Source organism: Oncorhynchus nerka, linkage group LG24 (assembly GCF_034236695.1).
Source record: "Oncorhynchus nerka isolate Pitt River linkage group LG24, Oner_Uvic_2.0, whole genome shotgun sequence".
Lineage (NCBI taxonomy): Eukaryota > Metazoa > Chordata > Actinopteri > Salmoniformes > Salmonidae > Oncorhynchus > Oncorhynchus nerka.
Window position 1 is genome coordinate 53,805,070 of NC_088419.1, and position 144,179 is coordinate 53,949,248.

Here is a 144,179-nt window from a genome sequence, read left to right on the forward strand (position 1 = left end):
CTGCCCTTGCACTTGGTCACCTCTTGTGGTGAGGTGACCAAGTGCACAACAGTCCCAGAAGAAAGGCTTGTTTAGAACAGTGAGAAGCGCAGAAGGATGTCACACTTAAAATGGCACATTTTTTCCCCTCAGTGCTGAAAAATCGGCTCCATAGCATCTGGCTAATGAATCTTGATTTCTTCTCTGGGAACAGATTCTATTTTCCCTCATTTGTTTGTATATCTCTAAAGCGCGCTAAGTGCTAGCAGCTGGGGTTTTGGTGAGTGCAGCCTTCGCAACACAGGAGGGCTTTAATTGCTCAAGTCTTCGAAGGATAAACAGTCGCAAAGATGGGAGTTTCATTCAGGTGTTTTTATTTGATCCGGTGTGATTCGCCCCGAAATGGGACAAAATATCATTGCAATATCCCAATATATACTTATCATGTTGACATTCCTGCGTTTTTGCTGCTTGCTTCACAAATCCACTGGAGGACCATCCTTAAAAAAGTAAGGGGAGGGAACTGAAGATCCACTATTGAGTATCCGGGCACTGTCCTCACGGCACCTCGCTCTGTTGTGTTCAATTTCTTGCCCCCCTTTTTTTTCTCTTCTTCAATGGCGGCATCTCACTGGGATACTCCACTGGCACAGATAAAAGGTAATGAGTTTCATCTCATTACATCCTCTCTTCTGCAGGAATATGGAGATTAAACAAGGTTGAAGAAGAGGAGCAGATCCCTTTATTGGAGCCCGAAGCAAGGCCTCTCTCGCTCTCTCTGCCTCATTAGGTGGTTTCATATTCAATGTATTGACTTATTTTTTTAAATGATTTCGTCTACTGCTTTAGTCAGGTGGCAAGAATGGTAACTTTGATATATTCTGCATTTGTATTGGACAGAAGCTTCATAATACAGGGACTTCCGTCCTTTACATGCAAAGACATCCATTAGGCATTGACATGGCAAACATGGGTTTGATTGCGTTACATAAAGGCTGAATTGGCTTTGCACTCCACAATCAATTTCGTTTTGTACCACGATGGCTTGATGTGTTAAGCTGGTGTGAACATACACACCCCCATAAAACAAGATAATGAAGTTCACTCCTCTGTTAGTTCAGGTGATATGGAATGCTTCTATTACAGCTAACGACCATCGACCCGAATGAGCTTCACATTCAGCCCCCTCATCCTCCTTCTCGCCCACCTCTCACCTCTCCAGAGGATTAAAAATAATCATTCCTTATTGATTTTCCCACAAATGGTCATTTGCACAGAATGGAATCGTAATGAAACATTGTTTTATCGTCCCTACTCCAATGTGAGAATCGATTAGAGAAAACCCACATTAGGTATTCTTCTCAAATACCCCATTTTATTGTGATGGATATGAACAACTCAATCAAGAAGGCACTTTCCATCATGTTTTACCAGCCTGACCAAGACAAGGATAAGGGTCACTTGTGGCTGAGGTGCTAGCTAGACTCAGCCAAGCATGAAAGAGAGTGGGAGGGAGGACTGATTGCAGAAAACAATAGCAAATAATAACAGCTGCCTCAAGCAGGCTCTACAGTGCCTTCAGAAAATATTCATACCTCTTGACTTATTCAACATTTTGTTGTGTTACATCCTGATTTCAAAACGGATTCGATTTTTTTGCAAATTTATTGAAAATTAAATACACTACATGACCAAAAGTGTGTGGACACCTGCTCGTCGAACATCTCATTCCAAAATCATGGGCATTAATATAGATTTGGAATATTTCTGTAGGGACTTGCTTCCATTCAGCCACAAGAGCATTAATGAGGTTGGGCACTGAGGTTGGGCGATTAGGCCTGGCTCGCAGTCGCTGTTCCAATTAATTCCAAAGGTGTTCGATGGGGTTGAGGTCAGGGCTCTGTGCAGGCCAGTCAAGTTCTTTCACACCGATCTCAACAAACCATTTCTGTGTGGACCTTGCTTTGTGCATGGGGGCATTATCATGCTGAAACAGGAAAGCACCTTCCCCAAACTGTTGCCACAAAATTGGAAGCGCAGAATATTCTAGAATGTCATTGTATGCGGTAGCATTAAGATTTCCCTTCACTGGAACTAAGAGGCCTGGCCCCAACCCATCAATAACAGCCCCAGATTATTCCTCCTCCACCAAACTTTACAGTTGGCACTATGTATTGGGGCAGGTAGTGTTCTCCTGGCTACCACCAAACTCAGATTAGTCCGTCGTACTGCCAGATGGTGAAGCGTGATTCATCACTCCATAGAACACGTTTCAACTGCTCCAGAGTCCAACGGCAATGGGCATTACACCACTCCAGCCGACACTTGGCATTGCACATGGTGATCTTAGTCTTGTGTGCGGCTGCTCGGCCATGGAAACCCATTTCATGAAGCTCCCGATGAACAGTTATTGTGCTGACTGCTTCCAGAGGCAGTTTGGAACTCTGTACTGAGTGTTGCAACCGAGGACAGACAATTTTTACTCGCTATGCGCTTCTGCACTCGGCGGTCCCGTTTTGTGAGCTTGCGTGGCCTACCACTTCGTGGCTGAGCCGTTGTTGCTCCTAGACGTTTCCACTTCAGAATAATAACACTTCCAGCTGACCGGGACAGCTCTAGCAGAGCAGAAATGTGACAAACTGACTTGTTGAAAAAGTGGCATCCTATGATAGTCCACGTTGAAGGCCACTGAGCTCTTCAGTAAGGCCATTCTACTGCAAATGTTTGTCTATGGAGATTGAATGGCTGTGTGCTTGATTTTATACACTTGTCAACAAGTGTGTGGCTGAAATAGCCGAATCCACTAATTTGAAGGGGTGTCCACAAACACAATATATACAAAAGTATGTGATGGGGTACAGAGATGAGGTAGTCACTTAAAAAATCATGTTAAACACTACTATTGCACAGAGGGAGTCCATGCAACTTGTTAAACACTTATTTAGGCTTGCCATAACAAATGGGTTGAATACTTGACTCAAAACATTTCAGATTTTCATTTTTAATTAATTTAAAAAAATGTCTATAAACATATTTCCACTACCATTGTGGGGTAGTGTGTACAGGCCAGTGACACAACATCTCAATTTAATCCATTTTAATTTCAGGCTGCAACACAGCAAAATGTGGAAAAGGTGAAGGGGAGTGAATACTTCGAAGGCACTGTAAATCTTTTTTTCAAAGAAAAAGAGCTGAATGTACAAGTCTACATTTCCTCATCATATTTACTCACAGTTTACTAGAAAAGTTTAAAAAAAACTGAATTACCTGGAGAAAGTCCTACAAAACGAATCAATATGGAGGCAGCAGAGCAGACAGTCAAGAGGGATAATAGTGCGAAATGAAACATTAGCAGGTGGGGATCGAGTTACACCGGCTAGATAGAAATTCTTGTCCCATGTGCTTACATGAAGGAAGCAGGTTCCATACACCACTAATCAAAAGGTTTGGTATTTATGCCTGGCTCATTTATTGTTGTGTATCTGCAGAATTGGAATCTTCCAGAATGATAAATTACAGGAAAAATCCAAGAAATTGAAGATAGCTGTGGAAGAGGGGGACATTCCAGCAAAAAACAGCACCAAGCAGAGGAATCTGGCTCATCAAATTCCAGTGCAGCACCGCTGTGATTATCACCAGCGCTAGCAGCAACAAGCTGGGAGGTCACAGCAAATCAGCCTAATTTCACATCCCCAAAGCCCCTCATTGACTCAAATGGGAGTGTCACATATAATCATGCAGAAAGGGCAGCTCACAGTGGCCAAATGCTCATCTCCATTCTCAGTGAGTGAAGTCACCCAACATGTGGCACATTTACAATGATTGGCCAAGCTTGACTCAAGTGGTTTGGTCTCTGTCAATTCAGGCAATGGACTATTATGGAAAAGAGTGCCACGAGGTCAATGGGTCAATTACTTCCCTTGTTACTCAATTGAAGTGCACAGAAAGTGCCTTCAGAAGGTATTCATATCACGTGACTTATTCCATATTTTGTGAATTCAAAATGTATTATTTTTTTTCTCTCACACATCTCCACCATAATGACAAAGTGAAAACATTATATGTCTAAGAGCTTTGCACACCTGAATTGTACAATATTTGCCCATTTTTATGATTTTTTAAAAATTCTTCAAGTTGGTTGTTGATCATTGCTAGACATACACAAGTCTTGCCATAGATTTTCAAGCTGGTTTAAGTAAAAGCTGTAACTGGGCCACTCAGGAACATTCAATGTCATCTTAGAAGGCAACTTCTGTATATATGGCCTCGTGTTTTAAGTTATTGTTCTGCTGAAAGGAGAATTTATCTGCCAGTGTCTGGTGGAAAGCAGACAACCAGGTTTTCCCCGTGCTTAGATCTATTTATTTTTATCGTAAAAAACGAAGTCCTTGCTGATGAAAAGCTTACCCATAACATGATGCAACCACCACGTTTGAAAATAGGAAGAGTGCTACTCAGTGATGTGTTCTTTGTCCCAAACATAACACTTTGTATTCAGTACATGAATGTAATTTCTTCGCTACATTTTTTGCAGTTTTACTTTAGTGCCTTATTGCAAACAGGATGCATGTTTTTATTATGTACAGGATTCCTTCTTTTCACTGTCAATTAGGTTCATATTGTGGGGTAACTATAATTGGTGTTGATCCATCAGTTTTTTCCTATCACATCCATTAAACTCTAACTGTTTTAAAGTCACCATTGGCCTCATGGTGAAATCCCTGAGCGGTTTCCTTCCTCTCCGGCCACTGAGTTAGAAAGGACGCTTGTATCTTTGTAGTGACTGGGTGTATTGATACACCATCCAAAGTGTAATTAATAACTTCACCACCCTCAGAGATATTCAATGTCTGAATTTTACATTTTTATTTCTACCAATCGGTGCCCTTCTTTGCTCCCTGGTCTTTGTGTTTGAAATTCCATGTGCGATTGATGGACCTTATAAGTGTGTACAGAGTACAGAGCTGAGGTAGTCATTAAAAAAGCATGTTAAACACTATTATGGCACACAGATTCATGCAAGTTATGTGACTTGTTAAGCAAATGTTTACTTCTGAACTTATTAGGCTTGCCATTACAAAGGGGTTGAATACTTATTGACTCAAGACATTTCAGCTTTAAATGTATTAATTTGTCAAATATATATAATTCCACTGCCATTATGGGGTATTGTGTGTAGGCCAGTGACACAAAATCTGGAAAAAGGGGTGTGAGTACTTTCTGAAGGCACTGTAGGTAAGGAACTAGGAGTGAATGTAAGTCTCATCTCTAATCTAGAGGTCATTTGTTTACTGGCTTTCTTTACTGCTGTGTTTTAAGTGTCCATTCTCCACTGGGAGTGTCAGGTACTCATAATTCTATAAGCATCCTTCAGAATGTTAAGGTAAAAAACCTTAATTTGCAAGAGGAAGGATAAAATACCTTTTTTGAAATGGGGTTCTTTCTTCAGCGAGACAATTTTCCATTCGATTTTTCTATGCACTTGACAAAAATGTATATTCTTCCATTTTGATGAATATACATTATTATTCAATGATTTAATTTTAGCACAAGGCTATTTCCATAGTTGTGTCCTTGTATTAAGCATACAGGAGTAATAGTTTCCCAATCTTTCACAGCGGGTCAATCGCAAAAAAGGGCCAAGTAACAACAAATGTGCATATTTTGTTTTTATTTCCCATGATTTCAGAAAGGTACAAAAACACAAGCATACAAAAACACAAAAAAAGTACAATTCCAGTTGGTCTGTTTGTCTTTATTAGAGGAACAAAACAATTAATCCCCCACACTGAACACTTCACTCTTCTAACCATCAGAAGCGCCATCTCACTGGCCTGGCCTGCCCCCCGCCACCCCACACATCCATACCCACACATGCAGTCAAGAGCTGGCCTTAGCCTTTTGGGAGCCCTAAGTGGAATTGTGTTAAGGGTCCCTGCCTACCTTGCAATCAAAATATTTTTGCAGGCCCCCCTTGACACCAGAGACAAAACATTGAAGTTTTAGAGTTAATTTCCTGCAATTCTACACATTTTGCCGTGGGGCGTAGCAATTACTTCCCAATGTAATGCAATTCTATTAATTTTGCCATGGAGCGAAGAAAAATGGGCAGTTACAGCCAATTTCCTGCAATTCTACACGTTGCCATAGTTGCTATACAAATGTTTGCAGTTTATAATATGATATCTGAGTTAGAATGACTAACAAAATCAAAGGGGGGCCCTCCAGTTGTTAAATCAACTATGATTAGAACATGTTTATATGGCTGGCTGGACTAATTTACCAATCTGAAAAATGTTAGCTGACATAGGCTAATTGTGTGACTGTCAGTGACTGACATAAGAGGAAAACTGCTGATGCAAAACCACATTTTGAAATGGCACTTTATGTATTCGACTATTCTGACTCTTAACAGTAAATTGAGACCCCAATTGAGATTATTTTTTACAACTACAGGCCTACAAAAGGAGAGTTGCCAATCCCTGTTCTAAAGCCATGGCTCTCTCTGGACAGGAGGGCTGCTGTCCTTATCAGTTCCCTCTTCTCTACCGAAGAGGCACACACATTGTCCTGATCTCATCAAAGCGGGCGAATGAGAAAAAGACCAAAATCAACCACTATTTCTATGTCTAATTTAGTGCCCCGGGTGGAGAATTAGCAGTGATGAGCGGAAGAGCGATTTCTGGAGGATTCTGAAAACTGATTCTGCAGTTGTATAGTGTTGCTGGGCACTGCACAACCAAATCCATGATTGCTACAGGCACGGAAAAACTGTACACAGTCTTCAGGCTAGTTCCTCAGGGTTAATCAAACATATTCCTCTACTCTTCCGTATTGTTTTTTTAACACCACCATTTTCTTTGAGATATTCCTGCCTTGAGCTGTTTTTAGCCAAACAGGTTAACAAAGAGTATGTGCATATTGCTAATGGGAAAACAGTTTTGCTTGACAGAAGGGGACCTATGAACCATGGTGGTCATACCTAATTGTGCGACTGAAATTAACACCAGCCTCATCGATGCTAAGCCAAACACACCTGGGTGCACATCATGTCCTTGTCACACAAATTCTTATAATCAATCTGGTTGAATGCTGTAGAACGTGGCCAAGCCGAGGTAAACAAAAATACAAATAAAAAGGAGAGGATAATGCAGGAATCTGAGGTTAGCCAGATTACAAAAAGGATGAAAGGTCAGAGGGCAGTAACTGGATACTGTTACACCGATTTTTGGCTGATGGGATTTTTGGCCTTATAGGCAGTGGTGATGAGTGTGAAGGAACAGGGCTGTAAAGTTGAGGTCAAGGGACGTCAATATAGCGCTAAGATCAATTATGTCGCTCTATCTGGCTGCACTTGACTACTGCAAGTAGCCTGTGGCTAACATTGAACATGTCGCACAAACAAGGTGAGCACATTTCTTTCATGTTAAATTAACTCCTTTATCCTAAATATGGCGAGGGATCATGATACAAGCAATGCGGTCCATGGTATAACTTTAACACCTGAAGTCCTGCTGAACATACACTCTTCCTTACAAAACAAACACTATGAATGACACACACTAACTTATATTTCCCTAGCCTACCGGTCTGTAGTGGGGGGGGGGGCTTGCAGTGTCTTCCCTCCCCCTAGTAGGTTCCCTGCTGGTGGGATGGGGGAGCCGTGGCCAGGGGTGGTGGCTCTTCTCTAGCTGGGCTTGGTGAGGAGCTGTGTGGAGAAGTCGTACAGGTCCTTGTTAACCTTCTTCAGCGTTCTCACTTCCTCCTCCAGCTCCGACACCCGCACCTTGGTGTTCTCGCCATCACCAAACACACTCTGTAGTTTTAACAGTAAACAGAGAAAGAAGAGAGAGGGGGAGCAAGAGAGAAGGAAAGTGAGAGTGTAAAATTATAGATACATTGGGGTTAAGCAAACACATTGGTAGACACAGAACATTTCAATCTACTACCTCAGGTATCAGGTCCCAGCGGATTCTAAAACGGGGGACATATTTGCTTTTCTCTCATAGACCCACTCATCAAAATCGACAAAAGGATGAAACCTCTCCAATATTTATGGTAATGTATTTGGAGTTAAAGGCTCCATTGTGTGCAAATGAGAGGTGGAATTCATTTTCAGTGGTGGTACAATCTGCCAAAGAATAAACCTAGCTCCCCAAGGAAAGCCCACTGCCCGTTTCGGGAGTTGGGTGCCGGGGCGGTGGGTCGAACGCTTGGGGTGAGGAACATCAAATCTCGTTTGAAAAACCTCCCTAATTTCGCAGAGTCACATATTGACATTTCCCAATGTGGCCAAATTTGCAGCACAGGCAGCCATTGGATGACAGCAGTCCATATTTGTCATATTTCCTCCCAAGATTAAAGAGTGGAGGGGAGAGGAGAACTATTGCCCGTACTCAGTTTATTTATTCGTTTGCCTGCCTTCTTGGGTATAGATGTACCGGGCTGGGTGCTTTGGTCTTGCCTGTGGGAGCAAGCGAGGGCTGTTCTCCCTTTTTGGATGGAGTGAGACTAATCCACTTAACCATATCAGTACCGAGAGCCCAACAAAAATCAGCTTTTCATTTATCAGATTTCCATTTATCTGCATGTCCAGTCCTTATATTTAGCCTCACAATTAAGTGTTTTACCATTTTCTTTTCAGGACAACAAGTAAAACATGAAACAATATGACAAACAGTTGCATTAACTAGTTGCTCCTACCCTCTACTTTTTTGAACATTTTGTTAAAAATCGCGCAACATTTCAGCGCCCTGCTACTCATGCCAGGAATATAGTACGTTCATATGGTTAGAATGTGTGTATAGGAAACCCTCGGACGTTTTTAAAACTGGTTAAATCACGACTGTGGCTATTACATAACGTGCGTTACATCGGAAAGCGCAGGAAAACCTGATCACAGAAAATGGAAATAAATATCCTTGCGCCACTTCCAGCAATTGTTAACAGTGAGCCGAATTAGATAAGACCGAGCATTCAACTCCCACAGCATCCCCATGCAGTCGAGTATCTTGTGAATTTAATCCTCTTTGATTCTTGGTTGAACCGAAAGAGGGGCACGACGTACCTCCGGTCTCCGCCCAGATCATTCCGGAAGAGCTCTCTCCTGAAATTTTTTCCAAGACGACAGCTAATGATATGTACATCGCCTACGGATGATTTTTATCGCTTATTAACGTTTACTAATACCTAAAGTAGCATTACAAACGTATTTCGAAGTGTTTTGTGAAAGTTTATCGTCTACTTTTTGAATTTTAAAAAATGACGTTACGTTGTGAAATCGCTGTTTTTTTCGTTTATCACACAGTCTACATATAACGATATCTTGGCTTTATATGGCCCGATTTAATCGAAATAAAGACCCAATAGTGTTTATGGGACATCTAGGAGTGCCAACAAAGAAGATGGTGAAAGGTAATGACTGTTTTCTATTTTATTGTGCGGTTTGTGTAACGCCGAAATGCTAATTATTTTGTTTACGTCCCCTGCTGTGCTTTTCTGTTGTAGTGTATTGGTGCATGCTATCAGATAATAGCTTCTCATGCTGTCGCCGAAAAGCATTTTAAAAATCTGACTTGTTGCCTGGATTCACAACGAGTGTAGCTTTAATTTGATACCCTGCATGTGTATTTTAATGAACTTTTGAGTTTTAACTAATACTATTAGCATTTAGCGTAGCGCATTTGCATTTCCAGAGCTCTAGTTGGGACGCAAGCGTCCCAGGTAGAGGTAAGAGGTTAATGAGTTTCATTGACAAATGTCCACAAAAAAATAAGGTCCACCAAAGCAAATAACAGATAAAAAAATATTTATATGAATGCTGCAAGTACAGACATTGTTTGCTCAGTTGGAAATTAATACCAAACTAGTCAGTGACAACTGTGTGGAGTTTGTGATAGCGACTATGTGAGCTTATTACAGTATTACAGACACCATGAGTCTCTCAGCTTTTCATAGATGGCTTTTAATAGTTTGAAGCTCAAACCATACGGACTCTAAAGACCATTTTGTAGAAAGACTTGTCCCCGGGCCCCTTTGGGATCCTCACCTTGTCTAACACACACAGCTCTAGTTCAGCCCAAATTAATCACTCAGACTAATGTTTGGTATCAACGGATGTAGAAGAAATGTATCCAAATGGTACAACCCAGAAGTCTGTAGCTTAAAGACACTGTTTAAAATGGGTTAGGGGCACTAATTCGGTCACTGAGCCCAGGGATAAGGTGCCTCTGGTGACGGCCTCGTCTGGTTAGCAGACAAATCCCTCTGCGAAAAAAAACACCAACCTGCTCCTTCCTGGCACACACAATTACACACATGCAAGACCGCACACTGCATCCACACGCTGGTCGAGTGGATGCAGTGACACAGAGGTGTAGAGGTTCCGTGCTGATTCATTAGACTTAAGAGTAATAATGATAGATTGAAGTAATATAGCGCCTTTCAATAGGTTCCAAAGTGAATTACATTGTTTAGGGGTATCTCGCCCTGTCCACTGTGTAACACCCACCGGCGTGATGCATGGCAGCCATTTTGTGCCAGAATGTTCTCCAAACATAGGCTAAAATTACATGGCCATAATAGTGAGGGGGAGGTTTTGAATCCTATACATTAGGGGCCATCCATGTTTTGTTTTAGCTTTAGAACTGGGTTGACCCTCCCAGTGCTGGATCTAGTATAGAGGCAGAATCAATCCCAGAGGAGAATCAGGCAAGCAATCCACCGTCACCAGCCAGAGGCCCATTAAATGATGGGCCTTGTAGGCAAGGATAAGAGAGGAATGCTGGAGAGCCCAAGGTGGAGCAGGGGGCCCAGAAGGGAGCGGTTGGATAGTGCCCATGATTAGACAGGAAAAGCTGTTGCTGCTGCCACCAGGACAGGGATATACTGAGATCTAATCATAACCAACATACAGTCCCAGAAGAGCAGACCCTGGCTTTAAAAGGCACAATCTATTATTTGAATTTCCACTCAAAAGTTGCACTTAGTTGCACACGGTGGGGGTGGGTCTTGGCAAAAGTAACAGTTGTCCAAGTTATTTGAACAGGCCAGGTCATCTGATGCAGCACTCCATCACTCTCCTTCTTGGTCAAATAGCCCTAACACAGCCTGGAGATGTGTTGGGTCATTGTCGTGTTGAAAAACAAATGATAGTGGGACTAAGCCCAAACCAGATGGGCTGGCAAATAGCTGCAGAATGCTGTGGTAGCCATGCTGGTTAAGTGTGCCTTAAATTCTAAATAAATCACAGACAGTGTCACCAGCAAAGCGCCCCCACACCGTAACACCTCCTCCTCCATGGTTTATGGTGGGAAATACACATGCGGAGATCATCCGTTCACCTACAACACATCTCACAAAGACATAGCAGCTGTAACCAAAAATCTCAAATTTGGACTCCAGACCAAAGGACAAACTTCCACCAGTCTAATGTCCATTTCTGTTTCTTGGCCCAAGCAATTCTTCTTCTTCTTATTGGTGTCCTTTAGTAGTGGTTTCTTTTCAGCAATTGAACCATGAAGGCCTGCTTCACAGTCTCCTCTGAACAGTTTATGTTGAGATGTGTCTGTTACTTGAACTCTGAAGCATTTATTTGGGCTGCAATTTCTGAGGTTGGTAACTAATGAACTTATCCTCTGCAGCAGAGGTAACTCTGGCACTTCCATTCCTGTGGCAGTCCTCATGAGAGCCAGTTCCATCATAGCGCTTGATGGTTTTTGTGACTGCACTTGAAGAAACTTTAAAAGTTCTTAAAATGTTCCATATTGACCGACCTTTATGTCTTAAAGTAATGGACTGTCGTTTCTATTTGCTCATTGGCGCTGTTCTTTTCATAATATGGACTCGGTCTTTTACCAAATAGGGCTATTTTGTGTATTTTATTTATTCAACTAGACAATTCAGGTAAGAACAAATTCTTATTTACAATGATGGCCTACACCAGTCAAACCCGGACGATGCTGGGCCAATTGTGAGCCACCCTGTGGGACTCCCAATCATGGCCGGTTGGGATACAGCCTGGATTTGAACCAGGGTGTCTGTAGTGACGCCTCTAGCACTGAGATGGAGCCTAAAGTTCATTCAGCTGCGGGATCGGGGCACCAACAGTACAGAGCTTGCTCAGGAATGGCAGCAGGCAGGTGTGAGTGCATCTGCACGCACAGTGAGGCAAAGACTTTTGGAAGATGGCCTGGTGTCAAGAAGGGCAGCAAAGAAGCTACTTCTCTCCAGGGAAAACATCAGGGACAGACTGATATTCTGCAAAAGGTACAGGGATTGGACTGCTGAGGACTGGGGTAAAGTCATTTTCTCTGATGAATCCCCTTTCCGATTGTTTGGGGCATCCGGAAAAAAGCTTGTCCGACAAGGTGAGCGCTACCATCATTGACAAGGTGAGCGCTACCATCAGTCCTGTGTCATGCCAACAGTAAAGCATCCTGAGACCATTCATGTGTGGGGTTGCTTCTCAGCCAAGGGAGTGGCTCACTCACAATTTTGCCTTTGAACACAGCCATGAATAAAGAATGTTACCAACACATCCTCCGAGAGCAACTTCTCCCAACCTTCCAGGAACAGTTTGGTGACGAAGAATCCCTTTTCCAGCATGATGGAGCACCTTGCCATAAGGCAAAAGTGATAAATAAGTGGCTCGGGGTACAAAACATCGATATTTTGGGCCCGTGGCCAGGAAACTCCCCAGACCTTAATCCCATTGTGGTCAATCCTCAAGAGGCAGGTGGAGAAACAAAATCCCACAAATTCTGACAAACTCAAAGCATTGATTATGAAAAAATGGGCTGCCATCAGTTAGGATGTGGCCCAGAAGTTAATTGACAGCATGCCAGGGCGGATTGCAGGTCTTGAAAAAGAAGGGTCAACATGGCAAATATTGACTCTTTGCATCAACTTCATGTAATTGTCAATAAAAGCCTTTGACACTTATGAAATGCTTGTAATTATACTTCAGTTTTCCATAGTAACATCTGACAAAAACATCTTAAGACACTGAGGCAGCAGACTGAAAATTCATATTTGTGTCATTCTTAAAACTTTTGGCCACAACTGTATGTGAGAATGTTATTCATTGACTACAGCTCAGCGTTCAACACCATAGAGCCCTCAAAGCTCATAACTAAGCGAATGACCATGGGACTAAACACCTCCTATGCAACCTGGATCCTGGACTTCCTGACGGGCCGCCCCCAGGTGGCTCAGTCCCCTCTTGTACTCCCTGTTCACTCATGACTGCACGGCCAGGCATGACTCCAACACCATCATTAAGTTTGCTGATGGACACAACAGTGGTAGGCCTGATTACCGACAACTATGACAGCATATAGGGAGGAGGTCAGAGACCTGTCCATGTAGTGCAAGGACAACAACCTCTCCCTCAACGTGATCAAGACAAAGGAGATTGTGGACTACAGGAAAAGGAGGACCAAGCACTCCCCCATTCTCATCAACGGGGCTGCAGTGGAGCAGGTTGAGAGCTTTAAGTTCCTTGGCGTCCGCACCAACAAACTAATAAGGTCCAAGCACACCAAGACAGCCGTGAAGAGGGCAAAGAAGATTTGGCATGGGTCCTCAAAAGGTTTTACAGCGGCACCATCGAGAGCATCCTGATGGGTTGCATCACTGCCTGGTATGGCAACTGCTCGGCCTCTGACTGCAAGGCACGACAGAGTGTAGTGTGTACATCACTGGGGCCAAGCTTCCTGCCATTCAGGATGTCTATACCAGGCGGTGACAGATGAAGGCCCTAAACATTGTCGAAGACTCCAGCCACCCTAATCATAGACTGTTCTCTCTGCTACCGCACAGCAAGCGGTACCGGAGCGCCAAGTCTATGTCCAAAAATATTCTAAACAGCTTCTACCCCCAAGCCATAAGACTCCTGAACAGCTAATCAAATGGCTACCCAGACTTCTTGCATTGCCTGCCCCTCCACGCTGCTGCTACTCTGTTATTATCTATGCATAGTCACCTTAATAACTCCACCTACATACATACCTCAATTACCTCGACACCGGCACATCGACCCGCACATTGTACCGGTATCCCCTGTATTTAGCCCCGCTATTATTTACTGCTGCTCTTTAAATTATTTGTATTTATTTTGTCTTACTTTTAAAATGGTAGGTATTTTCTTAACTGCATTGTTGGTTAAGGGCTTGTAAGTAAGCATTTCACTTTAAGGTCTACATGCACCTGTTGCATTAGGTGCATGTGACCAAACATTTTTTTTTGTGTGTGTGTGGGGGGGGGGGGGGGGCGTTTAATAATGAGATGTTCGATGAGCAGGTGTCCACATAGTATGGTACACTACATGACCAAATGTAAGTAAATGTAGCATACTACCTGTTTAATATAGAGAGATCACGTGCTAATCTATGGGTCCCACATGACCCCGATGCATTTTAATTTGAAACTACAGGTAGAAATGATGTTCGGGCCAGGAGATCTTTGGCCAGTGAGAAACCCTGACTGCCCCATTGTCTTTGGTTTGAGAGGTTAACACAACTTTCAAATGAGTCAGTGGAAATGAAAGTTACAGATTGTGCCTTTAACTGACTGTGTGGTCTTTATAATGAAAACCAATCTCTTGAGGTGCATCATATTGACAAGCCTGTTCATTTCAGTCATGATCTCCAGACATGAAATCCACTGTCCCTAGCTAAGAAAGGATATGAGACGGATGGATACACCAAGTCTCCAGATAAGACACAATATTGTAATATTGACCTTTGCTGACGCAATAGCCGGTAGAGTCTCTCCTCTCTTACAGTCAGTATGTTGACACAGTGTGGTGTAAGTATGTATGAGCTCGCAAGTAGTAGCTACAGCTGTATTTTCTTACCGTGGCCTTTGTCAATGTCAGAGTAAAGTGCAAGTAACGCTGTGAGGAGTTAAAGGGTAATAATGAAGAGTCTTCCGCTGAGCCTTCTGGCAAGGAGCCTGTAAAAATGTTTACCTGCAGCGACTACAGTGTCTTTATTTATTCCACATTTGATGTGTTGCAGCCTGAATTCAAAATGTGTTTTTTTTTTATCATCTCACCCATCTACACACAATACCCCATAATGACAAAGCAAAAATATGTCTCTAGAATTGTTTTCAAATGTATTGAAAATTAAACAAAGAAATCACATTTACATAAGTATTCCAACCAGAGTCAATACTTGGTAGCACGACCATTGGGAGCGATTACAGCTGTTAGTCTTTCTGGGTAAGACTAAGAGCTTTCCACACCTGGATTGTGCAACATTTTCCCATTATTCTAGTCAATATTCTTCAAGCTCATTCAAATCGATTATTGATCATTGATAGACAACCATTTTCAGGTCTTGCCATAGTTTTTACATACATTTACTTGAAAATCTAACTCAGCCATTCAGAAACATTCACTGATGGGGCTTGTAGCAAACAAGACGCATGTTTTGGAATATTTATATTTTGTACAGGATTCCTTCTTTTCACTCTGTCAATTAGGTTCATATTGTGGGGTAACTACAATGGTGTTTTTCCATCAGTTTTCCTATCACATCCATTAAACTCTAACTGTTTTAAAGTCACCATTGGCCTCATGGTGAAATCCCTGAGTGGTTTCCTTCCTCTTAAACAACCGAGTTAGGAAGGATGCCTGTATCTTTGTTGTGACTGGGTGTATGGATACACCATCCAAAGTGTAATTAATAACTTCACCATGCTCAAGGAGATATTCAATGTCTGCTTTTTTTTTTTTTTTTTTACCCATCTACCAATAAGTGCCCTTTGCAGGGGCATTGGAAAACCTCCCTGGTCTTTGTGGTTGAATATGTGTTTGAAATTCACTGCTCAACTGAGGGACTTTACAGATAATTGTATGTGTGGGGTACAGAGATGAGGTAGTCATTCAAAAATCACATCAAACACTATTTCACACACTGAGTCCATGCAGCTTATTATACAACCTCTAGCACATGTTTACTCCTTAACGAGTTTAGGCTTGCCATAACAAAGGGGTTGAGTACTTATTGACCAAAGATATTGCTCCTTTTATTTCAAAAATTAATTTGAAGAATAATTTTTTTAAATCTAAAAAAACAATTCCACTTTGATATGGGGTATTGTGTGTTGGCCAGTGACAAAAAAAACCTCTAAATAGTATACATTTTAAATGTAGGCTCTAACAACAAAATGTGGAAAAAGTCAACGGTGGGAACACTTTCTGAAAGCACTGTACATAGCATTTACATACATCTAACACCCTTAGAACATGATGCGGTGTAGAATGCTGAGTCACATGGCCCCCTGAGATGATGTTGACTTGCTCACTATCCTTATGTCGACAAACACACAGATATTCGAAATAACATCTGTGGGGAATTGTATTGTGTAATGACGTGCATTTTGCATTGACCTGCCCACTTACCTTGTCTGTTACGGCACTCATGATGGAGTAGAGTTTGTCTGCTTTCTCCAAATAGGTCTCCTTTTGGGCCTAAAAGAGAGAGAACATACAGTCAAACAAGGTGCACAGGCCATGTCCAAAGTCAAATCCAGAAGTGGATAGTGGCGTGAGTGTGACAATGCCAACAAAGGGCCAACAATGACAATACCAGACAATAACAACAAGGGGAGTGATCCCACTCCCCAGATTTACAGAGCGGATCACAATTGCAATGTACCGCCCCGTCCGCTGACACCCAACTGTGTGGGAGTTCTGACTTTATTTTACGGCACGGGTCAATAAAGCTGACGCGGATGGACAATATGTTGAAACGGAGGTGGGAAGGGTTCAGGTGTGAAGACTACACGCCCACGAGTAGGAGTTATGCATGGAGGTGTAGAGAAGTGGTTTCAGACTCTGGTCTCGGGAGAGTTATCTTGTGGGGAGGTCTTCAGAGGTAGCTAACTACCATAAAAAAAACACAGGTTAGTAAAATTGAGGGATCATGGGAATAAACAGGACAGAATACAACAATCATTAAGTCTCATTGGAAATAAATCACCTCACCTAAAAAGAGTAACACTTATGGAAAGCTATAGTGACCAAATATTTACTGCACCAGTCTTTGAAAAGTGCTGGGGGGCGTTACACAGGTCAAGCGGCATACCAACTCGCATCCCACTACTGGTTTGCTTCTGAAACTAAGCAGGGTTGGTCCTGGTCTGTCCCTGGATGGGAGAACAGATGCTGCTGAACGTGGTGTTGGAGGGCCAGTAGGAGGTAAAGATCTAAAGAACAAACAATCCAATGCCCCTGGGCAGTGATTGGGCTGTTAAACAGGTGTCCTGACGCTCTATGGTCACTAAAGATCCCATGGCACTAATCGTAAGAGTAGGGGTGTTGACCCAGGTGTCCTGGCTAAATTCTCAATCTGGCCCTCAAACCATCATGCCCACTTAATTATCCCCAGCATGCATTTGGCTTATTCATTCCCCAGGTAAATGCTGTAAAATGAGTTCTGAGTCAACTTACCTGGTCAAATAATCGTAAAATGTTTTAAAATTCAAATGCGGCATCCTATTGAACTCAAATAATCCAAATTGTGACATGAATTTAGACCTGACATACCCAGTTCTTCATCAGTCCTTTATTAAACAAAAGAAAATGCATGGAACGCTATACATTCTCGATCGATAAAATGTATATTTGTATAATTTAAGTGAAGCAAAACAGATGAGCCAAAGCACATTAATAACATTAACTGTCTCAACCTTGAATGGAACTAATTTATACAGAATCGGGATAAACAATGCAAGATTTTCATCAAACTACAGTGCCTTTAAGTTTCTTCATGTGCACTGCTCTGTTTTAGTTAGTCTCAACCTGAATAAAAATTATCTATATAAAAAAGGTCAAAGAAGCAGCTCCGTATCTTACTTACCAAATTATTTGACATTCATAATTCCAGGCTGTTCTAGATTGAACCATTTCATAAATGAAAATCACATATTTGTTTAATTTTCATGCCTTTTAAATTTGGGCCATGAAAAAAAAAAAAAGTAAATTATAGGTGTTCAATACATTTTTATTTAATTGATTACAATCGAATTGAAATATTCATATAGGTCATGATTTTTAAAGCTTTAAAAATGTAGTGATACTGTGATAAAGTTCTCCCTATATAGATTGTGTTTCATGCATTATAAATTAAGGGTTTCATACTGCATCTCAGGTCAATGATACTCAGTTGTCTTCAGCCTCCCCTAAGACGGAGAGTTAGGAAAATGTTGCTGTCCTTTTTGATGTCAGAGTGTTTTCAGTGTCTTGTCATCTTCAAGCTGCCTTCCCCCAAAGAGCAATATCTGTCGGTCCACAGGGACCTGCTCCACATGATAGACCTTGATCTTGAACTGGGGCACGGTCTCAGCCGGCATCACATCGTAGGGTTTCACATTATTCAGGGAAATCTGAATCGTAGCAGGCTTTGTAATCCGCACACACACATTGGATCCTGGACTGCAGACCATAGTGGCTCAACGTTTTTGAATCGTCACGGATATCCTGCCCATTACTTTTTAGCTTCTGCATGGCAATTGGCACTTCAAAATGTTGGTTGATGAGACTTCTGAGATCCGCCACTGTGGTGGCAATAAATAGTTTATTTCAAGGACAGACTTTGACCAGAGTTCTAATTATGGAAGGAATAAAATAACCATTTAGAGTCATTTAATTGCACCTAATTTGACTGGGGCAAATTAGTGCACAACATTCCCTGTATGCACACTCAGGGAGTGTTTTTCCCAATTTAACAATATGATGGTAAGGTCCATGATAGAGATTGTATTACCTGAAAATGAATTAAACTGAAAATGTATTTGATGGCCCTTATAATATCAAAAGTAAATCGGTGCCCAACAAGAACGTAATTGTAATAACTATGAATTAACATGGCATTTTATATTATTTAGGCCTACCGCTAGGCATGATTGCTAGCGGTAGGCCTGATTGCTAGTGCAAAATCAGTAGGGTACAGTAGGGTATAATCAATAGGGTATAGCAAAAATATTTACCTTTTCATTTAATATTGTCCTACAAGAAAGCCTTTGTTGTTATTTTGCCTGAATAGTTTTGATAAATCCGTTAATATACAAGTATTTCAACCAGTTAACGATGACAGCTCTGTCCTCGTTTAGAGCGGAACAGGTATTATAACAGCTGAGGGCCCCGCCCCTCAAATTAAGATTTGTTCTATCCTGGATTCACCACTTTTGCTTTCCATTCTGCTGCTGGGTAGAGAAAGTTGAGCGCAATAAATTGTTTATTTCAAGGACAGACTTTGAACAGAGTTCTAATTATGGAAGGAATAAAATAACCATTTAGAGTCATTTAATTGCACCTAATTTGACTTCTTGACGCACCCATCCCTTTAGCGGGATCATTTTCATCAACACCCGCTGAATTGCAGTGCGCCAAATTCAAATTAAATTACTAAAAATATTTCATTTTCATGAAATCACAAGTGCAATATAGCAAAACACAGCTTAGCTTGTTGTTAATCCTACTGGCGTGTCAGATTTCAATACAGCTTTTCGGCGAAAGCATAACAAGTGTTTATGTAAGAACATCTCTCTCAGTAGACAAAATATTACAAACATTAGCAGCCAAGTAGATTGGTCACGAAAGTAAGAAAATCAATAGATGAAATCGCTTACCTTTGATGATCTTCGGATGTTTGCACTCACGAGACTCCCAGTTACACAATAAACGTTCCTTTTGTTCCATAAAGATTATTTTATATCCCAAATACCTCCATTTGTTTGGAGCGTTATGTTCAGAAATCCACAGGCTCGCGCGGTCACGACATCACAGATGAAAATTCCAAATAGTATCCGTAATGTCCACAGAAACATGTCAAACGTTTTTTATAATCATTCCTCAGGTTGTTTTTAAAATATATAATTGATAAAATATATAATCTCTTTTTCAATAGGAGGGTGAGAGACAATGGCTGCCCCACTCTGCGAACACCCAGCTATCCACTGACGCAATGTTATCTTTCTCGCTCATTTTTCAAAATAAAAGCCTGAAACTATGTCTAAAGACTGTTGACACCTTGAGAAAGCCATAGGAAAATGAATCTGGTTGATATCCCTTTAAATGGAGGCATGGCATCCAATGGAACAGAGAGCTTTCAGGAAAAACAGCACCTCCTGGTTTGATTTTCCTCAGGTTTTCGCCTGCAAGATCAGTTCTGTTATACTCACAGACAATATTTTGACAGTTTTGGAAACTTTAGAGTGTTTTCTATCCTAATCTGCATATTCTAGTTTCTGGGCCTGAGAAATAGGCAGTTTCAAATGGGTACGTTTTTTGTGTGCCAAAAACGAAAATCCTGCCTCCTACACTCAAGAAGTTAAAGTCCACGGCCACTAGGGGTAGATGAGCATTTTCTTGTTTGCTTATGGCCTTATACAGGCCATTGAGTGCCGTCTTAGTGCCAAGATCGATTTGTGGTTGTAAATAGACAACTATGAATAATATAGATGAAAACTCTTGATAGTGTGGTCTATAGCTTATCATGAAATTCTCTACCTCAGGCGAGCAAAACCTCGAGACTTCCTTAACATTAGATTTTGTGCACCAGCTGTTATTTACAAAAACACAGACCGCCACCCCTCGTCTTAAGCCCAGCCAGCTGTATGTTATCCATGTCGTCGACCAGCCACGACTCGGTGAAACACGAGATATTGCAGTTATGTCCCGTTGATAGGATAGTCTTGATCGGAGCTCATCCATTTTGTTATCCAATGTTTGCACGTAGGCTAATAGGACTGATGGTAGAAGGGGATGACTCACTTGCCGTCAGATCCATACAAAGCACCCCGGGCCTTGCCGTGTGTCTGAAGTAAATCCTTCGCGTCCGACTCATTAACGAAAAAATCTTTGTCCAGTACGAGGTGAGTAATCTCTGTCCTAATAACAAGAAGCTATTTTCGGTCATAGGAGACAGTGGCAGAAAGACTGAACAAAATAAGTTATAAATAACTCAAAAAAATACACAATTGGTTAGGAGCCTGTAAAATGGCAGCCATCTACTCCAGCACAATGGACGTAAAAAAAAATATTTAAAAAAAGATGACACTGGTGAGGCCACCTCCAAGGTGATGTTGGACATCAACGGTTCTCCTGAGGTCCACCTTGAGTGAACGAGGTCATGAACGCTGGAACAAGGTACGGGTGTTACAGGTTATATTCTGTGACCAATGGTTTGTTTTATTTATTTATTTATTGTTTTTTCATGTTACATAATCAGATATATTTCAATATCTTACATTGTCAATAGATATCCCTTTCCTACCTCTTCCTCCAGGTTTGGATAAATGGACCAACCAGACACTCAAGACTGCCATGGGCAACCTGAAGGAAATTGTCTTTGCACTTAACAGCAGAGTCCAGGCCTCCGAGATTGGACGGGAGCCGCAGCTGTTGACTGTGGTAGTAAACAATGCAATTATATATTCAATTATTGCATATACTGTAGTCTTTCAAATGTGATTGACTTAGTGTTATTGTTTGCCTATTGCTATTTTTGTATCACTTAAACCTCCCCCCAAGCGGTACCCCATCCACCATAGCGAGAAAGCTTGGATCAATCTGATTTGCTCCGAGTCAGAGGGGGACCAGCTTGTAGGCTATACCTTCCAAAACTGTTGAAAAGCACAATTCTACATCCAATTGCCTCACAGTAAAGTTTAACCTGTGTGTTTGCTTGTTTCCTACCCTGTTCCCTTTAACTCTGCTCCTGTTCTCCAGGACCAAGGTGTTCTGCCTAACACCCAGACGTGGATCCATCTGATGTCCTCCATTACCAACCACCCTGCAACTTTTCATTACGTCATCTACGGCTACTGTTGTCATTATCTGCTGAGAACCTTTTCTTGCTCTATTATACTGGGCACATAATATGCGAGATACACAGATGAACTAAAAACACTAGCACTGCAAACACTCAGAACAAAGAGAGCAGCAGTGCCTGAACATTGCAGTCTCCCTCTTCAAGTCCCCCTTTCCGAGACTGACAGAACCCCCCCCCCCCAAAAAAAAGACAATTTTATATATTATAATCTTCAATATTTCCAGGTTGGTTTTCACAGCTGTTTCACAAGGTGTTCATTATTTTAAGTTGTAAGCTATTTATAAATTCCTAGGACCCACAACAGATACATATATATTCAACCACAATGGTCCACTGAATCATAATAGAGGGCTACTGAAATAATAGCATTTCAGTGTAGGGAAGGGCAAAACATGCCAGCCAGACATACCAGCGTGAGAATCTAAAGGATTTGCATATGAATGGAGGAGTGGAAATTAACAGACTTTGTAACCTGTAAAGTAAGTAACAACGTGCCAAGCAGATTACACGTTTTCTTTGCTGTTTCCCAGAAAAGTAGCAACGTTTAAGACATTGATTTCATGCTGTTGTAATCTTAACAAGGGACCCAAAAGTCGTTTGAAGTAATGTTTTCCATTCTATTAGCTAAACAAAACTTGTTTAAACAGCTTAATTGCTGCGGAAATCAGCCTCGTTTGCATAGCGGAGATGAAAAGAAGGTAATTTAGGCTGTAATGATCTCCACACCGTTGATATAGCAATGGAAGTTAATAGTTTATCGAATCCCACTGTGAAGCAGGGGATACACTTTTTGATATAAGTTCCCTATATTTTTGAGCATACAATATAGCTCAGTATTTTTATTATTTATTTTATAGTCAGTTTTGCTCATCTTTATCAAAAGGTGTCAATAAATTCAGACCCGACAGTACATGTGAGCAGCTGGGAGTTCACAGGTAAGTGTACAGGTATTTCATTTTTATTACGCTGACCCGCAGCTGTCTAGGTCAATGCATAAACATGCAGATAGCAGGGTTTATTTCAAAGATTAGTAATTAACTGTGAATGCACTGGAAATTAAAGTGTGTACAGGGGAAACAAAATATTTAAGTTTGTGGAAGGCCCTTTCCTGTTTCAGCATAACAACGCCCCCGTGCACAAAGCGAGGTCCATACAGAAATGGTTTGTTGAGATCGGTGTAGAAGAACTTAACTGCCCGTCCTCACAAATGATTGTAGCTGAATGGAAAGCAAGTCCCGCAGAAATGTTTCAACATCTAGTGGAAAGTCTTCCCAGAACAGTGGAGGCTGTTATAGCAGCAAAGGGAGGACCAACTCCATATTAATGCCCATCATTTTTGAATGAGATGTTCAAAGAGCAGTGTCCACATACTTTTGGTCATGTAGTGTAGGTCAATACCATGCTCCCGACACAACGGCACCCCACACACACACTCTGTCTCAGCTCTTTCCCACACCCATCAGCTATTCCTCAATGAGAGATAAAACCCTTCCTATCGCCATTTGTGTTATCTACCCGTTTCCTTAATCCTCCCTTGAACGCAGTACTCTGACCCCACCCCAGAGGAACTGTCCAATTAGCTTTACATGGAGATACCCAAACCCTGCCCCCCACCAGAAAAGCCACAGGGAACCACCCCAGCCTCTGTCCAGAAGAACCCCCCTGGAGAGTGACAGTCCCCCGGCATGGCTTTATCTCCCCTCCCTCTCCCTGACCCTTCACCCCAGGCAGCCAGCTCGCTAATGGGTTCTCTCGTTCCCTCTCTTCTCTGGACCCAGGCCAGACTGGCCTCTGGTTCATCTGAGGGCAAGCCACTGGCACCCACAGTTTGTGACGGTTGGTGCTGAGCGTTTAGTGTTTGAGGTCGGTTTGCTTATGAAAAAAATTATCATGGTTTTCGATGTCTAATAGTTATTATATATATATTTTTGCAATAAATACACTCTGCATTATGTGGGTAAACCATGATTTATTCACATTACTCTCCCTCAATAAAGTTTTTCAATTGTGTATATTACATTTATTTTATTATTTCATTCCAAGTCATCATCTCATCTCTATAGAGCTGCTGGCTATGGTGTCTGATAAAATCACAAGTAGTAGTTCTTCAAAGTAAATATGGCATACTTTTATGACTGCTGAATACCAACTATCAATCACTTAATCTAAGTAGAGATACCTTGCGAAGCAACTGCTCGTTATCCCGCATTCTTCTCTGTGTTTTTATTGAACCTTTATTTAACTAGGCAAGTCAGAACAAATTATTCCTTACAATGACGGCCAAACCCGGACGATGCTGGGCCAAATTGTGCACCGCCCTATGGGACTCCCAATCACGGCCGGATGTGATGCAGCCTGGATTCGAACCAGATATTGCAGTGTCTTAGACCACTGCGCCACCTGGGAGGTTAGTGTGCCCCACACTAACCTCACGTAGAAGAAACACACAGATGGGACAAGTAGGCACGCAATGGATTATGGTCATTGTAGTTAATGACCACGTTTTCTGCGTTGAAATCAAATTTATTTATATAGCCCTTCATACATCAGCTGATCTCTCAAAGTGCTGTACAGAAACCCAGCCTAAAACCCCAAACAGCAAGCAATGCAGGTGTAGAAGCACGGTGGCTAGGAAAAACTCCCTAGAAAGGCCAAAACCTAGGAAGAAACCTAGAGAGGAACCAGGCTGTGGGGTGGCCAGTCCTCTTCTGGCTGTGCCGGGTGGAGATTATAACAGAACATGGCCAAGATGTTCAAATGTTCATAAATGACCAGCATGGTCGAATAATAATAAGGCAGAACAGTTGAAACTGGAGCAGCAGCACTATGTAGAATATTGGCCTGTTGGAAACTACAACTCCATATTACATTGCACAGTTCAGGCTTGATCTGATCTATCTCTATAGTAACTGCACAATGTGCACACAGTAAAAAACCAAAATGGAATTTAAATAATTGAACCTACGTTGGTCAATTAGTTGTTTAACAACGGAAAAATAACAGAAATTTCAGTTAATCTCTCAGCACTTGTGACAGTGGAATGACTTCTCCACTTTCTGCAGTGTAGCAGCACATTCGCACACAAATTAATGTGTAGGCACTCGTATGCACACATACAAACACACCCACAGACCCATGTACACACGCCAGAAGAAAGCAAATAACAAGGAAAACTAAAAAGTAATCATTTGGAATTGTTTGCGGTGTAATTTGCACGCAGCACGGCGCACGATCAGAGAGTGTGTTGTGATGACGGGCATGCCCCGGGGGCACGACGGCAATATCATTTTTTTGGAAATCCTATTAGTATTAATATATTTTTTCTAATAATTCTCTGTGTTTCTTTGGCTTTCAGAGCACGGGTGAAAAGCTCATTTCTCGACAGCGACAGTTATAAACCCAGCAGCTCTGAGATTAGCCATTATGGAAATAAGCGACCTATGAGAAAGCGAGGGGAGGGAGAGCGATAGGAGGGAAAAAACTGGGCCAGCACAGTGGTAAGCGAAGGGTAGAAACCCTGAGTGGGCAGGTGGTAGGTAATTCAAAGACCCCTCCATTACCATTTCATATAGCCTTGTGTAATGGATTTTGACACTGCCAGGATTACGTGTGCCACTAACAGCTGTCTCGTCACCACATTGCAGCAATTCATTTAGAGTGGGTGGTTACGGGGAGAAGTAAAGTTACCTACAGTAAGCAAAAACAGATGCTTACTATACATATACTTAAATTCTAATCCCCTCAAGGCATGGATTCATTGCAAGAGTTATTGACACCAGGTATGTCAATAAACTGCCAGGTCGTGCTCATGATTGTCCTGTGATATCAGTGATGGGACAGCTGCTTATAACTGACAAACATCGAACAAATTCAGATTAAATACCTTACCTTCTCATTCCCTTTTAAAATCACAGCGGCAACGATTTAGCTACGGCGGCCCACCACTACTAAATAAATATAGGAGAAACACTGATGATAAACCAAAAATTATGACCTGGGTGTGGGGGGCCAGGCGCAGGCACACTCCTCCGGTCTCCACGCCCTCGCCCTGTTCTGAGGGGTTGAGGTGGCGGCTGAAACGGGGCAGGGGTATGCCCGGGCGGCTGTCAGGCAGGAACATGTTGGCAGGGGCAGGGATGATGAGGGCATTTGTGACTGGACCTGTGAGGGAGAGAGGAGTAAGAGTAAGGAGAGGGAAGGGCACAGGCAAAACTGGCGAGGGAGAGAAGGAAAGAAAAAGATGAATGTGAACACCCTCAGCCCCCCCGCTTGTAATTATCTAAGTGGGGGAGACGTTTTCTTTATGTCATCATTCCCTCCCTCCCCCCACCGTGTTCACACCCGCCATAACTGGGGCATGGTCAGAGTTTTACAAGAGACTTTGAACAGTGTCATTGATGCTGAGCGTAACGAGATACCCGGAAAACACGGCTCTCGTTTCCCATTAAAAAGCTTAAGAGAACACTCTCCCACTCTTCGCTTTAAGGAGTTGATCATTTTTTTTAAACGCACCAAGGTCGAGGAGCACCCAGGCTTCTTAAAGTGATGGGGCAAAATAGATCCAAGCTTCTGTTTGTCCTTTTGATGAGTTTGTGCTGTCAAGCGCTTTGGAAAGCAAGCATGAGCTGTCGTTTTCTACTACGTCCATACAAACAGCAAGCAATCTACATCATGAAGTTGTACATGATATTTGAAGTGCTTCTAAAGAATCGAAGCGGCACGCCGCCAACCTGCAAACCTCACCTGCCTGAAGGGAATGAGGAAAGATGAAACTGGAGAGGGGGGAATCGAGGACTTGAACTAGAAATCTCTACTTGGCCCACAACCCTTCGACTGGCCTTCCTTACTTAAGGCAGAGATTTGCTTTCTAAAACAGAAAGAATAACTTTCCCACAAAGCCCACGTCCTGTCAATATTTTTTTTTACGATGCCTTACATGAGCTTTAGTGCTCTTAAACTCAAACAGACAATCTTTTATATGCCTATTACTGTCAGTCTTCCACAAGCGGCCATCAAATCATCCGAATTGCCCATCTGTCCTCCAGGATAGAAACATCTTCCCCAGGGTATTGGCGGCTAGACGGGGAGGGGGGATTTCAGCAGGGGCATCCAGGTATCTTCTGCATGCCCCGAATCGAGCGCTAGTTCACAAGAAACTAATGGAGAATATAAATTCGATGGGGCTCTGACACAGACTAATTCCAACTGATGGCCTTAGGTGAGAACCATCTCAGCGCAGAGAGGACCATAATCACAAATCATTGCGCCACTGAGCTCCTATGGTGACTCCTTTTTCACATAACCAAAATAGAAAAAAAGGCCCAGGCTAAAATAGAGTTGCAATACACCAAGTCAGAAGGGATCTAAATGTATGATAAACCTAGGCTGGGTTTATCTATTATCAAACACAAAAGCTACGTTTTAACTTAGAAATAGGCAGGTCTGAAGCCGAAAAAGAAAGGACATTAACATGAACCCCACAAGGCCTACTTCATCCATGCTCTAGCAAGGTTTTCCAGCACACAACTTTGACCTACTACAGTAGCTATGTTGGTGTACTGTACTTCAAACTTGTTTAGGCAGGTTGCTAAGGATTTCAAACAGCCTAATTCATATTCTTAGAGGAGGTGCTCCCACAACAATGTGATTTATACCACATACAATATAGAGCTGGGCAATATGGATAAAAATCAAAATCTTGATAAATTGCCTAAATTGATGCAATAACAATAAATAGAACGATACGTTTATAACATTGTGCACACCAGTTTGTTTAATATTTTTTATTATACTTGAAACTAGTCCTACTAGTTTGATGGTTGCAGCCATTAATGGTCCCATTAACAATCACCCATATTAGCGAAATTATTTAATTAGAAATTTCACATTGCTGTAGTATAGGCTACTTATCGTAATGAAAAACTTCAGCAAAATGCTTGCGATAAGTGATCGGTAAGGTCGGTGTCAATAATTTTTGGTTTATCATCAGTGTTTCCCCTATATTTATTTAGAAGCGGTGGGCCGGCGCGGATTTAAAATAATAATAATTGGGATGGTAAACTTAAACGACTAAAGCCAGATAGAAAGTACGTAGAAAAGATAATGGAGCTATATCTTCTCTAAATAAGATACTCTTTGAGAACTAAGATAAAATACTTTTGTTGCGTGAGTCACTCAGATGGCATCAGAACACAGCATAAGTCATGTCAAAATGTGAACAATTGCAGGAAATTTTATCTCAGAGGAGGGCATTTAATATTTTAGATCGGAGACCGCACCATTGGCCATGCCCACTACAATGGTATGATACATCAGGTATGATATGGCAGACATACTTGCTGTCTTGTAACCTTAATACATAATATAATACATATATGTATAATACATATAATAACGCAATGAACATGTGAATTTGATATTTGATATTAAGCCGAACTTTAAAAGGAAAACACAACGCACACCAAACTGATAAATCAATAGATCTGAGTTTCGTATATACAGTAGAAGTCTATGTTACTCAATAACACTATAATATTCAGAGCGACTTACAAAAAAGTTTCACCTTGTAGGGTCGGGGATTCGAACCAGCTACCTTTTGGTTACTGGCCCAACGCTCTAACCACTAGGCTACCAGATGTGCAATCTACTTGACTGGTCCTCGAAAGCATAGATATCTTTCTTATATCTCGTCCGTCCTAGCTGGCTGGAGGCCAGCATTCATTAGTCGAGATGAGTCATTTCACAACATTTGTTTTTTATTAGGTCATCAACATCCATTTGAAACATCCCTCATCTCACTCTTAGGTTTACATTAATCAGCTCTGTATCGCACAGTGGAGTACGCTCTACGCACATTCCTTTCGTCTCCGGTGCATCGTAAGAGAAGGTAATCAGGGTAATCTGTCAAGTTACGTGAATAAGTCTTTGGGTGTTGTAGCCCAGGAGCAATCATACTTGACTTGAGTGAAAATGGTCAAAAACATTGTTAGCCATTCTAACATCATGAGAAGACTTGACTTTTTGGCAGCATTAAATCCGTCTGCAGCTATCCATCCTACCTTACATTCTCATGTAATTCCCGGAGGTTAGAGAGGGGCAGTGAAAGAAAGTGTGTCAGAGATCGAAAAGAAAAATGGAATCATTCAAATGAACGTAGGATATAGCATCAAACGTCATTGCATATGCAAACGCAAATTAACTCCCTGTCTCTTGAGACGCTAAACACAGACCCAAAAAGTGCCGACTGGAACAAATTGCCAGTCGTGCGTTGGCGTAGTTGGCTGAGCTTCACTGTAAAATTGTTGCAGTCAAGAAGACAAATACCTCAATAAAAACAAAAGGTTCCCTCAGTGCGCCCATGCAATCTAATTAACTGGCCCCGCTTAGTTAGCATCATAGACTGAAAAATAAACACCAGTGGAAAAGAGAAAGTATTCATGAGTAGAATATGGACATCTTGAGGGAGCATGTACTGTACACAAGCTGACACTGTAATTCTAATCTATCAAGGGCAGATAAAAACACCCAATGGAAAGCGCTCCAGGATTAATGCTACTCCTTAAAGGGGTGTATGACACATTTTAACAGGGCAAACTGTTACAAAACTCAACAACCACCCAGTAGCCTATTCACAACCAATAGCAATCTCATTTCGCCTCATTTTAAAAACATATTTTTACATGTGATTGTGCAATGACTGGGCTTCTAAGAACACGTTTCACCATGCTCTCTGTAGACTATGGGCCCTCCAACAGTGTTCCAGGGGTCTTGGGCTTATAAGCTACGTTATGAGTTATTTGGCCACTTATCAAAACATATGGGCTAGGCGACATGATGCATGCGAATACGATACAATTTTTAAAAATGCATGCGATGTTTCATGCCTTGGTCTGCACACACTGGGCAACATTCACAAGTGATAATATTTTCACCCATCAGACTATTCTGAAATTAATCTTGTTTTTACATATACTAAATAATGTGTGATTTAGAATGGTCCATTATCATGTACCATTGGGAATAGGGACAGGGTCAAAAAAAAAGTGTGTCATCCATATGCACTTGAAATGTCCAGTGATTCATTTTCATGCCAGGCAGGTAGGCTGCACCAGTTGTAAAGGGAAGCAATGTGCTTAATATTAGGATTAATATTAACTTAACTTAATATTAACTTAATATAAGTTGAGAAATAAATATAGTAAGCTGATGGGATCCTCCTCTTTTTAATAAAGGCCATCAAAACTCCTTTCTCACGAAATTGCATAGCCTATAGAAATGTTGTGCAACATGGGCTTATAGGAACACTTATTTCATTCCATGCACCAACCAGCCATGAGGATGTGTCTCTTGTTTTACAACAGGTGATCCTATCCCGCTCAAACTCAATGCCAGGGCTCTCATGAATTGTTTGATTTGCATTGACGTGATGGTAATATGGTCATAGTAACAGCCCTAAGCCTTCTCATACGTCCAAAAGATTACTGACTGGGAGTGTACAGTCATAAGCTATGAATGCTAGCTGCCCACAGCTTCATCTTAAAAAACAACATGGTCTCTTCCTAGAAAACTCCTCGGACCAGCTAGCCTATTATTCAAGCTATTATTGGAGGGACAGCACAGCACACAAACAAGGCAGAGAGAGAGTGCGAGCGAGAGCGATTAGTATCCCACGGGATCACTGGGCAGGGGGGATATAGCTGCGCACATTTTCCACCTCTCAAAACGTAGGCTACTTCTAATAAAGTTAACAAAGCAATCGCCAGTCCAGCTAGCTAGCTAGTGTAATGAATAGCCAGATGCTGATATGTCAATAACAAAAAATGTGTAAAGCTGGGGGACATGGAAATCAAATGCGCCATTCTCCTGACTGATGGACCGGGCGCCACTTATGAGACGTGAGTGCCCTCGTCTCTACATTTCAATGCCACAGAAAACTTCCAGTAACTAGTGTTACTGTAGACTAGACTAATTACTGTTCTGTGGTCACAGTATTGACAACAGAAATGCTACGATAATTTCAATAAAGAAGTTAAAAAAGGGAAAAGCTACCTTTGGCTGGCATTCACGTTCCAATAGGCCTAAATAGGGCTAGGCGATAGTGCCTAATAATCATATTTGTAGAATAATAGCGAAGACATCAACACTATGAAATAACACATATGGAACCATGTAGTAACCAAAAAGTGTTAAACCAAAATTAATTTGAGGTTTTTCAAAGTAGCCTTGAGAGCTTTGCAAACTCTTGGCATTCTCTAGACCAGCTTCACCTGGAATGATTTTCCAACAGTCATGAAGGAGTTCACACATATGCTGAGAAGTTGTTGGTTGCTTTTCCTTCAGTCTGTGGTCCAACTCATCCCAAACCATCTCAATTGGGTTGAGGTCGGGTGATTGTGGAGGCCAGGTCATCTGACGCAGTACGCCATCACTCTCCTTCTTGGTAAAAAAATCCCTTTGGGCAATTGTCCAGTTGAAAAACAAATGATAGTGGGACTAAGCGCAAACCAGATGGGATGGTGTATCGCTGCAGAATGCTATGGTAGCCATGCTGGTTAAGTGTTCCTTGAATTCTTAATAAATCACAGACAGTGTCACCAGCGAAGCACGCCCACACCACCTCCTCCATGCTTCACAGTGGGAACCACACATCCATTCAACTACTCTGCGTCTCACAGACACGGCGGTTGGAACCAAAAATCTCAAATTTGGACTCATCAGACCAAAGGACAGATTTCCACTGGTCTAAATGTCCACTGCTCATGTTTCTTGGCCCAAGCAAGTCTCTTCTTCTTATTGGTGTCCGCTAGTAGTGGTTTCTTTGCAACAATTTGACCATGAAGCCTGATTCACGCAGTATCCTCTGAACAGTTGATGTTGAGGTGTATCTGTTACTTGAACTCTGAAGCATTTATTTGGGCTGCAATCCGAGGTGCAGTTATTTGTAATTAACTTATCCTCTGCAGCAGAGGTAACTTTGAGTCCTCCTTTCCCGTGGCGGTCCTCATGAGAGCCAGTTTCATCATAGCACTTTTTGCGACTGCACTTGAAGAAACTTTCAAAGTCCTTGACATTTTCCGGATTGACTGACCTTCATGTCTTAAAGTAATGATGGACTGTCATTTCTCTTTGCTTATTTGAGCTGTTCTTGCCATAATATGGACTTGGTCTTTTACCAAATAGGGCCATCTTCTGTATACCGCACCTAACTTGTCACAACACAACTGATTGGCACAAACGCATCAAGGAAAGAAATTACACAAATTAACAAGGCAAACCTGTTAATTGAAATGCATTCCAGGTGACTACCTCATGAAGCTGGTTGAGAGAATGCCAAGAGTGTGCAAAGCTGTCATAAAGGGTGGCTACCTTCAAAAATCTCAAATATATTTTGATTTGTTTAACACCTTTTTGGTTACTACATGATTCTGTCATGACTTTGGCCTGGGGTTAGGTTTATGACAGTCATAAATACCTCTCCCCCCCTTTTCCTCTCTCTACCCTACTGATGTTACATTTGAAAACCCCTTGGTTAACATAGAGATTCTGGGAACATATCAGAAGGTGGGGGGAAATGGTAATCTGGTAATCAAATCAATTGAACATATGCAGTGGTACTTAATGAATATGATGTCAGTTCGGTTGTCATCTGAGACATTCTCATCAATGATAAGACGACAAACACTACAGTGTAAAGTCTACACAGTTATCGGATTCACATGGAATTGTTCAATTTAAATGTTTGAATATGAAATTCTCTGAAATGTGATTTTAGCTTCTAAAATGTGAATATTGGGTTTTCATGAGTGAATTAGGCCCGACTCAGTGGCCCGCCCACGTGAAGAGACATAGGTTGTAAACTATGAAACACACCCCTTTTCTCCCTCCACTATATACAGTGGGGCAAAAATGTATAGTCAGCCACCAATTGTGCAAGTTCTCCCACTTAAAAAGATGAGGCCTGTAATTTTCATCATAGGTACACTTCAACTATGACAGACAAAATGAGAGAAAAAAATTCCAGAAAATAACATTGCGGGATTTTTTATTAATTAATTAAATTAATTTATTTGCCTGCCATATGAGTTCTGTTATACTCATAGACATCATTCAAACAGTTTTAGAAACTTCAGAGTATTTTATATCCAATACTATGCATATATTAGCAACTGGGACTGAGGAGCAGGCTGTTTACTCTGGGCACCTTTCATCCAAGCTACTCAATACTGCCCCTGCAGCCATAAGAAGTTTAACTGACTTGCCAAGTTAAATAAAGGTTTTTAAAAAATGTTTTTACCTAGAGTTTCAATATCTCTGGCTTAGATGGTGACCGTTTTCCTGGTTGAGTGGGGTCTCCCGCAGTTTTGTCAGATGGTCTATGTCATCTGAGTCTTTGGTGGAGCTACAGGTCAGAACTGTCGCTGAAAAATGAATTGTCGTCTTTTCTGTATATTTTCATGTCTTAAACCATTCCTGTATATAAAAAAATCCATTACGCCCATTTTCACCATATTTGACCTTTAATTCTTTGAAAATGGACTTAAAAATCCTAATTTAACATGACAAACTTCATCCCATCATTGTTTGATCTAGCACAGATGGCTACATGTAACAAGCAAAAAAAAAAAAAAAAAAGCAAGCCGTTTTTTCCTGAAATTTGTCGTGTTACGATGTTCCTGTAGAGGAAAAGTGATACAATCATATTTGGTTCAGGATGAAGGGTCAACAAAACAAATAACCTGAACGAATGAGAAAGTGTTGGAAAAGAAGGTAGGGAAATAGAGTGAATGGGCAGAGAAGGAGAGGGGGTGGGGGATCGAGAGTGTGTTTGCCAGTTCAGCCAGGCTTGTAGGACAAACATGTGGCAGTGAGACAGAGACCCCTTTTTGTTCCAGCTACATTATTGAAAATACATTGAGGAAAGTCCCCAAAGGCATTTGGGTACAGTCAATATTTTGGATTCCTGCCTTTGACAAAATGGCTTGCAATATTGCCCTATACCCACCAGTACAACCCAGTAAACATAATACCACAAACAGTAACTCTCAGTTTTGATATTAGACCTATGCAGTTCACAAATAGCCTACTACACACCGCATTGACGTAACACTGAAAGCTGTGTCAATTATAGCAGTGTTTAGTTATTATAAAACTTACATTTTCCTACACCAAAAACTATAGCGTGCTTACAATAGTGGAAGCAGGCCTTGGCAACATCTGTCGTCTCAGCTTATCAGGGTGGACACAGGAAGACAAAAAGGTGGAAAGTCACCAATTTGTCAAAGCATTAATCTTCGCTCCCACTTGAAATCTTTACATCAGCAGCTAAATTGACAAAGGGAGGGAGGGAAGCTGTAATTCCTCATCAGCGCACCCAGATTGCTGCCAGAGTCATTTCACGCCAGGGGAGGGTGGTTAAAAAGGAAAAGAACATGGTGGGTGTTGATTTATCGCTCCCCGACGTATGCACAGAGCAGGCAACCTTTAACTGTTAAATCGCTTGGCATACCAAATCCCCTCTCAAGGGAGAGTTTTGCTTAGGAAGCGCACAGCCATATAGACTCGGCAACTCTGCCTGGCATTTCACTCTGAAAGTGGAGACCCAAAACTATTCAGTTGAGCGCGTTTGTTTGACTCGTCCTGCTCCCCTCGTCTTTGGCCTGTCACTTTGAGGAGTTGCATTCAGACACTTCTCCCTGGGCTCCTGAGATTAAATTCCATTGGCTAACCTCAGGAGGTCAATCTCAGAGGCTTCATTACCGATTCGCTGATTGACAAACCACTTGGGATACATACGAATTTGCTTCTATTTAAGATTGAAGAGGCATCGCATCACTGATATTGAGGGTGAAACTGACAAAACGTCAATGTAATTAAAAGCAGTGTCCTCATTTGCATACTGTAGCCAAAACAAACATTACTGAGCAGAATTAATAAGGTACTGGGAGTGAAATGTAAAGTCAAAGGCTTGAGACAGGGCACCGATTGGTTAACAATCGCAACTAGGCCTACAAAAATCTTGGTAGCCGGTTACATTTGTTGAATAATTTCTGTTTAAATCAACATAAGATTGAGCGAGAGGTGGATGAGGTAAACCGGCCAGAGTCTAAATCCATTTTAAGAAATTCTGACATGGTTGACTCAATTCTCTTGGTCGAGAACCACCTTTTTGTGACAGATTTTGCCTGGGCTTTTCTGCTGTTTTTTAGTTGTTTTTTTTATTGCTCTGGTGAAAATTTTACAATTATGTGGAACATTTAAAAAAAATCTGTACTCAAAATAATTTAATCAAAAAGGCAGTTGTTTCAAAACACTAAGCACATTTTCAATTGACTAAGTACATAAAAGAAAAGTCACTTTTTAACCAAACTTAAAATCAGTGTTTCATCTAGAAATACATGCTTTTTTTTTTACATTGCTTTTGATATGATTCTCCTCTTTTGTTAAAGAAAGAAACAAAAGGGGGGGGGGGCTGATACTATTTAAATGAAGCTGCCAGTTGAGGACTTGTGAGGCATCTGTTTCTCAAACTAGATACTAATGTACGTCTTGCTCAGTTGTGCACCGGGGCCTCACACTCCTCTAACTATTCTGGTTAGAGCAAGTTTGCACTGTTCTGTGAAGGGAGTAGTACACAGCATTGTACGAGATTGTCAGTTTCTTGTCAATTTCTTGCAGGGAATAGCCTTCATTTCTCAGAACACACAAATGCTTATGCTCCAGATACTCAACTAGTTTAAAGAAGGGACGTTTTATTGCTTCTTTAATAAGCACAGGTTTTCAGCTGTGCTAACAATTGCAAAAGTGTTATCTAATGATCAATTAGCCTTTTAAAATTATAAACTTGGATTAGCTAACAACGTTCCATTGGAACACAGGAGTGATGATTGCTGATAAATGGGCCTCTGTACGCCTATGTAGATGTTCCATTAAAAATCTGCCATTTCCAGCTACAATAGTCATTTACAACATTAACAATGTCTACACTGTATTTCTGAAAGCAAACCATTTTTTTTGCTTTTCTTTCAAAAACAAGGACATTTCCCCAAACTTTTGAACGGTAGTGTATATTTCACAGTAAACTTATATTTCGGATCAATGGTTGTATGGTGAAAGATGTCTACAAACAAAATGAATGCAAAATGAAAGGTTTTGAATGTAAGACGTTGCTGCATTACAAGTGTTACCAGTTTGGAGTTTTGTACTAAGAGTTCACCACATACTTGTGAAAATAGTACCGAAGCGATAAAAAAACTAAGAACAACTACATTTGCATCTTGGGGGTGTGGTTCGATGTGGGTGTGTTATATTCGCTATATCGTCGTACCCTGGCAGCTTTTGCTTGTCCCTCTTTAGCCACAACATAGCCACTGCTACTTTGCCCTGAAAAAAGATCATTACACCTCCCTTGATCTGACATTTTTGCAGAGGCGGCATTGGTCGCACAATTTTACATCTAGCTATGGTGTTATGTGATTGAAAGAGCAGTATTTCTCAATTTAGAAAATGTGCATGAAAACCACTCAGTGCATACAGTATCGAGTTTGCTGCTGCAGTTAGCTGACCCAACATTGCTTAGAAACATGCTGTTAGTATGGACTGATTTCTGAGAACATTAATATTTTCAAGTGGCAAGTGTGCATCATCTCAATTGAATTCTCATTTTGTCTAAAACAATGGCAGACTCAAATGATCACTGTCAAAAATATCATCAAGTGTCCACTTGACAAAATGGCTGAGGGGCCATGTGTTCTTTAAACATAACATTGGCGATGTGTTGTCTTATGTAAACAAGTTAGAGGTGCTACACAATGGGCAGGTCAGGTCTGTGTCACTGTCTAGGTTGATTCTGCTGCTATGATTGGATAGAGTGCGATCAGCCCAGCTGTTTTTCTGTGCATGACAATTCTCCCTAGCCCCGTTCCCATTCTGTGTTCATGGGCATGATTGAAATCAAAAGCCAACAGTCAAATATCTAGGAACATCCCAGTTTCTCAAAATCTCACAAAAATCAGATTTGGAAGATACTGACCTTATGACCAAAATTATGACCAAAATTGTAGTGCATTTTGACATTAGAATTAAATGATTGACTTATATCGATGCTACACAGGCCATTTTCAACTCGAGTTGGTGCTTGAGTTTAGCTCCTCTTTAAAGTAAAAATGTTACACACCTGCATGAGACAGGAAACCAAACTGCTTTCTCAACTAAATTGCCAGTGGGTAGGTTGTTCTGTCTTATCTGAGATTCAGCATCAACATTTCTGCTGGATCATTATTTACCTTGTCATGATGTTCAGCAGAAAAGAAGATTAATCTACGAGAGAATGAATATTGTATTACCAGAAGTCACTTGGACAGGCTCAGCCTTCTGCTATACAAGCTTTAACATTTGATGTGGTGTGCTAAATTGCCATACTCATTGAGCAGGAAAGCCCAGATAAAAAAAACTAAATTAAACTGCGGCTCTACTTTCATGTTTGGAAGGAGCACAGCTTTATGTCCCAATTTTTGTTAGTCTTTCAGCCAACAAGGTAATTGAATAATGCATTTGCATCATGGGAAATCTCAAGTGGGGAAGACCGACAAAGACAGAAAGAGAAAAAAGAGAGTTGGCGAACGGCGAGAGAGGGGTGGAGCGAGGGGAGGGGGCGAGATGACGAGGGACAGTGAAGCGGCGAGAGCGAGACGCGAGAGCGAAACGGCGAGCGGAGGGGGCGAGATGACGAGGGACAGCGAGAGCGACACGGCGAGGGAGGGGCGAGAGACGGCGAGAGAGAGAGGGCGAGAGAGAGAGGGCAAGAGGGCGAGAGAGGGCGAGAGAGAGAGAGGGCGAGAGAGAGAGAGAGAGAGAGAGAGAGAGACGGCGAGAGAGAGAGACGGCGAGAGAGAGAGACGGCGAGAGAGAGAGACGGCGAGAGAGAGACGGCGAGAGAGAGAGAGACGGCGAAAGAGAGAGAGACGGCGAGAGAGAGAGAGACTGCGAAAGAGAGAGAGAGACGGCGAGAGAGAGAGAGAGACGGCGAGAGAGAGAGAGACGAGAGAGAGAGAGAGAGAGACGGCGAGAGAGAGAGAGAGAGACGCGAGAGAGAGAGAGAGAGACGGCGAGAGAGGAATGTCAAAAAAAGAAAAGGGGGGAGGAAGAAAAAGAGACAGAAACCATGCAATCAAGCGATTGAGTGGGTCAGCCAGAGAGAGGAGAACGAGAGAGAATCATATTTGCATAGTAAGAGTTTAGGTTAATTGAAAAGTCCTATTTTAATAGTTCTTGTTGGATTGTGAGTGTTTCTCATTTTGAAGGTAAAAAAAATCAGTTATGAAATCTTTTTACGTTGCGTGTTGGAATTTACAATGCTTGAAGTCCTTTTCAGGACAAAAGACTTCCACAGCTGCACCATCGAGAACTGGTTGCGTCACTGCCTGGTATGGCAACTGCTCGGCCTCTGACCGCAAGTAACTACAGAGGGTAGTGAGTATGGCCCAGTACATCACTGGGGCCAAGCTTCCTGTCATCCAGGACCTCCATACCAGGCAGTGTCAGAGGAAGGCCCTAAAAATTGTCAAAGACTCCAATCACCCTAGTCATAGACTGTTCTCTTTGCTACCGCACGGCAAGTGGTACCGGAGCGCCAAGTCGAGGTCCAAAGGGCATCTTAACAGCTTCTACCCCCAAGCCATAAGACCCCAGAAAAGCTCATCAAAGGGCTACCTAGACCCCTCTTTTACGGTGCTGCTACTCTCAGTTTATTATCTATGCATGGTCACTTTAACTCTACCTACATGTACATATTACCTCGACTAACCGGTGCCCCCGTACATTGACTCTATACCGGTACCCCCTGTATATAGCTTTGCTTGTTATTTTACTGCTGCTGTTTAATTGTTTGTTATTGTTTTTTACTTAACACTTATTTTAAAGTATTGTTGGTTAACTTCAGGGTAGGGTCCTTTTTTCTCAATTTCCGCTTGACTAAACTGCCTGTTACTCAGGCCCAGAAGCCAGGATATGCATATAATTGGTACCATTGGACAGAAAACACTTTGGAGTTTGTAGAAATGTTAAAATAATGTATGAGACTATAACACAATAGATATGGTTGGAGAAAATCCAAAGAAAAACCAACCGCCAATAAAAAAAATTGAGAGCCCGTGCTTTTACAATGGAAAGTATAGGGGCATATTCCTATGGCTTCCAATAGATGTCAACAGTCTTTGTTCAAGGTTTCAGGCTCGTTTCTTCCAAAACGAGGAAGAAGTATGAGTTTTAGTACTGGGACTCAGATTTGGAAATCAGTCTGTGCGCGTGCGACGAAGAGGACGCACACCTGCTAATATTGTTTTCCTACTGAACATACTGCTTTCCGTATGAAATATTAGTTTAATTACATTTTAGGGTACCTAAGGATTAAATAGAAACGTGTTTTGACTTGTTTTAACAAAGTTTAGCTGTAGCTTTTTGGATTCCTTTCTCTGCATGTAGAACGAGCGGATTACTCAAATCGAGGGTGCCAACTAAACAGTACTTTTGGGACAAAGAGAAGGATTTTATCTAACAAAATGACACTACATGTTGTAGCTGGGACCCTTTGGATTGCAAATCAGAGGTAGATTTTCAAAAAGTGAATATTACATTTTTATCAAGCCTGTGCAAAAATATGTGGGAATGGGGCTCCGCAACAACACGGCTGGGATGGTATTCTTCGGCTTGCAAGCATCCCCCTTTTCCTCCAAACATAAGATGGTCATTAAGGCCAAACAGTTACATTTTGGTTTTGTCAGACCAGAGGACATTTTTCCAAAAAGTACAATCTTTGCCCCCATGTGCAGTTGCAAACCGCAGTCTGGCTTGATGGCGATTTTGGAGCAGTGGCTTCTTCCTTGCTGAGCGGCCTTTCAGGTTATGTCTATATAGGACTCGTTTTACTGTGGATATAGCTACTTTTGTACTCGTTTCCTCCAGCATCTTCACAAGGTCCTTTGCTGTTGTTCTGGGATTGATTTGCACTTTTCGCACCAAAGTACGTTCATCTCCAGGAGACAGAACACATCTCCTTCCTGAGCGGTATGACGGCTGCGTGGTCCCATGGTGTTTATACTTGCGCACTATTGTTTGTACAGAAGAGCGTGGTGCACTCAGGTGTTCGGAAATTGCTTACAAGGATGAACCAGACTTGTGGAGGTCTACAATTTATTTTCTGAGGTCTTGGCTGATTTCTTTTGATTTCCCCATGATGTCAAGCAAAGAGGCACTGAGTTTGAAGGTAGGCCTTGAAATACATCCACGGGTACACCTCCAATTGACTCAAATGATGTAAATTAGCCTATCAGAAGCTTTTAAAGCCATGACATAATTTTCTGGAATTGTCCAAGCTGTTTAAAGGCACAGTAATGTAACTTAGTGTATGTAAACTTCTGACCCACTGGAATTGTGATACAGTGAATTATAAGTGAAATAATCTGTTTGTAAACAACTGTTGGAAAAATTACTTGGTCATGCACCAAGTAGATGTCCTAACCGACTTGCCAAAACTATAGTTTGTTAACAATAAATTTATGGAGTGGTTGAAAAACGAGTTTCAATGACTCCAACCTAAGTGTATGTAAACTTCCGACTTCAACTGTATCTAGGACTAAATATCAGCAACACAGGTAGCTTCCACAGGGCTGTGAATGAGCTGAGAAACAAAGCAAGGAGAGCATTCTATGACATTAAAAGGAACATATTTTTTAAATCTAATTAGAATCTGGCTCAAAATGTTCCAATCAGTTATAGAACCAATTGCTCTATATGGCAGCTAAGTATGGGGTCCGCTCTCTAATAATGAATTTACCAAATGGGACAAACATCCAATCGAAATACTGCATGCGGCGTTTTGCAATACTTGTTCTTTGCAACACACTCCAAATAACACATGTAGAGCAGAATTGGGCCAATACCCCCTCCTTATTGAAATCACCTTTTACAACCATCTAAAAACAAGTGAACCCAAAATATTCCATGACATAGCTCTGCAATATCAAGAGATGAAATAAGAGAAGAGTCCCCTCAGCCAGATGGTTTTGAGGCTCAGTTCACTAACCCAAACCAACCCCATAGAGCCTCAAGAAATCACTCAGAAAATCTGGCCCAACCAAATCATCACAAAGCAAAAAGAAAAATATATCAACTATTGGAAAGACACCACCAAAAAATCGAAGTAAACGTCAATGCTATTTGGCTCTAAACAGTCTGACACCACCGTGACTGATAGAACACTGAAGAAAACACTGACTAGGTACAGACTCAGTGAGCACAGTCTGGCTATAGAGACCGGTCGTCACAGGCAAACCGGTCTGCCCAGAGAGTACAGGCTGTGCTCACTCTGCTCCGGGGGAGAGGTAGACACAGAGCTGCATTTCCTATTACACTGTGACAAATACTCAGACCTAAGAGAATATTTATTTCCCAAAATTATCATTCAGGAAAGAATTTGAAACTATAAAAGACTAAGTAATGTGCAGTTTTGGCAGCCAAATATGTATCCTCCTGCCACAACCTGAGGGACAGCCATTGAAAAGTACAATGTAATGTCAATAATATTTCCCATTTATAGTTTTGTCATGTGGCTTCTCAGTCATGTTGAGGTTAGTTTACTACTATTGCGTTAATGTGTTGTCATTAATATTGTTTTTACTGTTAATGCTAATCCCATTTCCACTACTACTATTATAATTGCTGTTGGTCCCACCATTTATGTTTTATGTATACTTTGACAACGTAAGTCATTTAACTTGCCATGTCAATAAAGTTTATTGAATTGAGTGTGAGGGAGCGAGAGGGGGAGGGAGGGAACAGACCCACCTGTACATTAATGCTGGGATTGGGCCAATAAAAACAACAGGTTGCTGTTCATTTATCAGCACAAAAATACAATCCACAAAGTCTAACAAACCAGATATATTATGAATAATAAAGGTCAGTGGGGGGAGGGGAAGACAAGGGCAACATTGTGCTAATAAGGACTGCGATAAACCTGCGTAAATAGGAAGTAGATTTGCTCTCCTCCTGCCTTAGTCCCTCCCATCAACATTATGTTGATGCATATATTAAGCACAGCAGCACTCGTGGTAACCAGAGTATATCAGTGCAATCCCAATCAACATGTTTTTAATGTGGTTCCAGGGAGATTGGGCAATTTTTCCTTTTCAAGCGACAACCCATGGAGGAAGAACTGGGAAAAGGAAGCAAGTGAGCTACATGAGACTTACCTGTATTTCACAACATCTAAGCATTGGGGACCGTTTAAAATGTAGTTTGTGTATGGGGTAACTGAGGAGAGTATATTTATTCCTTGTTGTGGTAATAAGGGCTGGCTAATTATCTCCCACTCAATTACAGATATCGATCCCCGGGACTTGGCTCCCACTTGGAATTACACTAATGGTCCTGGCCCCTCCTACACACGCTCATAAATTATGCCTGCTGCCAAGCAGGGTCATAGAAGCAGGGGCGCAGCGACACGGGGAGGGGAGTGCGCGGCTCGAGCCCTGCCAAAACACTGCAGATACTCTGACGTGCATAATATCCAATCGATGCCCTAGACGGAAACCATACAATTAGGGTCCTGGCGATTATGGAGATAATCTTACCAATTATCATGAAAGCAATATGGAGATTGGATTGTGTGTTGCACTTGCTTTAGGTCAAATCCCTGTGGTAGCGCATTCACTTGAAACCATTTGCTCAAGTTTAGAGTACTATGAAATGTGACGCGGGTTAAAAGATTAGGCACCCGAGAATAGTGTTTGGATTGTGTGCATTTTTTGGCATGTGTGAGCAGAGGAAATATCTCTGAATGATTGCATCCAATGATATGAATGTCGAGCACATTGAAATATACAACATTTGGGCCATGCACTAGCTACATACACTAGCCAAGCAAGTCTGCAGCCACCAAACTAAACAAAGAAAATGCTGATGGGATGATATCAGAATTTCATAGACCAATTTATCCTGCCCTTTAAGGTTCACAGAGAGGATATTCAGCCACTCTTGGAAACAATGGAAGTTGATTGAAGAGAATGCTCCTTTATTATTAAAACCAATGCATTTTGGCGTGTTGCCTTCTTCAAAACCCTGGCTAAATCTGGCCTCCCGAGTGGCGCAGCGGTCTAAGGCACTGCATCGCAGTGTTGCACTTTGTGACATCGGCTGATGTAAAAGGGGCTTTATAAATACATTTGATGGATTGATTACGCTGTCACTACAGCCTGGGGTTCAATTCCAGGCTATGTCAATAGAGGCCGTGACCGGGAGCCCCATAGGTCGGTGCACAATTTGCCCAGCGTCGTCCGGGATGGGGGAGGGTTTGACCTGGGGGCGAATTACTTGGCTCATCTTCACTCTAGCGATTCCTTGTGGCGTGCCGGGCGCCTGCAGGCTGACTTCAGCTGTCAGTTGAACAGTGTTTCCTCTGACATTGGTGCAGCTGGCTTCTGGGTTAAGCGAGCGGGTGTTAAGGGCGGTTTGTCCATTTCACCGCTCAGGAAACATGTTCAGTAACATGATTTTAACTCTTTGGTTAAAAGAGACACTGAGTTTCCTGATACAAACCATGCAGTAAGAGAATAATTCCTTTCATAACCATCTAAACTTGTGCCAATTAACTTTGGGGTGTCCTCATTGTAATGCCAGGTCAGTATCATATGATTGCTGAGTTAGTGGTTCAGGGCAGTCTACACTGTCAGACAATTACTTCGACACAAGGCTCTTGTCCACTTCCATGCGGGATCTCCCACTCTGGCACAAACTTGAGGTGCCACTCTCAATCACTCTTTAAGCGGCATGTAACAAGAGCTGAGAAGGAAAGTGCAGAAGATTATGCCAAAGCCGTCTGTGGGAAAGTGGCAGGAGGATGTGAGAAGAGTACAGCTCCGATTTCTTCTACAGGTCCTTGGCCCGAAAGACCTTGTTAATGCACACTAGCAGTCACTAGTTTTCTATACTAGAGCCGTTGTTGAGCAGTTGAGGTAGATCCTAATCTCTTTGGCATCTGATCTGGAGCTCCAGAATGCTTTCTATAAGTTTTCAAGTAAACAGCACATAACTTGAGGCAATTAGTTTGGACTGCCATGAGTAAAGGATATCACTCTCTTGGCGTTGTTAACACCGATGTCTCGTGATAGCCACGTTGTTGCTGTGCTCTTCACCTTTCAGCAGCAGTCGTTGCTGTGCTCTTCACCTTTCAGCAGCAGTCGTGCTTTAGAACTGCAAAGTGACATTTGCTGCAGCAGTGCCAACAGTTTGTAGAGTCTGTCCCTCCCCAAAAAGGTTCAAACATTGTGAGGAACGTGTGACTCATACAATTACTCAGTGTTGATGACAAAATATTGTCAAAGAGCTTCCAAACAGACCCAAAACTCAGTTGGCTACCATAATGGACCAAGAACAAGATAAAAATATTTTGTTGATACGATGCAAATCGTAACATTGGTGGGCTATTCTTGTCCATTCCCTTGAGGTCTTCAAGTCTGCCCGGTTCACCACTTTTCCAGCCCACTCCTTCCTTGATCAATGGTGGTTGCAGAAGGAATAATAGATATTAGTCGAGACAACAGCAGGCCAGTAATACTGAGCTCACAGAGACACTAAGGATTAGTGAAGTTGGCAGTTTAATCCACACAGGAGGAGCAGTGCAGACAGCAGTGGGAGGGGGGGGTCGTTTGAAGTCTAAATACTGTCTCAATCAGCGGTTCGCCTTAGACGCATAGCAACAGACGTTGGATTAAGTTAATTACGACGCAGAGAATGCCAGTCACGATCACCTGTCTGTCTGTCTGTGGTGGTGAGGGTGGCGATGGTAGTGGGGTGTGTGCATGTGCGCGTGCTACGTAAGTTCCCTTATTATTCATGAGATGTGAACAAAAAATATTCATGAGAGTCAGATTTCTAGGCCAAGTCCAACATGGAGAGACCCTTCGCCTCAAGCTTACGTTCTGATTGAACATTTATGTACAGGGTTAAGAACCTAGGAAGTAAGTAATTATCTCTCAAGTAGATTAATGATTTTTATCGCCTTGCTTACAAATAGGTCTAAACATTTGGCCTTTTCCTTATTTCCCCTGCTAGGTATGATGTAAGTCACTTGAAAGATACCATACAGCACTCTGTCTCAGCCAGGAGATTATAAAGAGCAGGCAATGGTAGCCTACATCCTGTCCTCTGACCACTCATACAGAGTCTATCTTTTCCACCCAATGGTGCCACCACCAGACTAAAACTTTTATCGGGGACTGGTATGATCTCTCGAATAAGCCAAATGCTAAATAACTTCAACGGAAGTTAGTTTTATGGACATTGACCATACACCCTATTTCCAAAGCCACCATTCCAAAAACTTCCGGTCGCTTGTGAGCAGCTCAGATTTTCCGCCACTACTCGTCTGATTTGTGCCGGTCGAGCTGCGGAGCTTAGTGAAGATGGATAGTATGAGGGAGAGCGACGGGCCTGTGAAAGGTTTTTCTAATTGCCTTCAGGATCACGCATGCCTTCAGAGAGGGCCAATAACCGCCTTTGCTCTCCCAGAACAGAGTTGGTGAAACCGGGCTAGAGCTCGAGAGATTTACAGTGGATGTGGAGGCCGGGACCTTCTGACAACTCAATTACAGGCTGAACTCACCCTCTACGCTGGCCCTTGTGGAAGACTAGGTGGGGGGGTAGGAAAATGACTGGAGACAGGTTGAGAGCCTCAGATATAATACAGCCCTTGGAGCATAGACACAGTCAGGGGAGACACAGCGTTGACATCCATCAATACATTTGGGCTAGGCAGTTGTGTTCACAGTTGACTGGTGCAAGTGTATATTACGGTCTGTTTATTTACTGCACGCAGAGAGACCGTAATCTAAAGTGTGTGGTTTTCTTTCTTGTTTTGCTACTGGGTTGTTGAATGGTCAAATTATTGTCACAATCAGATTGTCATTAAAGATCATTTTCAATATCTAATTGTAATATTTCATCACGGAGTGAAATGACTGAAGAACCGCATAACAAATGACAGAAAAGAAAAAGGGTTGTTTAACTTTGTCATCTAAATTATGGCTTCGCCATTGATCAGTGTTGGTCCAGTGTCTGCCAAAGACAGACCACAACAACAAAAATATCTGTCCATTATAATCTTAGTGGTAAATCTTTGAAGCTACATATATTGATAACAATGTAAGCTTACTACTACTTAGAAGTCATTGTTTTGTCTTTGTATTAATTAAACTGTGGGGACAGTGTGAAGCACATAAGCACTGCATTATTGCTGAACAAATACATTTCTGTCATTTAAAGGCAAGGCCTGTATTGAACACCCTCACAACAATGGCGGGCTAAAGCCCAATTCATCACCCTGATTCTCACATTCCAATACATGCCTGCTGCTTCTTGACTTGACATATTGCTTGAAGAGCTTTTCAGTGAAGAATGTACTACCTGAAAATAGGCCACAGAGAGGGGTTTTCGGGAAGGCCCAATAATGTCAGCGGCAGAGCAGTGTTGATCAGCTCGGAGGCTTTGCAGATGGCGGTCAGCAGTGGGGAGTGTGCATTTCCGGCTGTGCGAGCGAAATGAGAGTTGTGGTGTGTGTAATAAATAAACCCTGTGAAGTAAACCGTTGGTCAAGACACAGTATGACCCTCTCAGCCTTCTCCTCAGAAAGTCAGATGACTGCAGAGTAAGCGCGGGCAGTATACCGTATACTGGGGTATTTGGAAATAGCCACGGGATGGTTTTTTAATAACATTAATACCATTGAAACTATTTCTTTGAAGTTATTTAATAAATGTGAAATTTTGTAGCTACTTTATGTAAATACGTTAGGAGATAAAGATACAGTTCTTCATTTTATCCGTCACATAATTTTTTTTAAATGAAGCTTACCAGTAGTCCCCAGTCACGTGGTGTTTATTTACACACAACTACTAGAGAGGAGCCTTGAGTCACTCATTAGGTGCCGCACACGCCAGGTAATCTAGTTACAATATGGAATTCACAACTAAATGTTTGCCAGCTCGATATGTAATAACTATTAAGTTAAGTCTAAAATGTGCTAAACGCTCTGCAGTTGGCTTGCTAATTTAGTAGCTAGTTAGCTAATTTAGTAGCTAGTTAGCCATGTTACCGAATATCCCAATATGGCACAAGGTTAGTATGAAGGTATGCCAATCTGGATACTGCCCAAGACTACTTCTGAGGACTTTTAATGACCCCATACAAACTCGACAGGGGTAAACAACACCAAGCTCGAACACTGAAAACAAGATTGCAGTGACCCAAAAGGTCTGGCAAGGCCACGGTGTGATGCTTACTTCTCCCACAGCCAGAAGACATTTCAATACAAGTGCCGTTGAACATCATTACATCCTCCATCCAGCCAAAACTGATAGACAGCTAACCAGTCACAGTGGCTGAATAAACAACAGAAACATCCTATTAAAACAAAATGAGTTCGCAACCTGCCCAGTGACGCAAATCAAATCCCAGTTCTCGAAAAGCACTTAACGAAAGGGACTCTACCGTTGCACTGAGTGAGTGGGTGCTGTGGCCCATAGAAAAGGTGACAGATGCCTCAATGTGATAGGAACAACTCTATTTTGAGAGCTCAGCTCTCTCATAAGTTATTAACTCCATCTTACATATCATGAACCGATAATTATATTTTCAGAAGATGATCAATGATACTACTTGCATTGGCACTTTCTAACGCAGCAATTATATTTTCAATATGTTAGTTATTATTCTTCATATAACATATTCTCTTCACACTTCTAACTATGAACTGCCTTGGATACGTACACTGAGTATACCAAACATTAGGAACACCTTCCTGATAATGAGTTGTGGGGGGGCGCAGTTCTTGACACACTCAAACCGGTGCTCTGGCACCTACGACCATACCCCGTTCAAAGGCACTTCCAGTAAATATTCTGGCCCATTCACCCTCTGAATAGCACATAAACAATCCACGTCTCAGCTGTCTCAGGGCTTAAAAATCCGTCTTCAACCTGTCTCCCACCCCTTCATTTACACGTATTTAAGTGGAATTAACAAGTGACATCAATAAGGGATCACAACTTTCACCTGGATTCACCTGGTCAGTCTATGTCATGGAAAGAGGTCTTATTGTTGTGTACACTCAGTGTATATCTGACACACAAACTAACATATAGAGCAAAGGTAGATAAACGCATAAGCTTGCCTTTACAGACCAACCTAAGTTGAACCAAACGCCCAGCGCAAGACGGGCATTACGTTTGCCATCTGCTGTTAACTCCCAGTCAACTGATCAGTTCACAGGAAACAACAGTAACAAGGGAACAAACAAAATTGCACCTGGAGTACACTGCAGACGTAAAGGCATGCATGTCAAACCATACACTCCATGACCTCAAAAGGAAGGAGAAGCGTGGAAGGGTTTTCTAACACGGTCCGGAGGCAGGATGATGTATGACTCGGGGCGTCCTGGGAGAAATCAATGTCTCAGCGAGGCATTTGCTATGCCAGCGGCTGAACTGAAGAGATGGGTTTGGGCCACTGAGGTGAGACTTTGGTTAGGTGAGGCGGTCATTCAAGCTCACCTTTGTGGTTGATGCTGCGGACGCTCTGCTTGCTCTGGATGTCCCACAGTCGTATGGTCTCATCGTGGGAGCCCGAGAGGAGGAGAGTGCCATCCATAGAGACAGACAGACATGTCACTAGGTTCCTGTGGAGGGATGAGTGCAAAGGGAGATCACCACCTGGCTGATAAAATAGGGTTCTCAGAACATCAAATGTTTGGGGATCAACATTGATCTCAGCTTTTCCTTTATTATCTAAGTAAATAACGGAAGCAATCGCGTCACACAACATCTCAATTTCAGAAATTAAATTATATCAGATTCCATTTTTTCTTTCTCAAGTTCTAAACTAAATTGTTCTCCTAATTTCTTCAATGCTATCATCAGTTTCCTTACAAAATCACCAGAGTACATATTCATGCTTCTCCAGTCACATCACAAGGGAGGCCAAAAGTCATTGCTAAAAAATAAACCACTTTCCTTACTAAGCCTGTTTACTTACAGCAGAGTTTCAACATTGTTATCGTGCTTGTTTCTGTGCACACGTTACAGGCAACCTAATTACCATATATGTGCCTTCCAGGAATGGTAACAGCAACATTTTCAGTACCAAACGAGTCAAGGGGAAAAAAATTCAGATAGTGTACGCTCCTTCCGCCCCCTGCTCTGCAGCTACAAAAAGCCACTCGAGTCTTCTAGTCTGGTTCTGCACACCCACTGTGTGCCTGTCCAATCAGTATGGTGGTGGCATGCACCTTGGCAGTCTCGGATACCATACGGTGAGAGAGATTAGGACGCCTGAACTTCTACTGAGACCTAGTTCGGCACAAAGAGATTCCACAAGGATATCGTGGGGTATTAAAGCCACATGAAACAACCCGTCAGTCACCACACAGCTGTTACAGCATCAAAGCCCCTCATCCTGAACCATCCCTCTCTCCACCCCCACCACCACACCCCGTTCAAAAGGAACTTACATTTTTATGTCTTGCCCATTCCCGCTGAATGGCACACATACACAATCCATGTCAAGGCTTAAAAATCCTTCTTTAACCTGTCTCCTCCCCTTCATCTACACTGATTGGAGTGACATCAATAAGGGATCATAGCGTTCAGCTGGTTTCACCTGGTCAGTCGGTCATGTAAAGAGCAGGTGTTCCTAATGTTTTCTACACTCAGTGTATATTACATAGACCAGACCTTGAAGGCAGCCCACCTGTGTCCTTTAAAAACCTGGTTGCCCTCGTTGTCCGACTGGAACGTCTTATCCCGACTTAAGCTCTGCAGATCAGAAGAAGAAGAAAAAAGTTAAAAGTTGATCAGAGTAAGCAATCCTCAGAGTTTTTTTTTTTAAATACCCAGAGATAATGAGCTTGTGTCTCAGGTACACTTTCATCGGTATGTGAGAATGCTGTTCATTGACTACAGCACGGCGTTCAATACCATAGTGCCCTCCAATCATTAAGCTAAGGACCCTGGGACTAAACACCTCCCTCTGCAACTTGTGGTAGCAGAATCAGAATTAGTTAGGTAACATTGATAAATAATATGTTTTAATTACATAATAATGCTTGTGTGAGATATTTGTCATTAGGATGTTTTCTTTTTGGATAATACTGTTGGCAGTTTGCAGTTATCCCTTCTCAGCTAGGGCTCAGTTACTTGGGGGCCAGAGAGGGGAGAGGTCAGGTCCTAAGTGGTACCAAGAACGAGATAAGAACTTCGTTTAGGAGACCAAACTGAACAATAATTTATAGCTAATGCTATCTAGCTATAGGATACTCCTCTTTCAAGTAAAATGTTCTTTGTGTAATGTTCCTAAGAAATGTTTTGTAAGCACTCAGAATTCATTTATAGACACTGAATTGATCTGAGAGTCACAGGGCTATGGTGAAGCTCATATAATTAAAGATGGACTTTATGATAACTCTGACTTGTGTGTGGTTTGCCCTCTCATGATTTGGTAATACAGGAAATTTCCACGACAAACTGGATCCTGGACTTCCTGACTGGACACCCCCCAGGTGGTGAGGGTAGGCAACAACACATTCGCCACTCTGACCCTCAACATGGGGGCCCCTCAGGGGTGCATGCTTAGTCCCCTCCTGTATGACTTCAACACCACCATTAAGTTTTCCGACAACACAACGGTCCTATTTTAATAGTTATTGTTGGATTGTGTGTGTTTCTCGTTTTGAAGGTAAAAAAAAGTTATGAAATCTTTTTACGTTGCATGGAATTTACAAGGCTTGAAGTCCTTTTCAGGAGACTGAAAAGAGTTCTACAGCTGCACCATCGAGAGCATCCTGAATGGTTGTGTCACTGTATGGCAACTGCTTGGCCTCTGACCGCAAGGCTCTACCAAGGGTAGTGCATACAGCCCAGTTCATCAGTCTATAGCAGGCGGTGTCAGAGGAAGGCCCTAAAAATTGTCAAAGACTCCAGCCTCCCAAGTCATAGACTGTTATCTCTGCTATCACACGGTAAGTGGTACCGATGCACCAAGTCTGGAACCAACAGGATCCTGAACGACTTCTACCCCCAAGCCATAAGACTACTAAATAGTTAGTTAAATAGTTAACCGGACTATCTGCATTGACCCTTTTGCACTAACCCTTTTGACTCATCACATACACTGCTGCTACTGTTTACAGTACTCCTACTTATATATACACAAAGCTACCTCTAACTCGTACCCCTGCATATCGAATCGGTACTGGTACCCTTGTATATATAATTACACATTGTGTATCTATTATTACGTGTTTTACTTTTCTATTATTTCTCAATTTTCTTTCTCTGCATTGTTGGCAAGTAAGTAAGAATTTCACTGTTAGTCCACATCGGTTGTTTATAAACCATGTGACAAATACAATAAAAGAGTAATATGTCTCCCATCTGTTAGGTTGGCTGGATATTTCTGGCACTCGTCAGCCTCTAAATGGTTTGATTGATTTACTTAATTGCATTAATTAGGGATGTGGTTGCGTCAGACATGCAAGGGAGGGAGGACGCCACTGGATTTTACTATGACAGACTAATCATTAGATCACGTCTATTACGGCCGGTCTTGAGAGTACTCAATTAAACATGAAAAGTGGACTCGAAAAGGGATTTAGTTGAAGCCGTGGCTATTAATTCTATCGATGTGTGCACCAGCCTGGCTTTGGCTGGAGACTCAGCTGTACAAATGGCCAGATGACTGAAATGCAAATCATTAAGGGAATGTTTGAGGGAAGCATCATGTCTCATTTCACACCACTACATTAACTAAAATGTTGGAGGTGGAGTGAAAACTAATTCACCACGATGAAAGACAGATTATTTTTCGTCTAACATTAGCCTGTTAAACTGTTCAAATCAAGTGCTTAAATCAGTGAGGGATGTTCGGAACCATAGCAAGAAAATTGTATTTACTATGGCAAAAACCTCTTGGCAGGAATACATTTCTAAACCTTCACACTGAAGAAAAAGGAAACGGCTAGCTGCTGCCTCGCGTGAGGAAGGGAACTGTCTGATTTTCTGTCTGGCTCTTTATCCAAATGTGAAAATTCTGGGCTCACGGTCTCCTCTCCTGCTGAACAATATAAACAAGGGAAACGAAACAGCACAACAAACGCAGCTCTCTCGGAACGCAACGCTCATATCCCCACTGGCAGAGTTAATGCCCGCCATGCATTGAAACACTCATCGCATAGAAACTTCTGCCCAGCTACGGTACGAAATCCCCTTTATTAAACAATGATCCACGGGCACATTCAGAGTTAAGCTGTTTAGGAAATTAATAACTCTCCCCAAATCGGGTAAACAGCACAATTAGAGGAGCAGAAAGAAACATGCTAGCAGAGTTAATGCCTTTTAGATGCTGACTGTAGAGATGGCAGAGTTCCGATATTATACTCAGAATTTTTTAAAGATGAATCATGAGATTGAAATGAAAATGTGGTTGTTGCTATAGGGAAATTATGGTTAACTTATGGGGTTGATACAAGGTCCAAATACAGTATACAGGTAGCTTCAATACAAAAGGGATCTCTGTGTTAAAAATAAACCACAATATGTTCAGATATGCAGCAACCCTATTGAATTCTAACAAATGTAAAAATGAATACATACATTTAAAAAATATAAAACATTTGTAATGGAAGCCAGTTGGCCCAAAGCAACACAATATCCATATTCTCAATCACAACGAGGACAAATGAGTAACAGATTATCTGCAATCCCTTTAGTATGAATGACAGAGAATGCAGCATAATGAGACGGATCATTATACTTTGATAGCTAGGGGGAAGCCAGAGGGAAGAGGAAATGATGCAGGATTAAAAAGCGGTGACTTCACTCAGCAGCAAGTTCGAGCATCTATGGAGGAACGATGCAACAATGCAAGGCTTGGCACTAAAATATTGTTTAATCAAAAACCTGTTCCTCTCTTTAAACAAAAGATAATCATTATTAGTTGTACTCAAATCCAGGGCTATAAAAGCTTTTTTCTCTCCAATTACTTTAATTAACCAATTGATCTTTAAGATGATATGCCTAAATAATTGAGCGTCTAAAGACTGTGGATGGAAGTCAAAAGGCGTACGAGTCAATGGGGCAGCGGCAGCTTGGCTTTGAAAATCTTTGAAAGGCAAGCATTAAAGATCAAAAATCAAATCAAATACATGAGGAAAGTTAGCACATTAATAACCTATGAGTCCAGATTCAGGACCAAGGTGAAAGGGGTCGGTAGGCATTAATACTACGCTGAGAAACGTGGTTATCCAAACCGGGTCTTCACTTGTTGCAATTATTGAGAAAATTCCCCTGGTATTTTCAGTACACATGAAACACACTTCAATATGAATAAATGAAATGATAAGCTCCCTCAGAAATCTTATCTTTCAAATCAATTACTATTTTATAACAGTCATTCTTCCTGAGGTCAAGTCACTTCACTACAACATTCAAAGCAATTATTGCGATACTCTCATGTCAAAAAGCGAACATAAAAGGGTTGCAGAATCCCCTGACCAATAGTAGAATGATTGACGCAGTAATCTGTACCGCAGCCCAACATCTCTAAAAACAATTATAACAACTAAAAGGACCAGTCTATATGACCGTTTCTGTTAATAATCTCATGTAATCATTGTGCCACCAATAGATCCCCCTGTCCCTTACTAACCATGTGTCAATGGAGATGGAGAGGACATAAATACGCTCTTGGTTGGAGAAGAGATGAGTAAGGGAACGGTTGGAAAAAATGACCGTCCTAACAGATAGATACACCACATGACCACATGCTCGTCGAAGATCTCAGCCCAAAATCATGGGCATTAATATGGAGTTGGTTCCCCCTTTGCTGCTATAACAGCCTCCATTCTTCTGGGAAGCATTTCCATTAGATGTTAGAACATTGCTGCAGGGACTTCCATTCAGCCACAAGAGCATTAGTGAGGTCGGGGACAGATGTTGGGCAATTAGGCCTGGCTCGCAGTAAGCTTTCCAATTCACCCCAAAGGTGTTCGATGGGGTTGAGGTCAGGGCAAGTTCTTCCACACCGATCTCGACAAACCATTTCTGTGTGGACCTCGCTTTGTGGACGGGAGCATTTTCATGCAGAAACAAGAAAGGGCCTTCCCCAAACTGTTGCCACAAAGTTTGAAGCACAGAATCGGCTAGAATGGCATTGTATGCTGTAGCATTAAGATTTCCCTTCACTGGATCTAAGGGGCCTTGCCCGAACCATGAAAAACAGCCGCATACCTCCAACAAACTTTACAGTTGGCACTAGGCATTGGGGCAGGTGGCGTTCTCCTGGAATCCGCCAAACCCAGATTAGTCCGTTGAACTGCTAGATGAAGCATAATTCATCACTCCAGAGAGCGCATTTCCACTGTTCCAGAGTCCAATGGCGGCGAGCTTTACACCAATCCAGCCGTCGCTTGGCATTGCGCATGGTGATCTTAACCTTGCACTAATTTGAAGGGGTGTCCACATACTTGTGTATATATAGTGTATCTGTTATCCATCTGCAGCCATCCATCTGCAGCACTCTTTCACAGATGCAGACTTTTCTCCACTCAAACCTGATGCCTCTGGGATATCACTTATTTGGCCATACGTGCAAGAGCCACCCACAACATATCCAGTGGGGCTGATGGATTTTGGGAGAGGCTTTCACAATTAAAACCAAAAGAGATATCGAGTAAGGAGGTTGAAAAAACGAAATGTGAGTTTAATTATGGATACATAAATGGAGCAGTGAGCAATCTGCCTTTACTCAGACAGTGATTCTCAAGCCATGGAAGTAAGCATTGTGAAGCACTCCATCTAAACTTACTTCAGGAGAGAGAGCAAGAGAAAGGCAGGATTTGTCTATAATGGGGGGTGATTGCTAAGGGCAATGCACAGTAAGTGACTCGCACCCAGTTTTGTGCGACTGCAAGAGCCAGGATAAGGGAAATTAGGTTTTAAATAGAAGTGGGGTAGTCTAACAAGGGGAGGGGGATCCTTTCTTGTGCTAAAATGTGCACATTCATTTCTGTCATGTTTAATTGAGTCTTTTATACAAGTTTCTTTGTGGTACCTGACATGAAACTCATGACAAGTAGAAAGGAGGAGAGGACAAAGCTTGAAACTCAAATTGAACCATATCCATTAATGTATTCTCTGATCTAGTTGGTTATGTCAGTTACAGAAAATATTTGGATTAATTCTCTGCAGCTCAACAAATACATTTTTCTGCATTGAAATGTGACTTTAAAGGGGCAAAAAATGAGCCTATTCTGCAAACAAACCATCAATCATGGCAAATACAAAAGTCCATCTTGTGTTTAAGCCGAGGAAGACACGGGAAGCTCTTGATTAGCACGTTGCAATAAGACTAGATTCAGTTAGCCAGAAGGGCTGGCAGACATAGCTCTGAACCTGACGTGTCACCTTTTCTCCTTGAAAGAGAGCAATCAGAAAGAATCCCACTAGACGAGACTGATGGGAATGTATAGAAACTGTGATATATGGGGGCAACCAAGTGCACCGTAGGGGGGGCAAAGAAGTCCTTCATGAGGCATGGTATCGGGCATTAATAGCAATGAAAAACCCCAGGCGATTTAAACCCAAAACACAGGCCTTGCCGGTGTACAACCCCCCCCTCCCGCATTCTATCACCTCTCAATCTTTCAGGCCAACAGCTTGGGGATTCACCCGTACAAGGATGGTGCAACGTTAGAAAGTTCATGGAAAAGCAACAGAGGAGTACCTTTAGAGAATTCCCCGATACATGTGCAGAATTACAAATTGTGGCAGATGGTAGACTTCGGGATTTATTAATATTTTCCTTTTGAACTGAAGAAGTCTTTCTCAGTGGCTTAAGCTGGAAAAACTGGGGTAAGCCCAAGCAAAGATTCTGTAGGATGCTTTAGAGCAGTGTTCCGGAAATGCCCCCCAAATCTCCCACTAGACAAAGCTTTGTGTAAGTGCAACCTGCCTTGACCTTCCCTGTGCACCAGAGAGATGTGGGCTGGTCCAAACATCACTCACATTCCCCTCTTCATTAACAAACTTTAGCAGCCAGGTTCCAGGCCAGCAGTGTGGAGACACATCAAGGCACTGTCAGCTGAGGGGCCCTTCTTACGAAGTGTACTGTATTTTGGTGCTTCACTGGGAAACGTACAGGACTAACTCAAAAGGGAATTCAGTCAAAGGTGTATTATGCGGCAATTGGAGGGATTATTTTATTTGTAATGTTCTCAATTTATTAAGTTGTCAGTTGTGTGTACTTGGTGACGTGTTTCCACCTTCACTTGTGGAAATTAAATTGTCTCACTTTTAAATAATTAATAATCAGGTAACGGGTTTGATGACAGTATATGCAATTCTAAGGTTATTTTCAAGGGCTTGACATTAATGTGCTTATTTGCCTCAGGTTGCTCATCTGCAGTCTTCAAAGTTATATGAACTGGCTATGGTTTTACAAATGACTGTCAGTTCAAAGTCTCTCTTAGTTACGTCATTTGCCCTTGCAGCGTCGCCAGACTGTGGCCCATTGTGCCTGCTGTATATCTGCTTTCCAATTTGCTGTCACCCGGCTGAGCTCCCCTCTGTCCGGACACTTCTCTCCGTGAGTACTGTCCACAACGGGTTGGTTATTTATAGTAGGGCAACCTGTTTGTAATGTACAGAAAGGCCATTGATGAACCCTTGATGTTATGAAACAAAGAAACCATGTCTGTGTGAGCATGGTTGTGCTTGACGGATCCACCATTAAGAGAGTTTGCAATTCAAACGCATTGTGAAGTTAATCGATGAAAGTTCAGGGTTAAACAGTGAAGGTTGCGAAGACAAAAACCATATAGCTTACCTGGCTACAGAGGGACACCTGAAATATACCGCCGTCACTGCCACCGCAGAAGAGGTAGTACTCGCAGGGGTCAAGGGTCACTGACATGATGCCTACGTCAAAAAGAACAGACAGGAGCATCTCGCCAGAGGATAGCTCCCAAAGCTAGAGTTTGAGAGAGAGAGAGAGCAAACGACAAAAAAAAGGAGAACAGAGTTATGGTTAATTTGATCCGAGTTGTGGACATTGTTTAACTTCAGCTTTAAAGGATACTGTATAACGTCACATTATCAGTATGAGCTCACACTGCAGGGCTGTTAGTCTGACCCTGTCTGTCTTAGAGGAGTGGGCCGTTTAAGAGTGCAAGACACTAAAATACATCTTAGTCTGCAGAACGCCTGCAAATTTCTGTTCCAACCTCAACTTAATGACTTGGACAGATCAAATCATTTAGTGCCTATGACACTTACATTGTGCCAAGATCTTGATGGCCATTCATTGAGCTAATCCATTATTACAGCTAGAAGATAAATGTGAGACAATTTAATAAAAAAAATATTAAAAAACTGCTGAGGAACAGATTTTGGAACTGGAAAGTACAGTGACTTGTGAAAGTACCCCCCCCCCCCTTGGCATTTTTCCTATTTTGTTGCCTTACAACCTGAAATTAAAATGGATTTTTTTTTTGGGGGGGGGGTTGTATCATTTGATTTACACAACATGCATACCACTTTGAAGATAAAATATTTTTTATTGTGAAACAAACAAGAAATAATACAAAAAAGAGAAAACTTGAGCGTGCATAACTATTCACCCCCCCCAAAGTTAATACTTTGTAGAGCTACCTTTTGCAGCAATTACAGCTGCAATTCTCTTGGGGTATGTCTCTATTAGCTTGGCACATCTAGCCACTGGGATTTTTGCCCATTCCTCAAGGCAAAACTGCTCCAGCTCCATCATGTTGGATGGGTTCCACTGGTGAACAGCAATCTGAGTCATACCACAGATTCTCAATTGGATTGAGGTCTGGGCTTTGTCTAGGCCACTCCAAGAAATTTAAATGTTTCCCCTTAACTTCTTTGGGACTGGGGGGCAGTATTGAGTAGCTTGGATGAATACGGTGGCCAGAGTAAAACTACCTGCTACTCAGGCCCAGTTGCTAATATATGCATATTATTAGTAGATTTGGATAGAAAACACTGAAGTTTCTAAAAATGTTTGAATGATGTCTGCGAGTATAACAGAACTCAAATGGCAGGTAAAAACCAGAGAAAAAAATTCTACAGACAAAAGGAATTCTCCGGTTGGAACATTATTGAAGATTTATGATAAAAACATCCTAAAGATGGATTCTATACTTCGTTTGACATGTTTCTACGAACTGTAATATAACTTTTCGTCTGAACTTTCGCATGGATTCCATGCAGAACACTTGTATTTTCATCAACATTTATGATGAGTATTTCTGTAAATTGATGTGGCTCTGCAAAATCACTGGATGTTTTTGGAACTACTGAACATAACGAGCCAATGTATACTCTGTTTTATATAAGTGATTAATTCTATCTGTATTTCTGCTTTTTGGGACTCCTCTCTTTGGCTGGAAAAAAGTGTTTTTCTATGACTTGGCTCTGACCTAACATAATCGTTAGTGGTGCTTTCGCCGTAAAGCCTTTTTGAAATCGGACACTGTGGCTGGATTAACGAGAAGTTCATCTTTAAAATGGTGTAAAATACTTGTATGTTTGAGGAATTTTAATTGAGATCTGTTGTTTTGAATTTGGCGCCCTGCACTTTCACTGGCTGTTGTTGAGATGGGACGCTACCGTCCCGAATATCCCAGAGAGGTTAAACCACTTGAGTGTTGCTTTAGCAGTAGGCTTAGGGTCATAGTCCTGCTGGAAGGTGAACCTCCGTCCCAGTCTCAAATCTCTGGAAGACAAACAGGTTTCCCTCAAGAATGTCCCTGTGTTTAGTGCCATCCATCGTTCCTTCAATTCTGACCAGTTTCCCAGTCCCTGCCAATGAAAACATACCCACAGCATGATGTTGCCACCACCATGCTTCACTGCGAGGATGGTGTTCTCTGGGTGATGTTGGGTGTTGGGGTTTGTGCCAGACATAAGCGTTTTCCTTAATGGCCAAAAAGCCACATTTTAGTCTGATCTGACCAGAATACTATCTTCCATATGTTTGGAGAATTTTGGCGAACACCAAATGTGTTTGCTTATTTTTTTTTTAAGCAATGGCTTTTTTCTGGCAACTCTTCCGGTAAAGCCCAGCTCTGTAGAGTGTACGGCTTAAAGTGGTCCTATGGACAGATACTCCAATCTCCTCTGTGGAGCTTTGCGGCTCCTTCAGGGTTATTTTTGGTCTCTTTGTTGCCTCTGATTAATGCCCTCCTTGCCTGGTCTGTGAGTTTTGGTGGGCAGCCGTCTCTTGGCAGGTTTGTTGTGGTGCCATATTCTTTCAACTTCTTAATAATATATTTAATGGTACTCCGTGGGATGTTCAAAGTTTCAGATATTTTTTTTATGACCCAACCCTGATCTGTACTTCTCACAACTTTGTCCCTGACTTGTTTGGAGAGCTCCTTGGTATTTGTTACGTTACAGCCATATTATTAAATTGAATACAATTGTTTTACTCCCTCAATCAACACAAAATAACAATACCCCATAATGACGAAGCAAAAACAGGTTTAGACATTTTTGCTAATGTATATATATATTTTTTTTGAAATATCACATTTACATAATTATTCACACCCTTTCCTGAGTACTTTGTTGAAGCACCTTTGGCAGCAATTACAGCCTCACGTCTTCTTGGGTCTGACACTACAAGCTTGGCAAACCTTTATTTGGGGAGTTTCTTCCATTCGTCTCCGCAGATCCTCTCAAGCTCGGTCTCTCCAGAGATGTTAGATCGGGTTGATGTTAGTACGGGCTCTAGCTGGGCCACTCAAGGACATTCAGAGGCTTGTCCCAAAGCCACTCCTGCGCTGTCTTGGCTGTGTGCTTAGGGTCATTGTACGGTTGGAAGGTGAACCGTTGCCAGAGTCAGAGGTATTGAGCGCTTCATCAAGGATCTCTCTGTACTTTGCACTGTTCATCTTTCCCTCAAACCTGACTAGTCTCCCAGTCCCTGCCACCAAAAAACATCCCCACAGCATGATGCTGCCACCACCATGCTTCACTGTAGGGATGGTGCCAGGTTTCCTCCAGATGTGAAGTTTGGCATTCGATCTTGGATTCATCAGACCAGAGAATCTTGTTTCTCATGGTCAGAGTCTTCAGGTGCCTTTTGGCAAACTCTAAGTGGGCTGACATGTGCCTTTTACTGAGAAGTCTGGCCACACTACCATAAAGGCCTGATTGGTGGAGTGCTACAGAGATAGATGGTTGTCCTTCTGGAAGGCTCTCCCATCTCCACAGAGGAACTCTGGAGCTCTGTCAGAGTGACCATCGGATTCTTGGTCACCTCCCTGACCAAGACCCTTCTCCCCCGGTTGGCAGCCAGCTCTAGGAAGAGTCTTGGTGGTTCCAAATTTCTTTAATTTAAGGCCACTGTGTTCTTGTGTGCAGCATTAAAGTTCCACATTATTTGGTACCCTTCCCCAGATCTGTGCCTCGACACAATCCTGTCTCGGAGCTCTACAGACAATACCTTCGACCTCATGGCTTAGCTTTTGCTCTGACATTCACTGTCATCTGTGGGACCTTATATAGACTGGTGTGTGCCTTTCCAAATCATGTCCAATCAATTGAATTTACCACAGGTGGAGCCCAATCAAGTTGTAGAAACATCTCAAAGATGATCAACGGAAACAGGATGCACCTGAAAAACTATTTAGAGTCTCATAGCAAAGGGTCTGAATACTTATGTAAATAAGCAGTTTTTTTTTTAAATATATAAATTAACAAACATTTCTAAAAACCTGGTTTTCGCTTTGTCATGAGTAAATGTGTGTGGATTGATAACAATAATAACAATCAAGAAGGCTGTATTTTAACCAAATGTGGGAAAATGGGTCTGAATACCTTCCGAACGCACTGTAATTTAGTTCTGATATGGATGGAGGGACATGATCACAACAGGTGTGATCATATAGCCCATATTTGTTCGTGTTTTTTAGTTTTTTAAAGAAATCTAGCAGACTCCAAGCCTGGTAAAAATAAAGTGATGGAAAAGACAGATTAGTGATGACATGAAAAGTATATGCGCTCCCTTTGGTAGAACCATAATCAAATTGATTTTGATCGCACCATTTATCAAAAGCCAACTTTGCCGACGGCTTGAAGGAAAACCCTGATTGCTTTTGGGAGAGAAAAACGTTAATAGCCAGGCCTGAACAAAGCCAACTTCTAGGCAACCCAGTCATGGAATTACAAAAACAAGCGTACACCAAACATTAAAAAACAAAATAAGATATGAAATCATTCAAAAACACCTCCTCCCATCTCTCCTCCAAGACACTACTCTGCTGAGTCTGAGTATACTAGAGGGAATGGTGGGGCTCATCCATTTAGAGTCTGTCATAGGGGTGGGAGGGAGGGGGCTAGTGAAAGTTGTCTGTAGCCCAACCTGCCTTGTCCTAACAAGCCCTGTTCTCTGGCATGCCGTCTGCTTCTCCTTCAGCCAACACGATCACTCCCAGTCATCGGACAGGGGGAATTATTTGTCTGTGGAGACTGACAGCCTGGAATCTATAGAGCAGCTGATGATATTGAACATGACACTCCGAGCCGCTGACAAATTTGGTATGCAGTGAAGACGTAATAGAATTGAGCAAAAGAGAGCCAGACATGGCATCCTGCACAATGAGACTCAATATAAGTGAGGTAGACTTTGAGTAGCATTATGTGCGTGCATATAGTCTACTGATTTCAAGTTATATACAGTGCCTTGCGAAAGTATTCAGCCCCCTTGAACTTTGCGACCTTTTGCCACATTTCAGGCTTCAAACATAAAGATATAAAACTATTTTTTTGTGAAGAATCAACAACAAGTGGGACACAATCATGAAGTGGAACGACATTTATTGGATATTTCAAACTTTTTTAACAAATCAAAAACTGAAAAATTGGGCGTGCAAAATTATTCAGCCCCCTTAAGTTAATACTTTGTAGCGCCACCTTTTGCTGCGATTACAGCTGTAAGTCGCTTGGGGTATGTCTCTATCAGTTTTGCACATCGAGAGACTGAACATTTTTTCCCATTCCTCCTTGCAAAACAGCTCGAGCTCAGTGAGGTTGGATGGAGAGCATTTGTGAACAGCAGTTTTCAGTTCTTTCCACAGATTCTCGATTGGATTCAGGTCTGGACTTTGACTTGGCCATTCTAACACCTGGATATGTTTATTTTTTAACCATTCCATTGTAGATTTTGCTTTATGTTTTGGATCATTGTCTTGTTGGAAGACAAATCTCCGTCCCAGTCTCAGGTCTTTTGCAGACTCCATCAGGTTTTCTTCCAGAATGGTCCTGTATTTGGCTCCATCCATCTTCCCATCAATTTTAACCATCTTCCCTGTCCCTGCTGAAGAAAAGCAGGCCCAAACCATGATGCTGCCACCACCATGTTTGACAGTGGGGATGGTGTGTGTTCAGGGTGATGAGCTGTGTTGCTTTTACGCCAAACATAACGTTTTGCATTGTTGCCAAAAAGTTCAATTTTGGTTTCATCTGACCAGAGCACCTTCTTCCACATGTTTGGTGTGTCTCCCAGGTGGCTTGTGGCAAACTTTAAACGACACTTTTTATGGATATCTTTAAGAAATGGCTTTCTTCTTGCCACTCTTCCATAAAGGCCAGATTTGTGCAATATACGACTGATTGTTGTCCTATGGACAGTCTCCCACCTCAGCTGTAGATCTCTGCAGTTCATCCAGAGTGATCATGGGCCTCTTGGCTGCATCTCTGATCAGTCTTCTCCTTGTATGAGCTGAAAGTTTAGAGGGACGGCCAGGTCTTGGTAGATTTGCAGTGGTCTGACTCCTTCCATTTCAATATTATCGCTTGCACAGTGCTCCTTGGGATGTTTAAAGCTTTGGAAATCTTTTTGTATCCAAATCCGGCTTTAAACTTCTTCACAACAGTATCTCGGACCTGCCTGGTGTGTTCCTTGTTCTTCATGATGCTCTCTGCGCTTTTAACGGACCTCTGAGACTATCACAGTGCAGGTGCATTCATACGGAGACTTGATTACACACAGCTGGATTGTATTTATCATCATTAGTCATTTAGGTCAACATTGAATCATTCAGAGATCCTCACTGAACTTCTGGAGAGAGTTTGCTGCACTGAAAGTAAAGGGGCTGAATAAATTTTGCACGCCCAATTTTTCAGTTTTTGATTTGTTAAAAAAGTTTGAAATATCCAATAAATGTTGTTCCACTTCATGATTGTGTCCCACTTGTTGTTGATTCTTCACAAAATAATACAGTTTTATATCTTTATGTTTGAAGCCTGAAATGTGGCAAAAGGTCGCAAAGTTCAAGGGGGCCGAATACTTTCGCAAGGCACTGTATTTGAATGAAACACGTGTATGAAGGATATTCTCATCTGTTGAGAGGCTTGAAAGTTGAGTATTTTAAAAGTTGTTTCTTGTGCTAAGTTGATTTACTGCAAATGGCAGAGGTGATGAAAAGCAGTCCATTTGAATTATATAACCCAATGGATGGTGTAGGAATAGCGTTAAAGTTAAGCACGAGTAAGACAAAAGTGAATGTTCTGGATTTACAATTTACTTATGCATTTATTCTAATGGAAATTGTTTGCCAGCTATTCGTCATGAAGGGAAGCTATTGACTTAGCCAAAACATGCTACAATAAATCAAACTTTAGAATTATAGATGGAAAGTGGTAAGTAGGACTTTGTGTTACATGGAGACATGCAGAAAATCTTAAGTATGAAAATGTTTGGTGAACCTAAATATGAAGTCAAAAAGATTAGCCTAATAAAAAAAAGTTGTTCTGAAGCTGCCACGGGGGACATGAGACTTTCAAGATGAAAGAAGAGAGATGGAAGGAGACAACCCACGCCTGTCAATTAAATATAAATCACTGGGGAGGAAAGGTGAGTCAGAATTATCAGAGCCCCACTCTGTAATTTATCAAACTATGGTTATATCTATACAATATGGGCTAAATCACTTCACACTAATTCCTTTCAAACTATGGAATATAATGTATTGATCGACAAGTTGCATGTTAAACAACTACGATGACTGTTAAAAGACCTGCAATTGCATCACTTGAAAACATTTGAAGGAGGTAGTATTTCCATTTTGTTTTGCTATTGGACATGAGCCACAAGCATTTAGATTGCATGTGACCCAACTGCTGAATAAAATACTGTACATCCTGTAAAAAAAAAACTTTTGAACAAGTCATGGGCAGGGACATTGTTCAAAATTATTTCCAGCTCAGAGCAGGTGCCTGATGACGTTAACAGATCATTTGTAACACAACTCTTCGCCTTGGAGATACAGCGCCTTTGGAAAATATTCCGAACACCCTTGACTTTTTCCACATTTTGTTACATTACAGCCTTATACTAAAATGTTTAAAATAGTTTTTTCCCCTCATCAATCTACACACAATACCCCATAATGAAAACGCAAAAGCAGGTTTAGAAAATGTTTTTTTTTTTTTTTTAACAATGTTTAACCTTAAATATCACATTTACATAAGTATTCAGACCCTTTACTCAGCACTTTGTTGAAGCACCTTTGGCAGCGATTACAGCCTCGAGTCTTCTTGGGTCTGATGGTACACCTGTAATTGGGGAGTTTCTCTCAAGCTCTGCCAGGCTGGCTGGGGTGTGTCGCTGCACAGCAATTTTAGATCGGGTTCAAGTCCGGGATCTTGCTGGGCCACTCAAGGACACCGAGACTTGTCCCAAAGCCACTCCTGCGTTATCTTGTCTGTGTGCTTAGGGTCGTTGTTCTGTCAGAAGTTGAACCTTCATTAAGGATCTCTACTTTCTTCTGTTCACCTTTCCCTCGATCCTGACTAGTCTCCCAGTCCCTGCCACTGAAAAACATCCCCACAGCATGATACTGCCACCACCATGCTTCACTGTAGGGATGGTGCCAGGTTTCCTCCAGACTTGGCATTCAGGCCAAATTGTTCATCAGATAAGAGAATCTTGTTTCTCATGTTCTGAGAGTCCTTAGGTGCCTTTTGGCAAACTAAGCGGACTGTCATGTGTCTTTTACTGAGGAGTGGCTTCCGTCTAGCAACTCTACCATAAAGGCCTGATTGGTGGAGTGTTGCAGAGATGTGTCCTTCTGGAAGGTTCTCCCATCTCCACAGAGGAACTCTGGAACTCTGTCAGAGTGACCATCGGGTTCTTGGTCACCTCCCTGACCAAGGCCCTTCTCCACCAATTGCTTAGTTTGGCTGGGCAGCCAGCTCTAGGAAGAGAGTTGGTGGTTCCAAACTTATGCATTTAAGAATGATGGAGGCCACGGTGTTCTTGGGAATCTTCAAATGCTGCCCAATTTCTTTTGTACCCTTTCCCAAATCTGTGCCTCGTCACAATCCTGTCTCAGAGCTCTACAGACAATTCCTTCGACCTCGTGGCTTGGTTTTTGCTGCGACATGCAATGTCAACTGCGGGACCTTATATAAATTGGTGTGTGCCTTTCCAAATCATGTCCAATAAATTGAATTCACCGCAGGTGGACTCCAATCAAGTTGTAGAAACGCCTCAAGGGTGATCCATGGAAACAGGATGCACCTGAGCTCAGTTTCGAGTCTCAAAACAAAGGGTCTGAATACTTATTTCAATAAGGTAATTCTGTTTTTACATTTTTTATAAAGTTAGCAAAAATGTGTAAAAACCTGTTTTCATTTTGTCATGCTGTGTTGTGGGTAGATTGATTGTTATTTAATCCATTTTAGAATAAGGCTGTAATGTAACAAAACATGGAAAAAGGGGACTGAATACTTTCCAAATGCACTGTAGAACAGAACGAACTATGTGAACTCTGTACCCCTATCTCACTATATTAGGATCAAATCTCATTAGGTATAACTGGATACTGCTACTTTTTGAATGAATGGTGGGGGGCTCAGTCAGAAGAAATAGCTTACAGGCAGGTAAATATTGTGGACATTTTCACTGTACTGATCGTTGACACAATGTGTCTGATACTAATAGTAATTAAGTCACTACAGAATGCATATTGAGTTTAACACAGTGCTGTGTGGCTTTAAAAAAAATGGAGGTTGTTTGTATACATTTCCCAATGCATTGAATGTATATTATCTTAATTGGATTTTGAGGAGGGTTTGACCTAATTTAACAGGAATGCATTCCAGAGATGAGAATACATGATTCACATCCAAGTCAGCATGCCATCATAACTGCAACCATAGCTTCATACCTTAGCAAAAGATCACGTGTTCGTGCAAGGCTGTGCAACGGAATAAGTGCAGCACCAACATATCAGCAATCCCAATTACACCTATAGCGTGTGAAGTCGGTGCAAAAGCCAACCGATGTTTTGGTCAACCAAAGCACTAGCTCTCGGCTTACTTCCTGGCTGCAGGGTGAGAATGCTGAGATGTTTTATCATTCAACATAACTTTGAGATTGTATTTGTTTTTGATTTATTAAAACATTAAGAATGCTTACTCAAAATGCCAACTAAACTGCCTCCCACTTTTGGCCATAAAAAGAGACTCCAAACCAAGTAACTAGAGAGGTGCATTAAAAATTATTAAGGCACTTATCAGTTATTCTTTTGATTACATAAAGATAAGGCATAGCTGTGACCGTGGTCCTATATATTGTATGGAAATATAATCTAGCCTTCAGTAGATTAGATTAATGCAGTAGACAGGAGGGTATGAGTTACCTGATGTGATGCGGAGGCTAGGTATGAGGCTTTAGCATGACTGATTAATCATATTGATCAGGGTTTAGATATGACATCTTAATTAAATTCATAATCCAGTGGCATTCATTATTGATGCCTGTGTGAAGGGCTGATCATTTTAACAGGTTGATTTCCATTGTGGCTATATTGTCTTCCATTGTATTAGTGCCCATTTCAAAACCAGGAGCCTCAATAATTGTGGACCTATTTACAGTACGCGCCAATGCAATATATTGTCTAGAGTAATTCTATGACCTCAAACAGATTTTTTTTCTATATTTGCAAAGATGGCCCTGCCGTTACAAATCAATAGGAACACTGTCTGGCTGGCTAAATAAAAGCCTGGGAGTGATTTCTCAATGAGCTGCTGGATGTCAGTCAGTCACTCGGCACAGGAGTCTAAAGCTAATCAGAGTAGTTGATGCCCTGCGTTGGGGACACACACGCACACGCTCCAGTAGCTCATCCACATACTGGGGGATGAAGGAAGAGAGGGGAGAGAGAGACAGACATCAAACACACAGAGCACCAGGGCCTGTGTTGCCTCGCTCCCTATACATAGCTTCAGTTCATCACTTAATATTTGCATTCCAATATGCCTTTACGACCGGTGCAAACTGCAGGTGGCAGAAGGTTTTTAGGTTTTTTCAATACACTTCAGACAAAAGATGACAAGTAACACAAACCACATTTCTATGATGGAGAGAAACGAGATGAATAATTGTTTTGTACAGAAGAAAATAGTTTGTGTTTATACCATAGCATTGTTGAATAATTGATTCTGATTGGTTCAAAGGGCATTCTAGAGCAGGCATTATTTCCACATTTTCGAAAACACTATAAAACACGGAAGCCAAAGCGTGGAAACTATGGATACAGTGGGGCAAAAAAGTATTTAGTCAGCCACCAATTGTGCAAGTTCTCCCACTTAAAAAGATGAGGCCTGTAATTTTCATCATAGGTACACTCCAACTATGACAGACAAAATGAGGGGGGAATCCAGAAAATCACATTGTAGGCTTTTTAATGAATTTCTTTGCAAATTATGGTGGAAAATAAGTATTTGGTCAATAACAAAAGTTTCTCAATACTTTGTTATATACCCTTTGTTGGCAATGACAGAGGTCAAACGTTTTCTGTAAGTCTTCACAAGGTTTTCACACACTGTTGCTGGTATTTTGGCCCATTCCTCCATGCAGATCCCCTCTAGAGCAGTGATGTTTTGGGGCTGTTACTGGCCAACACAGACTTTCAACTCCCACCAAAGATTTTCTATGGGGTTGAGATCTGGAGACTGGCTAGGCCACTCCAGGACCTTGAAATGCTTCTTACGAAGCCACTTCTTTGCCCGGGTGGTGTGTTTGGGATCATTGCTGAAAGACCCAGCCACGTTTCATCTTCAATGCCCTTGCTGATGGAAGGAGGTTTTCACTCAGAATCTCACGATACATGGCCCCATTCACTCTTTCCTTTACACGGATCAGTCCCTTTGCAGAAAAACAGCCCCAAAGCATGATGTTTCCACCCCCATGCTTCACAGTAGATATGGTGTTCTTTGGATGCAACTCAGCATTCTTTGTCCTCCAAACACGACGAGTTGAGTTTTTACCAAAAAGTTATATTTTGGTTTCATCTGACCATATGACATTCTCCCAATCTTCTTCTGGATCATCCAAATGCTCTCTAGCAAACTTCAGATGGGCCTGGACATGTACTGGCTTAAGCAGGGGGATACGTCTGGCACTGCAGGATTTGAGTCCCTGGCGGTGTAGTGCGTTACTGATGGTAGGCTTTGTTACTTTGGTCCCAGCTCTCTGCAGGTCATTCACTAGGCCCCCCCGTGTGGTTCTGGGATTTTTGCTCACCGTTCTTGTGATCATTTTGACCCCACGGGGTGAGATCTTGCGTGAAGCCCCAGATCGAGGGAGATTATCAGTGGTCTTGTATGTCTTCCATTTCCTAATAATTGCTCCCACAGTTGATTTCATCAAACCAAGCTGCTTACCTATTGCAGATTCAGTCTTCCCAGCCTGGTGCAGGTCTACAATTTTGTTTCTGGTGTCCTTTGACAGCTCTTTGGTCTTGGCCATAGTGGAGTTTGGAGTGTGACTGTTTGAGGTTGTGGACAGGTGTCTTTTATACTGATAACAAGTTAAAACAGGTGCCATTAATACAGGTAACAAGTGGAGGACAGAGGAGCCTCTTAAAGAAGAAGTTACAGGTCTATGAGAGCCAGAAATCTTGCTTGTTTGTAGGTGACCAAATACTTATTTTCCACCATAATTTGCAAATAATCACATTGTAAGATTTTTTTCCTCATTTTGTCTGTCATAGTTGAAGTGTACCTATGATGAAAATTACAGGCCTCATCTTTTTAAGTGGGAGAACTTGCACAATTGGTGGCTGACTAAATACTTTTTCCCCCTACTGTATATCTTCCTCCGCGCTCCCGCATTCTCATAATTCATATGCGTGCCCCTAGAAATCCATGCATTAGCATGTTTCTGTTAGCAGATACAACCTGAAATAAATACACCATATTGCTGGCCTGTTAATGTGCATGGACCTTGCAGGCTGTACTGCAGAGAAAAAACACATTACTGATCAAAATGGATGCCTAATCAGGCAGGTTGTGTGTATGTTTCATGATTAAAGACTCATGGTGTAAATGTAAGAACATACAGGAACTCCCGTCCTTTGTTCACCTGACCTAGAATTCCTCACAATCAAATGCCGACCGTATAATCTCCCAAGAGAATTCTCTTCGGTTATTATCACAGCCGTGTATTCTCCCCTCAAGCCGATACCATGACAGCCTTCAAGGAACTTCACTGGACATTAGGCAAACTGGAAACTATATATCCTGAGGCTGCATTTATTATAGCTGGGGATTTTAACAAAGCAAATTTGAGAACAAGGCTACCTAAATTCGATCAGCATATTGACTATAGCACTCGCGCTGGCAAAACACTATCACTGCTACTCTAAACTTCCGCAATGCATACAAGGCCCTCCCCCGCCCTCCTTTCAGGAAATCTGACCACGGCTCTATTTTGCTCCTCCCTTCCTATAGGCAGAAACTCAAACAGGATGTACCCGTGACAATGCTGGTCTGACCAATCGGAATCCACACTTCAAAATTATTTTGATCAAGCGGACTGGGATATGTTCCGGGTAGCCTCGGAGAATAATATTGATTTATACGCTGATTCGGTGAGTGAGTTTATAAGGAAGTGTGTCGGAGATGTTATACACACTAACTATTAAAACCTACCCAAACCAGAAACTGTGGATAGAAACTGAAACTGCGAACCACAGCATTTAACCATAGAAAGGTGACAGGGAATATGGCCGAATACAAACAGTGTAGTTATTCCCTCCACAAGGTAATCAAACAAGCAAAATGTCAGTAGAGACAAAGTGGAGTCGCAATTCAAAGGATCAGACCAGAGACGTATGTGGCAGAGTCTACAGACTAAACACCTTCTCTGTCCGCTTTTAGGAAAAAACAGTAACACCAAGGACTGTGGGTTCACTCAGGTGGACCACGGAGAAGGAAAGACATTTAAACGTGTTAACCCTCAAGGCTACCGGCATCTCTAGCCACGTCCTCAGACCATGCACAGACCAGCTGGCTGCTGTGTTCATGGACATATTCACTCTCTCCCTATCTCAGTCTGCTGTCCCCGACATGCTTCAAGTTGGCCACCATTGTTCCTGTACCCAAGGCGGCAACGGTAACTGAACTAAATGACTATCACCCCATAGCACTCACTTCTGTCATCAAGTGCTTTGAGAGACTAGTCAAGGATCGTATCTCCTCCACCATCATATACCTGACACCCTAGACCCACTTCAATTTGTGAACCGCTCCAATAGGTCCACAGACGATGCAATCGCCATCACACTAAACACTACCCTATTCCATCTGGACAAGAGGAATACCTACGTAAGAATGCTGTTCATTGACTACAGCTCAGTAACAAGAGTCCCCTCCAAGCTCATCATTAGCTTGAGGCCCTGGGTCTCAACTGCACCCTGTGCAACTGGGTCCTGGACTTCCTGACAGGCCGCCCCCAGGTGAAGGTAGGAAACAATATCTCCACTTCGCTGACCCTCAACACTGTGGCCCCACAAGGGTGCGTGCTCGGCTCCCTCCTGTACTCCCTGTTCACCCATGACAGTGTGGCCATGCACACCTCCAACTCAATCATCAAGTTCAGACGACAACAGTAGTAGGCTTCATTACCAACAATGACGAGACCGTGACCTCACCTCCTCCCTGTAGGCTGAGTGTGGTGTCATGAAAGCAACAGCTCACTTAATGTCAACAAAACAAAATTATTGTGGACTTCAGAAAACAGCAGAGGGATCACCCCCCCCCCCCCCCCATCCACATCGATGGGAAAGCAGTGGAGAAGGTGGAAGGTTTTAAGTTCCTCGGCGTACACATCACGGACTAACTGAAATGGTCCACCCACACATATAGTGTGGTGAAGAAGGCGCAACAGCACTTTTCAACCTGGGGAGGCTGAAGAAATGGGGAGGCTGAAGAAATGTGGTATCACTGCCTGGTACGGCAACTGCACCTCCCACAACAGCAGGGCTCTCCAAAGGGTGGTCAACAGTGAAGAGCCTAGAAGGTCAGCATCCCGGAGTCGCCTCTTCACTGTTGACGTTGAGACTGGTGTTTTGCTGGTACTATTTATTTAAGCTGCCAGTTGAGGACTTGTGAGGCGTCTGTTTCTCAAACTAGACACTAATGTACTCAGTTGCGCACCGGGGCCTCCCACTCTTTCTATTCTGGTTAGAGCCAGTTTGTTCTGTGAAGGGAGTAGTACACAGCGTTGTACGAGCTCTTCAGTTTCTTGGCAATTTCTTGGATGGGATAGCTTTAATTTCTCAGAACCAGAATAGACTGACAAGTTTCAGAAGAAAGGTCTTTGTTTCTGCCCATTTTGAGCCTGTAATCGAACCCATAAATGCTGATGCTCCAGATACTCAACTAGTCTAAAGAAGGTCAGTTTTAAAGCTTCTTTAAATCAGCACAACAGTTTTCTGCTGTGCTAACATAATTGCAAAAGGGTTTTCTGAATGATCAACTAGCCTTTTAAAATTATAAACTTGGATTAGCTAACAACGTGCCATTGGAACACAGGAGTGGTGGTTGCTGATAAATGGGCCTCTGTACGCCTATGTAGATATTCCATAAAATAAGTAAATATATATATTTTTTTCCATCAGCTGTTTCCAGCTACAATAGTCATTTACAACATTAACACTGCATCCTGGAGTCGCCTCTTCGCTGTTGAGACTGGTATTTTGAGGGTACTATTTACATTTAAATAAAATTGGCACCCATTGCATATCCGATTGTGAAATCATGTTTTGAGGAAAAAAAAAATCCTTGTTCCCTCCCAGTGGTCTTGAAAGCACTGACGTTGGATATTTCCGAGTTCCCAGTTGTTTTGAACGGGGCATCAAATGGCAACGGAAGGCAGGCTTCATCAGTGCGTCAGATACCACTATGCAATGAGTTGGTGATAGTTTGAAATCTGTACTTTTTAATACATATGAGGCATGTCTTACCTTGCTTCAAAGTAGCATATTAAATCTCCTCTTTCTAAACCGCTCGCATGTGCTGTGCCCGTTTGACAATGGTGTTTTCATCCTAATTGGATTATAGAACGACTATTCATGTGTAGCCTGCTGCCATGTGGGCATTGCTGTGCTTATAATGTGAAGAAATAATAGTTCATCAATATTTTAAGCTAAACGTTATGATTGGTTGCATCAGACTCATTGCTTTTTTTATGTAGCCGACGCCTACTGGTTGTATGAATTTGGGATTGATCGTCCCACATCTGTCCCAGAATATGCCATTTCTTTCTTGACAAACTGACCAATAGAATAGGTAGCCTAAACATTTCTACTGTAGTAGGTTGACATAGGCCAGTGATCATGCTGTTGGTTACTTGTCTTGTTGGCTGAGGAAAAGTAAATGAGGACAGTTATTCTAAACTGTTCAAAGTGCACATCAGAATTCGGTAAGGACAGCACATCGTTGCATACTCGACTTGCATGTTTTGTTAATTACCATATTCTAAATGTGATTTCTGTCATTCTGAACACCATGGGTGGATGCCCTAGTCAGGTTATGCACCCAATGCATATGGGTCAGATACATTTCTCAAATGCCTGGTAAATTAAAGAGTTGCCGATCAAATGTCCGGCTGACTTCACCGCTCACGTCGCGTGCACGAGCATCACAAAATAATTTTAGAAATCTATATTATTCAATTATTGCGCCAATGAGCATCTGCGTTGCCAAGGGCTAAAATAGAAGTCAGTTCTATGTGACGCAGATAGGCTGCAAATCCTGCCTCTCCCATCTCCTCATTGGTTTATTGAAGCAGGTACCCATGTGCCATCTCCTCATTGGTTATACCCACGTGGGTGACTGAAAGACGAACGAGGTCAGTGGCGGTAATGCACCTAATTTATGAAAGCCAATCACAATATAAAGTCAAGAGAAGAAAAAAACCTGTAAGGAAACGAGATGACTTGAAACGATTCGGTTGACCGTTTTGTGTGTGGAATAATTGGCGGAGTAGGACCTTGTGCATTTCAGGTAAAATAACAACTCAATGTTTATATCCCAGGACAAGCTAACTAGCTAAATTGCAATAAATGTTTAATGCTTTTCGACCTGTTCCCAAATTAATATAATTGGTTCAGAGTTTGTTTTGATATTTTAACAAGCGTGTTGTCATCACGTTTGGTGTGGGGGACAAAATAAAATGTACGCACGATGGCGCACGCGCGCAGCCTGTTTGGGTTCCGTGTAATGGAAACCTTAGCACACACGATCTGGTACGTCACAGGCCTCCAACCCGTCACAACTCAGGCTCCCTTGATCGAATGGCTTGTCAACCGTCAGCTCATCCAATAGCGTCCTCACAGAGCTACAGTAGCCATCAAACGCCACCAGCCCTTGGATCTGCCATGTCTCCATTCGCGTGATTACTTCAAATCCTGTCAGTGCAAATTCAAAAAGGAGCAGAAAAAAAATATTTTTGGTACACTGCGTCATTGAAGTGTTGCTCCAGTCTTTCCGCATGCTTACTCAACAAATATATGATGTCAGAATGGTGTTGTTCAAAATGTAACATGTTCAGTGGGTAAGAATGACAGGCAGAACTGTGAAGGAAATTAAGCAATGGCAGGACTCACGAGCATCAATGACTGATATGGGGGATCATTGATGTTGAATCCAGACAAATCGGGTGTTATTCAGTTCCTTGGATAATCCCCCTTGTAGTTTTTCCTTCCGACTTTGCCCCTCTTTGCACAACACTGCTGTGGTCTTCAAACATGGCTTAACAATTTTCACAACAGTCAGTGTGGTATTGATTTTGTTTCTCTAGTTCAGGTACTACCAGGGGTACACGCAATGCCGTGGGGGGTACGCCAAATAAAAATTATTCAAATCCAGTTATATAAATGAGGTAAAAGGAGGAAATATCCTTCACTTTAGAGGCCCAATACAAGATTATTATTCTTTGTTTTAAATTGGACAAAAACATTTTATCAATTCATGTGATAATGCAACAGTAAATAAGAAAGGTTTAAGCAATTATCTTTAAAGGCCCAGTGTGGTCAAAATTCCAATTTCCTGTTTCATATTTGTACAACAGCTGATGAAACTAGCACTAGAAACTAGCAGTGTGAAACAATTCGATCAGTATGATTTCCTTATTGTTATTGGTTAAGAATACCATCAACATTGGAACTTCTAAATTCAGCAGGTTTTGCTAATAACAGCTACTTCTCACATTACATGTCTCTCCTATTAGGCCATTCCAAATAGGTCCCTAACTCAGACCACTCCCAGACAGTCCTAACTAAATTCTTGCGTGACAAATAGTTTTTTGCTAAAAAACACTATTTTTCACCATTTTAAATTTAAAACTATAACAGTTAGGAACCCAGATATTATTATTTGCAAATGACCTGTAAACTAGGCTACCACCTCCCACTTCAGTTCCAGTAAACACAAATCCCAATGCTAAGGGTAATGTAGCACATAAAACACTATTGCAAGAGCGTTAAAATGACGCTCTGAGACAAAAGGCCTAATGTTTTTTTAATCGAAACAGAGTATCAATACTTAGAGTTTTTTAATTAAGATTGCACTGGTATAAAAATGCCCCCCCCAAAAAAAAACCCAACAACATTGGTAAGGCACGTAGGTATCCATTTAGAATACAGATAAATCACAACGCTAGAGTGCACGTCAGAACTTCGTTAGATTAGATGTCTATCAATAAGAATGTTGTGAATAATAAAACGACAAGTGGAAGACATCATAGAATATGCATTTATAAGCCCACAGTCATTCGCAAACTTCAGATTGCATTGTGCTATTCCACCTCAACAGCTTGAGGCATGGAAAGAGTATTTTTTTATTAATTATATTCTCATTGGAAAGAAATGTACCATTAAGCAAGTCAAAAGCTTTGTGCTACATACACAAGCCCAGATTTCATACAGACAGCCTCAGAGGCAGTTCACAATAATTCCCCTTTGGACAAGCATAGTAAGGATGCAAGGAAAAAGCCCACCTTGACTGTCTGGTCCAGGGATGCAGTAGCTACTCGAGCCTGGGGTCCCATCAGGCCACAGTGGATGTCGGTGATGGGGAGAGAGTGGCGGGACAGGACATGACGAGGCTCAGGTGTGTGTGACGGATCCAGCTGCACCACACTGCAACATAGAGGGAGGGTTTTGTCATTTATATAAACTCAGCATAAAATAAACATCCTCTCACTGTCAACTGTTTTTATTTTCAAACTGAAACATGTGTAAATATTTGTATGAACGTAAGATTCGACAACTGAGACAAACTGAACAAGTTCCACAGACACATCACTAACTCATGTGTCCCTGAACAAGGGGGGGGTATCAAAATAAAAAGTAACAGACAGTATCTCCTCCTCATGGACTGCACCAGATTTGCCAGTTCTTGCTGTGAGATGTTACCCCACTCTTCCACCAAGACACCTGCAAGTTCCCAAACATTTCTGGGGAGGAATGGCCCTAGCCCTCACCCTCCGATTCAACAGGTCCCAGGCGTGCTCAATTTGATTGAGATCCGGGCTCTTTGCTAGCCATGGCAGAACACTGACATTCCTGTCTTGCAGGAAATCACACACAGAATGAGCAGTATGGATGGTGGTATTGTCATGCTGGAGGGTCATGTCAGGATGAGCCTGCAGGAAGGGTACAACATGAGGGAGGATGTCATCTTCCCAGTAACGCACAGCGTTGAGATTGCATGCAATGACAACAAGCTCAGTCCGATGGTGCTGTGACACACCGCCCCAGACCATGACGGACCCTCCACCTCCATCCCGCCCCAGAGTACAGGCCTCTGTGAAACGCGCATTCCTTCGACAATAAACGCAAATCCGACCATCACCCCTGGTGAGACAAAACCACGACTCGTCAGTGAAGAGCACTTCTTCCCAGTCCTGTCTGGTCCAGTGACGGTGGGTTTGTGCCCATAGGCGACGTTGTTGCCGGTGATGTCTGGTGAGGACCTGTCTTACAACAGGCCTACAAGACCTCAGTCCAGCCTATTGCGGACAGTCTGAGCACTGATGGAGGGATTGTGCGTTCCTGGTGTAACTCGGGCAGTTGTTGTTGCCATCCTGTACCTGTCCCGCAGGTGTGATGTTCGGATGTACCGATCCTGTGCAGGTGTTGTGACGGAGCTGCAAGACGGAGCTGCTCTTCCTCCCGGGGAAGGACTGCCCGTTCCATGATCTCGCCATCACGGTTGACAACTCCATTGTGTCCTCCTCCCAGAGCGCTAAGAACCTTGGCGTGATCCTGAACAACACCCTGTCGTTCTCAACTAACATCAAGGCGGTGGCCCGTTCTTGTAGGTTCATGCTCTACAACATCCGCAGAGTACGACCCTGCCTCACACAGGAAGCAGCGCAGGTCCTAATCCAGGCACTTGTCATCTCCCGTCTGGATTACTGCAACTCGCTGTTGGCTGGGCTCCCTGCCTGTGCCATTAAACCCCTACAACTCATCCAGAACGCCGCAGCCCGTCTGGTGTTCAACCTTCCCAAGTTCTCTCACGTCACCCCGCTCCTCCGCTCTCTCCACTGGCTTCCAGTTGAAGCTCGCATCCGCTACAAGACCATGGTGCTTGCCTACGGGAGCTGTGAGGGGAACGGCACCTCAGTACCTCCAGGCTCTGATCAGGCCCTACACCCAAACAAGGGCACTGCGTTCATCCACCTCTGGCCTGCTCGCCTCCCTACCACTGAGGAAGTACAGTTCCCGCGCAGCCCAGTCAAAACTGTTCGCTGCTCTGGCCCCCAATGGTGGAACAAACTCCCTCACGACGCCAGGACAGCGGAGTCAATCACCACCTTCCGGAGACACCTGAAACCCCACCTCTTTCAGGAATACCTAGGATAGGATAAAGTAATCCTTCTCACCCCCCCTTAAAAGATTTAGATGCACTATTGTAAAGTGGCTGTTCCACTGGATGTCTTAAGGTGAACGCACCAATTTGTAAGTCGCTCTGGATAAGAGCGTCTGCTAAATGACTTAAATGTAAATGTAATGTAAATGTTGTTACACGTAGTCTGCCACTGCGAGGACGATCAGTTGTCCGTCCTGTCTCTCTGTAGGGTGTCGCACAGTACGGACATTGCAATTTATTGCCCTGGCCACATCTGCAGTCCTCATGCCTCCTTGCAGCATGCCTAAGGCACATTCAAACAGATGAGCAGGGACCCTGGGCATCTTTCTTTTGGTGTTTTTCCAGAGTCAGTAGAAAGGCCTCTTTAGTGTCCTAAGTTTTCATAACTGTGGCCTTAATTGCCTACCATCTGTAAGCTGTTAGTGTCTTAACGAACGTTCCACAGGTGCATGTTCATTAATTGTTTATGGTTCATTGAACAAGCATGGGAAACAGTGTTTGTTTAAACAATTAAGATCTGTGAAGTTACTTGGATTTTTACGAATTGTCTTTGAAAGACAGGGTCCTGAAAAAGGGACGCTTCTTTTTTTTGCTGAGTTCACATCCACATAAACAAATGGTTGAATTTCATGTTAAGCAATGAATGTGACTAGCATTGACCTCAAAACACCAATACAGAACCATGACAAAAAAAATCAAATCTTTCTACCTCAACCATTTGAAAGTAAACCAAAAACATATGTACTCCCTTCACATTTTGACGATTTAAAAACTTCAAATCTCAATTATTTTTTTGTGAGATTATTAGTGGGAAAAACAAATATTTTGCTGTATTCTTCTAGCCAGAGATTTGGACCAAAAATGCAATTTTCTGAGTATATATTGTAGCTCTGAGCATCGTTGGTTCTTGCTCAGTCGAGACACCTTGCCAGAGCAGGACAGGAGAGGAGGCGGCCAATAGGTGAATAAACAGAGCGAGAGAGCGAGTGGGAAAGAGGGGGAGGATAGAAAGCCTGATTATCTGAGCGGGACCCAGGACTCATTCTGTCAGCTCGGCAGCAAGAGGCGCTCCTTGGCAGGATCTCAGGGACAACCTGTCTGCAGCAACATCTGTGACAAACATAACCCGTAGAGGCACACACCACAGCATAGGCTACTGCGTGTGCACACAAAAAGGGAGAAGAAGCAGCCTGGGGCATTTTGAGGAATATCAAACCACCAACATAATTCCAGTTCCAATACTCCCTTTGAGGCAATTTCGGACCTATTCCAACGATGCTCAGGGTGTATCACGGAGATATTAGTGGGGACTTGAGCCACGTCCGCTCATTACATCCCTCTGGGATGGGGTCAAAGCAAACCACTTAATGTCGGTGTATGGGCCCAACCCAGGCCATTCTTCACATGTGAAAGGTGCATTACCCGATGCAGGTCGGTGGCCATTTAAAATTCCTCTCAGACCCGTAGCACTCTGTTCTTTATGCTACATTGAGTTTCACATTGTCCCTTCAAAAAGGCGAAGGTCAGAGAAAGTAGCTAACACTGGACTCGTGTTCTTCAAACTGTAATTGGAAATTAAAGTCAGTCTGGCGAAGAGAGCGGATGTGTTTGTGGTATATAGTCGAAGCCTCAGTCATGTAAATAAACTGTTGGAGATTAATGATTTTTGGCCCTATACACCAATACTTAATGAACATGCTGACACATTGATGAAATGGAAAGAATTGACGCGGGAATAGGGCAGGCACAATTACCGTATAACCAAGACCGTCATGAAAATAAAATAGCCGTCATAACCGTTTAAATTAATTAAAAAATTGTTGAACGAACAGCTGACTGAAGATGGGACGCTGGGCATTTGTGCGGTTGAGTCAGCATCAGCCTTCACATGGACTCTTAACGTGATAAACTTTGTTGCACCTTGCTGAAAAAAGCAAAGAGTCTGGGTTGCCTGGGCAACACACCGCACAATGCAGAAGCAGGACTCATAAAAATAGAGTGTATAGATTGGGCTTTCAACCTAACAGTGGCAATATGCGGTAAAGGTCAAACTAACTCGACCAAAACAATGGAATTGAAGCATCTATTGTCACCAATGATTTCTGAATGCTTGCTATGCTAACCAGCGTACATGAACAGGAGTTAGCATTTAGCACTCACTTCTTATAAACCTGAGAAGGGACAACTTGTAAATATTATTAAGCAAAAATATAAAAATATGCAAAAATAAAGCCAAATATCTCAAATCGGACTTACAGTGCATTGGGAAAGAATTTCACATTTTGTTACGTTACAGCTTTATTCTAAAATGGATTCAACATTTTTGCCTCAATCTACACACCCCATAATGACAAAGTGAAAACTGTTTTTTAGAAATGCATGCAAACGTATAAAAATTAAAAACAGAAATACCTTATTTACATAAGCTCCGGTGCATCCTGTTTCCATTGATAATCCTTGAGATGTTTCTACAACTGAGTCCCCCTGTGGTAAATTCCTATACACACACGTACGTACTGGGGTCAATGGTGTGAAATCTCTAGTTTATTAGATATTTATAGGCCTACTTTCTTACTTTAGTTTCGGTGTGTGCTCAGTCTCCCTGGTCTCCGCCCGCCTGCCTGTTGTTTGCCATTTTAGTTAACAGCTAGCTTTGAGTACGTATGTATATACAGTGGCAAGAAAAAGTATGTGAACCCTTTGGAAATACCTGGATTTCTGCATAAATTGGTCATAAAATTTGATCTGATCTTCATCTAAGTCACAACAATAGACAAACACAGTGTGCTTAAATTAATAAAAGACCAATTATTGTATTTTTCTTGTCTATATTGAATATGTTGTAAAAAAGTATGTGAACCCCTAGGCTAATGACTTCTCCAAAAGCTCATTGGAGTCCAATCAATTACAAGATTGGAGATGTTGGTAAGAGCTGCCCTGCCCTATTAAAAACCCTCACAATTTGAGTTTGCTATTCACAAGAAGCATTGCCTGATGTGAACCATGCTTTGAACAAACAAGATCACAGAAGACCTAAGATAAAGAATTGTTGACTTGCATAAAGCTGGACCTTTCAAAAGTATCTCTAAAAGCCTTGATGTTCATCAGTCCACGGTAAGACAAATTGAGAGTCAGGTGATTATAAATGGAGAAAGTTCAGCACTGTTGCTACTCTAGGAGTGGCCGTCCTGCAAAGATGACTGCAAGAGCACAACGCAGAATGCTCAATGAGGTTAAGAAGAATCCTAGAGTGTCAGCTAAAGACTTACAGAAATCTCTGGAACATGCTAACATCTCTGTTGGCGACTCGAGGATACGTAAAACACTGAACAAGAATGGTGTTCCACGAAAGAAGCCACTGCTGCCCCCCCAAAAACATTGTTGCATGTCTGAAGTTTACAAAAGTGCACCTGGATGTTCCACAGCGCTACTGGAAAATTAATCTGTGGACAGATAAAACTACAGTTGAGTTGTTTGGAAGGAACACACAACCCTATGTATGGAAAAAAAAGGCACAGCACACCAACATCAAAACCTTATCCCAACTGTAAATTATGGTGGAGGGAGCATCACGGTTTGGGGCTACTTTGCTGCCTCAGGGCCTGGACAGCTAGCTATCAGACAGAAAAATGAAGTTTATCAAGACATTTTGCAGGAGAATATAAGGCAATCTGTCCGCCAATTGAAGCGCAACAGAAGTTGGGTGATGCAACAGGACAACGACCCAAAACACCGCAGTAAATCAACAGAATGGCTTCAACAGTAGAAAATACATCTGCTGGAGTGGCCCAGTCAGAGTCCAGACCTCAACCCGATTGAGATGCCTGTGGCATGACCTCAAGAGCAGTTCACATCAGACATCCCAAGAATATTGCTGAACTGAAACAGTTTTGTAAATAGGAATGGTCCAAAATTCCTCCTGACCGTTGTGCAGGTCTGATCCGCAACTACAGAAAACGTTTGGTCGAGGTTATGCTGCCAAAGGAGGGTCAACCAGTTATTAAATCCAAGGGTTCACATAACATTCACAGTGCAGAGTGGAAAAAGTAACACAGTGTGTTCAATAAAGACATGAAAACATATAATTGTTTGTGTTTTATTAGTTTAAGCAGACTGTGTTTGTCTATTGTTGTGAACTAGATGAAGATCAGATGACCAATTTCTGCAAAAATCCAGGTCTTTCCAAAGGGTTCACATACTTTCTCTTGCCACTGTACACAATTGTTCAAAAGTTTGTTTTTGAAAAAAAGCTAATTGTTGTCCATTAAAATAACAAATTGATCAGAAATACAGTGTCAACATTGTTAATGTTGTAAATTACTATTGTAACTGAAAACTTGTACTGATTAAAGAAGCAATAAAACTGGCCTTCTTTAGACGAGTTGACTATCTGGAGCATCAGCATTTGTGGGTTCAATTACAGGCTCAAAATGGCCAGAAACAAATACCTTTCTTCTGAAACTCAGTCTATTCTTGTTCTGAGAAATTAAGGCTATTCCAAGAAACTGAAGATCTCGTACAACGCTTTGTACTGCTCCCTTCACAGAACATGTCAAACTGGCTCTAACCAGAATAGAATGAGTGGGAGGCCCCGGTGCACAACTGAGCAAGAGGACAAGTACATTAGTGTTTAGTTTGATTAACAGACGCCTCACAAGTCCTCAACTGGCAGTTTCAATAAATAGTACCTGCAAAACACCAGTCTCAACATCAACAGTGAAGAGGTGACTCTGGGACGCTGGCCTTCTAGGCAGAGTTCCTCTGTCCAGTGTCTGTTCTTTTGTCCATCTTAATATTTTCATTTTATTGGCAAGCCTGAGATATTGCTTTTTCCTTGCAACTCTGTTTAGGAGGCCAGCATCCCGGAGTCGCCTCGTCACTGTTGACGTTGAGACTGGTGTTTTGCTGGTACTATTAAAATGAAGCTGCCAAGTTGAGGACTTGTGAGGCGTCTGTTTCTCAAACTAAACACTAATGTACTTGTCCTCTTGCTCAGTTGTGCACCGGGGCCTCCCACTCATTCTATTCTGGTTAGAGCCAGTCATTATCATGGTCATGGTCCAAACACACCAAGACAGTCGTAAACTGGGCACGACAAAGACTCAGGAGACTGAAAGGATTTGGCATGCGTCCTCAGATCCTCAAAAGGTTCTACAGCTGCACCATCGAGAGCTCGGGTTCCGACCGCAAGGCACGGCAGAGGGTAGTGGGTATGGCCAAGTACATCACTGGGTCCAAGCTTCCCGCCATGCAGGACCTCGATACCATGATGCGGTGTCAGAGGAAGGCCCTAAAAATTGCCAAAGACTCCAGCCAACCAAGTCAGACTGTTCTCTATAGCACACGGCAAGCGGGACCAGAGCGCCAAGTCTAGGTCCAAAAGACTTCCTAACAGCTTCTACCCCCAAGCTATAAGACTCCTGAAAAGCTAATCAAAAGGGCTACCCAAACCCCTCTTTTTACCCTTCTGCTACTCTGTTAACAATCTATGCATAGTCACTTTACCTCTACCTACATGTACATACCTCAATGACCTCAACTAACTGGTGCCCCCGCACATTGACTCTGTACTGGTACCCCCTGTATATAGACTCGCTACTGCTATTTTACTGCTGCTGTTTTAAGTATGTTACTTTTATTCTTAATGTTTTACTTAAGAAGAACAAGGTGTTAACTTCTTAATGCATTGTTGGGCACAAGGGCACTGCGTTCATCCACCTCTGGCCTGCTCGCCTCCCTACCACTGAGGAAGTACAGTTCCCGCTCAGCCCAGTCAAAACTGTTCGCTGCTCTGGCCCCCCAATGGTGGAACAAACTCCCTCACGACGCCAGGACAGCGGAGTCAATCACCACCTTCCGGAGACACCTGAAACCCCACCTCTTTAAGGAATACCTAGGATAGGATAAAGTAATCCCTCTCACCCCCCCCTTAAAAGATTTAGATGCACTACTGTTCCACTGGATGTCATAAGGTGAATGCAACAATTTGTAAGTCGCTCTGGATAAGAGCGTCTGCTAAATGACTTAAATGTAAATGTAAATGTTGGTTAAGGGCTTGTAAGTAAGCATTTCACTGTACACCTGTTGTATTTGGCGCATGTGACAAATAAAATTTGATTTATTCAGCCCCTTTGCTGAGACTCCAAATTGAACTCAGATGCATCCTGTTTCCACTGATCATCCCTGAGATGTTTCTACAACGTGATTGGAGTCCACCTATGGTAGATTCCATTGATTGGACATGATTTGGAAAGGTGCACACACCTGCCTATATAACAAAGGTCCCACAGTTGACAGTGCATGTCAGCGCAAAAACCAAGCCATGAGGTTGAAGGAATTGTCTGTAGAGCTCAGAGCCAGGACTGTGTCGAGGCACAGATCTGGGGAACGGTACCAAAACATGTCTGCAGCATTGAAGGTCCCCAAAAACACAGTGGCCTCCATCATTCTTAAATGGAAGATGCTTGGAACCACGAAGACTCTTAGAGTTGGCAGCCTGGCCAAACTGAGCAATCGGGGGAGAAGGGCCTTGGTCGGGGAGGTGACCAGACGGAAGCCACATGACAGCCTGCTTGGAGATAGCCAAAAGGCACCTCTTGCCTGTTGAGACCAAGATTTTACTCTAGGAAACCTGGCACCATCCTTACGGTAAAGCATGGGTGGCAGCATCATACTGTGGGGTTGTTTTGTGTTTTTTTTACTCCCTTCATCTCCCGAATTTCGTGGTATCAAATTGGTAGTTACAGTCTTGTCCCGTTGCTGCTACTCCCGCACGGACTCGGGAGAGGCGAAGGTCGAGAGCCATGCGTCCTCCAAAACACGACCCCACCAAGCCGCACTGCTTCTTGACACAATGCTGCTTAATCCGGAAGCCAGCCGCACCAATGTGTCAGAAGAAACACAGTACGCCTAGTGACCGTGTCAGCCGGCATGCGACCGGCCCGCCACAGGAGTCGCTAGAGCGCGATGGGACAAGGGCATCCCGGCCGGCCAAACCCTCCCCTAACTCGGACGACGCTCGGCCAATTGTGCGCCGCCTCATGGGTCACCGGGTTGTGGCCGGCTGCAACACAGCCTGGAATTGAACCAGGATTTGTAATGTTAGTTGTGTAGTGACACAACTAGCGCTGGAATGCAGTGGCTTAGACCACTGCACCACTCGGGAGATTTTCAGCAGCAGGGACTGGGAGACCAGTCAGGATCGAAGAAAAGATGAACAGAGCAAAGTACAGAGAGATCATTGATGAAAACCTGCTCCAAAGCTCTCAGACTGGGGCAAATGTTCACCTTCCAACAGGACAACGACACTATGCGCACAGTCAAGACAACTCAGGAGAGGCTTCGGGACAAGTTTCTGAATGTCCTGAGTGGCCCAGCCAGAGCCCGGACTTGAACCCGATCTAACATCTCTGGAGAGAGCGGAAAAAGCTGCGCAGCAACACTCCCCATCCAACCTGACAGGGCTTGAGAGGATCTGCAGAGAAGAATGGGAGATGGTCCCAAATACAGGTGTGCCATGAAGACTCAATGCTGTAATCACTGCTAAAAGGTGCTTCAATAAAGTACTGAGTAAAGGGTCTGAAAACATATATGTGATATTTCAGTTTGTATTATCAAGTGTTTCTAAAAACCTGTTTTAGCTTTGTCGTTATGGGATAGTTTCTGGATTGAGTTGCGAAAAAAATCTTAAATTGTTTTAAGGCTGTAACGTTACAAAATGTGGATCAAGTCAAGGGGTCTGAATACTTTCCGAAGGCACTGTAGACGTACCCAAAAGTAACTGCTAGTCATGTGTAATTACATGATTCTGACATGCAAAAACTTGGTATATTTGAAAAGACGACATCTAGGAGATTATGAGAAAGTTGCTTTGGCAGCAGCTAATGGGGATCCATAATATTTACAAATACATACATCAGAATACACAAGATCAAGCACACACAAAATAACATTTATTTTATTTTGAAAGTCATCTTTAAATTTGCAAGCTATTACTGAATTATTGATGACTAGAACTGGGAACAGATGGCTTCCACAACATGAACAATATCAGACAAAAAATATATAATTGACAGAGTTAACTAGAAAATGGCAGATGTTTTGGTAAGTTGTGTCAGGTGACGTTTCCAGTTTTCCCTAAACCTTTCCAAAGTGGCATATGTCGGTAAATTGGAGCGGGAGGCAGCCTATTGGTTAGAGTGTTGGGCCAGTAATCGAAAGGTTGCCAGATCGAATACCGAGCTGACAAGGTACAAATCTGAGGTTCTGCCCCTGAACAACGCAGTTAACCTATTGTTCCTAGGTCGTCATTGAAAATAATAATGTGTTCTAACTGACTTGCCTAGTTAAATAAAAGTTTTTTTATTTTATTTATTTATTTGCAATTACCACACATATATATATATATATTTAGGGATTGCAAATATGTAATAGCACTGGAAATTCCAGTGCTATTACATATTTGCAATCCCTAAATGCTATTTGTTCAGCATAAAAACACAATTTCAACCACATCAACCGCACCCAAACATTGTAGTGGTGTTATGGGGGTATCCAGGTGTCCTTTCAACCTCTCCAAAGTGTCCGAATGTGGTAATTGCACTGTTTTTGCACACTGGATGTGCTTAAAAGTTATTGTTCACTATAAAAAATGTATTTCTACAACACCAACCTCTTTCAAACATTATGGTGGTGTCCGGGGACATGCATGCCTACAGCGCATTAGCAACATATTTTTGATACGCAAGGATAAGTCACTCGGTGGACATTGGATGTTGCCATTAAGTCATACATCAGATAACATTGGTAGGAACAAATCTAGCCAATTGCCAATCTAAGGAGTAATTTGATTCTCTCCATGCAGCTTTACCTCAAACACAGACCAAATTGAAGCTTACCTTGTAAGTTGTTCGCCGTTTGTTGAAAACTTCAAATACATTTTAAAAGATACTCTTGGGGTTGGTGATCAATAATGGTAGGTCACAGGCAGACAAATAAGATATCCTAATTATCTGTGGAGCCCCAAATTTTGGTGTGTATCAATGCATTCTGTGTTTTTTCCGTTTATACTTCACAATGCTAACCGGAATGTAGGTAGCAGCCATCTTGAAATTAGGTCATTGGCTCAGCCTGCCCTTATAAATTTGTATCCCCATATATATGGCAGTAAGTCAAAGATTTGAAGGCACTGATCAATAGCCAAGATACTCAGCTTTCCCAGATAGGGGCTACCGTTCTCATAACAGACTGAATGTATATATATATATTTTTTATCACATAGGGTCCCCAAATTTAGGCCCTTCACATTTAAGAGGTTTTAATGAGCGGATTGAACACACTTGTGTGGGGCTACATCATTTGTTTGGCATTACAGGAGCAGACCTGCAAGGGCAAAATAACAGTTTAGACTTATAAAGCAATTATTTATTTTCAACTGCAAGTACAGCTTCAGGACTCTTGATTATACACCACAAAGCCTCTGCTTTGAGGGGGAAATGGTTGCAACATAGGTAGTGCGTTGTAAGAGGAGGACCAATCAAGAACTTTGATACAGCAAAAGCTATTTGGAATTGAGATGTCAAAAGCTCCGCCTGATGTTGACTGTTGATATACGTAATTAGACAACGGCAAGTCTCATTTGAAATACTGGGCCATACGGTTGTATACTGGGCCGTACGGTTGTATACTGGGCCGTACGGTTGTATACTGGGCCGTACGGTTGTATACTGGGCCGTACGGTTGTATACTGGGCCGTACGGTTGTATACTGGGCCGTACGGTTGTATACTGGGCCATCCGGTTGTATACTGGGCCATCCGGTTGTATACTGGGCCATCCGGTTGTATACTGGGCCATCCGGTTGTATACTGGGCCATACGGTTGTATACTGGGCCATACGGTTGTATACTGGGCCATACGGTTGTATACTGGGCCATACGGTTGACACTATTTCTTTAGTAGAATTTACTCATTTTTTTTGCTGCTTCCCTTGATATGCATTGGCAATATAATAACATGCTCTACTAGAAAAAGAGACGGTATTACTTTGGAAAGCAGACTGTCATACATTCATTGTAAATCCAAAGCAATCCCTTATTTCACTGCCAGGTTGTTCGACAGCCTTCCTCTGTCTAAATTTGACCAATTCCATTTAAATTAGCAAACCTAATGTCTGAGGGAAAGGGAAAATAACAGGTTTACATTTGCTATCTTGTTTACCACAACCTGTACATTTCCATTCCCCTTTAGTGCTGACAGGCACTGGTAATGGAAGTCTCACATTGCCACCTACTGGAGAAGAGTTAGGCCTACTTCAGTACCATTCAACCCCAGAAACTGAATGAAAATAGTGAATCACTGAGTTCCCTGACTGATCTACAATTTTATTTACGATGCAAGGTGATTTGTAGATCCGTCTGTCTGTGCTGTCAGTATGATCAGTATAGATGTTTTCCAACTCTGCCAAAACATAGGTTGGACATTGGTCCAGTGCTTGAATTGAATGGAAAAGGCCTATCCATTCCCTGTAAACACATTTTTTTTTTTTGGTTTGATGAACATCATTCAATGCCATCTTTATTCACCAACTAATTAAAATAAGATCATAAGCAATTGAAAGAGGTAGAGCATTACAAGGTTTTAGCACAATTCAACTCACATCCAGTCTGTACAATTTGTTCTCAAAATAGTTAAGCCTTTTATTCCTCCGATAACAGTCCATTCCAAAAATGTAAATAAGAGGAGTAGCTGTCAGTGTTTCATAGCTTACACATCTTCTTGATTAAATACTCAAACTCAGTAAACCAGTTTATTGCTCTGTCTGCCAATTACCAAAGCACTAATCCAATTTTTCACTAAGATTAAGAGATCAGAAGCTCCTTAAATATTCAGATCCTAAGGATGGGCTTGTGATAAAAATTACAATTGGGTTTTTGTCCCCTTTTTGTTGAAGGTTCAGGGAAAGCAGTGGAACCTATTTAATGTTCTCTCGATTTGGATAACATAGCCTGAAATACAGCAGTGTAAGTGTCAATAGTATAAGCCTAACCAAGCGTCACCCGTCACTTCAAAGCCAGGTACGTCCAACCGTGAGTCAGTAATGTAGAAATGTAAAAACTACATTGAGAGAACAATTCCATTTGCCCCCAGTTACTTGATGACAAGCGACAGAGGTAAGAAAGGATTTCTGGCAGCTGATTTAACAAAAAAACACACAAAAAAAAAAATGTATTCTGCCGAGAAGTCGCTTTTAAGAGTGACAAGTTACACATTTTACTCAGATTCTCATCAGAATGTCGAAGGTAACTAATTAGCTAGCTTTGTAATTGTGTAGACAACCCTAATAATAGAAGTGCAGTAGTATGTAATATTTCTTAACTAAGATACGCTAGCTAAATCATTTTAGGGGTTAATATAGAATTGGCCTAATATGTCATTGAGACCAAGAAATAAAATTCAACTGTCATCAATTTTCAGATGAGTTTTAATTGAAACTTAGGGCTAGGCCCCATTTTTCTCAATTTCCACCTGAATGACGTGTCCAAAGTAAACTGCCTGTTGCCCAGGCCCTGAAGCCAGAATATGCATAGAATTGGTACCATTGGAAAGAAAATCCTTGAAGTTTGTAGAAATTTTCAAATAATGTAGGAGAATATAACACAATAGATAGGGTAGGGTAGGAGAAAATCCAAAGAAAAACCAACCACCTTTTTTTTTTTTTTTTAGAAAGAGACCATGCTCTTACAATGGCAAGTATAAGGGCATACTGAATTCTAGCTCCCAGGATGCAATTCCCATGGCTTCCACAGAGTGTCAGCAATCTATGTTCAAGGTTTCAGGCTTGTAACTTCCAAAATGAATAAGAAATATCAGTTTTAGTGCAGGGACACAGTCTTGGAAATTCATGTTTGCACAAGCGATAAAGACAGGACGCACCTGCTAAAATCGGTTTCCTATTGAACATACTTCTTTACGTAAGAAATATTATAGTTTGATTACATTTTAGGGTATCTGAGGAGTAAATAGGAACGTATTTTGACTTGTTGAAACAAAGTTTAGTTGTAGATTTTCTAATTACTTTCTCTGCATGTTGAATGAGTGGATTACTCAAATCAAGGCGCCAACTAAACAGACCTTTTGGGATATAAAGAAGGATTTTATCTAACAAAACAACACTACATGTGATAGCTGGGACCCTTTAGATGACAAATCAGAGGAAGATTTTCAAATAGTAAGTGAATATTTAATCGCTATTTGTGAATTTATGAAACAGTTGCCGGTGGAAAAATATTTTGATGTGGGGCGCCGTCCTCAAACAATCACATTGAATGCTTTCGCTGTTATAGCTAATGTAAATCGGACAGTGCAGTTACATTAACAAGAATTTAAGCTTTCAACCGATATCAGACACTTGTACGTACCTAAATGTTTAATATCCATCATTTATTTGAATTGCGCGCCCTCCAATTTCACCAGAAGTTGTCCCACTAGCGGAAATTGGTCATATATGAAGATCAGATCCAATTTTAAGTCACAACAATAGAAAAACAGTGTGCTTAAACTAATAACACACCAATTATTGTATTTTTCTTGTCTATATTGAATACATAATTTAAACATTCACAGTGTAGGTTGGGAAAAGTATTGTGAACCCCTAGGCTAATGACTTCTCCAAAAGCTAATTGGAGTCCAATCAATGAGACAAGATTGGAGATGTTGGTTAGAGCTGCCCTGCCCTATAAAAAAAAAACTCACAATTTGAGTTTGCTATTCACAAGAAGCATTGCCTGATATGAACAATGCTTCGAACAAACGAGATCTCAGAAGACCTAAGACTAAGAATTGTTGACTTGCATAAAGCTAGAAAGGGTTACAAAAGGATCTCTAAAAGCCTTGATGTTCATCAGTCCAGGGTAAGAAAAATGGTCTATAAATGGAGAAAATTCAGCACTGTTGCTACTCTCCCTAGGAGTCACCGTCCTGCAAAGGTGACTGCAATAGCACAGCGAAGAATGTCCAATGAGGTTAAGAAGAATCCTAGAGTGTCAGCTAAAGACATCTCTGGAACATGCTAACATCTTTGTTAACGAGTTTACAATACGTAACACACTAAACAAGAATGGTATTCATGAGAGGACGCCACGGAAGAAGACATTGCTGTCCAAAGAAAATATTGCTGCACATCTGAAGATCGCAAAAGAGCACCTGGATGTTCCACAGCACTACTGGAAAAATATTCTGTGGACAGTTGAAACTGATGAAACTAAAGTTAAGTTGTTTTGGAAGGAACAAACACTATGTGTGGAGAAGGCGGCACAGCACACCAACATCAAAACCTCATCCCAACTGTAAATGATGGTGGAGGGAGCATCATGGTTTGGGCTAGATGGTTCCGACCTAGAATATGTGGACATCTATAAGTACCTAAGTGTCTGGCTAGACTGTAAACTCTCCTTCCAGACTCATATCAAACATCTCCAATCTAAAATCAAATCTAGAGTCGGCTTTCTATTCCACAACAAAGCCTCCTTCACTCACGCCGCCAAACTTACCCTAGTAAAACGGACTATCCTACCGATCCTCGACTTCGGCGATGTCATCTACAAAATAGCTTCCAATAGTCTACTCAGAAAACTGGATGCAGTTTATCACAGTGCCATCCGTTTTGTTACTAAAGCACCTTATACCACCCACCACTGCGACCTGTATGCTTTAGTCGGCTGGCCCTCGCTACATATTTGTCGCCAGACCCACTGGCTCCAGGTCATCTACAAGTCCATGCTAGGTAAAGTTCCGCCTTATCTCAGTTCACTGGTCACGATGGCAACACCCACCCGTAGCACGCGCTCCAGCAGGTGTATCTCACTGATCGGCGGCAGGGTGGCCTAGTGGTTAGAGCGTTGGACTAGTAACCGGAAGGTTGCAAGTTCAAATCCCCGAGCTGACAAGGTACAAATCTGTCGTTCTGCCCCTGAACAGGCAGTTAACCCACTGTTCCTAGGCCATCATTGAAAATAAGAATTTGTTCTTAACTGATTTGCATAGTAAAATAAAGGTAAAATTTTTTACGAAATTAAAAAATCTTTAAAGCCAACACCTCATTCGGCCGCCTTTCCTTCCAGTTCTTTCCTTCCACAGCTGCCTGTGACTGGAACGAATTGCAAAAATCGCTGAAGTTGGAGACTTTTATCTCCCTCACCAACTTTAAACATCTGCTATCTGAGCAGCTAACCGATCGCTGCAGCTGTACATAGTCTATCGTTAAATAGCCCACCCAATTTACCTACTTCATCCCCATACTGTTTTTATTTATTTACTTTTCTGCTCACCAGTATCTCTACCTGCACATGACCATCTGATCATTTATCACTCCAGTGTTAATCTTTTTTTATTATTCGCCTACCACCTCATGCCTTTTGCACACAATGTATATAGACTTTTTCTACTGTGTAAACAACTTGTTTATTGTTTACTCCATGTGTAACTGTGTTGTCTGTTCACACTGCTATGCTTTATCTTGGCCAAGTCGCAGTTGTAAATGAGAACTTGTTCTCAACTAGCCTACCTGGTTAAATAAAGGTGAAATAAATAAAAAATATTTAAAAAATGGTTTGGGCTGTTTTGCTGCCTCAGGGCCTGGAACGCTTGCTATCAACGACGGAAAAATTATTTCAAGTTTATCAATACATTTTGCAGGATTGAAGCTCAGGTGCAGGACAACGACAAATGGCTTCAGAGGAAAATACGCCTTCCTGACCTCAACCCGATTAAGATGCTGTGGCATGACCTCAAGAGAGGGGTTCCCACCATCCCAAGAATATTGCTGAACTGAAACATTTTTGCTAGGAGGAATGGTCAAAAATTCCTCCTGACCGTTGTGAAGGTCTAATCCGCAACTACAGAAAACGTTGAGGTTATTTGCTGCCAAAGGAGGGTCAACCAGTTATTAAATCCAAGGGTTCGCATACTTTTTCCACCGTGCACTGTGAATGTTTACACGGTGTGTTCAATAAATATATCAAAACTTATAATTGTGTTATTAGTGTTTTAAGTGTCTATTGTTGAGACTTAGATGAAGATCAGATCAAATTATGACCAATTAGAGAAATCCGGGTAATTCCAAAAGGGTTCGCAAACTTTTTCTTGCCACTGTAGATGTGCATCAGCTGCGAAACACTTCAAGACGGGTGGAGTCTTCCTGGGGAGATGTTTTTTGTTGTTGTTGAACAACTGTGAGAAGGTAACTTCTGGTGACTTTTTTAAAGGACATTCTACTCCAAAATGCATGAAATTTATTATGTTCTCTTCCTTTAAAACTCATCTGAAAATCAAAGACAGTTGAATTTTATTTCTTGGTCTCATTGACATATTAGCCCAATTCTATATTAACCCCTAAAATGATTTAGCTAGCATATCTTAGTTAAGAAATATGACATACTACTGCACATCTTAGGGTTGTCTACACTTAGAAGATTACAAAGCTAGCTAATTAGTTACCTTGGACAATCTGATGAGAATCTGAGGAAATTGTGTAACTTATCTCTCGGATCATAAAAGCACTTCTCGGCAGAATTAAAAATACGTTTTTTATTCATCAGCTGCCAGAAATCCTCTCTTACCTCTGCCACTGTCATCAAGTAACCATGGTTCCCCCCAGCAGCGGGATGGTTTTTCAATACTATCAATACCATTGAATCGATTTCTTTGAAGTTTTTTAAATACATGTGAATATTTGAAACTACTTTAAGTAAATACCTGCAGTCAACTTGTACAATACGTTAGGAGATGGACATTTTACATTTAGCAGACACTCTTATCCAGAGCGACTTAAAGTAAGTAGTGAGTGCATACATTTTCATACTTTTCATTCATTGCGTTCTTCATTTCACTGGTCACATTAGGAATATTACGGTAGTCCACAGCCACGTCATGTGGTGTTTGTTTACAGGCACACAACGATGAGAGACAGGAACCATGCGAGTCACTCACTGTTGTGCAGCATGCGCCAGGTGATCTAATTACCGTACGGAATTCACAACTAAATGTTTGCCAGCTAGATATCTTATAACTAACTACTAAGTTAACTGTCTAAAATGTGCTAAATGATCTACAGTTGTGCATCCGGTTTGCTAATTTAGTAGCTAGTTAGCTATCTGGCTAAGTGGTTAGCTTCTTCCAAATCAAGCATTTGCTTGCGAACAGCAGAGAATCACCTCCTGGATCAAGAGCCTCACTGGCTGATATTTGTTTTGTGGGTGCAGCAAACCGTGGAGCATTTTTTTTAGTTACTTGTATACAGTGGGGCAAAAAAGTATTTAGTCAACCACCAATTGTGCAAGTTCTCCCACTTAAAAAGATGAGGCCTGTAATTTTCATCATTGGTACACTTCAACTATGACAGACAAAATGAGAAAAAAAATCCAGAAAATCACATTGTAGGATTTTTTATGAATTTATTTGCAAATTATGGTGGAAAATAAGCATTTGGTCACCTACAAACAAGCAAGATTTCTGGCTCTCACAGACCTGTAACTTCTTCTTTAAGAGGTTCCTCTGTCCTCCACTCGTTACCTGTATTAATGGCACCTGTTTGAACTTGTTATCAGTATAAAAGACACCTGTCCACAACCTCAATAAGTCACACTCCAAACTCCACTATGGCCAAGACCAAAGAGCTGTCAAAGGACACCAGAAACAAAATTGTAGACCTGCACCAGGCTGGGAAGACTGAATCTGCAATAGGTAAGCAGCTTGGTTTGAAGAAATCAACTGTGGGAGCAATTATTAGGAAATGGAAGACATACAAGACCACTGATAATCTTCCTCGATCTGGGGCTCCACTCAAGATCTCACCCAGTGGGGTCAAAATGATCACAAGAACGGTGAGCAAAAATCCCAGAACCACACGGGGGGACCTAGTGAATGACCTGCAGAGAGCTGGGACCAAAGTAACAAAGCCTACCATCAGTAACACACTACGCCGCCAGGGACTCAAATCCTGCAGTGTCAGACGTGTCCCCATGCTTAAGCCAGTACATGTCCAGGCCCGTCTGAAGTTTGCTAGAGAGCATTTGGATGATCCAGAAGAAGATTGGGTGAATGTCAAATGGTCAGATGAAACCAAAATATAACTTTTTGGTAAAAACTCAACTCGTCGTGTTTGGAGGACAAAGAATGCTGAGTTGCATCCAAAAAACACCATACCTACTGTGAAGCATGGGGGTGGAAACATCATGCTTTGGGGCTGTTTTTCTGCAAAGGGACCAGGACGACTGATCCGTGTAAAGGAAAGAATGAATGGGGCCATGTATCGTGAGATTTTGAGTGAAAACCTCCTTCCATCAGCAAGGGCATTGAAGATGAAACGTGGCTGGGTCTTTCAGCATGACAATGATCCCAAACACACCGCCCGGGCAACGAAGGAGTGGCTTCGTAAGAAGCATTTCAAGGTCCTGGAGTGGCCTAGCCAGTCTCCAGATCTCAACCCCATAGAACATCTTTGGAGGGAGTTGAAAGTCCGTGTTGCCCAGCAACAGCCCCAAAACATCACTGCTCTAGAGGAGATCTGCATGGAGGAATGGGCCAAAATACCAGCAACAGTGTGTGAAAACCTTGTGAAGACTTACAGAAAACGTTTGACCTCTGTCATTGCCAACAAAGGGTATATAACAAAGTATTGAGATAAACTTTTGTTATTGACCAAATACTTATTTTCCACCATAATTTGCAAATAAATTCATTAAAAATCCTACAATGTGATTTTCTGGATTTTTTTTTCTTTCTAATTTTGTCTGTCATAGTTTAAGTGTACCTATGATGAAAATTACAGGCCTCTCATCTTTTTAAGTGGGAGAACTTGCACAATTGGTGGCTGACTAAATTATTTTTTGCCCCACTGTAGTTTAGGTTAAAAAAATGACCAAGTGTTAGCATTTAGTTAGCATTGTCTATGAGATTTTACATGTACTTGTTAGCATTGCTAACCTTAGGATTAATCAGATTATCAGTGGGGTTTCAAACAGCACCCCTTGTGTTCAGAGCGGGTATTAATGAATATCCAGGTATGACATAAGTTCAGTATGAAGGTATGACAATCTGGATACCGTCCAAGCCTACTCAACAGCGTTTGGAGAAAATGGTTTAAACAGTGTCGGCGTAATTAACACACTCCAGTGTAAGAGCTGTTTGTACCTGGCTAGACTCCAGACCAGTGCCAGGTTGTCTTTGCCTCCTGAGATGAAATGGCTGCTGTCGTCACTGAAGCGTAGGCAGGTCAGGTCTTGGTAATGGCGGCTCAAGATGGCCAGCAAATTCCCAGAGGAAACCTAGAATGACAATTTCATTAACATCAAATGCCACTTAGCCGAGAGAGAAGTTAATTTTATCACTGTATGAACATCTATTTCACTGATCAATGGAGTATCGCCTTATGAGAGTCATGCTGTTACAATCAAATTATAGATAATGAGAAACCCCACTTTCATTTTGGAAAGCTGAAAAAAACCTACTAAGCTATAACTTGTGTTTATTGATCCGTCAAACACAGATGTTGAGGAAATCAAACAGCAAATTAAGGATTTACAGTCACTAATGTGATTAAAATGACATTTCATGAGTAATCTTCTCACATTTCATTAAAAAAAACAGTCTATGGTGAGGACATAAAGTAGTTTGAAACTGGTGAGGCAAAGGTGACCTTGCTGATACTAACAGCAGCTCCTTAGGGTAAACGTTAGGCCTAGCTGAAGCTTCCTCACAACTTCAGTCCAGGAACGATAATGTTATCCTCAAAGTAGTACAAAGGAATTGAGGAGAAGAGTATACATGTCAGCCATAGCGTAGTCATTCCATACACATTACACAACTTAAAGTCAAATGTGAATTTGAATAACTATGACATCCCTTTTGCTGATGTTTTATGTAACTCATTTCAGGAAACTAGGCGTATGTCACGACATTACTTCACAGGATGCATTTGAAAGTCAACCATTTTTTATAAAAATGTATTTTTGGGGCAGAAATGCCTTCTGGAACATGTGAACTTTCATGTGCCTTAATAACAAACTTGTATTCCATCCGTAAATACAAGTAAAATTGTTAAATTACGAGCCTAGTTGGTTTAGCCACGGAAAAAGCAGGAACCTTCCTGCTAGCCATTATTGGCTGAGATAATGGATGGGCTGGAAATGCCTCCTATGATGAGTTTGGATTGGTCTGCCATGTAGCATGCTTCTGTTTATAACGTGAACTTCTCAGTATGTGTTGATAGTCCTTTCTACCACGCAGTTTTTGAAATATATAACAACCATCGAGAAATACAAAAGTTTGGCAAATTTTCTCAACATTGATACCCTGAATTTAGCAGGCGCTATTGAGAGATCAGTTGGAAAAAGTGATTTTCTACTTTCTGCACACACCACGGTCAGTGTGAACCAGAGTGACTTGACAAAACACTGGCCAAACAAGATGTAGCTACACTCAAAATGGAATTAAACAGTTCAGTCTGCTGTGAAGCATTCATCCATTTATAAGGGTAAGAGTCTAGCTACATTTTCAGATATATAAGTTTTTTCAGAAAGTCGTTTTCATTGCAGGTTAAAGCGGACTGTTCGCTAGCTAGCGAACATTAGCTTGCTGGCTCGCTAGCTAACGTTACGTGTATGATTTGTGTAGTAATATTATTCAAATCAGATTCTTAGTTATAGCCTAATGTTAGCTAGCAAACATTGAACCTGGTTGGTTAGCTTTAGCTACCTGCAGATTCACACTACAGCTATGACAATGTTTGTATTGGTTGGTAGTAGGAGTTGGGATTATGCTGGTTCATTGTTTAGCTAGCTAGCTACTAGTACATGTCTAAACAAAAGAAAAAAGACTGCATGTCTAAAAACACTTCACCAGATGATTACATGACCCATCAAGTTAGCCAAGTGTGTCTTGGGATGATTATGGACATCTATAGTATTTCATGAACATGTGCACATGTCTAGACAATAGTGACCCATCCATTAACGAAATGTGGCTGGGGGGTTATAGCATTTCCTTCACATGATCCATCAATTTAGACAAGCGTGTCGGGTAAGCGCCATCTAATAATTATAAAATATTTGTATCTGGACACTATCCGATTTTGATATTGCTACTAAGCAAGTTACCATTTCACTGTACTGTGTACACCTTCTGTATCCTGTGAATGTGACAACTCAACTTTTTATTTTATATAGTGTGTGTTTACCAGAGACGGTAACGTGAAGAATATGACCTGCACCAAAATCAGATTAGGATATAGGCCAAGGACTAGATCAAGTGTATTTTTACTTGGTGTTTTTCCTTATTGTAGGCTACTACTGTCACCACTTTTAGTCTTGAAGTCTTTGGCTGTTTAGTAATCACTCTGTTTAGCAAATTACCTCATGTGAATCCTTAAAGAGATGGGTGGGGCTAAGGCTTAAGAGGGTGTGAATGATGCTGAATGGGTGTAGACAACAAAGAGCTCTCCAGAAAGTGTACCAAAACATTCATGGGCCATTTTCTCAAAAGTGGAGTTACAAGTTTATGAACTCTAATGCAGAATTACTTCAATTGTTATTCAACTGCAGTGTATGATATACCACTTTCTAGCTTAGTCTCTACTTTTATCCAATGTAAAAAACACAATTTCAAATGTTGCTACATAAGACCGGATCGAGGCGGCCGGTCACATATCTGTCTCACCTCCCATAAGTAGATGGCATCAGCAATGCCTGCCACCAAGTACAGGCCATTGGGGGATGCAGTCAAGCATGTCACAATCCCAGGGCACACAATTTTCTGCTGCAGCTGATCCTGAAATAAAAAAGATGTACATGTTTGATGCGTGTCAGCCTACATCGGAATGGGATATTTAGTTCCATTACCTTTGTAGCCAATGCCGGTATTTGCATCTAATTCTATAGATATTCATTAATTCAGGCAACCTTTGAGACTATAAAACGAATGTCAGCATTTTAATATGACCCCCACATCTTGTTCACCCACTGGAACAATATAGTTCACATAAAAAGTAATGTACACATCATTCCACACCATGAATGTACAGGTGTCTGCCAAAATAAAGGAAACAACTTAAATTGGGTCTTATATTCACCACAACAGTTTCAAATGCTGTCTCATGTGCTACTACATAATCTCCCATAGGTGTTCAGTTGGGTTGAGACCTGGTGATTGACACATACAGCCTTTAAACCTCCTATGCTTCTTTGAGACCCCTCTTTCAAAGTCACATATCTTATTCTAGCCATGGTAGACAAAATTATGGGTAGCTATGCATGTTTTATACATCACCCTAAGAATGATGAGACCTGTGTTGAAGGACCAGTTTTCAATGTACTTTGTAGCCCTCATTTACTCAAGTGTTTCCTTTATTTTGACAGTCAACTGTATTGTCATTATAGTACTATGGTGTGTACCATCACTGCCCCAATATTCTTCAAGCCCGGAGACCCCCATGGTGTGCAGAATAATGTTCCAGTCCAGTCCTAATGCACCTGATAAACTGTTGATTAGATGAATGAGGTGTGTTAGTGCTGGACTAGAACAAAGCCAAATGCCTGTATACCTTGTGATTCAGGACTAGAATTGAACACCACAACTGGTCAACTCTATCACTGATTAAGTGACACTCCATGTGTCCTTCGTTTAAAATATCGTGCATTCATCCCATGTGTAACATTTAGGCCCATCTTCTATCCGTATCTAGCCAACGACAGAAAACACGTTTCACAATGAATAACCTTAGCCACCTTGCTAAACTAACCGGACAGACATACGAACAAACAAGCTAGACATATGTAACGTTAGCTAGCTATGTCCAGAGACCTTTCAGAGCATTATCTCCAGAGAGCTATGAACAGCGCTCGCGCCCCTAGCAAGCTAGCCAACGTTACCTAGCTACCTTTCTCTGGATTTCCCACACGTTGATGAAGTTTTTCCCGAGTTGGGCTCCGAGGATGTACTCTCCATTCAAAACTGTGAGTGACCTCGAAGAAGTATTGCCACCTCGATAGGCCAAGAGATTTGTGCCCGAATGGAGTTCCAAAACGGCACAGTTCCATAGCTGTCCAGCCGAATCGGCACTCAGAACTATTTCCATAGGCGCGGACATCTTGGAACAGCACGCGTGTTGTTTTGGAAGTAAAGGAACTCAACGCATGCGCATACACGTCATTTCCTGATTGACGGTATGGACTCTGGGTTATGTTGGTTTATATCTTTTACCTTTAACTAGGCATGTTAGTTAAGAACAAATTGTTATTTACAATGACGGCCTACACCGGCCAAACCCTCACGAATTTGTAACCAAACACCGGCCAAAACCTAACTCGCACCAATTGTGCGCCGCTATATGGGACTCCCAATCACGGTCGTCTTGGCAACAGAGAATATATGCAGCAAACACATATATGTGTAAAAACAACGTAATTTTATTGCTTTCATCCTGAGATCCGCTTTGCGCTTTGGCGATACAAACATACCTCACCCAGAATAATAGCAACAAGTTCAAGGAAATAATTGTAAAGGAAAATACATTGAAAAGAAACAAACCATCACCGTTATAGCTATTTCAATTTGTACATGTATCTCTGCCCATCACACAAGATGATCAATCATGCCAAATAACTAGACTGCATGACAAATGACCTAATTTCACTTTAACTTGTTGGAATTTTGCTTTTTCAAGAGCTCTACACTTGCATCTGTATCAACAATTATGGCAGGAAGTTGAGTAACATACCGAGTATGCAATTGTGGATTCCATTCAACTGTAGCTCCAGAAAATAATTGTTGGGGGGGAAAGCCATGGAAAATAAACAAACCACCACCGTTATAGCTACACCAATGTACACTGCACAAACATATAAATGCAACATGTAAAGTGTTGGTCCCATGTTTCATGAGCTGAAATTAGAGAATTGAATGTTATTCTCTCTACCATTAACTGCATCACAACCGCAGCACACGTGTATGGCGTCATGTAGGTGAGTGGTTTGCGATGCCAACGGTGTGAATTGAGTGTTCCATGGTAGTGGTGGGGTTATGGTATGGGCAGGCATAAGCTATGGACAACGAACATAATTGCATTTCATCAATGGCAATTTGAATGCACAGATACACTGTGACAAGATCCTGAGGCCCATTGTCATGCCATTCATCTGCCGCCATCACCTCATGTTTCAGCATAATAATGTACAGGCCTCATGTCGCAAGGATCTGTACACAATTCCTGGAAAATGTCCCAGTTCTTCCATGGCCTGCATACTCACCAGAAATTGAGTATGTTTGGGATGCGCTGGATCGTGTAAGCGTGTTCCAGCTTCCGACAATATCCAGCAACTTCACACAGCCATTGAAAAAGAGTTCCACAGACCACAATCAACAGCATGATCAACTTTATGTGAAGATGTGTCACGCTGCTTGAGGCAAATGGTGGTCACACTAGATACTGATCCACGCCCCTACCATTTTTATAAAGGTATCTGTGGCCAACAGATACACATCTATATTCCCAGTCATGTGAAATCGATAGATTAGGGCCTAATTCATTTATCTCAATTGACCGATTTCCTTATAGGAACTGTAACTCAGTAAAATCTTTTAAATTGTGGCATATTGCGTTTATATTTTTGTTCAGTATACAAATGATTGTATTGAAAAATAAAGAGTATGTAACCTATAAACACATAACCTATGAACAATATAAACACTAGTTGCATTAGCCAATGAAAACCTGAAACAGAACACACAACCCTTCTTATTCTTTATCGTTTCTGCAGTGCTTTTTCTTCATCTGCTGCACAATCATAAGGTCAAACTCCTCTCGCTCTCTGAAATGATTAAAGGGAAATCCTATCAGCAAAATAAAAACAAGCTACAGTCCATGAAATCACAAAAAATAACAGACAAATACAGTGTCAACCTCTCACCTATTACTGATGCCAGGCCCTTGTGAGTATTTCTCTTCAGCCTTAACCAGGGATATGTCATCGACCTCCGAGATTCCATGAATGACAGCCTGAAAATGTCAAACTTGTGAGATGGAATAAAAGAAAGGACAGTTGGAGAGCATAGGACACAAAAACAGATTTGAATTACATATAGTTCTGTATTTGCATACTACTGCAAGAACACTAGCCTGGTCGCATTTGAATGCGCTTCACTGTAATAGCTAACTCTCACAATTGTTGTCATGCCATTTGCGCATGTACAAATCTAGGACCAATCTGCAACAACACTCAAGACATTGAGTCACCTCTGGTAAGAGCACTTCGAGGATGAAGCGGATCTGATCTAACTCTGGCAGACTTGGCAAGGCTTCCTCCATGATGCTCCTGAGATAAGTGAAAACCTGCTCCACCTGCTGGTCCGTCTCAAAGTAGGGGTCCACTGCTTTACCACTGGCCTTGCGGAAGGCTTTCAGCCACTTGGACACCACCTGACCGCTGATAATAGCCTATGATATGGAGAAAAGAGAAGAAAAGATGCCTAACCATTGCCCAGGGATAAGCTGTTTTACTCTCTTCTTCCCTCAGCTTACTAACTCTCTGACCTGCAAGTGCCTTTCCACGCCTCTTTTATCGACGATGAACTGCAGTAGTTTGTCATTGGCCCGGTCCCGTGCAGCCTTGGCGCGGTCAGGTAGCAGTCTCTTGGAGACCTGTGGCTCCTGTTCACTGCCCTTGGTGGTCGCATGGTCTTCCGGAGTCCCCTGGTAATTTCTCTGGTCCTCCACGTCTTGACTTGGTGAGGCCAGATAACTGTCAGATGGGCCGAGAAGGTACAGCTTTCTCATAGGGATGCCTGGCGGGCAGGAGCACAAATAGGAGTAATACAATGGAATTGGCAATAATTATTATACACTGACAATCTGACAATGTTAAACAAAAGTGTTAAACTTTCATAATGGTTCATAGAGAAGAATGCCTCATTGTTATCAACCAGAGTATGGAGGTTCCTGTCAAGAAATGTTGCTCCATATTCTCATTCTACTATCGCCTCCTTGGCACATGGTTTGTTTTGATAGTTGTTCCTGCCAGTCTGTGGAAGCACCTGACTTGCTTGCTTGTACCTAGGAATTTGCATTAAATAGCAATGAAATAGGTACAAAAAATGACTTTGAACACAGGCCATTTCAAAACTTACTGATGTCATCAGCAACATACTCAACGAGGGAACCGGAAAATGAACCACAACCTGGGGGAACAAATGCATAAACATTTGTTTCACTGGTCATTCAATTATATGCAGGCTTAAAACCTCAATTGATTGAAACAATAGTTACAGAACATTAGCAATAGTTACAGAACATAGCCAACTGAAGACATTGGACAGAGTCAAATCCTAACCTCCTATGTTTGAAGGTTCTCTTACCAAGGCGAATTCTATAGTCCCCAATAAGCTTCAGGCAATAGTGGATGGCAGTACCATATATCTCCTTGGCTTTGTCCTGTGAGAGATACCCACATTTCACCTCACATTCTCCATACATACATCAACTGAAGTAACATATAGACAGTAAGTAAATACAAAGCAATTTCAATAGCTAGGTTTCCATCCAATTAGTGACTGATTTTCATGGTAAATAATCTCAAATCTGCAGAAAACCAATATGGGCATTTTCCCACAGAGATGTGTTTCCCTCAAATTGACTTGTTGCGGATAAAAGGCAGTGAGTGATGACATAGCGCACATAAAAATAACTTTGGGTTTCCATCACATTTTCAACTCTACTGATGGTTTTGTCACAATTTTTTTTCCGTTATATAGCGAATGTACCCACTCTGGTCTTGGCACATGCGCCCTAGCCAACAGCTCGCAGATACAGTGCAGGCATATCCTACATAACGGGATTATTTTGGACAATACAGCGATATCATTTGTATTTGTCAAACGGCAGCCATGCATCGATTATCATGTCATTAGAATAAGATACTAAACATTTATTGGAAAGGAGCATCAAGCTCATCAAGGTGCACTGTCATCACCTTGTGAATTATTTCATCTGTAGCCTAATAAACTACATGCTTTCCCGACTCATAGTGGGAGGACGACCCGTCATCGCGTGACTCCACGTTTACTTCGATATGATGGTTATTATCTCAATATTTCTCGCATAATACAATTTACAGGCATGAAAAGATCGCCTTGTCTAGCATGTTTGATTTTGTCGTCATTTGGAAAGTTTGATGCTTCTATCAGGACTGTCGTGCCATTTTTACCTAACATGTACTTCACTTGCATAAAAAGGTTGAATGGAAAACAGGATCTACATGTCAATATTTGGAAGTCAACCATGGCACATTAATGACATAAAGTATATGATAAATGTAAAGAAAAATCTCACCACCAACTCATTTGACTCCTCACAGTCAAAGGGCTTGATATTCTTTAAGGAGACCTTGACGCTAAAGAAGGGTAAAATAAAATGTTTTATTCATCCTTCAAAGTCGTGTCACTAAATAAATATGTGACTAACCTTGGAGCCACAGTAGGGCAGAACTATGCCTCCTGCCTTCTTTCGTAAAGACCAAATTCCGTCAGGTTACAGCCATAAACATACATATTCGTCTTGTTTACATAGAGATCACTTGTTACAGCTAATAACAGCACATGAAAACAGCTTCCCAGCATAAATGATGTTTGAAAACATCTACACTTTGATATCTACAATCATTATCAGTATTACTGAAGATGCTCACCTCTTCCTCTTCTGTGTGAAAAGAAATGTGTCGATGAACACGACGCTGGCTTTCTTCTCTTTGCGGGACACATACATGATCTGACGATGACATGTGAAGCAAACATGTCATACATGCAAGTGTAAGTCCAGTCCCATTCCAAATCACTAATGATAGAAGAAAGCATACTAGGAATGAGTAGGAGTGAAAATCAATTGGACTAATGAAAATTACCATAGCAGGCCAGAAGGGGCAACGTCGATATTTACACCAGACACAAGCTCCCTTTGTGATGGATAGGGTTTCTGGGGGGGGCACAAAAAGAAAATCACCCAATCTTTCATAACAAAGTAAACCAATGAAACAATATCATATAGACTTCATGTGAGACATGCAGTTTAGAGAGCAGTGTAAAACTAGCTTACTCTTTGGTGAAGTGAAACTGGGTAGGTCATCATCCTCCTCCTCATCCTCCAGACTACTGTCCTCCTGTTCGTCGAAGGACACTTGGAGCGGTTGCAGTGGGGATGAAGAAGGTGGAGTAAGGCTCAAATCACTTGACACATCGGCCACACCTATGCAGTGACACAAATTTCACACGTACCAACTTTTTACAATCTACAATCTTCAAATGGAATATTCAATTGTTCCTGCTTACATTGAATGGCATACAGTGCATTTGGAAATTATTCAGACCCCTTGACTTTTTCCACATATTGTTACGTTACAGCCTTATTCTAAAATGGATCAAATACATTTTTCCCTCATTAATTTACACACAATACCCCATAATGACAAAGTGAAAACAGGTTTTTCGAAAAGTGTAGCAAATGTATTTTAAAATTTTAAAAAAAAACGTATTTACATAGGTATTCAGAACCTTTGCTATGAGACTCGAAATTGAGCTCAGGTGCATCCCGTTTCCATTCATCATCCTTGAGATGTTTCTACAACGTGATTGGAGTCCCCCTGTGGTAAATCCTATTGATTGAACAGGATTTGGCACACACCTATCTATATATAAGGTCCCACAGTTGACAGTGCATGTCAGAGCAAAAACCAAGCCATGAGGTCGAAGGAATTGTCCTTAGAGCTCTGAGACTGGATTGTGTCGAGGCACAGATCTGCAAAAGGGTATCAAAAACATAATTGCAGCATTGAAGGTCCCCAAGAACGCAGTGGCCTCATCATTCTTAAATAGAGGAAGTTTGGAATCACAGTTTGTTAAAGGGCACCTAAAGGACTCTGACTATGAGAAAGAAGATTATCTGGTCTGATGAAACCAAGATTGAACTCTTTGGCCTGATTGCCAAGCATCACGTCTGGAGGAAAACTGGCACCATCCCTACGGTGAAGCATGGTGGTGGAAGCATCATGCTGTGGGGATGTATTTTCAGTGGCAGTGACTGACTGGGAGACTAGTCAGGCTCGAAGGAAAGATGAATGGAGCAAAGTACAGAGATCCTTGATGAAAACCTGCTCCAGAGCGCTCAGGACTTGAGACTGGGCAAAGGTTCACCTTCCAACAAGACAACGACCCTAAGCACACAGCCAAGACAATGCAGGAGTGGCTTCGGGACAAGTCTCAATGTCCTTGAGTGGCCCAGCCAGAGCCCAGACTTAAACCTGATCAAACATCTCTGGAGAGACCTTAAAATAGCCTCAAACAAATGCTCCCCATCCAACCCGACAGAGCTTGAGAGGATCTGCAGCGAATAATGAAAGTCCCCAAATACAGGTGTGCCATGCTTCTGGCGTCAAAGTACTGAGTAAAGGGTCTGAATAATTATGTAAATGTGATCTATTTTTTTATATTTGTTTAATTTGTAAAAATTAAGTTTTTGCTTTGGCATTATGGGGTATTGTGTGTAGCTTGATGAGGGGGGAAAACAAATTTAAACATTTTAGAATAAGGCTGTAACGTAACAAAATGTGGAACAAATTTTATTTGTCCCATGCGCCGAATACAACAGGTGTAGACCTTAACGTGAAATGCTTACTTATACAAACCCTTAACCAACAATGCACTTCAAGAAAAAGAGTTAAGAAAATATTTACTAAATTAATAATAAAATAACTAACGAGGCTATATACAGGGGGTACCGGTACCGAGTAAGAGACGGTAGCACCAACATTATGAACAAAATAAGTTACAAACAATGTGAAAAAACACAAAATAGCACAGGTGGTTAGGAGCCCGTAAAACGGCAGTTATCCCCTCCGGAGCGCTAAAAGTCAAGGGGTCTGAATACTTTCCGAATGCACTGTATGCAATTAGAACCTATTTGGCTTACTGTGAACAGTGACATTCTCTTGAGCTGCACCCGGACTTGTTTTTTGAGAGGCACAATCGTTGTTTTCCTCAGACTGAGGCTCCTGTGGGGACATTAGCAACATCATGGCATGATTGTTATGATGGCATTATTAACTCAACTGGCGCCAAAAGTAGTGGAGAGCCATATTAAAGCACTGAAACAGTTGCAGTGGTGACTGACTAGTTCTCGTGAATTAAAATGGTCTGTGTGACATTTGTGTCTAGTGTCAAGTTTGCAGCACAGAAGTACCTGTGTCTCAGCGTGCCTATACATAAGTCTGAACTTGGCTGCCCTTTGCTTAGGTGTCTCATAGGCATCCCATAACTTGTGACTGGAATGGCCTGAAGTGTTCTCTGGTGATGTATTGAGAACTGGACTCTGTCTGGCCTGCTTTGGTGGACTGGTATCCTCATTCTCACTCAAATTCCTAGAATTCCACAAGCTGGACCACTGGGCTTGCTGGGTCCGCCATCTCTGACTATTGCAACAATTCCTTCTTAATCTTAAGGGCTTGTGAGGACCTCGTTTGAGCGCTCTTCAGTATCTACTACTACTACTGTCTCTAAGTTTTGTGCTTTCCTGGTCTGCTTCTGTATCACTTTTGCTCACATTTGCTCGGATGACGCGTCTTGCTCTCGTTTCTTGCTCTTCAGGCGCCGATGGCAACTGTTGGTCTCTTCTCTTTTCGGATGTTCTGGGGTCTCCTAACACCAGAGTGCTGCTTGTCTCTCCTGAGGGGAACATATCCAATGCCAAGCGCAGTGCTCTCCGGTATTTCAATTCTCTTATTGGGTCCCTCCTTTTGGAAGCATGATCACCTGCGCGAGGATGAAAGATACTATTGTTGTTCAGTCTTCACGAGTTTGGGATAAGAGTGATGTGGGAGATTTAAGTGACATTGTATGCAAGCACACATGATCATATTGTAACCAACGATCATATAATAGCAAACAAGGCATTGTAGTTGACATGTATAATCTCATATGTTAGCATCTTTACTCTTATCTGATCCCATGATGTCCAAAATATCTGCCCTTTACACTAGATGATCAATCATGCCAAATAACTAGTCTGCGTGACAAATTAAATAATTTCATTATAACTGGTCAGGTCTTCATTGTTTTCCAAAATCAAGAGCTCTGCTTTTGCATCAGTATCACCAAGTATGGCAGTAAGTTGAGTAACATATCGAGTATGCAAATGTAGATTCGACTCAACTGTACAACACTTTGTCCTACAAGTACTCACTAACTCAAGGGCCTACTTACGGGAAGTCACTCCCTAATCTGAAATGGTATCGGAATTAAATTATGTAAATGTCTTGACAACTGCTGAAAGTGAGCCAGGTTTATAATTACAAAATGTTTATGATCTCAACGGGACAAATTGAAATGGAACCGAATGTTGACTAGAGAAACACCAACACACAAAGGCCTAGGCAGCTACAAGGAAATAATCCCTGCTTCAGATGGTTCATAGGTGATATGGGAGATGAAGTTGGACAGTATAAAGGTGTAAAGCTCTGCATATCTCAAAAGGAAATGAGGCTCATTGTACACGAACAGAGCCACTTCCATTGTCTCTAGTCATGTGACATAAGATAACGTGTGGTTAGGAGGAAGAATTGACTGGCACTGGTTAATAAATGAAGGTACTGTATGTTGACAGAGAAGTGTTGTGGGACTTACTCAGATGTCCAGAGATGCTCTCGATGCATTCTTGGGTCAGGGCTTGCGTTTCCTTCTGCTGCACCCACACTCTGCAAAACAAAATACACACTCCTCTAATGGTTATTGATGAATGTATCCATGTCAGAGCGAGAGAAGTGTACTGAGTTTGTCAATAACAAGAGGTGCCTACCTGTGACCTTCTCCCAACATTTCCACTTCCATATCATTCTTCCTCTTGGAATTGCACACTCTTCTCAAAACCTTGTACAAGTGAAACAATAGCTGTATGTGAAACGGATGCTAAATACTGCACCCCTTCCCTCCAAAATACTGTACTAGAGAGAGCTTTTGAGAGCATGTGTACAGATTCCATCTGAAACTGACAGGGATGTGTGGTCATTTGTGTATGTGCACGTATCCAAATGATGTTAGCCTGGTAATGTCTTTGCCTTACCTTAGCTGGCCAGTGGTGGCCTTTCCACTTGCATAGGAGATATTCAGATGCTTCCATGTAACTAGCTAGCTATCCAGAATCTGCAGGGCGACAATCTCAATGTAGTGAGCATAGAATTAAGAATGAATATAATCATTCTTATTGGTATGGCTATGAGGCTATCGTCTAGCTATGACGTTTCAAAAATATTACTGGCAGACATGGCTGATATTTGATAGCTCGAACCAAAAAAACAAAAGTCCTGCTACTATTTCCTAAATGTTCCTTAAGTAACTGTAGTTGATGGGTTTACTGTTCCTTCGTATCAAAACAAATCCTAACCACTTTCGCATTTGCAGTGGGCCAGCCAACTACTGTCGTCGTCATGATGAGCAACAAAAAAACTATGAATATCCCGACATACCACGCAAAACGATTTTGCAGTATTTGGTACTCACTCAGTTGATTGAGGTGTGACAAGAATGAGTTTATCCAGTGACCAGATCAGCTAGGCTACAATTTTGTAGAAATTAGAAGAGTACTGTAGCTAGTTGCTACAGTACTAACGTTAGCTAGCTACTGTCAGGGATAGTCCCGAATGAAACTTTACCACATGCATAACATAAAGTTCCCCCCATATTCAACTCTCGTCTCCTGGCCAGTCACGTCATACGCTGCGTCAGACGCTGCGCACACGCAAGCAGACTTGCTTTGGGGAAGAAGCAGGCTACCGGTAGGTACAGTGTGTTAATCAAAACATAATACGATAAGAATTACATGGCGTATCCAGAATTTACTTTTCGTAGCAGGTTCGGAGAATTTACACGTGCACCTTTTAGCAGACACTCTTATCCAGAGTGATTTACTGGAGCAAGTAGGCCTCTGGCTGCTACCAGACCCCCTTGTGTGAGGGCCTGTAGGGGGCACTCCTTGCTCTGATACAGGACATTCCAAAGCCCTAGACCAGTCATTTATATGGTCGCAGGCCAGGGCAGTTATGATGGGGACAGTGTCCTGCAAAGGGTGCCATCACCCTTTGGTTGGGGGCCTACCTCCAGGGGGCCCACCTCCAGGGGGCGTCATAAGCAATGGCAAATTGCAGGAAATTTGCTTTAAAACAGCAGGAAAGTGTGTTTAGCTGATTCATAACAGTAGTCAATCGAAGGTGTAAATTAATTTCCCTGACAACTCAAACTGAATTCTTCCGCTGCTCTATGTTCAATGGCAAATTTTCTAGACGTCGCTTTGCCCACATGTTTTCTGGCTCTGGCGCAACTCAAAATGTGTAGAATTGCAGGAAATTTGCTTTAAAACGGCAACATTTTCTCTCAGCCTCATGACAAAAAGTGTAGAATGGCATTATAAAACTGCATTTATTTTCTGACAATGTTTTTGTTGTTGTTTTTTGGGGGGCTGGAAGTCCCTTGGAGGTAGGTGGCTCAAATGCATTATTCTGGCCATGGTGAACAGTCATCGCAGATCATCTTTAGTACTTGTAGCCAGTGTAGGTTCATTCTGGTGTCATGGCCAAATTCCCAACCTAGGCTTGGCTCCTCACATTATCATTCCCAGCTCACTGTGAACCCCTCTCCTTTCCACTACATTCAACAGGTCGTTGTTGAGAAGAACATTCATAATACAACAACAACTACTGGTATGTTCTTATTTTTCCCATTTAAAATATTGGTAGAAGAGTTTAGAAATTAAAGTGACAAATGAATGGCCAGCTCCAAAATAATTGGACAGACTTTATTTTATGAATTCCCCCTCCAGGACAACTTTTGTTTGTAATTTAATACATGGTGCAAATTAATCATATATGAAATATATAAAAAACCAGTACACCAGGCACAAAATATTATCTAGCCAGTGTCTTCTTGATACCCAATCCCGTCGCGCAACTCCTCCACCTCTTAACCCTCCCCATCTCACCATCCCATGTACATAAAACTGTTTATTATAGGGAAGAAGGTAAACTACAACCAAAAAGTAGGAAAGAACTAGTAGGGTAAGAATTTAAAAAATTGTGTGTGGGGGGGTCAAGACAGGACAAACAAGAGACGACCAGACAGTACTTATAAAGTACATTCAAACATTTACACACAAATAAATACAGAGACCTTTAACCTAAACGAAAGTGTGCTTTCTTGAAATATCCCAAAAAATGGGCATTAAAACCCTAAGTATTCAATTAAATTGTAGCCTAGGTAAGGGTACGGTTCAACAATAAAATTTGCCAACATATATAAATGTGAGAGTGGTAAATGCAGCTGAAAACCATTCAAAAGCAACAAATAAGTATAACCCTTTTGTCCAGGACTAAGTTTTACCATTTTTGTTTAACAATTCTTAAAATATAATTGAAAAAGAAACAAAAGAAACTATAATCATTGACCGATTCCCCAATTAGTTTCCTAACAGTGAAAGATGTACAGCAGTGATATCCATATAATATCAAGTCCAGGTCCCTCCTATTGTCCTGGAGAACAGTGTTCCCCTTGAATCGTCTTCGCTGACCCCACTGGCTATGCATTATGTTCCTGGAAACCACGTGTAATTAAAATATTTTATCACATTGAGATATGGATTATAGACAGTTGCAGACAGTGTCTATGAATATCGACTCAAACAAACTACGATTTATTATATGCTTGTTATGATCTTTGATTTATCTGCCACACTGCTTATAAGCCTCCATGGCGTTGAATAATGATGCTTAGTTAGCACCCCGTGCTATTACACTCACATGTTATCAATTGCAGACTGATGCAGAGGACCACGGCCAAGGCAAGAATGCTAGTCTGGGGTGCGGCAACGCCGTCATCCAATAGCTCGGAGGCATGGCCACCGCCCTTTTGCACTTCTGCCTGTAAATATAACCATGGTTCAAGAAACAATATCGACACTCATAAAAGGTAAACCAGCCAGGCTTATTTAGCTGATTCATAACAGTAGTCAATCTGAAGGTGTAAATTCATACCAGCTCGGTGTAAATCTGTACCAGCTCAGTGTCACTGGATTGATACTTACAGCTGCTTCTGTAAATACAGCTTGCTGGACTCGCAGGCCTTGGTCTGGCTCTCGGCTGCTATCCGCTGGCTCTCAGCAGCTGAATGCAAAGCCACACAGGACGCCCACTTGTGAGAGGCCTGTGTCAGGTTCTCGTGAAGTAATTCAATGTGCTCTGAAATCATAATAAGGCCTAAATCAGAACATTGAGTGACAGAAATAAAACATGTAATCTGTGTTTACAACAATACGTTTTGAAATTCAGTGACAGTGACATTTAATGCTAAGGCATACTTTGTGTAGTTAAGGCAGTTTTCGATGTCTTCTTTGATAGACAAAAATAGGACATCCCTAGTTCACATAATGCCTTATTAACTTATAAGGTCATGTCTGGCCCTAGGATTGCTTATCAGTATGAGTGGTGTACTGTACATGGCTCCATGACGTCTCTTAACTATTTTGGGAATTGTCTGGCAGCAAAGGGGTTTCACTCACATTAGCTGTGTTTTTCTAATTTTCCAATGTAGGCAAGACTGCAGCAATAGATGCTAGCTATGCTGTTTGACAGGGCTCTCCTAGGCAGCTAAAATGTTGTAAACGTACTTCTCATTAAGACCCTGTTGAAGGCGGGGTGCCTGATATTTATCAGAACAGGCATCTCCCCTTTCACACAATGTGTCATTTCCATATGGCCTTTACTCAGGAACTTATAATTTCCTTCTGTTGTTCAAAGTCAGGAAATCTACTGTAAAAAAATGTCACAGCTACTGTATTTATTTGCTAGCCCCTTGGTTACTGCTTACTTAGCTCTGGAATACACTTCTTATCTGTAGGGTTTTCAGCATTTAGCGGTTAGCTCACACCTCTTGAGTTTTGTTGTTACAGCCTGAATTTAAAATGGATTAAATGTAGATGTTTCTGTCACTGGCCTACACGCATTAACCTATAATGTCAAATTGGATTTATGTTTTCCGGAATTTTTACTAATTAAAAATTCAAAGCTGAAATGTCTTGAGTCAATAATTATTCAACCCCTTTGTTATGGCAAGCCTGAATAAGTTCAGGAGTAAAAATGTGCTTAACAAGTCATGTCACTCTGTGTGCAATAATAGTGTTTGACATGATTTACCCCACACATACAATTATTTGTCATGTCCCTCAGTCGAGCAGTGCATTTCAAACACATATTCAACCACAAAGACCAGGGAGGTTTTCCAATGCCTCGTATAGAAAGGAACCTATTGGTAGATGAGTTAAAAACATTTTTTTAAAGCAGACATTGAATATCCCTTTGAGCATGGTGAAGTTATTAATTACACTTTGGATGGTGTATCAATACACCCAGTCACTACAAAGATACAGGCGTCCTTCCTAACTCAGTTGCTGGAGCGGAACAAACCACTCAGGGATTTCACCATGAGGGCAAGGGGGACTGTGAAACATTTAGAGTTTAATGGCTGTGATACAAGAAACTGAGGATGGCTCAACAGCATTGTAATTACTCTACAATACTAACCTAATTGACAGAGTGAAAAGAAGGAAGCCTGTACAGAAAAAGAATATTCCAAAACATGCATCCTGTTTGCAACAAGGCACTAAAGTAATACTGCAAAACATGTGGCAAAGCAATTAACTTTTTGTCCTGCTAAAAAGTGCTATGTTTGTGGCAAATCCAATACAACACATTACTGAGTACCACTCTCTGTATTTTCAAGCATAGTGGTGGCTGCATCCTGTTATGGGTATGCTTGTCATCGGCTGTTGTTCCTGAGTGGCCTAGTTACAGTTTTGACTTAAATCGTCTTGAAAATCTATGGCAAGACTTGAAAATGGCTGTCTAGCAATAATCAACAACCAACTTGACAGCGCTTGAAGAATTAAAAAAATAATAATGTGCAAATATTGTACAATCCAGGTGTGCAAAGCTCTTAGAAACTTACTCAGAAAGACTTGCAGATGTAATTGCTGTCAAATGTGATTCTAACATGTACTGACTCAGGGATGTGAATACTTATGTAAGTGAGATATTTCTGTATTTCATTTTTAATACATTTGCAGACATTTTTAAAATCATGTTTTCACTTTGTCATTATGGGGTATTGTGTGTAGATGGGTGGAGACATAATCTATTTAATCAATTTTAAATTCAGGCTGTAACACAACAAAATGTGGAATAAGTCAAGGAGTATGAATACTTTTAATGGCACCGCAGAAGTAGCCTGTGTGACTGCTTTTAAAGAATGGTAAACAGATGGGAGGGCTATTGAAGACATTCCCTCTGCTAGAACTTGCACTTAAATCCTAATTTGTCATCAGTTTCCAACGTTTGTAATCACAGCCTTACATGATGTAAACTCATGTTTGAAGGCGCAATATCCAACCAATGTGTATTTATTTACCGTAGCTAGGGTGGTTTCTATGGTTACAGGGGAAAATGCTGCTAAGAATATCGTGGCTGAGAAAGTGCTCCTTTCATGGTAGCCAATACCAGAGGCAAAAATCCCATACCCTCCCACCGTGACATCAATTTTCCTACCTTGGTTTAGCATGATTTCTGAAGTGAGGTTTGCCTCGATTTCTTTATGCGTCTCGATTTCTTTTTCCAGGACTGTAATGTTTCCACCCAAAATAACCTGCAAGAAAGACAGTGGTGGTCATTGAGTAACTCCTCAGGAATTCCCAGAACTAGTTAATACAACTTCTGTGAACATTGGCACAGTCATCCCGAGGAGTCCCTCCTATCACATATTTGAAATGCTGAGTGAAAGCAGGCTTGTGACAGAACCAGGTTTGGCTATGAGAACAGCCTCTGAAAACATTCCTTTCATCCAGCGTTTTTATGTGAAACAACACCAATGAACACATGTACTCTAATACAGTATCTATGAAGAAAAGAGGTGGAAATAATGATCTCATCAAAGACAACGGTGAAAGATTAAGACCTTTGTGCTTAAAGAACATGGACTGCTGCCGAAATGGCAATATTTTCCCTGCATACTTCTGGTCAAAAGTAGAGCACTATATAGGGAGTAGGGTGCCATTTCAGACACAGACGTGGTGTGCCCTATTTCTGCATTCCCTCTTCTTCCAGGAAGGGTTGATCTTGACCTCCCACCCACTCCCTGGGAAGGACTAGCTGCTTTTAATATTTTGATTGCTGCATTTGCAGAGTATTTGCATAACTGTCCACATTAAATGGATACTGTCTGTCCATTGTGCCTCTGGTTGTTATGTAAAGGCCTAATGTGGATTTTCGGTCTGCCATTTATTTTCACAAGTAATTATTTGGCATGATGATACAGTAACATGTTTTGAAACTGTTACAAACAGTCAAATGGAAATGGTATTAAAAAAACATGAAATCATAGCCATGCCTGTTTAGATTAGGTTTGGATGTCCAATCAATCTAAAATGACACATCGGGTACAACAGAGACGGTAGAAGAAGGAGAGAGGCAGAGGATAACTGGCAGCTTGAGGGATTGAGCAAGTCAGTTGTAACCTCAGGCCTGCGGGAACCAGAGAGGGGAGTAGGAGGGGAGGGAAAGCAAAGCGAGGCAATGCAAACACTCACGTTTTCCTGCCGACAGTCATCCAGGGACACGTTGGTCTGTCCCAGGTGCTCCAGGAGCCTCTCTGTCTCCCTGAGCTGCCGGGTCTGGTTGGCATGGCCCTCCTCCACCATCTCCTCCAGGGCTGCCTTGTTCTTGGCGTACACCACCCTGGCCCCCTCGTGCTTCTCCGTCAGGGTCTGTAGTTCAGCTCGGCACTGGCTGGCACTCTTCATGTCCGGAGAGGTGGCCCACACCACAATGATGATGAGGGAGATTACCGACCACAAGGCCAGGCAGGCGATCACAATGTTGCGGGTGGTCTGCGATGACTTGGAGCTGGCCATGGTGAACAAGAAGGTTGTGGTGGTGGTGCTGATGATGATGATGATTGGAAAAAGTTGATCCGGAGTGTTCCCTGTCCTGCGGGAGGTGTCTGTGTAAAGAGGCAGGAGGTTCCTCTCAGAGTGAGTAACTGACTGAGTCTGTCTAAAGGATGAACCTCCCCTAAAACTCTGCCTCTGCTGGACAGGAAAGGGGTGTGGCCCTGGCTCTCCCCCCTCTGCCCCCCCCTTTCATCCCACTCTGTTCCCTTCATGCCCTGATAGGGGGGGCAGTAATTATAAAGGAAATCACAACATTAGACACGAGAGACAGAGAGAGGAGATATGAGCTGTTCCCACACACACTGCGTCAGCTGCAAGGAACACTATGAGGGGAAATTAAAGCAAAACTCAAAAGTGCCTGGTGTAAAGCTGTGTATTTCCCTGAAAGGGTGTGTGTGTGTTTCTGTTTCCATTTCTCAGTCGCAGAGAGAAACCTGGCAGGACTCCCAACTCCACATAGAGCTGGCCTTGAACGCAGCTTCGCATGGAGAGTTCAGTCACACAGCCTGTTTTGGTTCTTCAGCTATGTCTTATTATAACACTTTCACAAGAGCCTGAGTGAAGTGGCTGAGGCAGCGACTCAGTGTTTCCTGAGCTCATTCCAGCAGGGCCCTAAGAGAATCCATGGCACACAGACACACCCCAAACAACTCAGGCAACCCAGTTGCTATGCTCTTAGAAAAAAGGATTTAGGATAACCCTTTTTGATTCCAGAGAAAACACTTTTTGTTTCCACAAAGAACCCTCCTACATGGAACCTTAAAGAGTTCTATATAGAGTCAAAAATGGTTCCTCAAACGGTTCTATGGGGACAGCCGAAGAACCATTTTAGGTTCTAGATAGACTAGGGGGGGGGGGGGGAAGGTGCTGTCTGCCCCCTTCATCAACAAATTAAGACATAAAACTGAACTCTGCTCCTGTTTGAGAATGTAATCTGTATACCCGTAATAGATAAGGATGTAGTTGGATGCATTTTGGTTGTATGTATTATTTTCCTCTGTCACAATCTAAACTGACACCAATGTTATGCCTTTGTCATGCATGTTTGATTTCATTATATTGAATTCCTCTGATCAAATACCCACCCAAGTTCCAGATGAAACATTCCACAGTAGTCTGAGAAAGGAATGACTCACTTTGCTTTTTCAGCTACCCTCCTATGTGACAATAAAAAATAAAAAGGGCCTGGAAAGCACAACTTCCTCACTCTTTGTCCTCATGAACCTCTTTGCCAAAACATCCAAAAATGGTAAGGAAAATTAAGAGGATGTGGAAATGAGATGGCTCTTGGTTGGATACTGAGTGAACAAAACATTAGGATCACCTTCCTAATATTTATTTGCACCCCCTCTCCCGTTTGCCCTCAGAACAGCCTTAATTCGTAAGGGCAGGGACTCGACAAGGTGTCGAAAGCATTCCACAGAGATGCTGGCCATGTTGACTCCAATGCTTCCCACAGTTGTGTCAAGTTGGCTGGATGTCCTTTGGGTGGTGGACCATTCTTGATACACACGGAGAGTGGAAAACCAAGCAGCATTGCAGTTCAAAGGCACAAATCTTTTTTTTGCCCATTCACCCTCTGAATGGCACACAGACAATACATGTCTCAATTGTCTCAATGTTTAATAATCCTTCTTTAACCTGTAACCTCCCCTTCATCTACACTAATTGAATGGGAGCATAGCTTTCTCCCGGTCAGTCTATTTCATGGAAAGAGGTGTTCCTAATGTTTTCTACACCTCAGGTATATAGTATATTACAACACTTCAGGAACTGGCCCGTAGTAAGTTGAGTGAAACGCAAAATACCTTCAAAAATTGGAAGTATTTAGGTATTGGTACAAATTAAGGAAACAGGTTTCAAGCAAGTTTTTATAAATGTTCTAGAATTCAGGGGCATATTTTCAATTTATCAAACAAGAATGTGCCTTGTAAGTTGGCATATGCATTACTAGTCAAAAGTTTGGATCCACCAATTCATTCAAGGGTTTTTCTTTGTTTTTACTATTTTCTACATTGTAGAATACTAGTGAAGACATCAAAACTATGAAATAACACGTGGAATCATGTAGTAACCAACAAAGTGTTAAACAAATCAAAATGTATTTGAGATTCTTCAAAGTAGCCACCCTTTGCTTTGATGACAGCTTTGCACACTCTTGACATTCTTTCAACCAGCTTCAAATGGTTGCACCTGGAATTAATTTAAATTAACAGGTGTGCCTTGTTAAAAGTTAATTTGTGGAATTTATTTCCTTCTTAATGCGTTTGAGCCAATCATTTGTGTTGTGACAAGTTAGGGGTGATAGCCCTATTTGGTAAAAGACCAAGTCCATATTATGGTAAGAACAGCTCCAATAAGGAAAGAAAAAAGACAGTCCATCATTACTTTAATACATGTCATACAGTCAGTCAATGCGGAAAATCTTTGAAAGTTTCTTCAAGTGCAGTCGCAAAAAACATCAATCACTAGGATGAAACCGGCGCTCTGTCACAGCCTGATCTGTTTCATCTGTCTTTGTGCTTGTCTCCACCCCCCTCCAGGTGTCTTCAATCTTCCCCGTTATTCCCCAGTGTATTTATACCTGTGTTCTCTGTTTGTCTGTTGCCGTTTTGTTTTGTGAAATCTACCAGCGTTTTGCCCCTTGCTCCTGGCTGTTCTAGTTCCGGTTTTCTAGTTTTTCCCTGATTTGACCATTCTGCCTGCCCTGAGCCTGCCTGCCGTTCTGTACCTTGCCACACCACACTGGATTATTGAACCCTGCCTGCTCTGACCCTGAGACTGCCTACTGTTCTGGACCTTTTGGACCCTATCTGGATTACTGACCTCTGCCTGCCCTTGGCCTGTCGTTTTGCCTGTACAAGTAATAAACTTTTGTTTCTTCCGCATTGTCTGCATCTGGGTCTTACCTGAAACGTGATACTCTCATGAGGACCGCCACAGGAATTGAAGAGCCAGAGTTACCCCTGCCGCAAAGGATACATTCGAGTTAACTGCATCTCAGATTGCAGCCCAAATAAATGCTTCACAGAGTTCAAGTAACAGACCGGTCTCAACATCAAATGTTCAGAGGAGAATCAGGCCTTCATGGTCGAATTGCTGAAACCACTACTAAAGGACACCAATAAGAAGAAGAGACTTGATTGAGCCCAAAACCACGAGCAATGGACATTAGACCAGTGGAAATCTGTCCTTTGGTCTGATGAGTCCAAATATGAGATTTTTGGTTCCAACCGCCGTGTCTTTGTGAGAAGCAGAGTAGGTGAACAGATGATCTTCGGGGTGGGGTTCCCACCGTCAAGCATGGAGGAGGTGTGATGTTGTGGGGGTGCTTTGCTGGTGACCCTGTCTGTGATTTATTTAGAATTCAAGGCACACTTAACCAGCATGGCTACCACAGCATTCTGCAGCGATACGCCTTCCCACCTGGTTTGCGCTCAGTGGGACTATCATTTGTTTTTTCAACAGGACAATGACCCAAAACACACCTCCAGGATGTGTAAGGGCTATTTGACCAAGAAAGAGAGTGATGGAGTGCTGCATCAGATGACCTGGCCTCCACAATCACCCGACCTCAACCCAATTGAGATGGTTTGGGATGAGTTGGACCGCAGAGTGAAGGAAAAGCAGCCAACTAGTGCTCAGCATATGTGGAACTCCTTCAAGACTGTTGGAAAATCTTTCCTCTTGAAGCTGGTTGAGAGAATGCCAAGAGTGTGCAAATCTATAATGAAGGCAAAGGGTGACTACTTTGAAGAATGTAAAATATAAAATGTATTTTGATTTGTTTAACACTTTTAAAAAAACAATTACTGCATGATTCCAAATGTTAATTCATAGTTGATGTCTTTACTATTATTCTACAATGTAGAAAATAGTGAAAATGAAGAAAAACCCTTGAATGAGTAGGTGTGTCTCAACTTTTGAATGGTACTGTAGCTGGAAAGATAGTTGATGGTGTGTCACAACAAGATACAGTATATGACAATGAATGGAGGACCAACAGACTGGTAGGCTTCATGGGTATCTGGTTCATACAGCACTAAAATTAACTCCCAAATAATTTTTGCATTATAAAATACACACTGCTTGAATGTCCCCTTTAGTGACCAAGTACTTTGTCATGTTCTTGAAACTGTTTGGCTTAACAAAATAATTATGGGATATATCTGTCTCTATTTTTGGCCAGGTGATTGACCGGAGTGTATGAGGAGAACAGAGGTTGGCCCAAACACAAAGAGAGGAGCTGCCAAGCCAGTGCTGTCAGTCACCAAAGTGCATCTGGCAGCAAGCGAGATGAATGTCCACACTATTGAGCACTATTAGAAATTGATCGGTTAAGGGCTTTGTAACACCACTTCAGGATCAGGCAGACACAGGAAGGGAAATCTTAATGCTACAGCATACAATGACATTCTAGACGATTCTGTGCTTCCATCTTTGTGGCAACCGTTTGGGGAAGGCTCTTTCCTGTTTCAGCATGACAATGCCCCTGTGGACAATGTGAGGTCCATACAGAAATGGTTTGTTAAGGTCGGTGTGGAAGAATTTCACTGGCCTGCACAGAGGCCTGAACCCAACCCCATCGAACATCTTTGGGATGAATTAGAATGCTGACTGCAAGCCAGGCCTAATCGCCCAACATCAGTGTCCGACCTCACTAATGCTCTTGTGGCTGAATGGAAGCAAGTGGAAGCAATGTTCCAAAATCTAGTGGAAAGCTTTTCCAGAAGAGTGGAGGCTGTTCTAGCAGCAAAGAGGGGACCAAGTCTATATTAATGCCCTGATTTTGGAATTAGATGTTTAACAAGCAGGTCACCATACACTTTTGGTCATGTGGTGTAGCTAGCGGGAGAGAAGGGGGAGGTCGGAAGCATTCTATCCTATTGATTAGTCAAATGTACAGGAGAATTTTCAAAAAGAGCAATACAGAATGTCAAAGTTTTACTGTCATGTTGACATTTTGTGTCACAAGGACATTTTTGAAGTCTATCGATTAAAGAATCAATTCAATGAAGTCACTACTAAGCTGTATGTATTATTTTCCTCTGAGTCACAATCTAAACTAGACCCTATGGCTTTGTCATACATTTTTGATTTCATTATATTGAATTCCTATTTTCATATTGGAGATATGAGTTATGCGTTGGTAGGGTGGTGTTGTTTGCATTTCACCCATGGAGCTCTTGCCTTCCAGCGACGTCATTTGAAAGAGGCCCCAAAATAATATAGTCCCACACTGTTTTGGGGCAGAGTGCTTTTTGTGTTTTTCCCTTCAAGGACAGGGAACCACACCGCAATACACAGTAGATCTCTGTTATGTGTCACCTGTCCTTGAAGGGACATAGTAATGGTGTCTAAGAGAAGTCAAAGCTAAGTTGTAATATGAAATGTTACCATTACTGCTTGTCATGCTGTAGTATAGGCCATTAAACACAGGCAATATACATGGCAACAGAAAGCAGGTTACAGTTCATATTTGAAAAATGAGACTGAGATGTGTTATGTTGTAGAGTAGAGAAGTAGCATGAAGACACAATACTATCTTCAACAAATGTAACTTGAATGGGCAGTTCATACAGCAGCAGCAGCGCGTACTCTCCTCTTGACCAGCCACTTCTTTTCAGTGTTATGGTGATATACTGCCATCTAGCGATTTAAACTTCAAGGAAGCATTTGCAAGCCAAATTGAATCCAATAGGACACTTGTACTAAGTTTTAGCTCTATTTTCTTTTTTGCTGGGGTATAATCTGGGGAAAGAGTGCTATATGAGACTGGCCAACAACTGAAAACACTATACAGATGTAGGATCTTATTTTGAGCCATTTTTGCTACAGCAGGGAAATAATCTTGCAGCAACACAAAATGTAAATTATTACGTGGACTCTAATGAATAGGCATCTTCGTAGGGGTTGATACATTTTTCGTGAAGGCAAATTGAGTCTGACATTTCAAAGTGGAGATGACATACTTTTAGAAGCTTTTTTAAACCTCATACACTACAAGTTTGCACTTCCTGCTGTGCAGGAAAATAAATTCTCAGCAACAAAACAGTGATCAAATGAAGATCCTATATCTGTAGGATCAGCTAGTATAGAGTGGTGGAGTCTTTAGTTTGATGCAAAGCAACCACTTAACATATGAATGAAACTTAGGTTTTTCACCTATCCCCATGTAATCAGAACAATCACAATGATGTGTGTCACACCCTGATCTGTTTCACCTGTCTTTGTGCTTGTCTCCAACCCCCTCCAGGTGTCGCCCAGCTTCCCCATTATCCCCGGTGCATTTATACCTGTATTCTCTGTTGATCTGTTGCCAGTTCGTCTTGTCTCGTCAAGCCTACCAGCGTTTTTCCCCGTACTCCTGTTTTTTATTTTTTATTATTGAATCCAAGACATACAATATACTCGGGGTGAAGCCCCTCAACAACTACACCAAACCAGGAAGTCATCCAACAGACTCCCATTCAGAGCGACACACAGAAGTATCCAGGGTCAATGCCCTGCTCAAGGGCATATCTCAACAGATCTCCCACAAGGCCAAAAACAGGGACCTGAACCCTCCAAGATCCCCCCCCCCCCCCAACAGTTCCCCAATAGCTTCCCCTCAACCATCTGAGACCCCTCCCACAGTACCCCCCAAAAAAAAAAAATATATATAATTAATTCCACTCCCCACCCACCAAGAACCCCCCCACTACCAATGCACCAACAACCAAGAAAATTAACTAAAGAGAAAAAAGAAGAAGACAAAGGAAAACAGAAAACAACAGTTCAAAAAAACAAAGGGGCATCAAGAACAACTAAAGTCATAACAACAAGGCCAACTGCATATGTTTTGAGTGCATGTCTTGCACTATTTACACGTGTGTCCGTGTATGTGTGTATTTGAATGAGAGCGTGTGTACACGTGTGTCCGTGTATGTGTGTATTTGAATGAGAGCGTGTGTACAAACACGTGCACGGCATCAACCTCAGGCAAACCGGCTTTAGCTGTAAAAACACTGCCCCTCAGTGTCATTCAAACTTACTTTTTATTATGTTATATTTTGACTTTATTTTTTTCTTTATTTTTTATACTTTTATCTTTGACCATCATCAGACAAGGCCCAAATCCCTGTCATTCGCATGAAGAAGACAAGAGACATTGGGAACGTAGGTTGGGGTGCCTTGTAAGGATCCGATGGCGAGTGAGTAATCCGCCTCTACCATTAGTCCTATTAGCCAACGCACAATCATTGGATAATAAAATGGATGAGCTCTGATCAAGATTATCCTACCAACGGGACATTAAAAACTGTAATATCTTATGTTTCACCAAATCATGGCTGAACGATGACATGGATAACATACAGCTGGTGGGGTTTACACTGCATCGGCAAGATATAAGAGCTGCCTCCAGTAAGACGGGGTAGTGGTCTGTGTCTATTTGTAAATAACTAATATTAAGGAAGTCTCAAGGTTTTGCTTGCCTGAGGTAGAGTATGTCATGATAAGATGTAGACCACACTATTTACCAAGGGTCTTCATCTATATTTTTTGTAGCTGTCTATCACCACAAACCGATGCTGGCACTAAGACCGCACTCAACGAGCTGTATAAGGCCATAAGCAAACAAGAAAATGCTCATCCAGAAGCGACGCTCCTAGTGGCCGGGACTTTAATGCAGGCAAACTTAAATCCGTTTTACCTAATTTCCACCAGCATGTTACATGTACAACCAGAGGGGGAAAAAACTCTAGACTGCCTTTACTCCACACACAGAGACACGTACAAAGCTGTCCCTCGCCCTCCATTTGGCAAATCTGACCATAAGCTATACTCCCGAGTCCTGCTTACAAGCAAAAACTAAAGCAGGAAGTACCAGTGACTCACTCAATACGGAAGTGGTCAGATGATGCAGATGCTAAGCTACAGGACTGTTTTGCTAGCACAGACTGGAATATGTTCTGGGATTCTTCTGACCACATCAGTCACTGACTTCATCAATAAGTGCATCGATGACGTCGTCCCCACAGTGACCGTACGTACATACCCCAACCAGAGGCCATGGATTACAGGCAACATCCGCACTGAGCTAAAGGGCAGAGCTGCCACTTTCAAGGATCGGGACTCTAACCTGGACGCTTATTTGAAATCCCGCTATGCCTTCCGACGAACCATCATACAGGACTAAGATTGAATCGTACTACACCGGCTCTGACGTTTGTCAGATGTGTCAGGGCTTGCAAACTATTACGGGCCACAAAGGGAAGCACAGCCGTGAGCTGCCCAGTGACACGAGCCTACCAGATGAGCTAAATTACTTCTATACTTGCTTCGAGGCAAGCAACACTGAAGCATGCATAAGAGCATCAATTGTTCCGGATGACTATTTGATCTCGCTCTCTGTAGCCGACGTGAGTAAGACCTTCAAACATGTCAACATTTACAAGGCCACAGGGCCAGACGGATTACCAGGACATGTACTCCAAGCATGCGTTGATCAACTAGAAGTGTCTTCACTGACATATTCAACCTGTCCCTGACAGAGTCTGTAATACCAACATGTTTCAAGCAGACCACCATAATCCCTGTGCTGTAGACATGAAGTGCTTTGAATGTCTGGTCATGGCTCACATCACCACCATTATCCCAGAAACCCTAGACTCACTACAATTTGCATACCGCCCCAGCAGATGCACAGATGATGCAATCTCTATTGCACTCCACACTGACCTTTCCCACCTAGACCAAAGGACCACCTATGTGAGAATTCTATTAATTGACTACAGCTCTGCGTTCAACACCATAGTGCCCTCAACGCTCATCACTAAGCTAAGGACCCTGGGACTAAATACCTCCCTCTGCAACTGGATCCTGGACTTCCTGACGGGCTGCCCCCAGGTGGTAAGGGTAGGTAACAACACATCTGCCACACTGATCCTCAACATGGGGGCCCCTCAGGGGTGCGTGCTCAGTCCCCTCATGTACTTCCTGTTCACCCCATGACTGCATGGCCAAGCACGACTCCAGCACCATCATTAAGTTTGCAGACGACACAACAGTGGAATGAGTGATCACCAACAACGATGAGACAGCCTATAGGGAGGAGGTCAGAAGTCTGGTGCCAAGATACCAACCTCTCCCTCAACGTGATCAAGACAAAGGAATGAGAGGTTATTATCTGGTTTTATCCTTGCACCACACTGCCACACTAAGGTTACACTTCCAATATGCTTTCTGGTGTTGTTCTTCTTCACTACAGAAAAAACATTTAGTCCCATATTATAGTATTCAAGGATGACTTTCCTTACATTCCATCTGGTGGATATGATGAACTCCAATGTATAAAGGCTTCATGTGAGCCATTCTAAAGTTCATAAGTACTACATAAATGCTTGACAAAACAAAATAATGTAATTCTACACGTGAGTGTACAAAACATTTGGAGCACCTTCCTAATTTTGAGTTGCGCCCCCTTTTGCCCTCAGAACATCTCCATTCGTCGGGGCATGGACTCTACAAAGGTGTCAAAAGTGTTCCACAGGGATTCTGGCCCATGTTGACTCCAATGCTTTCCACAGCTATGTCAAGTTGGCTGGATAACCTTTGGGTGGTGGACCATTCTTGATACACACAGGAAACTGTTGAGCATGAAAAACTCAGCAGCGTTGCAGTTCTTGACACACTCAAACCTGTGCACCTGGCACCTACAACCATACCATGTTCAAAGGCACTTAAATATTTTGTCTTGCTTATTCACACTCTGAATGGCACACAGACAATCCATGGCTCAATTGTCTCAAGGCTTAAAAATCCTTCCCATCATCTACACTGATGAAGTGGATTTAACAAGTGCCATCAAAAAGGGACCATAGACTGACCAGGTGAATTCAGGTGAAAGCTATGTCATGGAAAGAGCAGGTGTTTTTAATGTTTTGTACACTGTGTACATAGTGTGATATAAGGTTCTTATATATCTGGTGCTTTGCCAAATGTGGCATAAACCCTTTGCTTCTGAATGATTTCTGAAGCATCTATTGTGCATTAAAAAGGGTTTATAAGGGCTTAAAAGTTGTAATTCATTTAAATACAGAAAAGAAATAGATAATAATCTTCCTATCATTCAACTTTTTTTTGTACAGAAGGACACGTGTTCTTTGAGGGAAAAACTAGCTAGAATTGAAACAATAACAAAACCGGACACCCTGCCTCTGTTTTGGTTTTAAAAAAGTGTTTAGTATCCAAATCAGAATCACAATTATTCGGCAAATACATTTGCATGCACAGGAATTTACAGACAGACAATAAACTGAATATACGGTACTATCAATAGGGGGCGGGGGTATATGGGACACCATACAGGAAGGTATGACGACTGATATGTTTGGCAAGGTAGCCCCAGCACCACCAGAGAACATGTTGATAGGTACAGTATCTGTATCTGCTGTGAATGTCAATAAAAGATGAAAGACAAGTGCAGTGGTGGAAAATGTACCCTATTGACATACTTGAGTAAAAGTTAAGCTCTCTTAATAGAAAATGACAAAAGTGAAAGTCACCCAGTAAAATTCTACTTCAGTAAACGTCTAAAATTACTTGGTTTGAAATATATTTAAGTATCAAAAGTAAACGTAAACGCTAAAATATACTTAAGTATCAAAAGTAAAATTCTAAATAATTTCAAATTCCTTACAAACCAGACAGTACCATTTTCTTGTTATTTTTATTTACGCATAGCCAGGGGCATGCTCTCACCCTCAGACATAATTTACAAACTATAAGCATGTGTTTAGTGAGTCTGTCGGATCAGAGGCAGTAGGGATGATCAGGGATGTTCTCCTCATAAGTGTATGAATTAGACCATTCCAAATATAACGATTACTTTTGGGTGTCAGGGAAAATGTATGGAGTAAAATGTACATACTTTTCATTAGAAATTTAGTGAAGGAAAAATATAAAGTTGTCAAAAATATAAATAGTAAAGTACAGATACCTACAAAAATGACTCAAGTAAAAATACTTGACAGTAGTACTTACAGTTGAAGTCAAGTACATTAAAACTCAGTTTTTCACAATTCCTGACATTTAATCCTAGTAAACATTCCCTGTCTTAGGTCAGTTAGGATCACCATTTTGTTTTAAGAATGTGAAATGTCAGAATAATAGTAGAGAGAATGATTTATTTCAGCTTTTATTTCTTTCATCACATTCCCAGTGGGTCAGAAGTTTACATACACTCAATTAGTATTTGGTATCATTGCCTTTAAATTGTTTAACTTGGGTCAAACGTTACGGGTAGCCTTCCACAAGCTTCCCACAATAAGTTGGGGGAATTTTGGCCCATTCCTCCTGACAGAGCTGGTGTAACTGAGTTAGGTTTGTAGGCCTCCTTGATTGCACACAAATTTTTAGTTCTGCCCACACATTTTCTATAGGATTGAGGTCAGGGCTTTGTGATGGCCACTCCAATACCTTGACTTTGTTGTCCTTAAGCCATTTTGCCACAACTTTGGAAGGATGCTTGGGGTCAATGTCCATTTGGAAGACCCATTTGTGACCAAGCTTTAACTTCCTGACTGATGTCTTGAGATGTTGCTTCAATATATCCACATAATTGTTCTTTCTCGTGATGCCATCTATTTTGTGAAGTGCACCTGTCCCTCCTGCAGCAAAGCACCCCCACATCATGATGCTACCACCCCCGTGCTTCACAGTTGGGATGGTATTCTTCAGCTTGCAAGCATCCTCCTTTTTCCTCCAAACATAAGATGGTCATTAAGGCGAAACAGTTCTATTTTTGTTTCATCAGACCAGAAGATATTTCTCCGAAAAGTACAATCTTTGTCCCCATGTGCAGTTGCAAACCGTAGTCTGGCTTTTTTATGGCTGTTTTGGAGCAGTGGCTTCTTCCTTGCTGAGCGGCCTTTCAGGTTATGTTGATATAGGACTCGTTTTACTGTGGATATAGATACTTTTGAACCTGTTTCCTTCAGCATCTTCAGAAGGTCCTTTGCTGTTCTGGGATTGATTTGCACTTTTCACACCAAAGTACAGTCATCTCTAGGAGACAGAACGCATTTCCTTCCTGAGCGGTATGAAGGCTGCATGGTCCCATGGTGTTTATACTTGCGTACTATTGTTTGTACAGATGAACGTGGTACCTTCAGGCGTTTGGAAATAGCTCCCAGTGATGAACCAGACTTGTGGAGGTCTACCATTATTTTTCTGAGGTCTTGGCTGATTTCTTTTGATTTTCCCAAGATGTCAAGCAAAGAGGCATCGAGTTTGAAGGTATACCTTGAAATACATCCACAGGTACACCTCCCTATCAGAAGCTTCTAAAGCCATGACATAATTTTCCAAGCTGTTTCAAAGGCACAGTCAACTTAGTCTATGTAAACTTCTGACCCACTGCAATTGTGATACAGTGAAATAATCTGTCTGTAAACAATTGTTGGAAAAATGACTTGTGTCATGCACAAAGTAGATGTCCTAACCGACTTGCCAAAACTATAGTTTGTTAAGAAGGAATGTGGAGTGGTTGAAAAACAAGTTTTAATGACTCCAACCTAAGTGTATGTAAAACTTCCGACTTCAACTGTAAGCACTTTACACCACTAGACAAGTGTAATATTTGCACATTTTTATATTAGCAGAACACTACAGTACTTTCTACAGTGCTACAGTTGCTACAGTACTACGTGAATGATGGTTTATTCTACATGGAACTATTACACTTGAAAGTTATCAAAATACTTTGTTTAGAATATCTACTTAAATTCTGAAATTGCATCCCCCATCCGTTTGATTACATCGAAGGAAGGGATTTAACCACCCACTGGAGACTTGAAGACAGAACCTTACCCAGAGAGCTGTGCAAATAGACCATAGAAATGCCATTCTAGTACTGGTTAGACAGCTGAAGTTGTACTCTAACACAACATTAAGCAAAATCATATGGATTAATATCAGTCTAGGGTGTAGATTAGAACACACATTGTTTGAACTTGTAACAAGACTGCATGGGATTATTACTAATATGACTCAGCGCATCCAATGGCAATGTCCACAATAGGTATAACGCCAGGAGCTGCTTGCTGATGTAACAGTTGCTGACCACAGCAAAATAAATGTACACATACAATATTATTCAATCATTGCACCCACACTGCTCACGTGCCTCAGCGAGCGTCTGCATGGCCAGGCGCTAAAATAGAAATAGGTTTTATTTGTGACGCTCAACGCACTTCAAGTCTGGCCTCTCCTATGTCCTCATTGGTTTTTAGGAGCATATACCCACGTGCCATTTCCTCAATGATGTTTAGGAGCATATACCCACGTGGGTGATTGAAAGATGAACTGACATCCACACTCCAGTCAGTTGTAGTATTGCACTGTAAAGTTGGTTGCCAACCGCCATATAAAGCCCAAAGAAGTAAAAATGAAGCCTGAGGAGAGATGACGAGAAAGGAATTCAGTTTACCGTTTTATCTGTGGATTAATTGTCAGAGTAGAGGACCTTGTTTTTTTATTTATTTTTATTTCACCTTTATTTAACCAGGTAGGCGAGTTGAGAACAAGTTCTCATTTGCAACTGCGACCTGGCCAAGATAAAGCAAAGCAGTTTGACACATACAACAACACAGATTTACACATGGAATAAACAAACATACAATCAATAATACAGTAGAAAAGTCTATATACAGCATGTGCAAATGAGGTAGGATAAGGGAGGTAAGTCAACAAATAGGCCATAGTGGCGAAGTAATTACAATATAGCAATTAAACACTGGAATGGTATAATGTGCAGAAGATGAATGTGCAAGTAGAGATAATGGGATGCAAAGGAGCAAGATAAATAACTAAATATAGTATGGGGATGAGGTAGATTGGATGGGCTATTTACAGATGGGCTATGTACAGGTGCAGTGATCTGTGAGCTGGTGCTTAAAGCTAGTGAGGGTGGTAAGAGTCTCCAGCTTTAGTGATTTTTATAGTTCGTTCCAGTCATTGGCAGCAGAGAACTGGAAGGAGAGGCGGCCGAAGGAAGAATTTGGCTTTGGGGGTGACCAGTGAGTTATACCTGCTGGAGCGCATGCTACGGGTGGGTGCTGCTATGGTGACCAGTGAGCTGATATAAGGTGGGACTTTACCTAGCAGAGACTTGTAGATGACGTGGAGCCCGTAGAGGACCTTGTGCATTTCAGGTAAAATAACAACCCAATGTTTATATCCCAGGACAAATTAGCTAGCTAGCTAAATTTCCATAAATGTTTAATGCTTTTTGACTTGTCCCCAAATTAATATAATTAGTTCAGAGTAATATTTCAACCTACATGTCCTAGTCGTGTCTGGTGTGGGGGTACACAATCAACGTCCAGTTTGGTCAGCATGTTCCACTTCTGACATCGCCTAAATAAAAACAATGAGCAAGTTCATTTTGCATGGCTAGTGCCCCGGGTGGGTGTAGATTTAATTTTACAACCAATGAAATGGTCTAAAATGTGCAAACCTCGCCCAACCGGGGCACGGGGTGGTGCAAAACGAACTCGCCCATTGAAACTGTCGGTTATTGCGGGTTAGGGCGGTTGAATGTAGCTGATTGAATATAGCCCTTAGACAATATTTTTTTATTTGGCTTAGTGAACTCTAATTTCTATACACTTATTCTACCGAGGAGAGGAAAACCTGCCGAGGAAGAGGATGGAGTTGGTCTTGTTTTTGTCTGATGAAGAAGACACCAACCCCACCCCCTGTTCATCCAAGACCGATTGGCCCTGCACCCGTCGAACGCCTCCATCCCTCACCTGTACTAACACTTCCTTGGTCACCTTTGAACCTATATACACGTCACCAGTGACCGATAACCCCATGTGAGAGTGCCCCTAGTGGACAAAACAGGCTAAAACATCTCTAGAAAGACAACGTATACACAGGTCAGAATGTCTCCTACACATTTGGTTTCCTCAAAGCAAGACTTCTGTGAATGACTAATTAACAAGTTAATCTTGAACCTCTGGGGGCAGTAATTTCATTTTTGGATGAAAAACGTTCCCGTTTTAAACAAGATATTTTGTCACGAAAAGATGCTCGACTATGCATATAATTGACAGCTTTGGAAAGAAAACACTCTGACGTTTCCAAAACTGCAAAGATATTGTCTGTGAGGGCCACAGAACTAATGCTACAGGCGAAACCAAGATGAAATTTCAAACAGGAAGTGAGCCAGATTTTTGAGGCGCTGTGTTCCAATGTCTCCTTATATGGCTGTGAATGCGCCAGGAACGAGCCTACACTTTCTGTCGTTTCCCCAAGGTGTCTGCAGCATTGTGACGTATTTGTAGGCATATCATTGGAAGATTGACCATAAGAGACTACATTTACCAGGTGTCCGCCTGGTGTCCTCCGTCGAAATTGGTGCGTAATCTCCAGCTGCATGTATTGTTCCATGTGATTCAGAGGAGAAACCAAACTGCCACGAATGACTTATCATCAAATAGATATGTGAAAAACACCTCGAGGATTGATTCTAAACAACGTTTGCCATGTTTCTATCGATATTATGGAGTTAATTTGGAAAAAAGTTTGGTGTTTTGATGACTGAATTTTTGGGGTGTTTTCTCAGCCAAACGTGATGAACAAAACGGAGCGATTTCTCCTACACAAATCATCTTTTTGGAAAAACTGAACATTTGCTATCTAACTGAGAGTCTCCTCATTGAAAACATCCGAAGTTCTTCAAAGGTAAAAGATTTTATTTGAATGCTTTTCTTGTTTTTGTGAAAATGTTGCCTGCTGAATGCTAGGCTTAATGCTATGCTAGCTATCAATACTCTTACACAAATGCTTGTTTTGCTATGGTTGAAAAGCATATTTTGAAAATCTGAGATGACAGTGTTGTTAACAAAAGGCTAAGCTTGAGAGCCAATATATTTATTTCATTTCATTTGCGATATTCATGAATAGTTAACGTTGCGTTATGGTAATGAGCTTGAGGCTATAATTACGATCCCGGATACGGGATTGCTCGTCGCAACAGGTTAACAATAGCAGGAACAAATAATGAAACTCTATAAGCTAATGTAATGCATTTTTATATTAGACAGCATTTCACAGCCTTGTTAAAGAGACAGTTTAGGCTCTGTCGCTGCACTGTCCCAGAAGTGTAGGTCTACACATTGCAGGATGTGGGCCACTGCACTGAGCAGAAGGATGTCCGTGTTCTCATCAACTTCCAGCTCATACGAGTAGCTCTTCACTGGGACAATGTAGGAGCTGGACATGCCAAACAGAGCCCCAGCCTTGGTCTTACACACACACACAGAGAGAGAGAGAAGTCAGCTGAGGATGTTCACAGTAGAACTACATACAGTGTGTGTACATTCCAGATATTCAAATAGCTAATGACTAACTCATCAATAAGGGGTATTATAGAGAGTACTGTCTGCTGAATGTTTTCGTCATGGGCGGTTTCCTGACACACCTGAGCCACATGTCAGCAATGTCACTTGATGCACACCTGCGAAACACATTTGTTTCTCACGCTGTCAATTGACCTCCGAGTATCGACAGTTCTTACACGACAACCATTACTGCCATTGCTGAAACGCTTCTGCTTTTGCTCACCCAGGTCACTGATGTGTTCTCTGGGCTGTTGGCAGGTGGTGCCTAAGCCTTTGGTGTAGCTGGACATCTTTTTAGAAGCATCCACTACAAGGGTGACACCGTGGACCTTGTCTTTAAGGGACGGCTTCTTCAGTCTCTGATCTCACAGGCTTCTCGGGACTGAACTGTGGAGGATGAATGGGAATGAGAACATTAGCTTGGTTCGTCAAACCTATCAGCTGAGAGAGTATTGGAATATCCTCTACTAAGCAGAGGAATTTATATCAGGGGTGAGCAACTCCTGTGCTGTCCTGTGAGGCTGCCTGCATTATTATGTTCCAACCCATCTGATTCATATTAGTGGTTTTAATTGCAGACCGTGACTAGGTGAGTCCGGTGTGTTACAGGTAGCCTGGTACAAAAGCCGACACACACTGTGGCCCCTGTTTCTCAACCCTGATCTATGTAAATGTCAACTCCCGATACCTGCACTGTGTCTTAAGGAGTCCTCATACATCGGTTCAGTTTGCTCCTAGTAGAACTTGGCTAGGTGAGGTGAACGTCTGTGCTCACATACTCCCTTAAGACCTTGGCTTGAGAAACAAGGGATGTTACTGTTTGTGCCTTTTGTAAGTTTGGGGCAATTATGTTGCATGTTCCAAGTCTTTCGCCGGACATACAATTATAGGTCTACTCACATTGTAGGTCAATCACAGTCCTCTGTGTGGCCATTTCCCACAAATCCCAATAGACAATGCAGTACATTTGGGAGCCTAACACGGAACCCAAACCGGCTGCGCGCGTGCGCCATCATGTATACATTTATTTTGTCCGGCCTACACCAAACGCGATCACGACACGCAGGTTAAAATATTAAAACAAACTCTGAACCAATGACGTTAATTTGGGGACAGGTCAAAAATCATTAAACATTTGTGGCAATTGAACTAGTTAGCTTGCACTTGCTAGCTAATTTGTCCTATTTAGCTAGCTTGCCGTTGCTAGCTAATTTGTCCTGGGATATAAACTTTGAGTTGTTATCTTACCTGAAATGCACAAGGTCCTCTACTCCGAATCATTTCTAGTCATCTCTCCTCCTTCAAGGCTTTCTCACCTTTGAACTTATATGGTTATTGGCATCTGAACTTTCATAGTATTACTACACCGACCAGCAACACAGTTCGTCTTTCAATCACCCACGTGGGTATAACCAATGAGGAGATGGCACGTGGGTACCTGCTTCTATAAACCAATGAGGAGATGGGAGAAGCAGGACTTGCAGCGCGATCTGTGTCAGAAATAGGAATGACTTCTATTTTAGCCCTTGGCAACGCATACGCTCGTTGACGTGCGCGAGCAGTGTGGGTGCAATAATTTAATAACATAGATTCCTAAATTAATTTTGCAACGCTCGCACACGCGATGCAATGTGGAGTGGTCAGCCTGTTAAAAGGTAATGCTGCCTTTACAGACTGTGACACATCTGAGGTTGAAATGACCTGATGAGTTTGTGCACAACGTGTTGGAAGGCAGTTCCTCTGTGAGACTCGGTTGGACCAACAAACACAGCCTACTTCTCTCCAGAGAAACCTCAAGCAGAGTCTACGAGGGAGTCGGATCGAAAGCTTCCTTTTCATCATCTCACAGAATAGAGTACTGCATCCGGCAATGAAAGTGACATTGAGAATCATGTTGTGCTTGTCAATCATACTGAATGGTAAGTACATTTTCCAATAACAATGGTTAAAGATATTAAACATTTTGATATAACCTCATTGAGTGTTTTGTTGGTTGTGTTCCTCAATGCATTTAAATGCTTTACTGTCAGTTACAATTGTACTGGTACAATCCTTCAGTAACCGTGACACTTTGTTGCGGTGACAGTTCAGTAGGCATATCAAGACATTATGAAATGGAATGCATTTTCGAATTAGAATTGACTTGAGGAACTAGTTATTAGGGGTTGTGTCTGGATGGGGCCTCTCTCTGTAGACCTATATGATTTGTCACCTGTGACTTTCTACAGGTGTACGTTTGGGAGAGTCCCTGGGTGTATCACTGAAGAGCTTATCAGTGAAAGTGGGCGAGGATGCCACACTGGACTGCACTCTGTCCACTAACTGTAGCATGGCCACTGTGAGCTGGTACAAGCAGAGTCAAGGAGAGAGGCCCGAACTGGTACTCAGCTACCACCTGACCAACACCTCCCATGTGCTCTACGGCCATGGCTTCCATCCCAACAAGATCACTGTCCAGACCAATGATAGCAGGCCACTTCACCAGCATCAGTTACTGATCCATGGATCTAAAGAGAATGACATGGCTGTTTATTTCTGTGGACTAACAGAAGGATTTGAAAGAACAACTGATTTGTAGAGACGAATGTGAGGTGTACTATGTAATCACACTGTACTGTATCTACAGGCTACTCTGTATTGGTCTTCCAAAGCAACTCCTAATAAACTCAAGTTGATGTTGTTTTGTTGTTGTCATGTACTAAGAGTGCTGTATCGCCTGAGTGTCTTTTTTGGGGGGTTTCATGGAATATTTATATTGGGTTAACTAACATTTATAATGTAGGCAGAAAAGGGAGAAGGGCAGAAACATATCATGTAAAGTTAATTGTGGTTTACCACAGATAATTGACACTGTCAGAATCACCCCATTCTCCAGTGTGGGCAGAACTGGAGAAGTCATACATCTGTTTCAGACACAACCACTTGTGCTAACTGTTCTTTCCTGTTTTTCTATCCTCCTACAAACTGAATAACTGATCTACTTGTTTTGAGCCTGATATAGAAGGGGGCAACATGTGCCTTGGGAAAACACTCATGTTCCACCCAGATAGTTTTTCACAACATTTCCTCTCTGCACCAGTGTCCTTCCTCTATAATATCTTAGTTCTGAGAGTCTAGCTATTAACGTTACCTTTCGAGAAGATGGAAATAGGAATCTATCATTTATTGACATTCTCCTAATTAGTGATGAACTGACGGTTCTTAGAAGGACTGGGCTAAATGCTCAAATGTTGTATAAAAGATATGAGGTGAAGAACTGCTTTTTGTTGAATGTCTAGCAACCGAAAGATTGTGTGTTCGAATCTCATCACAGACGACTTTAGCATTATAGCAACTTTGCAACTACTAACTACTTTTTAGCTACTTTGCAACTACTTAGCATATTAGCTAAACCTAACCCCAACTCTAACCTTAACCCTTTTACCTAACCTTTCCCCTAATCCCAACCTTAACCCTTTTAGCTAACCCTTCCCCTAAGCGTAAACCTAACCCTAATCCTAACCTTAACCTTTTTAGATAACCCTTCCCCTAACCTTAAACCCTTTAACCTAACTCCTAACCTTAAGCCCCAGCTAAATGCATCATATGGGGAATGATTTCTGTTTTTTGAAAGTTACATATCTTGAAAGTCCATGTTTTGCTTGTCAATAATCAAATTATGTCAACGATTGACGAATGACACATGCCAAAATATTGTTTTTGGGTGGAGTTTTCCTGTAATAAGTGCTGGCTTCAACATATTACAGAAAGAGATGAATTAACTGTATAGGAAGCTCTGGGGACAGGTCGTCTGCATACCGGACAGATGCAAACAGATTATCTTTAGCGGACAACAGTTAAACAACAAAAAATCTGCGATTTCGTTCATACCTGTTAACCGGCATCTTAGTTGTGCGATTGCAATATCAACAGCCCTTTATCTCTGATATATCTTGGCATGCATCATTCACGACTACGTTTAAGTTGTGTGCTGCTCAATGGATATATAATGCACAATGTCTTAGGAAAGACTGTCTGGGTTGGCAATAGTCAGTATAGAAAACAGTCGGGCCCACAACTTGGGCCCACAACTTGGACCTACAGGCCATAGTGAAAACATTTGCACACAGAAAAGGAGGACTTCAGGACACTAGAGGAGTCTCTCAAGTTGGATTGGATTTGATTTGATTTAATTGACCTTGAATATTGCCATTTGTGTAGGCTATTATCCAGAGTTCAGCAATAAATGGTTGTCCTCAAGCTGACTATTTTTTCCCCTCATTGTTAGGCTATTTGATTATTTTCGGAAGTTTATAAAACCTCCCGAGTGGCGCAGCGGTCTAAGGCATGGCATCGCAGTGCTTGAGGTGTCACTACAGGCCTGGGTTCGATCCCAGACTGTGTCACATCCGGGCGTGACCGGGAGTCCCATAGGGCGGTGCACAATTGGCCAAGCGTTGTCCGTGTTAGGGGAGGGTTTGGCCGGGGGGGGGGGGGCTTTACTTGGCCTATCACGCTCTAGTGACTCCTTGTGGCGGGCCGGGTGCCTGCAGGCTCACTTCGGTTGTCAGTTGAACGGTGTGGCTTCCGGGCTATGCAGGTGGGTGTTAAAGAAGCGCGGTTTGGCAGGTCATGTTCCAGAGGATGCATGACTCGACCTTCGCCTCTACCAAGATCGTTGGGGAGTTGCAGCGATAAGACAGGATCCTAATTGGATATTATGAAGTTGTGGAGAAAAAGGGGAGAGAGAGAAAAACAAAGTTTATAATAGCAGCTAATAGCAGTATGTAGTTATAAATAGTACACTGCATATAAAACAATCCCTATTAAGCTAGTGTTTTGAGGGTGGACTGGCTATATTATTTGCCATTAATAGACTGGTTTTACGCATAACTTTCTATCCATGTTGGGAGAGAGCGAGAGGACGGCTCATGTCATGCAGGTTCAGGTAGGCTATACAGGACAGCTGTATATTCAAAACATTTATATTGGTCGCTGATTAGTATGCTGTTGCATCGAACATTTATTTTACAATGTGCAATTGTAGTAGGCTAATTACATTAATGCCAGCAGTCTAGAAATGGCAGCATTGCCACAGCGTGTATAGCATCGTCAAACGTTAGGCTTAACATGATAAAATGATGACCAAATAGGCCTATCAATAACCGCTTATCCATTAGCTAAAGCAAAATTAAGCCCTGGCACCACAGAAAGCCTATCATCGAGGCATGCAGGCATGCAGGTAGGCATGCAGGTACATAGATATTTCACAATTTCAGCACCATGGGCATTGGTAGTCTATTCTTGTAAAAAAAAAAATTGGGGGGGGATTTGTAACATATCATATGTTTTGCAAGTTCGTAACATATTGTACTAATTGCAATTGGTAACATTTTGAACAAATTACAATTTGTAAAATATCATACAAATTCTAATTCATAACATATGACACGAAATAGATGATGGATTTAATACATTCCAATACGAAACGTAACATGTCATACTAAGTGGAGTGTCTCGGTTTTACATAAGGAATCATACGAAATGCTCTGAGACCACGTTGGTGTGAGAGGAGAGAGCTGCATGATACTGGAGGACAAGACACCAAGCCCCTCAAGGGACTCAGGCAGTTGGCTTTTCTCCTCTCCAGAGCACCAACTGAAACAAACCACTCAGCCAGAATGAACAGAGCAGGACTATGTTTCACTTTACTACTACTGGGGTAACTTTCAGCTCAACTTTCAATGCAGATTGCACTTCATTCTATCAGCATTCTTGCAGTGTTCTGATGATAATGATAGTCGTGTTTTTCCTCAGGTGTGTACATGGGGAGAAGCCCTCTCAAAAGGACGTGGTGTTTAGTAGGGGAATCCAGCTCTTTGTAGAAGGTAAGCTGGAATTGTAATCACTTTTGCTGCAATGTGTATTTGAAGGCTAATTGTTATTGACACCTTCTCACACAAAGGAGCTCACGATTGTCTGTACTCCAATAACATTTGCTCAAGCGAGTTCTAAGATTTCTCCAAGTGTTTGGATCGGGAAACACCTTTTCATCCCAAAGTCTTCATGCACGTTGACTTTCTATCTCCTGTCAGGTTTGAACCCTTCTGATCCATCTGTACTCCTTCTCTCCTCGTTCGGGAGTGACCCTGGTTCTTCACACACACCTATGCTGGTGTGTGTCCTCAGTGGTTTACACACACGCCTGGTGGACATCATTTGGTGGATCAACAACACCGTGGTTACCCCAGAGAACAATGTTGTCTGGAGTTCCAGGGGAAGCAATGGCACGTACACGGCTACTGGACTATGGACTGTGTCTGGAAAGGACTGGAAGCCACAGAATTACTACCAGTGTGGAACCAGACATGAAGGAAAGCTTTATATAAATGTAACACAGTCCTCACTTTGCAGGGATTTTACTTAATTACAAATGTTTGTTGATTTATCAAAAATGATCTGTACTTGACAGCCTCCTTTGCATTTAATGTACAGTCTTTAAACGTATTAAAATATGAATGCAATTATGTTTTTTTGAGTATTTTAGTGAAAGGTTATTTCCCTGGCTGCTATTACTATATGTTGACACAAGAGGGCGCTCCCAGACTACAGGTGGAGGAGATGTGGTCGTGTTGAGTGACGGTAAAGTTCTTATGCAGGGCATCTCTTTTACACACTCACTGATTTCAACTGACACAATGTTTCTCTTTCAAGCTGTTATATAAATGGTTTTAAAAAACATGCACTTCTTAATCAAGCACATGCTGATTTGTTCAAATGCTCTTTAATTGATATTCCAATTATTGTTTCCTCCTCTCAATAATAACAAATATATAATTTATAAGGTTGTGATATCATCATCTATAAAATACAGAAAGTAAGAAATATATATAATTTATAAGGTTGTGATATCATCATCTATAAAATACAAGAAGTCTGACATCCACTTCTTTATTTTGCCCCTTGTCCTGCTTGTCTGATTCCTATGAATAATTAACCATAACACCCCAATTGCCAGTATCAGCCAATGACCTTGCTGTTGGAGCTCAGCTTACTGCTTGCTGTATTAGGAAAGTCAGCAGATTTGGGCTACTTGTTGAAAAACCCTGGAGATATGAGGATGTGCTGAGTGGGAGATAGGATGGGGAAACGTGCACGTCGTGTGTGTTGTCTCTCCGTGGCCTGTGTCCAATTTGTAGGGCGACAAAGACAACCTCACCGTACTGTATGTTCCCGAACAGGAAGGGGCAGTGGATGGGCTGGATCGGTCAGTTTACTTTAGGGGAACGTTTTTTGGCAGTAACCCTCGTCCAATTTATCTGACTGTCAAGTGCAGCCCGCTGGTTTCACAATGACTCTAACGTGCCCAGGGATTTGGGTGCGTCTTCTGACACTAAAATCAGTAGATTCTAATGGCAAATCGATGACACGCATCCCAAGATATAGCGTAACGAACTACTGGTGAAGCATGTTAATGCCCCTATGCACTGATCTGTGGTCAGCTTCGCCTTTTACCTCCGAAAGGCCATGGTCAGGATAGGAGTGGGGTTATCCGATCCTAGATCTGCACGTCTGCTACAGGCACCAGGGAACAAACAGTTGCGCGCCACATCAGTGTCACTGCAGCTGGGTTGTTCTAGGGAAGAGGTCAGTAAGCACATATAGTTCTTCTGGTTTGTCTGACTCAGCAAGAAGTACCTTTTCTGCTCAGCCCTCCCTGATTGGCTGTGGTGATGAGAGCTATGCACTGCATAGCTATGGGAGTTGTAGACGGAGAGTGAAAGGGAGGGAGGGGGTTATAGACAGCTAAACAGGGAGCTATGTCGACTATTTAGCCGTGTGACACTGCAGTCTTTTACGACTGTCTTCTCACCCTACTCACACACACACATGCTGAGAAGTCACACACACACAAACACGCGCACGCTCACTCCGTATCCCAAGGCTTGCCAGCCCTATTGGAGGCAGTGACGTTTTCACTACGGAGGGAGAAGGTTTGCCGGTGGCCTCGATAACCTAAAGTGCTGAGAGGATGGAAAGGAGACGGCGGGATCTGTATGATGCCAGTCGGTGGTCGGATCAGGGAGAAAATAGAAACAAAGGCCTCGTCTTTCTGGCTTCATTAAAGGGCTGATTTAAACTGTAAAAGAGACGAAGTTCGATGTTTTCGCCAAGATGTGGGCCTTTGTCTGCAGTTCATTACATCAATCTGCTGAGGTGTCCAGCAAAACAAACAAACAACGTTTTTCATTTTTACTAAGGAAAGTTACAGACCAAAGTAGCTATGCTAAATAGCCCCCCAACCCCCTGGCGACCTTCGAATCCCCACTGAAGATAAGGATGTATTCCCTTTCATAGGTTTAGATTATGCAGACGTGTGTACCCGAATATTGAGTAGAATGAATGAGCAGTGAGACATGCTGCAGCTAAGTGTGTCGACATGCGACAGCTGACGTCAAGTGTGGTTATTATTAGTGGCCCTCAATAACAACAGTTGTTGGACTCCGCTGGCCTGGCTGCCAGCAGGCCTGCTCTACCGTTTGGGTTCTTGGCGTTCGACAGCTGAACCCTGTCTGCGTGCCTGTGAAGCTGCAGCCATGTTGTTCAGCTGCAGAAGTAGTCCTCCCAGAGTAGAGGAATGTAGTAAACAAGATACCAGTCCTGTTTTAAGCCTGAAAGTCAGTATGATTGGAACCGGTTTTGTATTAAGTGTGTTAGCAAATGAGAGAGGGGAGTGTTAGTTAGCTCTGCATAAACCCCATTTTGAAGCTAGTTTATGCTCTATAACCTCTTGGCCTCGATCCAACAAATCCTACTTATGAAAGCGCCTGAGCAGGGATAAACTCCTTTGACCAGCTCAGAGGAACTGGGGTGCACTATTTTAGTCTTGACCAAAGATTTGCAAGGGCAGTGAGTTGATGTAGTACAATGCAACACCTACAACATCACCCACTCCCTGCCCCCACTACCACCCACCTCCTACCCCCACTACCACCCACCTCCTACCCCCACTACCACCCACCCCTACCCCCACTACCAGCCACACCCCTACCCCCACTACCACCTACCCCCACTACCACCCACACCCTACCCCACTACCACCCACACCCTACCCCACTACTACCCACCCCCCACTACCACCCACCTCCTACCCCCACTCCCTACCCTCACTACCACCCACCACCCACCTCCTACCCCCACTACCACCCACTCCCTACCCTCACTACCACCCACCTCCTACCCCCACTATTTGAGAGTGGTTATTTCATCCAGCCCCGTTCCTCATCTTTTTACCACAACAGTGGGGGGGGGGGGGGGGGTGCTTTGTTATTGTTTCAACTGTCGATTGCCCCCTTTAAAGGATTATGGATCAATACACTAGTAAACATGAGTATAACATGATCCATTTCACAGAAAGTAGGAACAGGTGTCATCAATATACTGCAATCTGAAAACGGAATCTAGATAGGTTTGCCAAAATATCAATAACCCCAAAATTCACAAAATCCTGAAAGTAAATGTGATTTAAACAGGATCATTGTGAAATGATTCTAAGCCATTTTAGGGGGTATAAACGTGTTTATGACGTGTTTACGAAGTATTATAATGCATTATAATTGTATATAGTCTGAGTGGAAGATTGATGGTTTCAGTTCAGCCCTAGGGTACATCCGACATAACTAAAGTGTCAGATGATAACCACATGGGAAGTGTAAACATTTGCACAGTTGGCAATTCTTTATTGGAAGCCAATTGTGGTGTCCCGTGCATCATACAAGTCATCGGAGGTACTGTGGAATTTGTCCAATCACTAGAAGGCCCTACATATAAGTCCAGCAAACACCTTTTTGAAATCTACATCCTGAGAATCGTGTACACCAAACGATGCATGAAACATGGAGAGGGGGCGATATGCACTTTTGCATTCTAGGAGAGTTCTACTCTAGGAGAGCAAATTCTTTTCATTGGTCATCTCATGTTCATTTCACAGCTGGACAAAGTCATTTCTTTGTTTTCGACATTACAGTATGAAACTAAATGAACTGAAATGGTTATACTCTAATCTAGACACAACCAGACTTACTAATGTTTTGTTTAATAAGAAATACTAGTCAAACTGGCTATAATTGCTCTAAAGTAGTTTCATAATTGTACTTTTAAAAATATGAGGCGTCGGTCTGAACAGCCCTTAATTAATCCCTCCCAGACAAGGGAGGATGTGCAGTTTTCATTGTAGACAATGTTGACAACATATCTCTCTCTCTCTCTCTGTCCCCCTCCCTCCCTCCCTCTCCCTCCCCTCTCTCTCTCTCTCTCTCTCTCTCTCTCTCTCTCTCTCTCTCTCTCAGTCCCCCTCTCTGTCGCTCTCTCTCTCTCTTTTCATTTGAGTCTCCTTTGCATCTCTCCACTTCTCTCTCTTTCTCTGTCAGTATCTCCCTCCCTCCCTCCACCCCTCTTTCTCAAGACAAAAAGGTGACTAATGCTGGCGGCAGGCCAGATCTGTATTTACATGTCTGTGAAGGGAAGGGGGGAAACAGGAACCGGTCTGAACCAGCGCGCGCCGACTCTAAGGCCTATTCCAGTTCCCTCCCGCTCCTCCCTCTCTCCCTCTCACTCTCCTTATCTCCCCCCTCTCTCTTTTCTCTCTGACTCAAGAGAGGACTGGCTGAACTTTTCCTCAAGCACCCAGTCACATTCTGTCTTCTGGAACAGCACCCGGGTACACATTCCTGGAAAGTGAAAGAGGATCTATCTCCCAACCGCAGTACAACAATGTTGATGGAGTGATGCGTGGGGATCGGGGCGCAGCAGGATAGGTGTTTACGCCTTGAAGTTACATGAAGTAGTCAGGAGGTGTCATGGATATGTCCTACCTGTAAATTTTTATCAGGCGTGCGCGCATACTTGATGACATGAGTACATATCTGCGCATACCTAATCTGAGAAGAGCAATATGTACCGGGTAGTGGGTACACCGTATGTGGATCATGGTTATGGTGGGGAGGAGATGAGGTGGTTTGAAGTAGCCCCTCTTGCTTGCCCATGATGTGGCTTCATTTGGTTTGGGAGTCATCAGGTGGCTATTTACGGCCAATTTACGCTCAAGATCTGAATCAGGGCAACATGATCATCAGCATGGAGATCAAGTTTGTCCAGTCCAGGAAATGAATTTCTCATCCTGACCATAGACGCAGGTGTCGAGAGACTACGTCTTTGGCAAGCAAGGATATGACACAACTGTTTCTTGCTGTTATATTTTGAGGGCAATAATTAGTAAATAAAAATGGAATAAAAATTACAATTAAATTATATTTATTTCAGAACAAAGTCATCAATAAAAAAGGCATTTGGCATAACATCAGAATAAATGAGACATAAATCAAATTTTTACAGCCCAGTACCGACTAACACATGATGACAGCTGACGTTATGAAATCCATAGATTGAGTGGCGGGAATCAGACGATGTATCTGAAAGTCAGGGACAGGATCAGGCTGGTGCAAGTTGCTTCCCACTACAGACAGTTATGCTACAGACACCCACCTCAGACAGTCACAGCAGTTCCGGGCCGATCCTTTAGGGAATGAGCCATGAGTCGGACAACATTTTTCAGTTTTAAAGCAAATTCCCTGCAATTCTATACATTTTGCCATGACTTATGCCATGTTCATACAATATATGGGTGAGAGTGAAAAACAAAATGAATGGGGGCCCCCTGGAGGTCAGGGCCCCTGGAGGTCAGGGCCCCTGGACACGTGCTCTGCGTGCCTGGTCGCAAATTTAGCCAGGATTACTACAAGGTTTAGATAGCTTGCTAGACTAATTCACCTAGCAATTCAATAAAGGTTAGCTGACATAGGCTTATTGAACAAGAGGAAAACTGCTAATGCCAACCACATTTGAACTCCTGTATTCTACTCTTCTAATTCTCAAGCGGATGCTTATGGATCATATGCTTACCCTGTGCTTATGCTTGCCCTGAGTCACAGGATGGAACAGGCCACAGAACAAGTCAACACACTGAGAGTCAGACGAGTGTCACTATTTGTGGACCCTGGGGAGGACAGTGTCCAAACAGGACTCGCCAACTCAGTCCGCTGTCATCACCGGAGACGGACTATCAAGTGGCGATAGAGATCTAATTCGTTTTTCCGGGCCATTATCAGACGTCCAGTTTGATTTCCGTTCCATGATGTTCATTCATCGATTCTTGAATTCACAAGAGTTGATATGTGATTTATCTCTGGACTCGTTGACGCGGCAACCAAACACCGAGGGGTTAACAATAAATATCATGAAAGAAGTCATGTTCGTTGTCTCTGTAACGTTTCCCAGTGACTTATTAAGACGCACAAATGACAACATTTTCAATCCCACTAGGATCTCCGTCAGGTCATTTCAACAATAAGGTGCCAGTATGTAAATCGGAGTACACACGCTTGTGTCAACATATGCATGTACACTGAACAAAAATATAAACGCAACGCGCAACAATTTCAGCCATTTGACTGAGTTACAGGTCGTATAAGGAAGTCAGTCAATTTAAAATAAATTCATTAGACGCTAATCTATGGATTTCACATGACTGGGCAGGGGCACAACCATGGGTGGGT

General features: G+C 42.0%; 4 protein-coding genes and 1 pseudogene across 7 annotated transcripts; 1 reads left to right on the forward strand and 4 right to left on the reverse strand.

Moving 5' to 3' along the window:
- Positions 1–5,633: 5,633 nt before the first annotated feature.
- Positions 5,634–99,308, reverse strand: wdr18 (WD repeat domain 18). Its single transcript, XM_029632214.2, has 10 exons — positions 99,053–99,308; positions 97,834–97,944; positions 95,311–95,444; positions 75,243–75,384; positions 56,751–56,894; positions 49,620–49,684; positions 48,425–48,549; positions 25,819–25,985; positions 16,391–16,459; positions 5,634–7,795 (listed from the first exon to the last, which is right to left on the reverse strand). Exons 1-10 carry the CDS (start codon positions 99,260–99,262, stop codon positions 7,667–7,669), a joined length of 1,296 nt encoding a protein of 431 aa, XP_029488074.1. The 5' UTR covers positions 99,263–99,308; the 3' UTR covers positions 5,634–7,666.
- LOC135564367 (polyubiquitin-like) lies at positions 16,466–21,386 on the reverse strand (annotated as a pseudogene).
- Positions 99,309–99,559: 251 nt separating the features above from the next.
- Positions 99,560–109,169, reverse strand: LOC115108167 (PWWP domain-containing DNA repair factor 3B-like). 4 transcript variants are annotated; one of them, XM_029632209.2, is made up of 16 exons: positions 108,709–109,159; positions 108,272–108,351; positions 108,008–108,078; positions 107,836–107,930; positions 106,757–106,965; positions 106,127–106,208; positions 104,258–104,407; positions 104,067–104,137; positions 103,854–103,933; positions 103,499–103,559; positions 102,526–102,601; positions 102,298–102,348; positions 101,705–101,955; positions 101,408–101,608; positions 101,082–101,170; positions 99,560–100,982 (listed from the first exon to the last, which is right to left on the reverse strand). In XM_029632209.2, the coding sequence occupies exons 2-16, from the start codon at positions 108,326–108,328 to the stop codon at positions 100,910–100,912; spliced, it is 1,617 nt and encodes a 538-aa protein (XP_029488069.1). In that variant the 5' UTR covers positions 108,329–108,351; positions 108,709–109,159; the 3' UTR covers positions 99,560–100,909. The 4 variants fall into 4 exon arrangements, with proteins under 4 accessions (XP_029488069.1, XP_029488070.1, XP_029488073.1 ...); XM_029632210.2 differs by having other exon boundaries at positions 107,836–107,906; positions 108,709–109,158; XM_029632211.2 differs by having other exon boundaries at positions 100,919–101,004; positions 108,709–109,169.
- Positions 109,170–109,985: 816 nt separating this feature from the next.
- Positions 109,986–115,364, reverse strand: LOC115108169 (uncharacterized). Its single transcript, XM_029632215.2, has 5 exons — positions 114,833–115,364; positions 113,796–113,892; positions 111,281–111,434; positions 110,997–111,117; positions 109,986–110,790 (listed from the first exon to the last, which is right to left on the reverse strand). The coding sequence occupies exons 1-4, from the start codon at positions 115,154–115,156 to the stop codon at positions 111,003–111,005; spliced, it is 690 nt and encodes a 229-aa protein (XP_029488075.2). The 5' UTR covers positions 115,157–115,364; the 3' UTR covers positions 109,986–110,790; positions 110,997–111,002.
- Positions 115,365–133,260: 17,896 nt separating this feature from the next.
- sid1 (secreted immunoglobulin domain 1) lies at positions 133,261–134,266 on the forward strand. Its single transcript, XM_065009440.1, has 2 exons — positions 133,261–133,505; positions 133,815–134,266. Exons 1-2 carry the CDS (start codon positions 133,457–133,459, stop codon positions 134,162–134,164), a joined length of 399 nt encoding a protein of 132 aa, XP_064865512.1. The 5' UTR covers positions 133,261–133,456; the 3' UTR covers positions 134,165–134,266.
- Positions 134,267–144,179: the final 9,913 nt, after the last annotated feature.

Bases quoted from the DNA above. Each gene is read 5' to 3' on its own strand.
- sid1 (XM_065009440.1), top strand. From the start codon at position 133,457: ATGAAAGTGACATTGAGAATCATGTTGTGCTTGTCAATCATACTGAAT. The intron at 133,506-133,814 runs GTAAGTACATTT...GACTTTCTACAG, and splicing joins CTTGTCAATCATACTGAATG to GTGTACGTTTGGGAGAGTCC.
- LOC115108167 (XM_029632209.2), bottom strand. From the start codon at position 108,328: ATGGAAGCATCTGAATATCTCCTATGCAAGTGGAAAGGCCACCACTGG. The intron at 106,966-107,835 runs GTAAGTCCCACA...ATCCTCGCGCAG, and splicing joins GAGCATCTCTGGACATCTGA to GTGATCATGCTTCCAAAAGG. The intron at 103,560-103,853 runs GTGAGCATCTTC...ACCCTTCTTTAG, and splicing joins TTCACACAGAAGAGGAAGAG to CGTCAAGGTCTCCTTAAAGA.
- wdr18 (XM_029632214.2), bottom strand. From the start codon at position 99,262: ATGTCCGCGCCTATGGAAATAGTTCTGAGTGCCGATTCGGCTGGACAG. The intron at 75,385-95,310 runs GTACAAACAGCT...TCTATGTTGCAG, and splicing joins CTGGTCTGGAGTCTAGCCAG to TGTGGTGCAGCTGGATCCGT. The intron at 56,895-75,242 runs GTGGGCTTTTTC...CTCAAACTCTAG, and splicing joins CCCTGGACCAGACAGTCAAG to CTTTGGGAGCTATCCTCTGG.
- LOC115108169 (XM_029632215.2), bottom strand. From the start codon at position 115,156: ATGGCCAGCTCCAAGTCATCGCAGACCACCCGCAACATTGTGATCGCC. The intron at 111,435-113,795 runs GTAGGAAAATTG...TTATGATTTCAG, and splicing joins AGAAATCATGCTAAACCAAG to AGCACATTGAATTACTTCAC. The intron at 111,118-111,280 runs GTAAGTATCAAT...TTATATTTACAG, and splicing joins CTGTATTTACAGAAGCAGCT to GCAGAAGTGCAAAAGGGCGG.